Raw genomic sequence first — 126,735 nt, 5'->3', positions numbered from 1 at the left:
TTAAGAAAAGGGGAAAAAAGTGTATCTGGTCGCTGTCCAAGGTACTTGCTGGGGCTGCAGACTGTGTGGGTGGCTGGGGCGGCAGGCACTTGCGGGGACTGGGGGTGGGGACAGTTCTCTGAATGTGAGACTGGGGAACAGCAAGAGGTTGGCTTCCTTCCCTGGATTCTGGAGTGCTGGAACCGCTAAGGGTCTTGGCAACCATCTACTCCGTCCATTCATTCATTCTTACTTATTCAACATTTATTGAGCACCTACTCTGTGCCAGGCACTATGCAGGCCACGAGGATATGAGACCTAGGGATACCCAGTTTTCTCCACCTTCAAGGACTCTTTCAGTCTTTTGGGGAATACACACACATACACACACCCTTCATGGGGGAAATGACTTGGGCTCAGTCTTGAAGGATGAATTGGAGTTCTTCAGGTGGAGAGTGGAATAAATAGCATTTCAGAGGGGCAGCATAAACAAAAAAAGTGGAGTATTCACAGTTTAGAGGACAACAGGAAGTTCTGTGTGGCTCAAGTATTGGTTGCCTTTGAAGAAACTGAGTTCTGAAAAAGGTCAGTGACTTACCCACAGTGCCACCTGAAGCTGGGGCTAAAACACAATACCTTAGTTTTTCAGAGAACCAGAATTTCAGAGCTAGTTGGGTCTTTGAAAGACTCTAGTCCAATCTGCCCATTTTTCAGATGGTAAAATAGAGGGTCAGGGATGTTCGGTACTGTGCTTGAGGTTGTATAGGAAGGATGTAGCAGAGCTGGGATTTGAAATCTGGTCTGTTTGATATCAGAGCCTGAGCCGTTTTCATGAAACCAAAGCTAGGAGCAGAACGCACTCTCAGGGGCAAGTTCTGGCTGCCCCAGGAGGACCAGTGTGTGGAGTGGGACAGGCAGCCAGGGCCTGTCGTATTGTTCAGTGCACTGAATACTTGCACAGGAGGAGCACAACTTCAGCAGAAAAGCTCAGAAGCAAGAAAGTCCTCTTGGCTGCAGTGAGCTTGGTCCTACTTGCAGTCCTGCCCCGACCCTCTGGGTGACCTTGAGCAAGACGTTATCTCTCTCCAGGTCTCAGTTTCCACGATCATTTATATCATAGGAAGCTCCTCCTTGCCTTCTCTCTGGGGCAGTTGTTCTCAATAGCTAGGGGGAATGGGGCACGATTTGGACCCCGCCAGGGGATGAGTGGCAGTGTCTGGAAACAGCCTGCTTGACAGGCGGTGCCCTTGGCATCTAGCGGGTAGAGGCCAGGGATGCTGCTGAGCACTCTGCACATGGAGGACAGCCCCCACCACAGAGAATGATCCAGACCAAAATGTCAACAGAGCCAAGAAGGAGAGGCCCTGCAGTCTGAGCCTTGTTTGTGAAGACCAAGTGAGGCCACCAGGGCAGGCCCCAAGTGCCGTGCAGAGATGGACCCCAAGCTGCAACGCAGAGAATCCAAAGTGGCCTTGATGTCGGGCAGACCTGGCTGTGTTGAGAAGTACTTAACCCCTCTGAGCCTCCATCGCTTCATCAGTGAAACAGAGGCAGTAATAATAGCACCTATCTCCGGAAACTGTTGAGAGGGTGTGATGAGATCATGTATGCAGATGGCAGAGGAAGACGGCAACACGGGAAGTTGGGGGGCCCACCTCCAGAGGGGAGCACCCCAAAACCCTCTGCTGCAGACGCAAACTCTAAGCCTTTTAGCTCCAACTCCAGAGTCAGCTCTGCCATGCAGAGCTATGGGATCTTAGGCGTCTTCACCACTCTGTGCGTCAATTTCTCACCTGTAAAATGGGGATGACAATCGTATTTACCATATAGGCTTGCTGCTGCTGCTGCTGCTGCTGCTACTAAGTCGCTTCAATCATGTCCGACTCTGTGCGACCCCAGAGACGGCAGCCCACCAGGCTCCCCCATCCCTGGGATTCTCCAGGCAAGAACACTGGAGTGGGTTGCCATTTCCTTCTCCAATGCATGAAAGTGAAAAGGCTTGGGGGGAAGGCTAAAAATGAACTAACAGAGGTAAAGCCCTTAGCATGGCACAGAATAAGTGCTATGCAAATGCTAACTACTAATGTTATGGTGGTGATTGCTGTTTTTATTATTATATGAATTCTCTCTGGAGCAAGGCACTCACACAAGTTGCAGAAGGTGCCTCAGACGCTGGCCTGTCCAGATGCCATCTCTCTATAGCTTTCTGTCTGTCCCTCCCCCCAACCCAAGCCCCCTGCCCCCCGCCATGGACCCAGTCTGGGGGCCCCGCAAGCCTGCCTTAGCCGCTGCTCTCTCTCTCTCAATTGCTCCCAGCCTGCTTGTCTATGAATTGTGCTTCATGAATCCCATCTCCACCCTTACCCTCCTCCTCTCCTGTTGTGTCTGCCAGAGCCAGAGATAGCTGTGAGAAGCTGAATCCATGGGGAGGGAGATACGAGGTACCTGCATCTCACTTTATAACTCAGGCCCCATCACAGCACCCCTCAGGTCTGAACACTCATATCCTGGGTCCTGGCGCACCTGGACTAGCCCTTGGCTAAGCCTTCAGAGAATGAGTAAATTCTTGAGCACAGTGTTTCTCAGCCTCAGCACGACTGACATTCGGGGCTGCATTGTTCTTGGTAAAGGAGGGCCTCTCAGTGCACTGCAGGATGTTTAGCAGTCTCTGCCTAAGTAGAGACCATCCTCCAGTTGCACCAAAAATGAGCCCAGACATTGCTGAATGTCCCCTGGTGGGAGAATCACTGTTAGAACTTTGTTATAAAATGTTAGTCTCTGTCTTATACTGATAGTATCCTGTCAGAGATGCTTCTAAGACCTAATGAACGTCCTCAAATTGGGCCCCTGATGCCACCCTCAACTTTGTCTCATTTTCCAACCAAAATTGTGATCCTTTGACCCAGAGTCAAAATCAACTGGCCACAAGCATCAGCCTCAACTCCCAGACTCTCGGCCCTAACCTCGAATCTTTTTTTTACTTTAAAAAATCTCTTAAAAAAAAATCTCATGTATTTGGTAATTAAATGTCCACTTTTAAATAATGGGTATATCTAAAAAGCTATAACAAGGAAAATTAGAAAAAAATTGTAATAGAATAAAAATGAAAAGAAAATTTACCAGAATTTGCCCAAACCCTGAATCTTAACCTTGAATCTAAAACTTCAACCTGTTTCCCAAACCCAACACCTTAATTCAAATCCTATTTTTAAACCCTTGATCTGTTCCAAAACTTCAGATTTCTTAGCCTCCACCAGGTTCCTCTGTCCATGGGTTTCCCAGGCAAGAATACTGGAATGGGTTGCTATTTGCTTCTCCAGGGATTTTCCTGACCCAGAGATTGAACCCAGGTCTCCTTCATTGCAGGCAGATTCTTTACCATCTGAGTCATGAGGGAAGCCCCTCTATATCCATTTGCAGATGTATATATATATATATATATATATATATATATATATATATATATATAGGCTTCCTAGGTGGGGCTAGTGGTAAAGAGCCCACCTGTCAATTCAGCAGACATGGGAGATGCTGGTTCCATCCCTGAGATGGGAAGATCCATTAGAGGAAGGCATGGCAACCCACTCTAGTATTCTTGCCTGAAGAATCCCATGGACAGAGGAGCCTGGTGGACTCTATAGTACATAGAGTCCCAAAGAGTCAGACAGTACTGAAGTGACTTAGCACTCAAGTGCACGCGTGTGTGCCCGCGCGCGCACACACACACACACATATACAACTGAATCACTTTGCTGTACACCAGAAACTAACACAACATTGTAAATCAGCTATACTTTGATTTCAAAAGAAAGAGAAATCAGTCAGTCAATCCACAGGTTAGCTTCAATAGGAAATCTACATTTCCAGATCCTTCAAGCACCAGTCCTAATACTAATCTCTGTCCCTTTCGGCCTCTGGAGATTTTTAGGTCAAACTCTAGCCTCCTCCCCTCCAAGGTAGCCTCAGGTCTCCAAGGAGAGGCAGGAAGGGCTACTGGAGTTAGAGGCTTCAGGAGGCAACTGTCTCATAACCCCTCCCTTGCACCACTCCTGGCAACCCATCTGGAAATTCTATTGTTTATTCATCTGTTTATTCAAACATTTAATGAATATCCACTCTCCAGGCTTTGTATTGGACACTAGAAAAACAGTGGAGAACTGAATCCATTGCTGCCTACTGTCTACTGGGGGAGAGAAAGAAATAGACAAACAAGCCGACAGCTAGTTCAAAACAGTGATTTCCAGAGTCATTGGAGAAATGGCCACCGAGCACCTATTATACGGCAAGTGCCTTTCTAAGTGCTGGCGATACAGCCTTGAGCACAAAAGACAAAGCTCCTAGCGAGCTTCCATTAAAGGGCAAGGAGGCAGATGATAAATCAGTGCTGTATCAGACAGTGCTGAGTTCTGTGGGGGCTGGGGCAGGGAGCAAACGGGGCGAGAGGATGGGGGCTCCTGAGAATGGAGGGGCTGTTGTCAGGGAAAGTCTCACACTTAGACAGACATCTGAAGGAAGGGAGAGAGTAACCACTGCAGATAACAGGGGCAAAGGTGTTCCGGCAAGAGGACCAGCAAATGCAAAGGCCCTGAGGCGGGAATGTGCCCATTCCATTCAGAGAACTGTGTGGCTGGAATGTGGGGGAGGGGAGATGATGGGAGGAGGCGTTCAGAAGAAACCAGCAGCTGTATCCTGTTGGGTCTTATGAACCATTTTACCCAGAGAAAGGAATTTGGAGAGGAGTGTTATGATCTGATTTATGTTTTAACATCAAAACCGAGAGCAGTCTGTAGGGGGTTACCGGCAGAAACAGGGAGACCAGCGAGGAGGCTGTTGCAATAAACCAGGTGAGAGATGCTGGTGACTTGGACCAGGCTGTAAACAGTGAAGGTGGTGAGAATAGTCAGATTCTGGATCTATTTTAAGGTAGAGCTGGCAGGATTTGCTGATGTATTGGCTGTAGGGTGTGAGATAGAGTGATGTCAAGAAGGATTTGAAGGCTTTTGGCAGAAGTGGCTGGGATCATGGAGTTGTCAGTTACTGAAATGGAAACGCTGGAAGAGGAGCAGCTTTACATTTATTTTCTTTTATTATTATTTGTGTGTGGAGGGGGGTGATGGGTAGATAGAAGTCAGGAGTTCCGTGTTGAACATGATGAGTTTGAAATGCATTTTAGACTTCCAAGTGGAGATGCTGAACAGGTAAGTGGATTTAGAAGTTGGGGTCGTAGGAGAAACCTGAGTTGGACACACACATGTGGGCATCATCAGCAAATCCATGGGGCTTCAAATTGTGGGACTGCATGTGGTGACATAGTGAGTAGGTGTAGACAGAAAAGATGAGCGGCCCAAGGACTAGGCCCTGGGCCCCGTCAGCATATGGGGAGCAGGGGATGGGGAACAAGGTGGAAACAGCAAAAGGGACAGTGAAATGCGCCAGGTGGGGAGGCACAGGATGCTAGGAGAGTCGAGTGATGCTGTCTCTGCTCCCGCTCCCTCTCTGTTGCAGTTGCTCTCACACCTTTTAATGAAGTCATGAATTAACACAAAGAAGTTGCTAACAGAGAAGGGAGTTGATACTGGATGAAGGGAGACACCAAATTTACGGCAGCAAAGGAAGGCTTCATATATCAGAGGTGACATTGGAGCCTGGCTTTGAGCAATTAGTAAAGATCCCCCATCAGACAACACTGGGGAAAAGCATTCCAGGGAGAAGGAATAGCACATGTGAAGGCTCAGAGTCCTACAACCACCAGGGCATGCAAACTGAGCCCTTGGTTCTTGACCGTCCAAACCCGCAGCTCACTCCCCCTCGGGGAGTCGCCACTGGGGCCACCTTGGAGTCCTCCCAACAGGTCCCTCACCTTCGCTCCTGCTGTGTCCGGAGGGTTCAGCCTCCTGTAGATCTCTAGACATAGCCCTCTCCTCTCTGCTTCCCTGCGCTGACCCGGGACCAGCTCACCATTGTAATTCACCAGGACAGCAGTTACTTCTCCCTTGTTTTCCCCCTCTCTGCCCACCATGAGGGGCCCTGCAGAAGGAGGGTGGGTGTCCTACCAGCTTTACACATGCAGCAGCCTGAGTGAGTTTAAAAACAGGATAAGGTTCATGGGGATCCTCTGTTTCAGAAGCTTTCAACAACTTCCCCTTCCTTACTCTCAGGACAGAATTTACAATTTAACAAGACCCACGAGCCCCGCATGGTGTGGCCCCCTGCCCGCTTCTCCAGGCTCCTTTCAGCCCTGCTTCCCCATCACTCCTGACACCAGCCTCCTGCTGCCTTTCAGATTTTTCGACTCCGCGCTCCATCCAGCCTCAGGGCCTTTACCCGTGCTGTTCCCTCCACTTCTCTGCTCTCTCCCTCCCCACCTCCACTGCTTCGTTAACACCCACTCAGCTCTCCTGTCTGAGAAAATCAGACATCCTCAGGGAACCCTTCCCCAGCCCCTGACTGGACCAGTCCCCCCGTTTGATGCCCTGCTTGCTCCCCCATAACTTTATTTCGTCATCATCATCATTTTTTTGGCCTCAATCAGGGATCGAACTCCCACCCCCTGAAGGGGAAGAGCAGAGTCTCAACCGCTGGACCACTAGGGAAGTCCCATTGAAATTTGTTGTAATGCTGTCCTGAGTTGATAATGATAATAATAGCTAGCAATTATTGAGAACTTCATGTTCAGTAGTAAATGATGCTGTATTACATGTTTCACATGTGTTACATGTTTTTAGTCATCTAATTGCTCAAACAACCCTCCGAGGTAGCTACTCTTCTTGTTCCCATTCTACAGAGGAGGAAACAGGCCCAGAAGAGGTTATTTGTGCTGTAAGATCATACAGATATCTTTAAAAAAGAGTGGGTATAGGTGTACGTATAACTGGTTCATTTTGCTGCATAGCAGAAACTAACACAACATTGTAAATCAACTATACTCTAATAAAAAACATTTTTTAAAAAGATCAAACAGATAGTAAAGTGCCAAACTGGGATATGGACCCAGGCAGCCTGGCTCCAGAGCCTGCCAATGTCTGTCTTTTCTGCTTGATGGTAAACCCATGAGATGAGGGACCATGTCTGTCTTGTTCACAGCTTCGTCCCCTGCACCCTTCAGAGGGCTCAGTAAATGTTGAAGGAATGAATGAATAAGTGAATAGGCGTTTGAGCGGTACAAGGTTCATGGTGTGGGAATGCAACCAAGGAGGCTGGAGTGATGGACAGGACGAGATGTGAAAGGCCCTGTGTGGCAGCCACAGGAGTCCAAACCTGGCCCTGGTCCATGGGAACCATGGGGCTTCCTCGAGCAGAGGAGGGTGGAGCTCAGATGAATATGTTAGCCAGATCCTGCTGCTGGCTGTTGAGGAGGACAGCCAGAGGTAGGGTCCTTTTCTGCCCAGCAGCCAGGCGAGACTGGCACCTGCCCCCTCCCACTTGGCCCTATTAGCATTCCGCATGCGGCTTGGGCTCCACAATTAACACAAAGGTACAGTCATTCATTCTGACTGGCGGACTCGGGGGATCAGCCGATCGGGGGCTGGCTGCGCGGGGCTTCTGCTGGGAAGGCATGTCACAGCACAGCGGCCACCAAAATGAAAAGCTATTAATAATGATCCTGGAACTTCACTCCCATCAGCTGTTTGTTTAAAGGTGTTCCGTACTTGGAGCCGCCTGATTTATGTGGGCAATAACGCGCCCTGGTCGGTCCGTACTTTTTAAAGCAGCGCTAATGGGGTGAGACCGAGACCCTGGGGGATGCTGGGGGGATAAGGCTTGAAGGCCAGGCCTGATCAGCCTCAAACCTCAACTCCCTGACCAGCACCATCTTAAAAGGCCCTGGAGATGGCAAAAAGGAAGACATGAAAGAGCCAGGAAAGCTGGATTCAAATCACAGCCCCTACGCTTGACCAGCTTAAGCTTGTCTGTTTCCCATCCCATTCCCTCCTGCCTCAGTTTTCTTATCTGCACTTTGAGTAAAAGAAAGTGAAAGTCGCTCAGTCACATCTGACTCTGCAACTGCATGGACTATACAGTCCCTGGAATTCTCCAGGCCAGAATACTGGATTGGGTAGCCTTTCCCTTCTCCAGAGGATCTTCCCAACTCAGGGATCGAACCCAGGTGTCCCACATTGCAGGTGGATGCTTTACCAGCTGAGCCACAAGGGAAGCCCTTGAGTAAAAGAACTGCCGCTGAATAGCAGTGTTGTTAGGAGCATTCAGCAGAAGCACCTGAAACTCAATAACGTCTTCATCTTCCTGCCCTTCTTTTTGGAAAACTGTCTGCACCGCCTGTCCAGTTCTCTCCAGGAAGGAGAAGCATCAATCCACTTCTATGGTTGCAATTTGACATTTAAATTTCTGAAGGCCTCACAACAACACAGGGAGAGGGTATTGTGCCCATTTTAGAGGTGGGAAAACTGAGGCTGAAGGGAAAAAGAGACAAGTTTAAGGTGACCCAGCTCAAAGTCCACTATGATTTGAGTTCCAGATGGGCAGAGATTGGATGTCCACTACTGAGTACCCAGCTCTTTGCACAATGCCTGTCACAGAAGTACAATGTATGATTGTTGAATTGAAAACAAAAGCTGTCAGAACCATGAATCTTTGACTTGGAGATTGCCCTTTCCATGTTGAATCCCAGGGGTAGTCATAAGAGCTGGGTGCTCTCCCCACCTCCTGGACAAGTTAGATAATGGGGACATTGGATCAGATGACTCTACGAGTGGTTTCTCAGCCTACTGGCACTTTGGGTTGGGTAATCGTCTGTTGTCGGGGGCTGTCCTGTGCACTACAGGATGGTTCACAGTGTCCCTGGCCTCCACCCACTAGACGCCAGTAGCCCGCCTCCAGCTGGGACCTGCAAAAGTGTCTCCAGATACTGCAAATATTCCTGGGGGTCAAAATCGCCCCTGGTTGAGAACCATTATTCTAAGGGCGTCCTTGAAACATCATACAAGCTCTGTTATGTTGTGGAGGTCTCGGGGGTTGGGGAGAAGACGACACTTGAACTCATGACCCCACCATGACCCAAGGAGAAATATCATGTTGATATTTTCACAGAGTCACCTTTTCCCACTTGTCCTGTTAGAGGACAATTCTTCTCCTTGCCAGAGCCAATTGCCTGGAAGTTTCTGCTGATGATGCTAACCTGGTCCATGCACAGAAAGTCACTTCCTTTTGTGTAAGGTGAATTTCCCAGAATGCGTTGCAGCGAAACCCGGGGGCTGCTGGGTCCCTCTCAGGTTCAGAGGTGAAGGAGAGATCTCAGGCTGTTGGGGATGAAGGCTAGGAATGATGTGAACTGGTCTCCATGGAGGCTCTGGAGGATTTGGAGAGACAAGAGAGAGTCACAGGCAGATCAGGGGGCAGTACCACTTCAGCAAAGATGAGGCAGGAATGAGCTTGTATAAAATGGCCTGTACCCATTCCGGAAAGTTAGACATGAGGGCATCCTTCCTTCTCCCACAGACCCTGCCTCTGACTGTCCTACCTGGGGAAGCCACCCCTTTTCCCAGGGGACACAGCTCCTCCTGGCTCCAAGTCCTTCCCTCCAAGCCTCTCTCCCACTGGGACTCATTACCCAGAGGAGGCCTGGAGGGGCAGGAAAGGTGGATACTTTGATGTTGGGCCCCGAGGGTTTCAATTGCAGCTGCAGTGGAACTTACAGCCGATGGCTTTGGCCGCATCACATGATCAAGGGTGACCGACATTCAAAATAGTTAACAACTGGAACTGCACAGGCCCTGACCAGTCAGAACAGATGACACCTGGAAAGGAAAAAAGGGCCAGCAGGACTGGCTGAACACCGTCAGGCCTGCCTCTGTGCTTCTCCTCCATCTCCATAGACTAGCAACGTATCTACCCCTGTGGGGCTGTGGGATGAAATAGAGGGAGAGCGCCCAGCACCGCAACTTGCATACAGCAGGCAATCAATAAATGTCCCTTGACTTCCCCAGAAGATGCAAAAGGTGCTGAGGTTTGCATGCCCTGCAGCGGACCTCAATCCCAGCAAAGACTTCTCTTTCCAGATGTTGAGGAAGATGTCTAACGAGCCCTCCTGTGCCCACCTCCTCCAGGGCTCAGGAGCACAGGGTCTGGAGAGGTGTTCAGGGTCCAGATACATCAACTACCACCAGCGAGCTAAGACTGTGGGCCCTGGACCCTTGCCCCAGGGGTCTTCATCCTGCCCAAAGGCCCTGGAGCCCCTCCGTCACCCATCCCCGGAGGACCTGAAGCTGTCACTCCATCCTGGCCCAGCCAGCCCCCCCTCAGTGTGTTTAGGCAGCTTGTCATTACGAAATCCATTTTCTTATCTCTTACCATATCTATTTTTCTAATTCTTACTTAACGAGCTCCCCTGAAAATAAGAAAATCATTGGAACAATTTCCTTAAGTGTGAAAGATTAGTCTGAAATCGGCATTAAGGGGACTAATTACCTTCATTCTCCCACCTTTCCGACAGCCGTTTGTTAGCAGCAAGGACTCATTCATCTGCTGCTCAGGGAAGGCCGTCAACATTTGGCTGCAATGGGATTCTCCGCTCCCGCTTTCACTCACAGGGCATGTGCGTGTGTGTGTGTGTGTGTGTGTGTGTGTGTGTAAGAGAGAGGGACAAATGAGTGCCCCATGGGTAGGAATGGGGGATAAGGGTGATGCCGTATTCAGAATCAGGGGTTGGATGGGTTCCTGGGGGAGGTGGAGGTTACCTGGGGGAGGTGGAGGCTGGATCCTGCCACACAAGTTCTTGACTAGCGCCTCCCCAGGGACCATAATTCCCAGCCACTGACTCATTGAATGGCTTTGAGAAGTCACTTTGTGTCTTTGGGCATCTGTCTTCTCATTGGTAAAATAAAGGTAGGGAATTCCCTGATGCTCCGGTGGTTAGGACTCTGAGCTTTCACTGTCAAGGGCTTGGGTTTGATCCCTAGTTGGAGAACTAAGATCCCACAAGTAGCAGAAAAAAAAAAAAAAGTAAAATGAGAGTAATTTCTTGTAGCTACAGAAACATCTCTGTCAAGCTTTCCTGGAGGCCAGGCTCACACAGGCAACTCTGCCCACTCTTAATCCTCGCCATACCACCCAAGGACAGCTATCGTCATTAGTGGAGTGTACAGAGAAGAAAATGGAAGATCAGAGAGGTTAGGGACCTACCCTAGGTCACACAGTGAATTCAGAGCCAGAGGTGGGACTGCTGTCTGATTCTGGAGTCATGCCCTGTCCACTCTATCTGGACGTCAGACCTTCAGAATCACACTCCCAGCGAACACGGAATCTGAAGACCTAGGCTCCAGCCCTATCTGGAGCTCATGCCAGTGGGATGACCAGAGGCACCTCCGGCATCTCTCTAAGCCTCGGTTTTCTCCTCTGTGAAATGGGAGTGGTTATCATGCTTCCCACCATTGAAAGATGTGGTGAGATCCACACTTTGGAACTTGCCCTGTGAACTGAAACATGAGGTAGCCGAGAAGAGGATGGCAGGGGAGAAGCTCATTTGAGGGCAGAGGACTCAGGAAGAGGGAAGACTACACAAGGGCATCCTTGGAGTCTGCAGGAGCTGGGGACAAATCCAGGGGTCTGGACCCCCAGCTCCCCTGCCCCTGGTCAGCTGCCCTCACTCCTGTGCCCAGCACTGAGGAGCCGCCTTCTGGAACAAGGCTCTGAGCAGCAGGAGACGGACAAACGGGGCTGCCCAGTGCAGCGCGCCAGGGATTATGGGCTCCAGCGTCCAGCCTGGTACCTGCTGTGGGGGAGGGGCCCTCACCCACCGCCTCTCCCGGGAAAACTCATTGGGGGAGGCGGATAAGCTGAGAAGATGACGGGAACATCTTCCATTTTCCATTTAACCACCTGATATTGAATTATAAATAATTCATACACCTGCCAAACATTTGATTAAAAGAACCCAATTCACACTGCATTTGTCAAGGGGTAAGAATTGCATTTGGTGTTTTTATTTTAATCTGTCCTTTAACTCTTTTACGAATATTTATTTATACTTGGCTGTCAGGTTTTATTCTATTTGCCCTGATTTTATTCTGGCTGTAGCTGGCGTTTTTTCCTTTCCCTTTTTATTTTGTCACTTCTGCCTAGTAGTCATGCATTTGAGAGCTCAGAGGCAATAAATTAGGAAGCGGGATTCCCTCTCTGCAGGCACTCCTACCCCCACTTCTGTCTACACCCATTGTTTATGGACCCTTCTCTCTGCCCTGATCCGCTCTTCACCCACCCAGCCTAACCTTCTCTGGATGTAACTCACCAAGTCCAGGGTGTCTGGATGTGTCCCACATATACACACACATCTCTGTCTCCTGACCTCTGCCCATGCTCTTCCCTACCACCTTTCTTTTTTAAAATAATAAATTCGTTTACTTGGCTATGCCAGCTTAGTTGCAGCATGCAGGATCTTTAGTTGAGGCACGCCAACTCTTAACTTGTGGCACATGAAATCTAATTCCCCAACCAGGGATCAAATCCTGGCCCCCTGCATTGGGAGCATGAGTCATAGCCATTGGACCACCAGGGAAGTCCTACCCTCCTTCTTTGTTGCCAAGCTTAGAGGAGGTCCTTTAATAATTATTTTTTGAATAAATTAATCCACATCATTAAAATCATCAGTATCATTGTCTTTGGGGACAAAATGGAAAGTATTGGTATTCACCAAGTCTGGTGATGAGAATTTGCTGTCGCCATGGACCTCGCATTCAACCAGCTTGAAACCCCTGCCCTGTCACCTACCAGCTGGTGAATGTGGGTGAAATACTTCAGTTCCTTAGGTCTGCATTCCCCCATCTGTAAAAGGCATATATTAAAATAGCACCCACGTCAGAGATTGATACAAGAGTTAGTGCATACGCCCAGCACATAGTAAGCATTCAAAAGCTGGCAGCTGCTATTTTTATTATAAACTGCAATCTCTCTCTCTCTCAATGCTGCCCATGTCCCACCTGCCCTCCCTGCTTCTCCCTTGAGTCTGAAGTCTCGGGTGTTTGTGATATTATCTTCAATGCCGGGTGGAGGTCGACAGATGTGTCTGACAAACAAGGAAGAGAAAAGCAAGCCATTGCTTTTTGTGGGCTACCTGCTTTCCCAATAATGTGCTGTGTTTGTCGGAGGGCTTACACCGGTCGGTTTGTGAGTTGACATAAAAACTTGTTTCTGCCAAGTGATTCAGGGGAGCTGGGAATTTACTTGAGACCTTGTCAATGCTCTCTGAATACAAAGGGGCTGGGAGGCTGTATGCCTCAAAAAGCCTATGATTGTGACATTAAGAGCATCAGGGTGGGGATATGCGCTTTTTTTTTTTTAAGTTTATGAAACATGTTCTCCTATACATCATGTGTTTTTATCTCAAGCTCCTATAAAATTCTAGCATCTTTCAAAATTCAGCCAGCCATCCCACTCTCCCCTGGCTTGTGCCAGTCCACCAGGTATCAGGATTAAAAGGGACCTTGGGCCCTACCTGTCACCTGAACTGTTCACCAGAGCCTTGTCACAGGTCTCCTTGCCTCTGGGCTTGTCCCTTCCAAAGCCACACTCCACACTGTGCATTCTTTCTGAGGCTTATCCAACCCCATCACTCTCTTGATTAAACTTTCAATGGCTCCCGCTGCCCTCAAAGTAGAGTTCAGGATGGCCCTTGCTTGTGACTGGGGTCTGCCACCCCAGTTAGATGGTGGAGACTTTTTCCTTTGTCATCAATAATTTAATCCCGGGGATTTTTCTGGTGACCCATTGATTGAGACTCCACACATCCACTGCAGGGGGCGCGGGTTCCATCTCTGGTTGGGGAACTAAGACCCCACATGCTGTGTGGTACAGTCAAAAAAATAAATACATGAAACAATTTTAAAAATAATAATGTAATCTAATGAGAAACCAAGCCACAGCTTCCCTGGGGACCTACTTTATGTCATGTGCTGTGCCTGGCACAGGGTTCAGGGGTAAGTCAGGCTTCTGCTAAGAGTCAGGGAAGCTGCGAGAAGAGGGAAAGAACAGGAATGAACATTCACGGAGCACCTCCTGTGCACCTTTTGCCCACTGCAACCCGCAAGCTAGGTATCGTTGTGTAGAGCCAGGAAGTGGCTTGTTTGAGGTTGCAGGCTGGTAAGTGTCGGAGCTGGGATTCAAATCCAGGTCTCTCTGAGTCTAATCCTTGTGTGTGTGTGTATGTTTCCCCAGCACTTTTTTTTGCCACTGCCTCCCAGGAGCTAGTGGGTGATGGTCTCAAGAGAGAGGGTGGGGCTTCCCTGGTGCTCCAGTGGTTAAGAATCCCCCTGCCAATGCAGCGGACATGGGGTTGATCCCTGGTAGGGAAGAGTCCTCATGCTGTGGAGCAACTAAGCCCACAAGCCACAACTACTGAAACCAGGGTGCCTAGAGCCGGTGCTCCCCAACAAAAGAAGCCACCACAACAATAAAGCCACGCAGCAGAATGAAGACGAGCCCCCACTCTCCACAATAGAGAAAACCCACACACAGCAACAAAGACCCAGCACAACCAAAAATAAATAAATCTTTTATAAAAATAAGAAGAGAGAGAGGGAGACTCACAAGCCAGGTGTCCATGGCCGTTGGGGCCAGACAGCTCGGCAGGGCTATGGGCCTTCTGGGTAGAGGCTGCAGGTCCCCCTAAGAGAGAGCTCAGGGTCGGGATGATGCCCCCACCAAGATTATCCTGTGACAACAGTGACCGGGAAACAGTTTAAAAGGCATTTCATTCCAGAGCCTGAAGCCATAGAAAGAGGGGCCCAAGCTAGGCAGCCAGACAGCCCCAGGCTGGAATCCCGGTTCTGTCTCTACACGTCCTGCGTGTGACCTGGGAAACAGTCACATCACCTCTCCACTCCCTGATTTCCTTCTCACTAGAACAGAAATTACAATTCATCCTTCAAAGGCTCATTGAGAGGATGGAGTAAGGTCACGTGGGTAAAAAATGCTCTGTCAACTAGAAAATGAATTATACATTCACATATAATTCAGTCCTCCAAACAATTTCGTGAAATGGGCAGGGCAAGAATTTTTAAAATTTAATTTCTTTTCTGTCTTTTTTTTTTTTTTTTTTTTTACTGTGTCAGGTCTTAGTTGCAGCATGTGGGATCTAGTTCCCTGACCAGGGATCAAAGCTGGGTCCCCTGATGCATTGGGAACATGGAATCTTAGCCACTGGACTACAAGGGAAGTCCCTATATTAATTTCTTTAAAAAAAATTAATTTTATAAGAAATGCATGAATCCATTCTCTTAGAAATCAGGACATTGTTGATGAAACTTAGGTCCCCTTGGGGGAATTCCCTGGTGGTCAAGTGGTTAGGACTCCATGTTTCCATTGCAAGGGACATGGGTTCCATCCCTGGTCAGGGAACTAAGATCCCACAAGCCGCAGGGCACCACCAGATAAATAAAGCCCCCTTTATTGCCACCTCTAATCTGGTCTCTTCCCCACTTCCTTAGAAATCACTCCTGTAATGAGTTTGATTTGTATCATTTCACACCATTTTTATACTTGAGCATACATGACATGGACCTCCAGAAAATAAGGAGCGTTGTTTTGTATTATTTTCATGTTAATGGATTCTTACTAGATATATCATCGCCCAGCAACTGGCTTTTTTCTCTCCAACCATGTGTTTGAAAGCTATCCGTGTTGAGAGATCTGGTTCATTCCATTTAAGTGACTGTGTTCCATGGTATGAATATACCCCATTTTATGTGTTCCCTCTTTTACCAATAAACATGTAGAATGTTTTCTCTTTTCCCCTTATTACTAGCAGTGCTTCTGTAAATGTTACGTGCGTATCTCCTGGAGCACGTGCTGAGGTTTCTCCAGTACAGATGTGGTCATAGATCCAGGCAGGGCTTGTGAATAACAATGATAGTTGCCCTGTACTGAGCATTCACTGTGTTCTAGAAGCGTCACATGCATTATCTCATTTAACCCTCACTGAAAGCCATGTGTGAGCAAAGATCGTGTCCAGTTTTCAGATGAGAAGACTGAGGCCCAGAGACATGCAGAATTTCCTCCTAGTCACACAGCTGGCCCTGATTTTCCTCAGCCCAGCACACACCTGTGCCAGCCGTGGTGTTCTCCCTCTGTTCACGGGGGTTTAGAGCAAGAACATCTGGAAAAACCAACTGGGCATGTCTGCACTCAGAGCCCTGAATCCACAAAATTCCAAGTGACAGGTGTCCTCTGGTGATAAGAAAGGTGCCCAGGTCATTTCTGGGACAGGAGGCTCAGCTTGTCAGCTGGGAGGACGAGCTCCCCGCTTCCACCATTTGTTGTCATTGTTCAATAGCCAATTTGTGTCTGACTCTTTGAGACCCCATGGACTGCAGCACGCCAGGCCTCTCTGTCCCTCACCATCTCCTAGAGATTGCCCAAGTTCATGTCCATTGAGTGGTGATGCTATCTAATCACCTCATCCTCTGTCGTCTCTTCTCCTTCTGCCTTCAATCTTTCCCAGCCATCAGAGTCCTTTCTAGTGAGTCAGGTGGCCGAAATATTGGATTCAGCTTCAGCATCAGTCCTTCTGATGAGTATTCAGGGTTGATTTCCTTTAGGATTCTCCCCACCATGAGTTTTCCTTAGGCAGGGGCTGAGGCAGCCGAGACGCGGACTTGCAGAAACATTGAACCATGAAATGGTAGACTCCTGGAGCTGGACATGGGAGGAGAAACTGAGGCCCGGGGAAGGGGTGAGGAGGACTCACTGATGGCCACACAGCCATCCAGAGCAGGAGCAGGGTGAGGAGGCTACCTTTTCCCGGTCCAGTGGACCCAGCAGTCTAGAGAAGTGCCCTGGAAGCCTGGGCCTGAATTAGGGGTCAAGAACAGGTGCAAAGTCAGCAGAGTCCCCAGGAGCCCAGAGTCACAGGGGAGAGTGGAGGAGGAGCGGTCCCTGTTCCCCCTTCACCCTCTCCCCTCTGGTTAGGTCAGATGAGCCTTCCTCTCTGTCTTTGCTGCTGGCTCCATGCTCCAGCTTCTGCTCTCTGGCTTCCGCCCCCAGCCCCTGTGTCTCTGCCCTCAGCCCCCCTCTCACTCCCCTAGCCCTCTGTCTCTCTCCTCAGCCCCTCTGTCCCTCCCCTCAGTCCCTCTGTCCCTCCCCTCAGTCCCTCTGTTCTGCCCTCAGCCTCTCTCTCTCTCCTGAGCCCTTCTGTCTCTCCCCTCAGCCCCTCTGCTCTCCCTGAGCCCCTCGGTCTCTCAATTCAGCCCGTGGCTCGCTCCTCTCAGCCCCTCTGTCGCTCCCCTCAGCCCCTCTGTCCTCTCCCCTCAGCCCCTCTGCCACTGCCTTCAGCCTCTCTGTCTCTTCCTTCAGCCCCACAGTCTCTCTCCTCAGCCCCATAGTCTCTCAGCTCAGCCCCTCTGTCTCTCTCCTCAGCCCCTCTGTCTCTGCCCTCAGCCCTTCCGTTTCTGCCCTCAGCCCTTCTTTCTCCTCAGCCCCTCTGGCTCTCTCCTCAGTCCCTCTGTCTCTGCCCTCAGCCCCTCTGTCTCTGCCCTCAGCCCCTCTGTCTCTGCCCTCAGCCCCTGTGTCTCTCCCCTCAGCCCCTCCGTCTCTGCCCTCAGCCCTTCATTCTCTCTCCTCAGCCCTTCTTTCTCTCTCCTCAGCCCCTCTGGCTTTACCAGCTCCTCTGCATCAGCATGAACTTGCTTAACTCGCCTTTAAAAGGCCCTCCCTCCCGGCCCGGTTCCTCTGCAACTGCTGCCCTCTTCCCCCTTTCCTTCCCAGCCCCCTGATCAAGTTGCCTCCATTTCACTGCCTCCCACTCACTCCTCCGCCCACTCCAATCTGGCATCGCCCATCCTCCTGGTTACAACTCTCTCAGGGTCCCCATGGCCTCCCCTACTGCGATGCTTCCGTTCCTCGCCTCCGATTCCTGCGTCACAGTCATCCCCTTGGTCCTTTATGGACACTGGACACCTGTGGCCACAGCATCCTCCCAAATCTCCCTTCACTGACCTCCAAGACCCCCCTTCCCTCCTGGACCCTTCCTACCTCTCTGAGCATTCCTTCTCCATCACCTTTGCCATCTCCTCTCCCAACCTGCCCCTCCATTTGTTTAAAGACATTTTTCTAAAAAATGCCAAAAAAGTATACAGAGGAAAAAATGAACAAAAATGACTTGAAATCTCACCAGTTATTTTCCCCTACTGATTTATATATATATATTTTAAATAGATGTGGTGCATGAACCACACATCCAGGAATATGCTGTGTCCAGAGAGACCCACCCGCCCCCGCCACCCCAACCACTCTCCAGAGGCAAACCCTGATCACCCTGTCTCATAATTCTTCTAGAAAAATGTTTTGTTCATACTCCAGCGCCTGTGTCTTTATGTTATTTTTATGTATCTTGAAGGGATCATCCTTACAGCCTGTTCTGTGTTTCTATCACCCTTTAAATCTTGGGGCTGACCTGGGCCTTTTCTCATTGCTCATTCTTGACGCAGGGTGGTGTCTTGGGGTTGAGTGGTGGGGCATGACGCCAAGTCACCTGTTGCCAGCTCTCATTTCTTCTCTGGGTTCCAGACCCACACACTCAGTTGTGTAGTTGGCATCGCCACTTGGGTGGCACCTCACACTTTTTGTGTGTTTAGCATCTTCCTGCCCACTCCCGACCCCATCTCCTCATCACTCACCCAAATCAGCTACCTGAGGTCACCCCTTGAAAGCCTGACATTGTCTCTAGCCTGCGTCTGAAGCCTGGATGCCCCACTTCCATCATGGAACCTCCCTGTGTTTCCGGTTCCTGGTGTGCCGTGTGGATTAAGAGCCAGGACCTGCCAGGTGCTCAGAGCCTTCCCTGGCACACAGTACCTGCCCTGGAAACGCTGGCTGTGATTATGGATATTATCCACGACCCCTTCCTTTCCTGATCACGTACATCCAATCCATCGCCTGCGACGGTCCATTCTCCCAGGCAGGCTGGCTAAAAGCCCCCTGTCCAACCTCCCTCCAATTAACGCGTGCCCCTCCAATCCATTCTGCTCTTAAGTGATCCTTCCGTAAACCTGATTACAGCCTCCCGTGATCACCAACATGTGTTAACTCCATGGTCTCTCCCATGGCTTAGCACACAGCAGAGATTCAGCAGGGGATCCCATCTGTGTATGGACAGTGTCTTTTCTAATTGGTTGGTGCCCTGCTGAACTGTCCATTACATCTTTCGATGTGCCCCAGGTCTTGTACAGTCTGGCTCTCGCACACCTCACCAGCCCCATCTCTCATGCCACTCTTCTTAAGGTTCATGTTTGACAGGAACAAACATCTTATGTGTCTCCAAACAGAACACCTTCCCTCTCTGAACTTTGGACCTTCTCACATGCTGTTCCCTGGGCCTGAAACCCTCTTCCCTCCACCCCACCTGGCCAATTCCCACTTATTTAATGGGTCACTCCCCAGGAAGTTCCCCCCCCTCCATCCCTCACCCATACCAGCCTTTTGTCAAGTTTATCACACTCATGATTTCTTGGTGATGAAACTCGGGGTCGCCCTCCATTCCTAGTTTAAAATTTGTTCTTGCCTATGGCGTTTCTATATTTCTGAAATGCATGCCATTTGGGGGTGTGAGATCTGTTCACCCATTCAATGCTGTCTGCTCAGCTCCTGACACAGAGAGGGCGTTCAGAAAACGTTTGGTCAATCACTGTTGAACTCTTTTGTGTCAGGTATTGTTCTCTGCCCAAAGGATGCATCAGGGAATCAAACCAACATGAATTTTGATCTCAGGGAAGCACGTATGGTGGGGTCAAGAGAGAAACAAGCAATAAACATAATAAGTAAGTCATATATGAAAAGGTGATAAACTCTTTGAAAAATCAAGAGGAGGGAAAGTGGGTTGGCAGAGCCTCGGACAGGGGCTGTAATTTCAGATGGAGTGGTTGGGTTGCTTTGCACTGAAAAAGTGACATTTGAGCAAAGATTAAAATGTTAAGGGAGGGAGCCCTGCAGATATTTAGGAGAAAAATACTCCAGGCAGAGGGAATAGCCAGCGCAAAGGCGGTCAGATGGGAACACGTCTGCTGTGTTCAAGGAAAACCCAGAAGGCCAGCGGGGCTGGAGCAGAGGGAAGGAGGGACAGGATGGGAGGGAGAATGAAGTCAACCAGGCCATGATCACAGACCACATAGGGCCTTGTAGAAACTCTGGCTTTTATGCTGAGAGAAATGAGAGCCTTTTTTTTTTTGACAGCTTTATTGAGGTGTAATTTACATACTATAAAATTCATTCATTGTCAGCATACAATTCGATGATTTTTAGTAAATTACAGACTTGTGCAACTCACATCACTACCCAGTTTTAGAACATTTTTTTTTATCCCAGGAAGATCCTTTGTGCCCATCTGCAGTCAATCCCGGTCCTCACCGCCAGCCCCAGGCGACCACTAATCTGTTTTCTGTCTCCAGAGATTTGCCTTTTCTGGACATTTCACATAAACAAAACCATACAGTATGTGTGTGTGTGTGTGTGTTTTCCATCTGGATTCTTTCAGTGAGCATAATATTTTTTGAGATGTGTTCCATGTGATAGCATATATCAGCAGAGTGTTCCTTTTTATTGCTTAATAGTATTCCTTTGTGTGGCTATATGTTTTCACTTCTCTTGGGTTGATACCTAGGAGTGGACTTGCTGAATCATATAACAAATTTATGTTTAACTTTTTGAGAAACTCCCAAAATGTTTTCTTGTGGTTCAGACGGTAAAGAATTTGCCTGCAATGCAGGAGACCCGGGTTCAATCCCTGGGTTGGCCTGGGTTGGGAAGTTTCCCCTGGAGAAGGGCATGGCCACCCACTCCAGTGTTCTTGCCTGGAGAATTCCACGGACAGAAGAACCTGACGGGTTATAGTCCATGGGATGGCACAGAGTTGGACAAGACCAAACGACTAACACTTTCACTTTTCACTTTCAAAGTGTTTTCCATATGGGCTGCTATGTGGAGAATAGTCTACAGTGAATCAAGGGTGGAAGCTGAAAAACCAGTTGTTTGATGAATATAAGTAAGTAAATAAACCCACTGGATCTGCGGAGAGAGAAATTAGGACTGTCACCAAATTGGTACCAAAGACCCTCATGCAGGACCCAGGCCAGGAGACCTCCCCAACTGCAAACCCAGCCTTCCCAGGCCCAAAAATGTACCGGAAGGACTGTCTCATACCCACCGCTCCCTCCACACCACCCAATCCCCAGACAGCTTCCAAGCAGCCAAACCGTGAAAATCCCCAGTATGGAGAAGAATCAGCGTGGGGACATGACTGTTCTGAGCCACGGAGCCCTCTCCCCCCCGGGGAGATGACAACATTTTCTTTGCAATTAAAATTCCTTTGAAACTGAGACCAAGGAAAATGCAGAGGAGAAAACCTTTTAAACTAGGGGAAATACTCTTCTTAGCAATTACTGTGTGTGCATTTCAACAAAAGCTGTTTCTCCTCCCTCCTCCTGCCGGCTGCAGGGAGCTGACTCTGCCGGGTCTCAGGTTCCACATTCACAGCGGAGCCAGAAGTCTCCCTTGGCCTCCAAAACTTTTCCCTGGCTGGTCCTTGCTTCTCTGCCCACCACCCACTCTTAGCTCCTGGATCCCTTACACCTTCCAGACTTCATTCCAGGCTTCTACTTAAAATATCACTTCCTGTGAGTCCTCCTTTCCCAGCCCAATGCCTCACATGCTAAAATGTGCTTCCGTCTCTGTGCTCCCTATCACTCTGTCCCCTACCCCCTGCTAACTGTCCCTCCCCATCCCCCTTTAATCTTCCCTCCTCTGAGCTCACAGCCCTGTCTCTCGGCACAGCCCTCTGCTCTGATCACAGCGCTCTGTTAATATTAATATCTTGGCCAGGAGTGTGATGTCCAACACATTAGAAAGAATGGGGGTATTGGAGACCTGGATTCACTTCATCCATTTGATCAACAAATATTCATCGCATCGTCACGATGTGCCCATGCCTGTTGCCAAGTCCTAGCGGTAAGCAATTTCTGTGTTTAGAAACAGGAGGCTAGTTTTTTGGAACAACCCTTCAGCTGAAAAGAGCTAAGAATACTGGATAAAATAGAAAAAGCATTAAAGCATCATCAAAGAGCTGACAAGCAAGCTCTTTGTAAGGAATTACCAGGAATTATTAGGTCAAAACTGAAGGGAAGACAGAAACCCTGAAAAGTTCGAGAGCACAGAATCTCTTTTGTCCTGAGGGCGTTTGCCGATCTTGAAAGTTTTGAATTTGTTTTTTGAGTGTCTCCCAGCATAAAGGGAATTGAAACCGAAGTCTGCGGCCTCTACAAAGTGGGCAATCAAGTAGGAGACCCTCGCCAAAATAAGCTGGGGCTCCAGGGGGCTTCACCCTTGCATTAGGGGTGAACCAAAGGTAATGTGAGTTTGAGTAAACTCCAGGAGTTGGTGATGGACAGGGAGGCTGGGCGTGCTGCAGTCCATGGGGTCTCAAATAGTCGGACACAACTAAGGGACTGAACTGAACTGAACTGAAAGGTAACGCAGCCTTGAATCATGAATTGGCAGCCTCATCCACACTACCAGGGTATTCCAGGGAACCTCAAACCCTGAATTTTGTTTAAAGCAATCCCAGAATGGTAGCACTGCAGCCAAATGCAAATCCTTTTTAGAAGCAAATGCTTTCATCTGAGGCATAAAATTCCTCTTAAAAAATTCTTCCTAAAAAAAAAAAATTTCCAAGTACAATGGCCAACACATAGTCAAAGATAACCAGACATGCCAGAAAGCAATGCTAGTAAGCTAAGTAAGCACTAGAGGTACAGAGTGAGCAAACAAATACCATCCCCCTGCCTCACAGGGCTTATAGTCCAGCAAGGAAGACAGACATCAACACTATTATCAAGGCCACTAACAACCTCTGCAATGCCTACTGGACTCACTTCTCCTCCTCAATTTACTTTGCCTCTCAGCAGCTTTCAACATGTCGACCTCTAGTTACTGTTCTTGGTTTCCATGACACCAGTCTGTTGAATGGCCTCCAGCCTTACTGGGAGCTTCTCAGTCTTTCTCCTTCCTTTTCCTCCTCTATTTTATCTCTAATGTTGGTGGGCCTCAGGGACCATTTCTGGGTCTGCTCTCTATCTCACCCCAGGTGATTGCATTCATTTCCTCAGCATTAAATATCACCTACATGCTGATAAACCTCAGATTTATATCCCTTCTCCTCGGAGTCCAGACTGTTCCATCCAACTGTCTGCTACATATCTCCTCTTGCATATCTTGTGAATGTCTCAAAAATAACATACCTAAATAGGAACTCTTGCTTCCTACCACCAACCTTCCTTCATTTACTCCATCATGGTGTCACACCACCCAGTTTTAGGCCAAGAATCTAAGAATCATCTAGAATCCCTGGTTTGAATTAGGGTGGTGATAAAGATTATGCAAAGTGTCAACCTAGAGAGTTATTTAAAAGTGAACCAGACTTAATAATAGACTGGGTGCAGAGATGAGAGTTGTCAGGTACGACTTCCAGCCTTCCAGCTTGGACCACTTGACAGATATGGATGCCATTCACCGACATGGAGCACCCAGGAGACAGGCCAGTATGGAGGAAGAAGAACATATGTTTGGCTTTTCATGTTAGATTTGAGATCTCTCAGAGGCATCTAAGTGGAAGTATTGAGAAGTAATTGTATCTTTATCTTTGGACTTCTTCAGAAGGGAGGGTAAAACTAAGCTTGGGAGTCATCACAGCATTGATGGTAATTGAAGCCATTGGCATGGCTGAGATAGCCCAGGAAGAGTCTGAGGAGTTTGCAAGTGGCATAAAGGATGATAAGCCTGCAAAAGAGATGCAGAAAGTTTTGTTAGAGAGGTGGGAAGGAACCCAGTTGTTTAGTTTCAAGTTTCAAATGCTGCTGCGAGGTCAAGTAAAATGAGGAGTGGAGAACATGCGTTGGATTCAGCAAGATGGAGGTCAGTGGTGATCTCTGTGAGCTATCTTGATGCAGTGCCAGGGACAAAAGCCAGATGGCCGTGGCTTAACAGGAGAGTGGGAGGTGACTAAAGGAATCGTGAGGATACCCCACCTGCAGAGAAATTCTGCTGTTAAAAGAAGGGACTGAGAGGTGTCAGGAGGGGTGTGCCTATTTTTGTTTGTTTATTTTAAGATGGGATCTTCTTGAAAGGGGCCTCCCTGGTGACTCAGATGGTAAAGAATCTGCCTGCAAGGCAGGAGACCCAGATTCAATCCCTGGGTTGGGAAGATTCCCTGGAGAAGGGCGTGGCCACCTACTCCAGTATCCTTGTCTGGAGAATTTCATGGACAGAGGAGCCTGGCAGGCTATAGTCCATGGGCTCACAAAGAGTTGGGCACGACTGAGAAAGGAATCTTCTTGAGCACGTGTAAATGCCAGGAGTCCATCAGAGACAGGAGAAGATAAGGCAGGAGAAGAGAGAAATGGCAGAGTAAGGTTCCTCGGATGCTGGGAAGATGTGAGTGGGCTTTAGAACCCAGATTAGGGGCCTGTCCTCAGACAAGAGAGACATTTTCTCTGTTGCAAAGAGCAAGAAAGAGGAGAGAGATGTGTTCCCTCATCTATAAAATGGGGATAATAATAGTGCCTATCCCTGGGGCCAGTGGGGTGGGGATTCCATGAATGGGTGCTTATAATGGGCTCAGCCTGGGGTAGTAATGGCAGGTAGTTAAAATTCTACAGATAGCAGCCACTATTATTATCTTTCACTCTCGAAGCTCTGATCCACTCTCGCGTATGGATAATAATCATCAAACCTCACCTGGTTATAGCACTTAAGTCTTTCCAGAGGATTACTTGGATATTCATCTATGTGAGCCTTACAGTGAAACCTGGGAGGATTTATTTTCCCTATTCTACAAAGGAGAACACTGAGGCTCAGAGAGGTGAAGAAACCTGCCTGAGGTCACAAAGCTGGCAGCCGCAGAGTTGGGAGGCCAAGTCCAATCCCCAAATTCACTCCCCCTACATCAGCTCCTACTTTCTCCACCAAGACGAACTCAGACTTAGGTCTCGCCTCTCCCCCATGAAGCCTCTACAGTACAGCCCTGTGTGGGAGCTCTGTTTTCCTCAGTGGTTGCAGTGTCCCCTGGAGAAAGGGCTGGGGAATCCATGGCTCGAATCTACAGCTTTAAGCTCACGAAAGAGAGGATTAAGTTTTGAACAAGGTGCCGAGCTCGGCTTGCTTTCTTGTTCCAGCCGGAGACAGGAGATTAGGGAAGACGATGCCCTATCTGCCAGCTCCATCACTTGTCAGGAGAGAGAAGAAAGTGAAACCTCCTTCAAGGCCTGGCATCGGTGCTGCCTATCTGTCACCCCAGAGGAGGCCCTGCTCACAGTCAGGAGGGTGATTTGGCCAAACTGATTTGCAGCTTGCAGCCCCAGCCGTCCCAACCCGGGGATGTAGCACTTGTGAGAAATATTCTTTCCCGGTTCCCTTCTCCCATCTGTTCCAGTACAACGAGGTCATAAGGAGTGTTTCCGCCTCTAAGTTAAGATGCAGCCCCTTGGACTTCCCTGGTGGTCCAGTGGTTAAGAACCCACCTGTCAGTGTCAGCGACATGGGTTCGATCCCTGGTCCGGGAAGATTCCACGTGCTGAGAGGTAACTAAGCCCGTGTGCCACAACCACTGAAACTGGCGCACCCTAGAGCCTGTGCTCCACAAGAGAAGCCCAGGCAGCGCAATTAGAGAGTAGCCCCTGCTTGCCACAACTAGAGAAAGCCCACGCACAGCGATGAGGACCCAGTGCAGCCAAAAATATATAAAAAAAAATTTTTTTAAAGACCCGATCCCTTGCTAAGATGCTCAGCCTGGCCACAGCTTACTTTTCTTTCCTCTTCTTCACCTCACAAGCCCCACCCCCGCCCCATACCCTGAATGTTCCTTCCTCCAGGACATTCTGCCAGGCACTCCCCTTCTCCTTTGTTCTAAATGGTGAACCCCTCCTTATCCTTAAAGGAGCAATTCAAATGTCACCTGCAACAAAAAGTCTCATGTGACTTCCTTAGAGAAAAGTCCGACTCTTTATGACCCCCATAGACTGCGGCCCTCCAGGCTCCTCTGTCCAGGGGATTCTCCAGGCAAGCATACTGGCATGGGTAGCCATTAGCTTCTCCAGGGGATCTACCCCACCCAGGGATTGAACCTCGGGTCGCCTGCATTGCAGGCAGATTCTTTACGGTCTGAGCCACCAGGGAAGCCCTCCTTAGAGAAAAGCGAGCCTTTATTGAGCACCTACTATGTGTGGTCTGCGGGTTAGGCTCAGAGATGCGTCATATCGTGGCCTTGCTTCCAGGGGCTCGGGGTTGTCAGTCTGGTAGGAAGAAGCAGCAGGGCTGGAGGTCCCTGGGGATGTGGATGCGAAACTGCAGAGGAGGTGGGAAGTGATGACCCCCGAATGGGCAGGCTGGGGGCGGGAGGAGTGTTGATCTCAGGTCCCAGGCCTGATAGCGCAAGTGACAGGTCGCTTTCCCTGACAAAGCAGCCACCTGTACTTCTCTTTGGCATGCTGGCTCCTCTTGGCGTCTTCTGTCTGCTAACTGTTCACAAACAAGCCAGGTGGAGTGGGGCAGGGGGAGCACCTGGTGAGAAGCATGGCTCTGATGTCAGACCACCTGTGCGACCTTGGGGACATCACCTGACCTCTCTGTGCCTCGTCCCCTCCACAAAATGACAATAGAAATAGGCCTGCCTCGTAGGGATGTTTGAGAAAGTGCATTACACACGAGATGCTTAGGATGGTGGTATCAGGCACTCAGTGGATGTCAGCTATTTTATTACTATTTATTATTTTCATTGAAAGAAGATTTGGGCCCATTATCAGCTCCCACTGTGCACTGGAGAAATTCACTCTCTCTGAGCCTCTCTCCATCGGGAAAATTAGGAAAGTAGTAGATTTCTAGCTCCGATATTCGAGGATAGAAATAAAAGGGGGATAGTAATTATAAGGGGCTGGGGGAATAGAAAGAGGGGAGAAACCTCTCCCCTCTCCCAGGAAGCCTACCGTGTTGGTGAGCCACAAAGGTGAATATCGAGAAGGGAGTGAGCGGCTGGATCACAGAGAAACTCAAATGCCAAAGCAATGCTTCCAAGAGGTGACAGGGCTTGATCAATAATTTGGAGACTGTGTCTAATCATTAAAGAGATAATGGGTCCTTCAGAGAGGCAGCGATCTCCCCATCCCCGGGGAAATGCGAGCAGAGGTTGAGATCTAAGAGAGGATTCAGACATCAGATGGTGGGCTATGGTCTTGTTTTCTTCTTTTACTTATTTATTTGGCCGCATTTATTTGTGCAGCAGCACGCACAATCTTTTAGTTGTGGCACGTGGGATCTAGTTCCCTGACCAGGGATCGAACCCAGGGCCCCTGCATTGGGATCAAGGAGTCTTAGCCACTGGACCACCAAGGAAACCCTCTGGGTGGGCTAAGGTCTTAGAGGGCATGAAACCCTCTCAGACACTGCAGCCCACCAGGAGTGGCCGTTGCAGGAAGAGGCAGTGACCGTAGTGCTTAATAAGTGCTGCAGCCCTGGAATCATCTGCTTCCTCAGTAAGTGACCTTGGCAGCTGACCCCACGCTCTCTGGCCCCAGTTTGCCCATCTATCAAATGGGGGTGATGGTTGCATCTCGTATCGCAGTTAGTGTGAGGATAGATGGGATAGCATGGACGTGCCCCTTTATTGCTGGGGTTCCTGTTATCGCTCCACCTTGGCCTCCAGAAGCCCCATTCTGCTGTCTTGGCCTGTCCTGTCTCCCATCCTAGGAGGAAACGGCCGCACTAGAGTCTGGGGCTGACGAGGCTCTAGCCGGAAGCCTCCCTAAGGAGCTTGCCATGGTTACCAGCTGCCTGCAAGGAGAGGCCATAAATCCTGAGCCCTGGGTGGTAGGAGGGAGGGAACCCGTGTGTGGGGTGGGAAGGGGGGCAGCTAAGTGGAATTGAATCTTGTTTAAGGAGGAGGCCCACGCCTCCCCGGGCCTGTAATTTACTGCGAGGTTGACAAGATGAAAGCGGAATTTTCAGTGGCATAATCGCTGGGACCTCAGGGAGCCGCGGGAGATGAGCCGCGAGGCAGGCGGTGGCAGCCAAGGCTTTAAGCGAGATCTGGGGCGCTGATCCCGCTGTGATCACAGCGCGGGGCGGCAGACCGGGGGGCACAGGGCTCCCAGCAGGGCCAGCCGCGCCGGCTAAGCCCGGGGCTCAGGCCACGTCTTGTCCGCTGTCATCTCCAGAGCCGAGGTCAGGCCCTGATTTTTCAGCCAATTTTATGTAGCGGAACGTACCGCCCAGGACAGCTGTGCCAGCGGCTGCCAACAGCACTCAGCTGAGCGCCTTCTCCAGCATTGCCCTCACCAAAGGGAGCTGTCCAGCTCAAGGTCATGCCCACTGGAGGGGAGCACAACTCATGTCCAATATCTGATAGGTGCATGGATTCAAAGGTTGGACCCCTTGGCTCAACTTGGAGCATCCCAACTCTGGAGCGCCCCATGGAAGCAGCTGTGGCCTCTGTTGAGACCGTCTCACAATTCAAGTTCTCCCTCTGCTCAGCCTTGCCTCTCTCACCCCTTGCCCTGTATTCCCTTCAGCTGTCCCCAGTAAACCTCCCACAGGCACATCTCTACCCTGGAGCCTATTTCCAGGGAACCAGACTTAAGGCTTTCCCTCACCAGTGGGCTTGTTGTAAAACAGCTTTTGCGTGTAGTGTTGGAAGAGCATCACAGAGCCTCCTTTTCCTGATGGGGAGACTGAGGCCCAAAGAAGCAGGAAACTTACTCAAGAACATTTGGTGTTAGGGGCAAAAGCTGGACACCAGACTCCCAGCCCAGTAGCCCAACTCCTCCATTTTATAGATGGGAAGACTGAGGCCCAGAGAGTTACAAGGTACAGGGGAGAGTGGGGGCATGGAGGCAGTGTGCTAGGGTGAAAGCTCACAGCTTTGTAGCTGGATCCTAGCCGCACAGTTTTGAGCAGAACCACCCCTTCTTAAGTGCTTCTATTTTTCATCAGTAACTAGAGAGACCAGTTCCCGTCTCAGGAGGATAGGGTGAGGCTCGCTTAAGTAACGATAAGAGCTGGCACTGGCTGTGCGTTGCATGAGTCCTTCACACACATTTTGATGAACCACTGTGAAAACATGTCGCTCACAGTAGGTACATGATGCTTAGTTACACAACATCCTGACCACCTGGTCCAGGGGCTCCAAGATCAGCTTCAGAATCTGAGAGTGGGCTGTGCCAGACCTAGGACAGACTCTGGGGCCAGAAATTCTTACATCAAGCCCTGGATCCCCACTTCCTGGCTATGAGTTTGGGCAAGTTACTTCACCTTTCTGTGCCTCGATGTCATCATCTGTAAAATAATAATAATGACTAAAACAGACTGGCACAAATTAACCAGGGTAATTCATGTAAAGCGCTTAGCACAGCGGTCAACAAGCACAGCATCTTACTTTTAGCTCATCAGATACCCACGTCCTGGCATGTAGAAAGCACCCTATAAATGTTGCCTATTAGTATTATTGTCACTGTTAGTGAATCTGATGCCCTGGGGACCTGGGGATATGGATTTTAAAAGAGTCCTTCTTATTATGCTCCCAACATGACCCTGCTTCTGGCAGGTCCTCGGACGAGCCCTGGGAACCACATTTTGACCTTCCATTGTACCGAAGCCCAGAGAGGGTGGGGTCTTGCCTAACGTCACCCAGCAGGGTGGGATCATAGCCCACCTCCAACCCAGTCCACTTGCCTTCCATCCTGGAGAGCTTCCTCCTGCCTGTGCCGCAGAGGGACATATCCCTTAATGTCATCTGCTCGGGTTGCAGTAAAAATTAACTACCCTGAATATGTGCATCATCAATGCAGCTCCAAGACAGAGAAGGCATGGAAATGAGATGTGCCACACACACTCCTGGGGTATCCAGGCAGGCTCTTTAATGACTCCTTGGAGGGCCCTCCACTCTAGGAGAACACCTCCCCCCAGAGCCTGCTGGTCTCCTCTGCTTTGGCCTGGGTTGGGACCCGATGCCAGGCACAGGATGGGTGCCCCAAGAGGCCTTGAGTGAGCAGGGCTGAGGGTGGGGCTTCACCCTTGACTCCCCTGGATCCAGTCCCCCCTCAACCCACTTATGCATCTTACTAGTACATCTTGCCGGACCACTCAGGGTCACCTTGGTTCTCACCCCAGCCCAGATGGCAGTGTTCTACTGTCTGAGTGAAGGTGATGGGTGAGAACTTCTCCCCGAAGCTTGCTAGAGTAAAAGCTGATGTACAGAGGGCAAAAGATGTTGCTGTGGGTCTCAGTCTCTGCTCTTGAGTATCCTTTACAACAGATAAACTTTAATAGAATCAGGTCTGTGGGAACTTCCCTCTGGCCTAAGCCACATATCCCAAGAACTGAGTAGGGGGAGGCAGAGACCCAGAGGAAGTATCCAGGCCCCTCGTAGGATGGAGGAACTGGGATCAGGTATGCATGATATGAACAGATACAGCAGACAGAACAGTGAGAGACAGACAACCAAGGAGGCAAAACGGGGAGAAGATAGAAGGGTAGGAAGAGACAGACTAGAAGAAAGGGCAGGGGAAAGGAGGAAAGCAGAGGAAAAGGGGGAATGACTAGAATGGATATTCACACAATGGAGTACTAGACAGCAGTGAAAAGGAAAGACACAGAACAAAAATGAATCGTAAAAACAATGCTAACAGGACACAAAAGAGTGTATACAGGATGAGCCCATCTTTCTCAAGTTCAAAAACCTAAGACTGTTGGAATGCATAATGAGTTGGTCAACTATGTAAAAGGCAAGGGTCTGGTCATCACAAAAGTCTGGAAGAAGGGAAGCGGTGGGTTATAGTCAAAAAAGGGACACAGTAGGGGGCTTCTGAAGAGGGGACCATATTCAGTGTTTTGATCAAAGGGCGATCCACAGGGTTCATTTTCTAATTATTTGTTAAATTTCTCATTTATGTTTCTTGTACTTTTCAGTATGAATGTTGATTTCACAGTTTTAACTGGTTACCAAAGTCAAGAAAGAGGAGGAGGAGGAGGCGGGGAGGGGGGGGCGGCACTCAGGAGTGAGAGGGAGAAGGACCTCCCGGGACTCTGCTCGTCCGGCCCCGCGGCAGGGCCCTGCCCCCCATCCAGCCGCATTTATAAAATGGAATAAATATTGACACGGCCAGGATGGTATTCAATTTGTCCTGATCACTGGGCTGCGGTGAGTTCTGACAGGGCGAGGTGTAAAACAGCAGCTCGGATGTAATTTCTACTGTCAACATGATGTACAGCGGGCTCTGCCTGCGGCACCAGCAGGCAGGCGGGATGGGGGCAGGGCAGGGAGCCAGGTGCAGGCCCCGGGCACCTGGCATGAAGGGGCCAGGTGGTCACTTCAGGGCAGGTGAGCAGTGGCAGCCAAGGCATGCATGTGTGCATGTGTGGGTAGGTGTCAATGTGTATGCACGTGTGTGTTCGTAACTTTCACGGGAAGTCAGGCTACAAGTAGACAGTCAGGCTTCGGGTAAATAGTGTCAGGAGGCGTTTGGGGGAGGGACACAGCTCATCCTTAGAGCCAAATGCAGGCCTTTCCTTCCTTCCCAGCAGCCACTAAGCCCCTCTTTGCTCATTCTCCTTCCTTACTTTCTGCACAGCCCATTTGAATTCCACATCTACTACTAGCTAGCTGTGTGACCTTGGGCAAGTCCCTCAGCCTCTCCTCGCCACTTTCCCTTCTTCTGTAATAGATATTTTAAAGAGAGCTGCTGTAAGATTTCAGTCAGATCATTGATATAAAATGCCCTGGAACTAAGTGTTGCCTCTTATTATTAGCTAATTGAATGGCACCGTGCCTGGCACACAGTAAAAGTGCTAAAAATGTTATCTATCATTATTCTCGGTGACTCAGAATCAGCTCAGTACATGCACCCTACCTCCCTTTCTTCCTTCTCTATTCTTTCATCTGCCAAGGCCGTTTCCCCAAAGGAACAAAGCCTGGGACAAACCCTACTGTGTCCCATCACCCCCTCCTCCCTCCCCAATTTTGATCAGAATGAAATGGGATTGTGAACGGGGGTGATGGTAACTTACCTTATGGGGTTATTGTGAGGAGTAAGCAAGGTAATGCCCAAAAAGTGCTGGAACAGTAAGTGATCAATCAGATCAGGTCAGATCAGTCGCTCAGTCGTGTCCGACTCTTTTCGACCCCATGAATTGCAGCACGCCAGGCTTCCCTGTCCATCACCAACTCCCGGAGTTCACTGAGACTCACGTCCATCGAGTCAGTGATGCCATCCAGCCATCTCATCCTCAGTCGTCCCCTTCTCCTCCTGCCCCCAATCCCTCCCAGCATCAGAGTCTTTTCCAATGAGTCAACTCTTCGCATGAGGTGGCCAAGGACTGGAGTTTCAGCTTTAGCATCATTCCTTCTAAAGAAATCCCAGGGCTGATCTCCTTTAGAATGGACTGGTTGGATCTCCTTGCAGTCCAAGGGACTCTCAAGAGTCTTCTCCAACACCACAGTTCAAAAGCATCAATTCTTCGGTGCTCAGCCTTCTTCACAGTCCAACTCTCATATCCATACATGACCACAGGAAAAACCATAGCCTTGACTGGACAAACCTTTGTTGGCAAAGTAATGTCTCTGCTATTGAATATGCTATCTAGGTTGGTCATAACTTTCCTTCCAAGGAGTAAGCGTCTTTTAATTTCATGGCTGCAGTCACCATCTGTAGTGATTTTGGAGCCCAGAAAAATAAAGTCTGACACTGTTTCCACTGTTTCCCCATCTATTTCCCATGAAGTGGTGGGACCGGATGCCATGATCTTCGTTTTCTGAATGTTGAGCTTTAAGCCAACTTTTTCACTCTCCACTTTCACTTTCATCAAGAGGCTTTTGAGTTCCTCTTCACTTTCTGCCATAAGCATGGTGTCATCTGCATATCTGAGGTTATTGATATTTCTCCCTGCAATCTTGATTCCAGCTTGTGTTTCTTCCAGTCCAGCGTTTCTCATGATGTACTCTGCATATAAGTTAAATAAGCAGGGTGACAATATACAGCCTTGACGAACTCCTTTTCCTATTTGGAACCAGTCTGTTGTTCCATGTCCAGTTCTAACTGTTGCTTCCTCACCTGCCTACAAATTTCTCAAGAGGCAGATCAGGTGTTCTGGTATTCCCATCTCTTTCAGAATTTTCCACAGTTTATTGTGATCCACACAGTCAAAGGCTTTGGCATAGTCAATAAAGCAGAAATAGATGCTTTTCTGGAACTCTCTTGCTTTTTCCATGATCCAGCGGTTGTTGGCAATTTGATCTCTGGTTCCTCTGCCTTTTCTAAAACCAGCTTGAACATCAGGAAGTTCACGGTTCACGTATTGCTGAAGCCTGGCTTGGAGAATTTTGAGCATTACTTTACTAGCGTGTGAGATGAGTGCAACTGTGCGGTAGCTTGAGCATTCTTTGGCATTGCCTTTCTTTGGGATTGGAATGAAAACTGACCTTTTCCAGTCCTGTGGCCACTGCTGAGTTTTCCAAATTTGATGGCATATTGAGTGCAGCACTTTCACAGCTTCATCTTTCAGGATTTGGAATAGCTCAACTGGAATTCTATCACCTCCCCTAGCTTTGTTCGTAGTGATGCTTTCTAAGGTCCACTTGACTTCACATTCCAGGATGTCTGGCTCTAGGTCAGTGATCACACCATCGTGATTATCTGGGTCGTGAAGATCTTTTTTGTACAGTTCTTCTGTGGATTCTTGCCATCTCTTCTTAATATCTTCTGCTTCTGTTAGGTCCATACCATTTCTGTCCTTCATCACTTAAAAACCAGGGGTCATGCCCGATATTGCTCCCGAAATTCGTTACGTCTGACACATCACCAAGCCTGGTCCACTTTCTTTCTTAAATAATTCAAATCTGTTACTTTCCCTCCGTCCCATAACGGCCTCCCTGATCTATACCAGCATCAAGTCCTCTTGGGTCCTCTTTTCTGGTCCTGCATCTGTACAGTTTGTCCTTTACGTCTCAAGCCCATGATCTTCTTTAAAACACAAGTTTGATCATATCTCCTTGCTAAAAAGCCTTCAATGCCCTTCTATTTGCTCTGGAGCTAAAATCTAAACTTAAGACCCTTGGTGAGCCGCCTCTCCCCCTCACATGCTATGTGAATTTTTAGGCCCTGAATGTGGCTTTGCACCTTCTATTACTCGGGCCCCAGTATGCCTCTGTCATCCTTTACCTTTTAGCTCAAAAGCCCTTTCTCTGGGAACTGCCCCTCCCTGCCCCACCCAGCCCTAATGAGGTTCCTGTTAAACGTGATAGTCCCCATTACCTTCCCTCTGTGAATCTGCCCCCATTGGTAATTGTATATTTACTTGTGAGATGATCAGATTAATGAATGTCTTCTTACACACACACACACACACAGACACACACCAGGGGGCAGAGACTTTGATTTGCCCACAGCTACATCCTCACCCTCTAACACAGTGCCTGGCATAGAGTAGGTGCTCAATAAATATTTAATGTGTCAACGAATGGAACAAACAGAAGGAAATGATGCCATAGAAGGGCAGTCTGCAGGGAGGTGGTGTGGCGGTAACCAGGCAACTGCAGTGCGTGCCCTTCTGTCCATTCATCCATCCATCCATGTCTCCATCCATTCATGCCTTCTTTCATCCAGTTCACTCACACATTCAGCAGCAGCCAGACTGAGCATGTACGCAGGTATGAACTGAAGGGCAGAGAGCGGTAAGGGAGGTGCCCAGAGCCAGCTGGCCAGATGCTGAGACGAAGACAAAAGAGAGAGCCTGGTTCTGAGCCATGGCTCAGATGAGTGAGCTCGCTGGGGAGGTGGTGGAGGGGAGGCAGAGAGACTGCCTGGAGGAGAGGGCAATGGGGCTGGGCCCCATGATGGGGGTCAGGGATGGATGTGGGGCAACGTGGGAGAACGGCATTCCTGGCAGAGGGAACAACAGTAGGAGCAAAGAACTAGGCATGAAAGTAATAAACAGTGGTTGACCCCGTCCGCCCAGAGAGATGAGCGCGTGGAGAGACGCCATGACAGCAACCTCCCCGGTGGTCCAGTGGTTGAGAATCTGCCTTGCAATACAGGGGATTTGGCTTCGATCTCAGGTCACGAGAACTGAGATCCCACATGCTGCAACTACTGAACCCGTGGGCAGAACTAGAGAGCCTGCATACTGCAACTAAGACCCGCGCAGCCTCATCAACGAATGTAAAGAGTGTCTTGGAAACAAGGCGGTGACAGTGACATGGAGTGGGCTGGCCAGACCTCCCGGGGCCTCGAGTGGCCGTGTGCTCAGTGGCTCAAGGAACAAGCTTTGGAGCCCACAGCCCAGGGCTCGAATCCCAGCTCCACCTCCTCTGGATGAGTCTGGGGCAAGTTTCATGAACTCTCTGTACCTCAGTTTCCTCATTTGATAAATGAGGACAAATAATAGTCCCCACCTCAAAGGATTATGCCTAGGTAGAGTCACTGAACATGAAGAACTCTGCTACTCTGAATGGTAACTAGTGAATGCCAGGCCCGAGTCTGTACTTTATCTTGAAGGCGAAAGGGAGCAGGGAAGAGATTTGAATAGAACCTTCCAGACTGAGCTGGGCTGCATGAAGGTGCCTCTGGCAGCATGCCCAGCATAGACTGGGGGCAAGACTGTGGGCCCTTGGACCAGCTTTGCAGATGGGGTGGTCCTTTATATGGGTTACATATGACCCCTCTTGTCCCCTCTCTCCCCTGATCTCCCACATTTTCCTCCCTTGATAACGGTCCAGCTACCAAGCCCAGAAGCTCTGGCATATCCTGAGCCCCCATACAAACACTCAGAGAGAAAGTCCCCACCCCACCTAGAAATACAGCACTGTTCACAGGACACCAGCATCACCCCCAGGGCCCCGGAAACAGCCCATGGGCTCAACTCACACAGAGCAGGCCCCTATGCAGTCAACCCTCCACATTTACTGAGCACCTGTCACGTGCCAGAAGTTGTTCTAGCTGCTGGGATACTGTGCGCATGCGTGCTGCCCCTACACACATCATTACTGATGCAAAGGCATACACATGCTCAGGCACACCCATGCTCACGCGCGTCAAGGCAGGCTGAGGCAGTAACTGGTCTGCTGTCTCACTTGTGACTCCGCCGTGCCTTCCATGGAGCAGGGGGTTGGGAAGGGGCAGTGAGAGGTGGGCAGACACAAGGTGACTCTGCCCCATACTGCTCCATACCTCAACAGTTCCTACATTACTCTGGGGTCCATTCTGGCCTGGAGGGAGAGTATTGAGCTGGTAGGGATCATTTCTCCCCCAAGGGAAGGCAGCAGCCAAGCACAGAGAGCTCTGGGCACAGGATCCAGTAGGCACAGTGCCCTTAGGACTCGGACAGGGAAGACAGTAGCCAGGCTGCCAGGCACAGTTCCCACTGGCAGACCTGGGAGCCAGGTGGGCATGGAGAGAGGACATATACGTGTCAAGCCAGTGTGAGGCAGAGAGAGGGAATGAATGGATGAGAAAATGAATGAACTGCCTCTTCCTGCATTACACATCCCCTCCAGGGCAAGAGCCCTGGAGCCAGAGTAAGCACCACAACCTGGTACAAGACTTCACTCTTCTTACAAAGAGGTGCATTCGTGGGCTTCTAGCAGTTGTTAAATAGATGCATGAATGAATAAATGAGTGACCGAGGGGACACATATCTATGAGCCCCCTTTACCTGATCAGGATACTTTTGTACACAGTAGGAGTCCATTAATAATTTTATTTTTAATTTTTTAAAATTAATTTCTTTTAATTGGAGGCTAATTAGTAATTTTATAGTGTTTTTTGTTTTGTTTTGTTTTGTTTTTGCCTCACCCCTTGGCATGTGGATCTTAGTTCCCTGACCAGGGATCAAACCCATGCCCCCTGCATCGGAAGCGAGGAGTCTTAACCACTGGACTGCCAGGGAAGTCACTCCACTGGTGTTTTTTAAGTGACTAGAAATAATAATAGCAATGGCCATTATCATTACATTAGCTTGCATTTATTGCCAAACACTGTGGATCTCTTCACTTGCATCATCTCATTTATTCCTTACACTGACTCTGAGAGGTAAGCACTGTTACATCCATTTTTCAGATGAGAAAACTAAGACGCTAGAGAAAAGAAGAAAATTACCAAGATCATACATACAGCAAAGCAATGGACCTGGGACTCAAATTCTGTTCTGACTTTGGACCTCATGGTTTCAGGTCCCCTGAATGTTAAATTCTGTCCCAGAGATTGGGGCTAGGAAGATTATCAGAAGTTTGGGGGAGGAGGCACAGGTGAGGAGCCCCAGGCTACATGATGAAGTTCCTCCTTCTTTGTCTTGCCTGTGGGGTCACAGAGCCCTGCCCCTCTTCTTAGTCTTAGCAGAGTGAGAGGCTAGAAAACAAATGTGGGATGGGTTGGATAAGAATCCCTTCCTCTGTCCCCAAGGAGACAGCCAGATGACAAAGAAGGGTCTGGAGCCACTGAACTCGCAGTGCTGCAGCCTTGGTAGGAATGGTACTAGGGCACTAAAAAATCAAGAAAGGACATGCTGGTCACTCAGCCCGGATTCTAAAAGTATACACTGTAGACAGTTGTGGTGATGCCCACAGGACAGATGGGGCCACAACAAATCATTGAGACTGGCAGCTGCTCAAAGGGAAAGACATGTTGCCTGAACAGCTCCCAAAATCTACCCGAGGCAAAACTCTCCTGAGTCCCAGGCGCCAACTGCTTGTTTGGCTCTGGCAGGTGTGTGTAGGAAGGAGCAGGGAAGGGTGGAAGAAGGAATAGACATGACCTCTGCCCTCTAGAAGCTTGTCATCACAGCTGACACAAAACCTCAGAGGAAGACCTAGCCATAGAGGTCTGAAGGGGTTCAGAGGAAAGAAGAAAAGGGGAGCCTGGAGGAAGTAGGGGCCAGAACTGGATCATGAAAGCCCAGAATGGATATCTTTGGTGGTTCAACAATATCATCAAGGATACAGACTTTTCCATCATTTTTAGTAGGGCCCTTTGGCCTCATGGTCCCATTGTCCCAGAATGGCTGATAGTGCTCTGGCCATCACCTCATATGTGCAGAAAACAAAAGGTTTCTCCTCAAGACATCTCTTTTTAAAGACTAAAAAAATATATATCCAGAAGCTCTCCAGGGCTTCTGGATTTCATTGACCAGAATTGTGTATATGATACTTTATAGACCAGTCACTTGTGGAGACAGGAGAATGGCTCTTACCAGCTTAGACTAATCACTGTTCAGAGGGGAGGAGCTGTGCACATGGCCCAGCTGTGGGAGGGTGGATATTAAAACAAAATTGAAACAAGAAAGAAGGTTAGGGGAATGAATTAGTCTTTAGCAGCAAGCCCATCTTTTATATTTCCCATCACTCTGTTTACACATCATAAAACCCAGCCAGACTGCTGAGGTTGGGGGCGGGAGCTGGGGGAGCAGGCAAAACGGACCTTCAAAAATCCCTAGGGGGGCTGCCACCCACTCACACATGTCTCCACATATTCTCTTCCCAGCCTCTCCTGAACCCACTCCAGTCGTGCCAGCACACCCACCACCCAACCGAAATAGCTTTTGTCAAGGCCACTAATGACCTCTGTGTTGCTAAATCCAATGGTCAATTCAAAGTCTGCATCTGACTTGACCTATCAGTAGGATGACCATACAATTTATCATCCAAGCTGAGAGTAAAAGGGGGTAAGACACTATTCGTAGTTATGCCAGGACGGACAGAGGATGTAAAATGGAACTGTCGCAGGCAAAGGTGGACAGAGGGTCACCAGTTAATGCCTCCTCCCTCCTTTCTTCTATGGGTTTCCAAGACACCTCCTCTCTCCTCGCCTCCCTTCCCTTCTCTCCCCGCCTCCCTTTCCCTCTCTCCCCTCTTTCTCAGGCCCCTTTACTATTTCCTCATCTCCCCAGTCTCTACATGCTGAGATGTTGGACCTCTTCATCCACCCTCACTTCTTCACAAGCTCACGCAGCCTCAGCTCTGAATACCACCCAAATTCCCACAAATATACCTGCAGGCAGGACCTCGCCTCTGAACTCCCGCCTCTGAACTCCTGACTGTAAGTGCTAGTCGCCTGCTTGATGTCTCCGCTGGGTATCCAGTAGGCAGTGAACGTAACACATCCGGGACTTGGTTGTAATACGTCCAAATGAGTCCCTGATCGCCTCCCCAGGTTTGCTCTGCTCATGCTTGTCTGCAGCCTGTGGGAGGGCACCCCATCATTTCTGTTGCCTAGGCTGCAGGTGTGGTCACGCTCCTTCCCTCTCTTTCCCTCACACCATTTCTGACCCACCAGCGTATCTTGTGGAGGAGATACACGCAGGAGGAGCCTTACTTCTCAGCACCTCCTCTGCTCCCACTTGGTCCAAGCCACGTTTACTCCTCAGCTGGATTATTGAAATAGCTCCCTCGCCACCCCCCTCCCCTATCCCAGCTTCCCTTTGTTTTAAATCCACCAGCCAGAGTGATCTTTTAAAACACAAGTCAGATCGTGTCATTCCTCTGCTCAAACCCTCCTATGGGGTCCCATCTCACTTACAGAAATAGCCAAAGGAGATTCTACAGGCTCTGATGCCAAGCTCATCTCACTGGCTTCATCTCCTGCTGCCCCTCTGCACTGACTCCAGTTCAGCAACACTGGGCTCCTTGCTGTTCCTCCTGCACACCGCACACGCCCTGACCTCAGGACCTTTGCACTGCTGTCCCCTTGGCCTGGAATGCTCTTCTTCTACCCATGTGCACAGCTCTCTCCTTCGCTCACTTCAGATCTCTGTTCAGATGTCATCTTCACCGCGGGGCCTTCCCTGACCACCATATATAAACTATTACTTATAATACATGATTGAGAGAGAGAAAGAAAATCCCCACCCCCAACACTTCCTGTGTCCCAGATTTGTTTTTCTCCATGGCGCTTACCATCGTCTGACATGTTGTTTGTTTGTTTATTCTCTGACCCCCACTAGAGGTGCAAGGGCAAGGACTCTTTCTTTTCATTGTGCCGAGAACCGCATAGAGTGGAAACTCACAAACATCTATAGAATGAACAAGTATGCACCAGATAGATACACACACATATGCTAGCATGCACAATTGCAGGCCCATGCCCACAGGCATACAGGAACTACACACATTTACCCGAGAACCCAAGAGCACATGGATTAGAGGAGGTGAGGCTGATGAGCAGACTGGGTGAAGCCAACACTAACTGAGCCAGGCTGGGGCTCAACTTTTCATCCCACGTGGGACTCAACAACTGCGCAATAGAATGAGACGTGCAGCCCAGAAAAGGCCACCAACACGCCCAAAATCTCACCAGGAGGCCCAATGGAGCCAAACGTGACCCCACGGCACTACAGCTGCCTCCACTGAAGGACTCGGAATTCCAGGATGGGGCCTTGTACTTGACACCCACTCAGGACAAGCAGCTGGAACAGGAGAGAAAGGAAGGAAGGGAGGGAACAGGTTGGAGTGTCTGCAGCAGCCCCAGCAGGTCTGTGCCGAGCAGGGTTGGCTTGCGTCCAGGGCATCTGGCCAACACGCCCAAAGGCAGACCCGGTGGGCTGAGGTATGAAGGCCCAGGGAGGGAAGGAGAGATGGTGCAGGATCAAACAAGGGTGCAGGATCAGCGCTGTACAAGGGCACCTGGCCCAGGGGCAGGTGGGGCTGAGAGGCGGCCACCTTTGTCCTGCCAAGCGTGCCTCCTGACCTGGGGCTGATCTACTTGGAGGGGCATCTTTCCCCATCCTCCTAAAGGTGCCCTCTGCTAAGGGGAATCTGAGTCCTGGGTTCGAGGCTCCACCCCATCATCAGGCATCCTGTGCAAATTTGGATGACACTCTTGGACTCCGCCCCTTTCTAAAGTGGGAGCTGACCGTAGACCTCTGCAGCCTCCCCATAGAGCGCACCCTCTCCTCCCCAACACCCCAAACGCCACCTGCCCCCATCCCTCCTGTGCTTCAACTCCAAGTGCCACCTTCTCTGTGATGCTGTCCCTACTCTGCAATTCACTATGCCTGGCCCTCCACATTGAAGGGCTTGCATCATGAAAGTCCCTTATGGCCCTGTGCCATTTCATTCTACCATGGTTTTTTACTGTATAAAGTGCCTCCAAGCCTTTCTCTGCACACTCAGAATAAAATGGACACTGTGTTTCTTCCTCCAGTCCTCCTCAGTCTAGCCATTACCCCTCTCTCTTTCATCTTCATCTGGACTGCTCTGTGCCAACCACAGTGACCTCCTCCCCGTTCCTCAGCTTCTCCAAGCCTCTGGACCTTTGTACAGACTGTTCCGTCTGCTGTCCCCAGCTCTGTCTCATTCCTCCAGATCAGCCAAATGTCACCTCCTCTGAGAGGTCCTCCACACCCCAACTCTTTCATCACCCTCTTCCTTCCTCTTTCCTGCTTTATATTCCTTCTTAATACTTACCACTCCCTGGAATTGCATTGTAGAATTTATTCCTTTGTTACCAGAAGGTCAGCTTCATGAGAGCTGGGACTTTATTTTATTACTTTGTCCCCAGTGCCTAGCGCAGGAACTGGAATCAGGGAGGCACGGGTAAATATTTGTAGAAAGAGTCTATGAATAACCAGAAGAAATGCACCTCTCTCCTGTCACATAGCTGAGGAGCTGATTGCATCTTGCTGTCTTACACAAAGAAATGATCTTTAAAGTGTGTTGAATGAATAAATGAAATGCATTTCTGTCTCCCCACTTGTAGCAGACACTAATGTTTAATGAATGAATGAATGATTCAATCTTAGCATGTCCCTGTCTTGTAAAAGGTGTTACAAAGAAAGACATAAAGAAGAGAGGGGGATAGGGGGAAGGAGAAAGAGCCACAGTGGGGTGCTTGCAAACATTGAGGGATTGCCCCTTGTTCCCACTTCCTGCACGCCCCCCCAGCCCTCCCCGGAGATGGTCCCCGACTCCCCAAACCCTCCCTCCCACCAGCCCCTCCCTTCTGCATCCCTGCAGGGCTGTGATGAGCCCTGAAACTGCCTGATGGAGTCAGGGGACCAGTTCCTGCCACGCGCAGGGAAGTCATAAGCTCCAGGAAATGAAGGCCTCAGAGCGGTGCCTCCTCCTCACCCATAACTCCAGTCTCATTAGGACCAGCCCTGACCATAACATGGGGAATCGACGCTGGATGCCCAGAGGCAGCAGCACAGCTCAGGGACCACCCAGGTGGGGGAGGGTCTGCCAACATCTTCAAGCCTAGACCCCCAGAGTGGGTGAGGAGGGCGTGGGACAAGGTGCTGGGGATGCTCTCATCAGGGTCCCAGGTCCTCCTGATGTACCATCAGTTCAGGGTGGGTCCTAAAGGGAAAGGGCTGGCTCAGGACATCTCCCTTCTATTCCTCCTTATGGACTGTGGGGATTTTCCCTACCTCACTGCCCTCAATGCAGTTTTGACCCCCTCACCACTGCCCCTACCTCCCAGCAGATGACTCCCTCCCCCAGAACCCTTTCCATAAAGAAATTCTGGAGCTGAGAGTGGGAAAGAGCACTGGGGAGTTGAGCATCTGTGAAATGGGTATAAGACGCCCACTTTCACAGCTGCTGTGACTCATGTGACTTAGCGAGTTAAACTGCGGTGGGCCCCCACCTTTTTGGCGCCAGGGGCCAATTTCAGGGAAGACAATTTTCCCATGAACCAGGGGTGGGGGATGGTTTCAGGATGATTCAAGCACATGACATTTATTGTGCACTTTATTTCCATGATTATTACATCCGCTCCTCCTCAGATCCTCAGACATTAGATCCCAGAGGTTGGGGACCCCTAAAAATGCATGAGAATTGCCCACTGGGGTCCTGGGTCACACAAGGCCCATGTCTTCTGCCCCCACCCCCACATTCCAGCCACTTCCTTTGCCCACAGGTGGACCTGGCTGGGGCCAGGCACTTTCCCAGATTCTCTGCTTAGCTCCACACACCTCATGTTTCCAGCCTGCCTCTCCAAACTAGCCAGATCACCCCCAGCCTGGCTGCACACTCAGCTACCAGAATGCCCATCCCTTTCTTCTCACCCAATCAGATGCCCCCTCCTCCAAGCAGCAGCCCTGATATCCTTCCACACACCTGTGCCTTCCAGACGTGTCAGGTAGCACCCCCTTTTATAGCCCTGATTACATGCCACCCAGCATTTAAGTTATTACTGGGGGTCTTGTCTCCCACCCCACTAAACTGTGAGCTTATTTCATCTTTGTTTTAGCATCCAGCCCAAACCTGGACCAGAATGGAAGCTCAGCAGAATGGAGTGGTTGAATTGAACTAGGCTGGGGGTGGGGGGGGGTTGGGGGGGTGGGAAGGGAACTTGGGGATTCACCTCTGCTCACGCTTCTCAGTGGCTGAAACTCCTCCATGGAAGCAGCTTTGCTGTCCCCTGTAAACACCCACATGAAGCCATTATTCATCATTATGGCTTGAGTAGGAGTTAGTCCCTCAGATCCTTTCTGGCTGAAAGCAGGATCTGATGGGGGGAGGAGGGGTGGCGGGAAGGAGAGATGGATTGATCTGGGGAGGCAGTGCTGGTCTGGGGAAGTGGGGGGATTGTCTCTCAGTCTCCGGGAAAAGAAGGTTTTCTGGGGTGGGGGTGGGGGGGGGGGGGTGTGGAAGGACTCACCTGAGGTCAGAGGGCCTTCCCCGGGCTCTTGCTTTGGATGGAATGACCTCTCTGTGCTGCCATGGAGGGCTGGAGGGTTGGTGGGGTGGCCGGCTGGCTGCTGGACTCTATGCACCCAGGAGGCTGGGTCCTGGGAGCTCTGGAGTTTTTCCAGAAGGGCTGGCTTCCTCTCTGGGCCGGGGGTTATGGGGGTAGGGGGGCTGTGCTACAGAGATTGTCAGGAGGTGGGGGTCGGGCAGGAAAAGCAGCTCAAGAGGTCCCTGTCCCTGTGGGCACGTGGGGTGGCCCAGGACCACTAAGAAAGGGCTGGAGCAGGGGGTCTGAGGAAAAGGGATGCTGGGGGAGGAGAGGTGAGTGGTGGGTGTTCATAGGAAGCACCCGGGCTAGGGAAGCGAGCGGGGGAGGGGCAGGACTGCTAGACCTTGGGCCCAAGAAGGCGGGGACCACTCTGTCTTGTTTGTCCCACCCTGCACAGTGCCAGGCACACAGCAGATGTTTAATTGGTACCTAAAACGACAAAAAGATAGACCCAATCCGCCCCGTCCCCGCAGAGCGCCTCCTCTGACGTCTTCTTGTATCTCTCACAGGCTCCTGGGCGGGACGGCCCCTAGTCCCCGAAGGACCAGCCCGGCCCCGGCCAGCACCCCTTCGCGCAGGAACCATGGCGCATCCCAGACTCCGGAGCCGCCGAGGCGCTGCCTGGTGACCCAGCCGCGCAGGCGCCAGGGGGGCGCGGGCGGGGACCTCAGGGGGCCGTCCATGCCCCGGGTGCGGTCGCGCCCCCTTCCCCTCCAGCCGGGCGCCCCCGCGGCTGGGCGGCGATCAGGGCCGCGGGCCTGTCCGGGTGCCCCGTCGGGGGCGGCGCCCCGGCGGCCGCGCTGAGCCCACCATGTGACTGCTGCGCCGCTCCGTCCTGGCCACCGAGCGGCGACACCCTGGTGCCTCCCGTCCATGCTCCTGGGCCCGGGCCCCTCGCAGGCCAAGTATGAGGCCGCGGCCCGAAGGCCGGGGGCTCCGGGCGGGAGCCGCGCTGTCGCCCGCGTTGCAGCTGCTGCTCCTGCTGCTCTTGCTGCCGCCGCCGCCGCCGCTGCTGGGAGCCCTGTGGGCGGCGGGCACGCCTGCGCCGTCGGTGCAGGACGGCGCGCCCGGCGCTGGCCGCGTGAAGCGCGGCTGGGTGTGGAACCAGTTCTTCGTGGTGGAGGAGTACACGGGCACCGAGCCCCTGTACGTGGGCAAGGTAAAGTGGGACCCAGCACCCGCCATCCTACTCCTAGGACCCCAGAGACACCCGCTGGCAGACGCAAGGGATCCCAGTTCCCTCCCACCCCCTCCCAAATCCCTTCTGCCTCCTCCCAGCTGCCCTGATGGGGCCGGCGGACCACAAAATCCTCACTCTGCTCGCATCCCTGCCCTGCATCCTTCTCTGGACCCTCTTGCTTTCGCATCTTAGAGCAGAGAAGACTGGTAGGGCGGAAAGCCAGTCCCACTTGTAGCTGGACCCAGCTAGAATGTAGAATGCTATGCTATGCTAAGTCTCTTCAGTCGTGTCCGACTCTTTGAGACCCCATGGACTGTAGCCAGCCAGGCTCCTCTGTCCATGGGATTCTCCAGGCAAGAATACTGAAGCGGGTGTCCAGAATGTAGAAAGGAGTTTGCAAATCTGATCATGTCACACACAGTCTCCCTGCTATGCTCAAAATCCGTTCATAGCTTCCCATGCACTCGGGGTCAAGTTCAAATTCTGCTCCGCTGCTTGCAAAGATCCGGCTCCTCCAACCTCATCTGCCACACTCCCTCTGAGTTTTGGGCCACGACACCCTTCTGATGCCTTTCCCTGGTCCCTCTGCTGCCCCCACAGGCTTCTGCCAGCCCCACACCCCTTACCTACCTAGATTACTTGCCTCCCCTAACTGCTCCATCCTGCTCCTTCTTTTTATTTATATTTTTGACTGCATTGGGTCTTCCTTGCTGTGCATGGGTTTTCTCTAGTTGCAGAGTGGGGGCTGTTCTCAAGTTGCGGTGGTTTCTCTGGTCGTGAAGCACAGTCTAGCGTGCGTGGGCTTCAGTGGTTGCGGCACATGGGCTCAGTAGTTGCAGCTCCTGGGCTCTAGAGCACAGGCTCAATAGCTGTGACGCATGGGCCCACTTGCCCAGCAGCATGTGGGATCCTCCTGAACCAGGGATCGAACCCATGTCCCCTGCACTGGCAGGCAGACTCCCAACCACTGAACCACCAGGGATGTCCCCATCCTGCTCCTTCTGCTGCTGACTTTATCTCACACTCAGGTCTCCACTGAAATGCCACTTCCTCAGAGAAGCCATCCCTGATCACACCCATCTGGGATGGATCCCTCTGTATGTGGCTGTACCTCCCTGATATGTGCCCCTTGAGGTCCCCATATCTTTCTTTCATAACACTTCATTATGTATGTGTTTTTGTTTGATTATGCAATTAATGCATGTCTTTCCTATTAGATTGTGTTTGTTTTGCTCACCATAAAATCCCTAGCGCCTAGCACAGACATTGCTCACAAATTGTTCATTGAATGAATGAATGAATGAAAGCTACTTTCTCAAACTGAGTAAGTGTTGGTTAATGTGACTGAAGGTCTATGCCTTCAGAGTATATGGAACTGAGAAGGACTTTTGTTCATCCCTTTAATCCCTAAGCCCCTCATGGGTGCAATGGTGGAGAGGCAGAGACACCCTGGTGCATAAAAAGCTTCACAGGTCAGCACCTGGCACTGAGTAGGCATTCATTAAGTGGTATCTGTTGGCTGGCTTTGTGGAAGTGTTTTCTAAATGCCTGAGCTGGGTTTTACAATATGAGTAGGAGTTTTGGCTGATGGGAAGAGGGCATAGCCTATAAAAAGACTTGACGGCCTGACGGAACCTGGCTTATTTAGAGTCTTGTCAGCAGTTGAGATGTCTATAGTGCATGAGTGAAGTGGGCTTCCCAGGTGGCACTAGTGGTAAAGAACCCCCCTGCCAATGCAGGAGACAAAAGAGATGCGGGTTCTATCCCTGGGCCGGGAAGATTCCCTGGAGAAGGACGTGGCAACCCACTCCAGTATTCTTGCCTGGAGAATCCCATGGACAGAGGAGCCTGGTGAGCTACAGTCCATGGGGTTGCAAAGGGTTGGGCACAACTGAAGCGACTTAGCACACACACACGCAATGACAGTTGTATATTTCATTACTCATAATTCAATGTTTGGTGCTGTGGCCTAACCTAGGTACAGGGGAAATGGAAATGAACAGCCATATGCTTGATCCAAGGCAGATTCTTAACCACTGGACCACCAGGGAAGTCCCTGGTTGTTTATTGTTGTTTTCTCATTATTTCCATATGAAGAATTTAACTCTTAAACTGCAAGGTAGAAATCATTCCATTTTGTAGGCAACGGACTCGAGGTACAGAGAGGACAGGCACAGAGTGAGCAAGTAGCTTAGCCAGGATTGAAACCCATGTGCTGATTCTCCAAACCTCTCCAAGACCTCCAAGCTTGGGAGAGAGATTTGGGTCCAGAAAAAGCCCAGAAACTCAGGGAATAACTGACATGTCTACCTGACTGTCAGCTGTGGTGGTCTCAAGCACCTCGGCCGTGTTGTCTGCCTGCCAGCTGGGGCTCTGAGAAGGTCTCCTTAGCCATCCACATCCCCAACAGATGAGAGAAACCAGCTGCTTATTCATTCACCACCTCCCATCTGCATCCACCTAGCAATTATTGTCATGAGTCAAGCACCACCCCTGTCTCCTTGAACCACCATCTCCAGGTGATGGGGGTCCCTAGTACCTCCCTTCCTGGTAAGAAGGGGAAACTGAGGCCAGAAGAACATCATGAGCATCATGCCAAGGCCATTCAACTTTCCAGGGACTTTTGATCAGCAGAGATGGGGTGAGTCCAGCACAGTGCTAGAACCAACCCCAAGAGGTGAGGCTCTACTTACACCAGGTCTTGTCCCAGTGCATTTTTTAATACTATTTTTTTTTTGTAATATCTTGACCCTATTTATTTATTTATTTTAACTTTTTGGCCATGGGGCAAATGGAATCTTAGTTCCCTGACTGGGAATCGAACCCACACCCCCTGCCATGGAAGCATGGAGTCTTAATCCTTGGGCCGCCAGGGAATTCCTCCGATGCAATTTAAAAAAATTTTATTGGCATATAGTTGATTTACAACGTTGTGATAGTTTCAGGTGTTCAGCAAAGTGGATCAGTTATACATCTACCCACTCTTTTTTACATTCTTTTCCCATAGAAGTCATCACAGAGTACTGAATAGAGTTCCCTGTGCTGCACAGAACTGTCCTGCATTAAGCATCTTCTGTGAGCCCCGCACTGTGCCCAGCCACAGGGATCCTTCTTCTCACAGCAGCCTCTCCCAGCATCCCCACTGCTGTCATGACCACGTTATCTTCCCCCTCCATCATCTTCATCCAGAGCCCCTCCTCCCTTACTCTCAAGGCCACCTCCAGAAAAGCACTCTGTGCAGGGAGAAGAGAGAAGTTTCCATTTCTTTGCAAACATGTGCCCAAAGCACCCTTTCTTGTGAAAGGTGGTATAGTGTGTGGTTCAGGGATGTATATGTATATGTATCAGTTCAGTTCAGTTCACTCGCTCAGTCATGTCTGACTCTTTGCGACCCCATAAATCGCAGCACGCCAGGCCTCCCTGTCCATCACCAACTCCCGGAGTTCACTCAGACTCACGTCCATCGATTCAGTGATGCCATCCAGCCATCTCATCCTCTGTCATTCCCTTCTCCTCCTGCCCCCATCCCCGCCCCACCCAGCATCAGAGTCTTTTCCAGTGAGTCAACTCTTCGCATGAGGTGGCCAAAGTACTGGAGTTTCAGCTTCAGCTTCATTCCCTCCAAAGAACACCCAGGACTGATCTCCTTTAGAATGGACTGGTTGGATCTCATTGCAGTCCAAGGGACTCTCAAGAGTCTTCTCCAACACCACAGTTCAAAAGCATCAATTTTTCGGCACTCAGCTTTCTTCATACTCCAATTCTCACATCCATACATGACTACTGGAAAAACCATAGCCTTGACTAGATGGACCTTTGTTGGCAAAGGAATGTCTCTGCTTTCTAATATGCTATCTAGGTAGGTCATAACTTTCCTTCCAAGGAGTAAGCGTCTTTTAATTTCATAGCTGCAATCACCATCTGCAGTGATTTTGGAGCCCAAAAAAATAAAGTCTGACACTTTCCACTGTTTCCCCATCTATTTCCCATGAAGTGATGGGACCCGATGCCATGATCTTAGTTTTCTGAATGTTGAGCTTTAAACCAACTTTTCCACTCTCCTCTTTCACTTTCATCAAGTGGCTTTTTAGTTCCTCTTCACTTTCTGCCATAAGCATGGTGTCATCTGCATATCTGAGGTTATTGATATTTCTCCTGGCAATCTTGATTCCAGCTTGTGCTTCTTCCAGCCCTGCATTTCTCATGATGTACTCTGCATAGAAGTTAAATAAGCAGGGTGACAATATACAGCCTTGACGTACTCCTTTTCCTATTTGGAACCAGTCTGTTGTTCCATGTCCAGTTCTAACTGTTGTTTCCTGACATGCATATAGGTTTCTCAAGAGGCAGGTCAGGTGGTCTAGTATTCCCATCTCTTTCAGAATTTTCCACAGTTTATTGGAATATGTATTTATATTATTATACATATACATGTACATGTATATGTATTTATATTATTATACATGTATAGGTATATGTATATGTATATGTATATGTATATGTATGACTGATTCACTTTGCTGTTCAACCAGAGCCAGACTGCCAGGGCTCAAGTCTCAGCTCTGCTGCTGACTCCTTTTCTGACCTTGGCACATTATTTAACCTCTCTGTGCCTAAGTTTCTTCATCTGCTGAGTGAGGCTGTACCTGGCACCTACTCAGAGTTGCAGTGAGGATTCAATGAGTTAGCATATGCCAAGAACCTGGAGAGCACGTTCTATGTGCCCAGTAAGTATTAGCTTTTATTATGATGGATCTTGCCTGATATTCCCACTGCCTTGAGTATACACCGGTATTATGAACCCACACCCCAAATCCCGAAAGCCTTCATTGCAACCTGATGTGCTAATTTCTCGCCACAAAGTAGGGGGAGGTGGTCGCCAGCCCACCCCTCACTGTGGGAAGATGAGCTCGTCCTCTTGAAAACCACCTGTTCCCGTTCCAGCCAAGTCCCACATTTGTACAAGTGGTTGTGTATGCACACACACATACGCACACATTCATACCACACTCTCTCACTCATCAGGGAGAAAGGACTTCTCCACAGTTTCAGTTAATTCACTGCTTCCCGGTCCCCCGCCCCAGGGAGCCGCTGGGAGCATCCGTCCTTGTCGAATTCCAAAGGTAGCTTAGCAACAGCAGCATCCATGGAGTGAACCCCAGGCGCCCAACGGTAACCTATTTTACAGCCGCCTCCTCCATCACTCACCGCCAGGCTCCTGTTGGCACCTGCAGAAGCCACTGGGCCCCGTGGTTGTCACCAGGGCCCCACACCAACAATTCCCTCTGCTGTCCTGCCCCCCCACCCACCCCAACAGCTTGGGGGCCCACGTCTTCCCTACACCTTCTCACAACTCCCACCCTCAGAGCGGCCTCCCAACATTTCCATACAATCTGGGTACTTTGACTAATCCCTTTTCCGAACTGTAATTTCCCCTGAGGCTTCTGTCAGCTGGCTGTGGGTTTTGTAGGATTTTTAATTCTTTTTTTTTTTTTTTTTAAAGAGAATTATGGGGTCAGCACTTATGACCAACTCCTGTGGGCGGTGAGATCTATTTTAGATATACGGCAGGATTAAAGTAGGGAGGAGAGCAGATTTAATTAAGTTGCTAATATTTAAAGAAAATTGATGAACTCCTGGTTTACGAGTAGCACAGGCATGAACAGATCCCTCATTCTGGGGGAGGCTTTTTATTTGATTTGCTTTCCGTTTAAATCCTGGGCTCGTTTTATTTGCGTAGCCGCACTGTCCGTTTAATTGTCTTTAATAAGGAAAACGTACCTCTGCTCGCGTTTAATTTTGATTTAATTAGGAGGAAGTAATTAATGGCCTCGTAAATCCCATTTTTCAGCACCACCCCCCCCAAGGATGAGAAGCCATCACTCTGGTGTTTTTCAAGTTGTTTATGATCCAGGGCTGAGGCTTAGGGAGGGGGAATCCCCTGCGGGGCTGTCTCCAATAGCTGCAGAGAAAAGAACCCAGATGTGGAGGCAGACAGGCTTTGGGCTGCCTCTTGTTAGCTGTGTGGCTTTAGGTAGGATGTGTGCCCTCTGTGAGCCTCAGTTTGCCAATCTGTACAATGGGGAGAGGATGAACTCTGAGCCATAAGATCATTATGAAATATCAAGGAGGTAACAGTAGAGGGTCTAAAAGTGTGCCTAGTGATTGTCCTTCCTAGTCTAGCTCACGGGTACCTGGGATTGAACAGAGTGACTGGATCCTTCAGAAATCCTGGAAGACAGTTGCAAAATTCTAATGACAGTTGCAGGGCTTCCCAGGTAAGCGCTAGTGGTCAAGAACCCTCCTGCCAATGCAGGAGACATAAGAGATATGGCTTCAATTCCTGGGTTGGAGAGATCCCCTGGAGGAAGGCATGGCACCCCACTCCAGGATTCTTGCCTGGAGAATCCCATGGACAGAGGAGCCTGGTGGGCTACAGTCCATGGGATCTCAAAGAGTCGGGCACAACTAAGGCAACTAAGCACACACACACACAATGACAGTTGTATATATCATTATTCATGTATTCAATGTTTGGTGCTGTGGCCTAACCTAGGTACAAGGGAAATGGAAATGAACAGCCATATGCTTGATCTGAGCTCACCATCTCACATACACACTTGCTGTCTCTCTCTCTCTCACACACACACACACACACACACTCACCTCTTCCACTCCCCCTGTATTTTCTCTGCATACGTTGTCAAGGACACCTATTGTGTGCCTGGCATGGGGAATTCGGACAAAGATGAACCAAATTTAGTCCCTGCCCCTGAGCCCCATGAGAACTGGGGAGACAGACTGCAATATAGAGGTGTTATAGGCGAGTGTGGAGCAGAGGGGAGTGTGCGTGGCTGAGGGCAAATGGGAGGGCTGCCTGCAGGAGGAAACGAGCTAAGTCTAAAAGGCAAGAAGAGGGACTTCCCTGGCGGTCCAGTGGTCAAGACAGCACACTTCCAATGCAGGCGATGCAGGTTCGATCCCTGGTCAGGGAACGAAGATCCCACATACCACGTGGCAGGGTCAGAAAATAAAAATAAATAAAATAATAATAAAATAAAATAATACTTATAATAATATAATTAGTATAATATAATAATAATACTTACAATAATAAAAAACAAATACTTAAAAAATAAATAAAAGACAAGAAGATGTTGCATAATGGCCCCCCTGTCTCCAGTGGGTCAGGATTTGAGCCTATGGTTATTATGTCAGGAGCTGGGGGAATGGATGCACTCGGTGACCCTCAATCTCTCTTGAGACCAGGTGCCAGAAGAGGAAAGGAAAGGTGTCTTCAGTGAGCACTTCGTATGTGCCAGGAGCTCCCACATGTTGTCTAGTGCCTCTTTAGACTCTGAGGAAGCTCTGTCAGCCTCATTTACTGTTGACAAAACCGAGGCTTGGAGGAAGGTAGCCTTTCACTCGGGGCCAGGCAACAAGTGGGTGACAAAGCAGACGCCGGCACCTGGCTCTTCCTGTATCCAAAGCCCATCACCTCTTCTGATTTTGAAGTCCTTTTCCAAATGATGAGATAGAGGCTCAGATTGAAAAGGCCACCAATGACCATGGCCTGTGGGTCCAGGGTGGTACAGGTCTCTGTCGAAGCCAAGCAGCCCCATGACTGCCCTCCAGCCCACCCGCTCTTCCTTTCTCCCTCTTCCTTAACCAGAAATGTTGTAAGTGGACTAAGTGAAGTGAAGTGAAAGTCGTTCAGTTGTGTCCGACTGAGAAGGTCAGTTGGGACCTGCTCGGCTTTTCCCTTCTCCAGGGGAATCTTTCCAACCCAGGGATCAAATCCAGGTCTCCTGCATTGCAGGCGATTCTTTACCAGCTGAGCCACCAGGAAAGCCCAAGAATACTGGAGTGGGTAGCCTTTCCCTTCTCCAGTGGATCCTCCTGACACAGGAATTGAACCAGGGTCTCCTGCATTGCAGTCGGATTCTTTACCAACTGAGCTACAGGGAAGCCCTGTAAGTGGACGAGATTCCAAAGGCTGCAGAGGGATCAACCTGTGCTTTGGAGTCAGACAGACCTGGGACCATCTCAGTCTGTTCTGGAAAATGGAGAGGCATTTACATAGGCCACAATGTTTTCTTTTATATTTATTTATTTTTGGCTGTGCTCGGTCGTCACTGCTATGCACCAGGCTTTCTCTAGTTGTGGCAAGTGGGAGCTGCTCTCTAGATGGGGTGCGTGGGCTCCTCCTTGCAGTGGCTTCTCTTGTGGTGCACGGGCTCCAGGGTACGTGGGCTCAGGAGTTTCAACTCACTGGCTGTAGAGTGTGGGCTCAGTAGTTGTGGCACATGGGCCATGGCAGTTGCCCCATGGCATGTGGGATCTTCCTGGGCCAGGGAACAAACCCATGTCCCCTGCATTGGCAGGCGGATTCTTAACCACTTAGACTACCAGGGAAGTCCTGCCACAACGTTAAATTAGACTTCTGCAGAGGCTTGCAATCTGGCATGTAGTAAGCGCTCAGTAAATACAAGTCCCATCCTCCAGCCTCATAGCTGAGATTCTTGAGAAATATCATCCTGGGATAGAATGATTGGCATGTGTGTGCGTGCTAAGTCACTTCAGTTGTGTCCAACTCTGTGACCCTGTGGACTCTAGCCCGACAAGATTTTCTGTCCACTCCCTCTCCATTCCAGAACCAGGACCCGGGCGGGGGGTAGGGGGTGGGAAGCAGCCCCGACCCAGCCCAAATCTGCAGCTCTGAGCTCTTAGCTCCTCCGCAGGTTGACTGGCTCTGTCCGACTCTGCTGTCCCCAGAGAGCAGCCCCTGGGCCCCAGCATGAGCTCTGTGTCACACTTCATGGAAGAATATCAATGACATCATCACTGGGTTTCACTCCCTCCTTTCTGCTCCTTACTGGTAGGCGATCCCTAGCCAGAGGCTGAGATAAAATGTTAAAGGCTTCAGGGATGTGATAGAGACCTAGGAGACAGAAAGGGAAGGAGACAATCACTTACAGAGTGTGTTGTTGTTTAGTTGCTGAGTTGTGTCCAACTTTTTTGCCACCCCATGGACTGTAGCCCACTAGGCTCCTCCTAGTCCATGGGTATTTCCCAGGCAAGGATACTGGAGTGGGTTGCCATTTCCTTCCCCAGGGGATCTTCCCGACCCAGGGGTTGAACCTGTTTCGTCTTCACCACATCTGTGCCAGGTAGGACTTGATCCGATTTCTCAGGTGGAAAAACGGACCCAGAGGGATAAAAATAACAGATGGTGTGATCACAAGATTCATGAGTGATGGGTTCAGGAGATTGGCTTCCTGCACTTAGCTGGGTGACCAAACAAATGACCTCCCCTCTGTGTTCCTCAGTTTCCTCATCTGATAAATGGAACTAAGAACGACATTTCGTTCTTATTAGGGTGGTGATGAAGACTAATAAGATTACCGCTGTTATGCATTCCCCCAAATGGCGTCTATTCCACCAGACTTCCGGGGAGGAGTGTGTGCTGATTAAATAAACGTGCAACGGATCTGACTGGGAAGTGGGTGAAGTCATCCAAAAAGGGAACCCATTCACCCTCTCTGGTCCCCACCTCCTCCAGGCAGAGGTGGAGGAACAGCGTAAACAGCAAACAGGAGAGACAGGTCTCCCATCTCCAGCACTGCCGATGATTCAGGGCCGATGTCTTGAGATAATTTTATTGGGGGTATTAAACTGAGTTATGAGGTTTTTACAATCCAGCCACTTATGAGAAATCTATTAACAGTAACTGGACAGGAAGAAGGCTTCTCAGTGGAGCCCAGGACGGGCATTAATTGGGGCAATCTATAACAGGACGGGGACCCGGAAAGGTTCCACCCGACGCCTCCATTTACTCCCCGCAATTTCTGCTGAGAATCAGCAGACTCGCCAAAAAGAGAGAGATGCCCATTAATCGGCTAATGAAATATGAAAATGTTTATGGGCCATTCAATCTTCCAAATGGCACTTCTATAATCCACCTTTCAGACACAAAGTTCCACCAGCAGAATTTATACCCACGCTCCTCCTGCATGGCAGAGGGTGGGCTTTTATCCCTCTTTGTGATGACTTCATTGGCACCTGTTATCCTGCTGAGTGGCCTGGGGTACATGGCCTCCTGGCCTGAAAGGGGCCTTTAGGGCTTCTCTTGTTCATGCCCCATCTTGATGGAAGCTTAGAGAGCAGCAGAGAGCCGCCCAAGGTCACTGGCTTCCTCGGATGCGTTTTCTTCTGCTCAGAGCTGCCTGAGAGATTTGGATGTTGTAGAATAAGGACTTGGGTGTTTCTATGTGGGAGAACAGTCTTTCTGCTGGTTCCTTGCCCAGGAGATCTCGGTGCAGTGAAAACAGCCTGGGTTCTGGAGCTTAGCATGCCTGGATTAAATCTCAGTTATATATAGCTAACATTTAGTAATAATATAATAATAATGATAGCTATCATTTATGGGACACTTACTATATCTCGGGCAGGACTGATTTTCAGCTAGTACCTACCAGTATAGTTGTACCAGTTGCTAAAATAGTGAAAAGGCTCCCTACCTGCGGTTAATAGTCTGTTTCCTCTCCCTCCCCTCGGCTCCCTCCGTTCCTCGGACCTCTCTGTGATCCAGCATCCAAAGTGTTCCCACCTGGACCAGCAGGGGCTCTGCTGTGGTACCACTCCATAGGCAGTGCCACTGCCAGGCTGGCTGTTACATATTGTAAACATCATCTGGTGCCAGGCAAGTGCTAAGGGCCTTATGTGGACTTCAGACTCAATTAGCCCTCCATTTGGGCTCCCCAGGTAGTGCTAGTTGTAAAGAACCCCTCTGCCGATGCAGGAGATGTAAGAGACACGTGTTCGATCCCTGGGTTGGGAAGATCCCCTGGAGGAGGAAATGGCAACCCACTCCAGTATTCTTGCCTGGGATAATCCCATGGTCAGAGGAGCCTGGTGGGCTACAGTCCATGGGGTCACAAAGAGTCGGACACGAATGAAGTCACTTAGCATGCAGGCGTGCCACCCTCCAGCACCTCTAGGAGGAGGTGCTATTATGCTCCACATGTTATAGAAGAGGGACCTGAGGCCCAGAGAGGTAGTGACTTGTGCAAGAACTCACAGGGAGGTGATGCTGGCACTGAGGCTTGACCAAGCTGTACTGCTTCTTCCCTCCACCATGGGCTTCTCCCAGGAGGCGTGAGGATGGAGTGAGAAAGCCCAGGCTGTGGACTAGGCCAGTTCCTCCAGCAGTCTGACCTTGAGCAATTCATCCCATCTCTCTAGTCCTCAGTAGGAAAATGAAAAAAAAAAAAAAATCTGCCAAGTAAAGATAGCAAAACCTACTCTAATAGCAATTTTCTTTTTAAAGCTCTCTGCACCAAATAAGTATGTAAATTGCTCAGCACACCGCCTGGCACATGGTGGGTGCTCCTCCAGTTTACACCCCCCTTTCCCCTCTGTCCTTCCAGTCCCTGTCCCTAGCATATCCCAAGCCCTGAGACTGCCCTCCAGAGAAGTAAGAAGATACTTCTGGGGGCTCTGAGCCTGGGGACCCTATCTCTGTCACTCCAGCGAGGGTCATGGACAGCAGCTTGGAAATTTGCTAAAAATGCAAATTCTGAGGCCCCACTCCAAACTCCCTGGGTCAGAATCTGCTTTTTACCAAGATCTTGGGTGATTTGCATGCATAGTAAGATTTGAGAAGCATGGCTACAGCGAACGTGATAACGATGGCTTGACATCTTGCAAAGATCTTGGAGCGGAATGGCAGAGTTGGAGGTGGAATGGAGGTGGGGGTGGGGGTGGGTCCAAAAAAAAGCTTTTGAGAAGAGGTGGCATTTAAACTTGCAAGATGTGGCAAGCCTTGCAGGATGAGGAGACTTTCAGTAGATAGAGAAATAAGGCAGGACACGCAAAGAAGAAGCAGAGAGGTGTGGAGGTGGCTGTGACTTCTTTGTAAGGGTGATAGGGAACCATAGAAGATTGCATGCAGGGGAGGACCTGTTCAGATCTGCCTCTGAGGCTGATATCTCTGGCCACAGAGGGGAAGGTCGATTACAGGGGCAGGGCTATAGCAGGAAGAGCCGTGGAGGGCTAGTGAAACATGCCAGACCAGACAGTGAGGCCTGGGACTGGGATGACGTTTGGTTTCCCCAGCCTCAGTGTCTTCACTGAAGAATGGGCCAGAAGAGATGTGCTTAGGAACAGGCTCCCAGTGGGACTTGCTGGGGGAGTGGGGCGCCAAAAGGAGCTCCCACCCTGGCCTCCATTCTGCCTTCCTCCCTGCCTCCCCAGATCCACTCAGACTCAGACGAGGGTGACGGGGCCATCAAGTACACCATCTCAGGTGAGGGTGCTGGGACCATCTTCCTGATTGATGAGCTGACAGGTGACATCCACGCCATGGAGCGCCTGGACCGGGAACAGAAGACCTTCTACACGCTGCGGGCTCAAGCTCGGGACCGTGCCACCAACCGCCTGCTGGAGCCCGAGTCGGAGTTCATCATCAAGGTGCAGGACATCAACGACAGCGAGCCTCGCTTCCTGCATGGCCCCTATATTGGCAGCGTGGCCGAGCTCTCACCCACAGGTGGGCGGTGGTCTCCGGGGGGTGGGGTGAGTCAGCAAGAGGGGAAGGGGAGTGGCCGGGTTGAGAGAGGAGCCTGCTGGGGGGAGGGGAGTCAGTGTACAGCTGTGAGCCCAGGTCCCAGGCACAGTCCTGGATAATCACTTAGCCCAGGGCTCCTGATAGAAACTGGAGTCATGGGCTGAGGAGCAAGCGGGCCACTACCACCTTCCCCACCAGAGAAAATGGTGAGCGCAAAAGATGGTGGGAGAACAGGGAATGGCGGGGTGTGAATGTGGGTGTGGGTTCGTGTTCACACACACACACACTGGTGTGCTGGCGTTGTCTGCTGTGCATACTGTATTCTCACCCTGTGCACATGTGCATGGCCTTTAAGACCTGTGCGTGCGTTTGACAGGTCATGTGTCTGCTGAATGAATGCATTCATTCATCTAACAAATATGCGTAGGCACTGGGGACACAGCAAGGAGGAGGCAGACCAGCCTCTCTGCTCTTATGGAAGGGCTATTCTGGTCAAGGAAGACATGCAGAAAGCAAGTTAACAAACCAATCCTGGGGCTGGGAAGAAGACACTGAAGCAAAGACTCGAAAGAAGTGAGAGCCTGCGCCCAGGGAACAGCATTCCAGGCAGTGGGAACAGTATAAGCAAAGGTCCCAAGGCTGAAATTCCCTCTGAGGGGAAGCAGAGAGGAGACCAGATCAGGCAGCCATGTGATCATAGTCAAGGTTTTGCCTTTTATGCTCAGCAAGCTGGGAAGTTAGTGGAGGGGCTTGTTCAGAAGAGTGACATGATATGACTTAATTTGAACAGGATCCTGTGGCTGTTCCATGAAGATTAGATGGAGAGGTGGGGGAAAGGCAGAAACAGATAGCTTGTTGACAAGGATATTGCAATTACCTAGGCAGGAAATGATGGTAGCTTGGAACAAGGTGGTACCAGTAAGAGTACTGAAAAGAGGTCGGCTTCTAGATATATTTCGAAAGTAGAGCTGAAAGCATTTGCTAATGGATTGGATGTGGGGTGTGAGAGAAAGAAAATTCAAGGATGACTACTGAGATTTTGACCTGGGCAATTAAATAGATGGAATCTCCATTTACTGAGATGGGAGAAACAGATTTGTGGGGATGGAGGGAAATCGTGAGTTTGGTTAGATGAACTAAGTTGAAAGTATTTATTAGAAAGCCAAGGAGAGATCTTGAAAAAGGCAGTTCAGTATCCAGTTTCAGCTGCAAGGTCTGAGCTAGAGAGGTAAATTTGGAGGTTGTCCATGGCAGAAACCCAGAGAGTACTTAGAAATCAGTTTTGCAAGTGGGGAAACTGAGGCTCAGAAGAGCCGTGACGGGTCCCAGGTCATACTGCAAGTCAGAGGTAGCTTATGAAGCCTCTGATTTCCCAAGTCCAGCAGCCCTCACTCCTGGACTCAAACTCTGGCCAAAAGAGATGTAGCCCTGTCTCTCTTCACCCAAAACTGAACTGCACATTTCCACATGGAAAAGCCAGAAAGGTAGCGAGAGATGAGGCTAGAGGAGGAAACTGGACTCATGCAAAGGACTTGAGGGAAGCAGGTAGTCTGGGAAAAGCTTAAGCAAGGAAGTAAGTGGGCAGACTTGCATTTTGGAAGCTTCCCTCTGCCTCGGGGTGGAGAGTGGATGGGAATGAGGGGTCCAGAGGGAGGTATAGCCCCATATCCCCCATGCTGGCTTGCCCATCACCACTTCACTCTCACTTTGACTCTGAGAGGTGGCAGGACTGATGTCAGCATCCCCATTGAACAGATGGAAACACCAAGGCTCAGAGAGAGGAGATGATGTGACCCACAGTCACATAGCAAGTGAATGACCAAGCAGGTCATTGTGCTGGGCTCCCAGGCTTTTGGAGTGGCAAGGTTCTTGTGTCACTCATTGGAAAAGTGACCGAGAAAAGGGCAAGGACTCATTCAAGGTCACCCAGAGAGTAGGAGGCTGAGCCAGCCCCCAGCTTGATGAGCCCAGCCACAAGGAATCCCCTCCCTGCCCCATCCCCGTCTCCTGGTCCACTGAATCTGACATTCCTCTCAGGAAAAAGTGGGACAAGCTGGGGGAACCCAGGAGGTGGGAGGAGGAAGCAGAAATTAAATTAGTTTATTGCATTTGAGCAACTTTTTGAAGGAAAAGCAAATCCGACACTTGGGTGCTTACGGAGACTCCAGGCAGCTTTGAAAATCAGTCACAATTACTGAGCCTCCTGATCTGGGCTGAGGGGGGCGGGGCCGACAAGCAGCACCGGGGTCTGGGCAGCATCGGAGATCAGACGGAGCGGGGACACAGCTTGGGACATGAAAGGCAGCAGCGCTCACAAATTAAACCACTCACAGCTTAAAAGGGAAAGGAAGTGTGCCGGGGGCCTCCAATGAGCCACGCTTCTGAGGAGGGGCACGCCAGCCACGCTGAGCCTAACACTGCAAAGCGGGTCCCACATATGGCGGTCAGGAAGCCTGGCTCCCCGCGTGACCTCGGGAAAGTCCCTGCTCGTCTCTGGGCCCCAGGTTCCCCTTTGAGCACAGAGCGGGCTCATTCATGCCCAGACGTTTATTGAGTGCCCACTCTGTACCAGAGACTGTTTCAGGCATCAGAGATTCTTAGGAAGCCTACATTTAGGGCATGGAGAGAGATAGGAAAGAAAGAAACAAGTCAAGATATAAATACACCCTGTGGTGTAAGTGTGAGGACCAAGGGAATTGGGACTTATATCGGGGGAGTGCTATTTTAGACAGAGGGGTCAGGAGAGCCCTTTCTTTTTTTGTATTTATTCAGTTATTTGGCTGCATCTTTGCTGTATCACACGGATATTGTGTTGCGGCACAAGGATTCTTTAGTTGTGGCGCAGGCTTAGTTGCTCCAATGCGTGTGGAATCTTAGTTCCCCTACCAGGGATTCAATCCACATCCTCTGCATTGCAAGGCGGATTCTTAACCACCATGGAAGTAGGAACGTACCAGTCTTCCTTTTTTATAAGAGAACATTTGAACAAGGTTTGAAGGAACCAAGGGAATGGACCAAGGAGCTATGTGAAACTCAGTTCTCAGTTCAGTTGCTCAGTCGTGTCCGGCTCTTTGCGACCCCATGGACTGAAGCACACCAGGCCTCCCTGTCCATCACCAACTCCCAGAGCTTGCTCAAACTCATGTCCATTGAGTCGATGATGCCATCCAACCATTTCATCCTCTGTCCTTCCCCTTCTCCTCCTGCCTTCAATCTTTCCCAGCATCAGGGTCTTTTCCAATGAATCAGTTCTTCACATCAGGTGGCCAGAGTATTGGAGTTTCAGCTTCAGCATCAGTCTTTCCAATGACTATTCAGGACTGATTTCCTTTAGGATGGACTGGTTGGATCTCCTTACAGTCCAAGGGACTCTCAAGAGTCCTCTCCAACTCCACAGTCCAAAAAGCATCAATTCTTCAGTGCTCAGCTTTCTTTATAGTCCAACTCTCACATCCATACATGACTACTGAAAAAACCATAGCTGTGACTAGACAGACCTTTGTTGGCAAAGTAATGTCTCTGCTTTTTAATATGCCGTCTAGGTTGGTCATAGGTTTTCTTCCAAGGAGCAAGTGTCTTTTAATTTCATGGCTGCAGTCACCATCTGCAGTGATTTTGGAGCCCAGAAAAATAAAGTCTGACACTGTTTCCACTGTTTCCCCATCTATTTCCCATGAAGTGATGGGACCAGATGCTGTGATCTTAGTTTTCTGAATGTTGAGTTTTAAGCCAACTTTTTAACTCTCCACTTTCACTTTCATCAAGAGGCTCTTTAGTTCTTCGCTTTCTGCCATAAGGGTGGTGTCATCTGCATATCTGATGTTATTGATATTTCTCCCAGCAATCTTGATTCCAGCTTGTGCTTCATCCAGCCCAGCATTTCTCATGATGTACTCTGCATAGAAGTTAAATAAGCAGGGTGACAATATACAGCCTTGACGTACTCCTTTCCCGATTTGGAACTAGTCTGTTGTTCCATGTCCAATTCTAACTGTTGCTTCTTGACTTCCTACTTTTGCATTCCAGTCCCCTATAATGAAAAGGACATCTTTTTTGGGTGTTGTAGGTCTTCATAGAACCATTCAACTTCAGCTTCTTCAGCATTACTGGTCGGGGCATAGACTTGGATTACTGTGATACTCAGTGGTTTGCCTTGAAAACGAACAGAGATAATTCTGTCATTTTTGAGATTGCATCCAAGTACTGCATTTCGGACTCTTTTGTTGACTATGATGGCTACTCCATTTCTTCTAAGGGATTCTTGCCCACAGTAGTAGATATAATGGTCATCTGAGTTAAATTCACCCATTCCAGTCCATTTTAGTTCGCTGATTCCTAAAATGTCAATGTTGCCATCTCCTGTTTGACCACTTCCAATTTGCCTTGATTCATGGACCTAACATTTCAGGTTCCTATGCAGTATTGCTCTTTACAGCATCGGACTTTATTTCCATCACCAGTCACATCCACAGCTGGGTATTGTTTTTGCTTTGGCTCCATTTCTTCATTCTTTCTGTAGTTATTTCTCCACTGATCTCCAGTAGCATATTGGGCACCTACCTACCTGGGGAGTTCATCTTTCAGTGTCCTATCTTTTTGCCTTTTCATACTGTTCATGGGGTTCTCAAGGCAAGAATACTAAAGTGATTTGCCATTCCCTTCTCCAGTGGACCACGTTTTCTCAGAACTCACCTCCATGACCCGTCTGTCTTGAGTGGCTATGGCATGGCTCATAGTTTCACTGAGCTAGACCAGGCCAAGGTCCTTGTGACCAGATTGGTTAGTTTTCTGTGATTGTGGTTTTCATTCTGTCTGCCCTCTGATGGATAAGGATAAGAGGCTTGTGGAAGTTTCCTGATGGGAGAGACTGACTGAGGGGGAAGCTGGGTCTTGTTCTGATGGCTGGGACCATGCTCAGTAAAGCTTTAATCCAACTTTCTGTTGATGGGCAGGGCTGTGTTCCCTCCCTGTTGTTTGGCCTGAGGCCAAACTATGGTGGAGGTAATGAAGATAATGGTGACCTCCTTCAAAAGGTCCCATGCATGTACTGCTGCACTCAGTGCCCCTGATTCTGCAGCAGGCCACCGCCAACCCACACCTTCACTGGAGACTTGTGGTCACTCACAGGCAAGTCTGGGTCAGTCTCTTGTGGGGTCACTGCTCCTTTCTCCTGGGTCCTGGTGCACACAAGGTTTTGTTTGTGCCCTCTAAGAGTCTGTTTCCCAGTCCAGTGTAAGTTCTGGTGGCTCTCTGGTGGGTTAATGATGACCTCCTCCAAGAGGGCTTATGCCATACCCAGGTCTGCTGCACCCAGAGCCCTTGCCCCTGCGGCAGGCCACCGCTGACCCATACCTCTGCAAGAGACACTCAAACATAGTTCTGGCTCAGTTTCCGTGGGGTCTCTGGGTCCTGGTGTGCACAAGGTTTGTTTGAGCCCTCCAAGTGTCTCTGGTGGATATGGGGTTTGATTCTAAATGTGATTTTGCCCCTCCTACCATCTTGCTGGGGCTTCTCCTTTGCCATTGGACGTGGTGTATCTTTTTTTTTTTTTTTTTGGTGGGATCCAACATTCTCCTGTCAATGGTTGTTCAGCAACGACTTGTAATTTTGGAGTTCTCACAGAAGATGAGCACATGTCCTTCTACTCCGCCATCTTGGTGAGGTTCATGTGAAACAGTGGTTTTCAAAGTTTATTGTACATCCAAGTTACTTGTAGGACTTGTTAAAGCACAGAAGGCTCCCCTCTACCCCCAGGGTTTCTGATTCAGTGTTAGCCGCTCAGTCGTGTCCCACTCTTTGCAACCCCCATGGACTGTACCTCGCCAGGCTTCTCTGTCCTTGGGATTCTCTAGGCAAGAATCCTGGAATGGGTTGCCATTCCCTTCTCCAGGGGACCTTCCCAACCCAGGGTTGGAACCTGGGTCTCCTGCATAACAGGCAGATTCTTTACCATCTGAGCCACCGGGGAAGCCCAGTACATCTGGGCTGTTAGAAATGTTGGCATTTTTAACAAAGATGCTGTCAAAGCTGATGCTGATGCTGCTGGTTCCGGGGACACTTGAAGAACCAACTAAGCCTGCACCACAACTAAAGAATTCTTGAACTGCAACAAAATATCCGCAAAAACTAAGCTAGAGAAAGAATGTTCCAGGAAGAGGAAATAGCAAGTGCAAAGGTCCTGAGGCATAATGTGTTTTATCATGTTTGAGGAATAGCAAGGAAGTCAGTGTGGCTGAAAAGAGGAGTAAAGGAAGGGGAGAGGGTCCAAGGAGGTCAGAAGAGATACCAGAAGCTGGACCACATAGGACTTTTGTAGCTGCTGAAAGCTTTGTGGTTGTGCTTTGAGTAAGACGGGGCGGGGGTGGGGAGAGGAGTTCTATGATCCAACATATATTTTAAAAAGATGATTTGTTGGCTGAAACTAAACTATAGGGGTTAAAGGTGAAAGTAGGGGGATCGGTGAGGAGACACCTGTAATTGGGGCAGGAGGTGATGGTGATTTGGATTCTGGATGTATGTTGAATGCAGACCAACAGGGTTTGTGAGGGATTGAATGAGGGGAGTGAGAGAGAGAAGACAAGGATGAGGCTGAAGGTTTTGACCTGAGCAAGTGGATGGATGGAACTGCCATTGCTGAGCTGGGAAATACTCCAGGAAGAGCAAATTTGAACAAAATTAAGGGTTCTTTATTGGACATGTTTAGATTGAGGTGTCTACTAGAAATCCAAGTGGAGTTGTCAAGGGGACAGTTAGATCTCTAAGTCGGGAGGTCAGAAGCAAGATGAGGGCTAGAGTTACCACTTTGGAAGTCATCAGCAAAGCGAGAATTTAAAACTTGAGGCTGGGTGAAATCAACAAAGGAGTGAGTTTTGGTATGGAAGAGTTAGACTAGATAATCTCCTGATGTTGGGGGGCCCAGATCCCTTATGTAGGCTGGCAGAACCTGACCAGTGGACAGCAAGGGAATTTCACAGGGCTCCCATGCCCAGTTCAACTCCACCTACTTATTAATGCCAACTATGTAAGACAAAATCCTTGGCACTATTGAAGATACAGAAATGAGAAGTTCAATCCAGCACACATCTATTACCCACTACTTTATTCTGGGCACTGCTGGGGATGTAAAGATAAGTAATTGAGTTAAATCCACAAATGTTTATTAGCACCCATTATATACAAGGCCTTCAGTGTACTTGGGTCTGTAGGGGTTTCAAAGATGAGTCACCCAACTAAGCAAACATTTATTAGTACCTTCTGCTGCTGCTGCTAAGTCGCTTCAGTCATGTCTGACTCTGTGCAACCCCATAGATGGCAGCCCACCAGGCTCCCCCATCCCTGGGATTCTTCAGGCAAGAACACTGGAGTGGGTTGCCATTTCCTTCTCCAGTGCATGAAAGTGAAAAGTGAAAGTGAAGTCACTCAGTCGTGTCCAACTCTTAGGGACCCCATAGACTGCAGCCCACCAGGCTCCTCCATCCATGGGATTTTCCAGGCAAGAGTACTGGAGTGGGGTGCCATTGCCTTCTCCGTTATTAGTGCCTACTTTATATATATATATATATATATACATATATATATATATGTGTGTATATATATATATATATATATATATATATATCTCCTGAATAGGATAGAAAAATAAGCAGTTGCTTTAATTCAGTAAATACATAATAGTTCCTACTATGTATGTGGTCCTTCGCTAGGTATGTGAGGATGCAAAGATAAGCAAGATACTGCCACTGTCCTTAAAGTGTTAGCAGATCAGTTTCATCTCTGGTGCCAACTCTGGTCAACTGGTCATAGGGCTATGTTGAGAAGATGTCTGAGGTCTCATTCAGGCTTAGCAGAAAAGAATGCCACAATCGATTGGTGATGTCTGCTGGGAGCAAAGGAAGGCGACTATGGAGGCACATATGCCATAGGATTGGCATTGCTGGACCATGAGATTGGGGCTCAGCAGACTGTGGAAATGGACAGGGGCCCTGCCACAGCCGCTTTCCCGTGTATTGCAATCCCTCTGTGAGCAGCGTCTTTAATAGATGGAAAAAGACTCTTTTGTAGTACAGTCTGCACTTCTCGGGACATCCACTAAATAATAGCTATCAGCCAACACTGTTTTCACAAAGCTATTTCCCTTTATTCTCACAGTCCTGGGGAATAAGCAAGGCAGGTATTACTGTCCTCATTTTACCAATGAGGAGATAAATGTGGAGAGAGATAAAGTAACTTACCTGAGGTTCCATAGTAAGAGCTGGAGCCGGAACTGGACCCAGATCCTGGATCCAGAACCTAAGCTACTTGCCTCAGTGGGCATGAGAAACAGTCGCAACCATCTCTTTAGTGTGCACAGGACTTTAGAGCTTACAAAGCCCTTTCACACCCCTAATCTCATTTCATCCTCCCAGGAACTCTCTTGGGTTAAGTGTAGATACCCTCATTTTACAGCTGAGGAAACTGAGGCCCAAGAGGGGAGGGAGAAATAAAATCGGGAGGACATACTATCTGATTGCCAGGGCCCGTGCTTGAGAGGACAGTGGCAGAGAGGAGAGGAGGAAGGCAGGGGGCAGTGTGCTCCCAGAGGTCCTGTTTGGGGAGGGCAGGGCAGGCTGGGAGCCTCTGACTGTCCCACCTGCTGCTGGAGAGAGTGTGGCTCAACAGCCCTCAGGCCCAAGCCAGGAATCAATTGCTGGCCTCTGCAGAGACACATTCTAAAGATGTTTTTAATTAAAGTCCAGGAAGATCTATACGTGCAATATCTCCTCGCCTAGCAACGACACTGGCTCTCACCGCCCAGGATGGGGAGAAAAGGGGCAGGAGGTTTCTGGTGGAGAGAGGTGGCAGAGAGGAACACAGGCCCTGGCTTCACTTTGTTCTCTGTCTTTCCCATCAACAAATCCTTCAGCAAACACAAGCAGCCCCTCTCTGCCAAGCCCGGTGCCCACATGTCCGTGAGTACAAAGGTGACAAATGTGGCATCCTACCCTCCAGGGTCTAGCACATAGTAGGTGCTCTGTATATCTTGGGTGACCGAATAGAACTGAATCATAAGCCAAAAATGTTTGCTTTCTGCAACTGGCCGAGGGATGCTACTGCAGAAACTTAGAATGTTGCTGCCCCAAATAAACGAAGTGACCAGACTACTCCACGGAGGGTCCCATTTAAGTGGGGAGAGGATGGAAGAGTCAATGGGACTCGATTTGAAACAAAAGAATCCCCTTTCTTAGGGGGATAGATGAGATACACACACACACTCAAGTGTTGCCTGCCTGGGTGAGTCCATGGCAACCTCTTTCTGTCCCCGTCTCTGTCTCTCTCTCTCGATATATATATATATGTATGTATATCTGCCTCTTTGACCCTCGTCTCTCTAGCCCTATTCTAATTTCTCCCTATGTATCTGGGTACTTCTGTTTTTGTCACTTTCTCTCTGTCCATCTGTCTGCATCTCTGTGTCTTGTTTCTCAGCCTCTGACCCACTTTCTTACCCCATCTCTATATGCCGCCTTCTCTGTCCCTTGTCTCTTGACCTGCTTCCTCCCCCTCTATCTTCTGACCCCCCTTTCCATGCAACCACTTTCCTGTGTCTCCTGTGTATCATTCATCTATATTAGTCTGCCCTGATTGGGCAGCTGGAAGCGGAGTTGAGGCCAGTGCAGTGAGCGGGCATTGTAAGTGATGAGCAAAGAGGGAGTTGATAGGGGCGGGGGGAGGGGGTGGGAGGTAAGAGGGGGGTTTGAGAAGGGACTTGTTTCCTGTGTAATCTGAATGTTCCCAGAGACTCGACAAGTGGTTTTTAATTTTTAATAGAAAGCATTCCACGCAGTTCTAGCAGCAGCAGGGGGTGGGACTCATTTTTCATAAATGTTTGAGAAGCTAAATGTGAGCCAAGGGTTTCCCCGGGCCCAGCAGGGCAGCAGAGGGAGGTAGGGAAGAAACAGGATGATAATAATTACAAACATCTTCACAATAATGACACTTGGTCACCTCGGTTGAGGACTCTGTTCTTTTCCAAAGCGTCTTATCTCTTTCATCTCATCAAGGGGTCTCCCTCACCCAGGATACGGAAGCATAAAGTGTTATCCGCATTTTACAGAAGGGGAACTGAGGCCCAGTCAGGTTGGGTAGTTGTCCCATAGCCACACAGAGAGCCAAGGACAGGGCTGGAATGAGAATTTGTCTTCAACCCCTGACCTCCACTCCACATGGCACCACTTTCTCCCTGAGCAGCTTGGGGTTCTGGGGCCCATGGCTGGGCCTCAGTTGGATTTCATAAACAGCAGTGGTTAAAGGGAGAAGAGAAAGTGTTCTGATCTGGGAGCCAGAGCATAGATTCTAGTTCTGGACCCATGATAAACCATGTCAGAGCCACCCAGATAAACTAGAAATGAAGGGTGTGCAAGCCCCCTCCCTCCTGATACTGGTGCCCGGGAGTCTCCCACTCACGAGCAAAGACACAGCCCCAGGGATCTTCTGACCATATAGAGAGAAGAGAAAGGAATAAACTCTTATTGAGCACTTACTAAATGCTTGGCTTTACCAGCCTCTTAAATCCATCATCTCTAATCCCCATAACATCTCTGAGAGGCAGAGTGTGACCCTCTGACTTAGAGGAAAACTGTGAGGAAAAAGGTCAGACAAGGTAAAGACTTGATTCAGGGCACAGAGTGAGGAAGTGGTGGGATTTGAACCCAGGACTCTCTGATGCCGAAGTCCCATGTCTCCATGAAGTTGCGAGGGGCATCTCTTTGTAGGAGTGTCCAGCTTCTCATGCTGATTTGGTGGCTTGTGTCATACTTGCTGCTTCCTTTTGTGTGTCAGTCTCAGTGCAGGCACCTCGAGTCCAGGAGGGTGACATGCTGGCTACAGAGACGTGGGTTGGAATCTTTTCCTACCACTTACTAGTGACTTCACCTGGGGAAATGCACTGAGTCTCTCTGTGACTCTGTTTCCTCATCAGTTCAATCCGGGGTTGCATCTAGGACATCAGTTCTCAGTCTGGGATGCACTTTAGAATCACTGTTGGGGCTTTTAAAATACCCTTGCCTGTGCTCCACCCCCAAGGGAGTGCTATTAAATTAATCTGGGTTGGGGCTCAACATCAGTTTTATTTTAAAGCTCCTAAGAGATTCTAATGTGCAGCCAAGTTGAGAACCACTGGTTTCTGTGCCTCCCAAGGAGCAGCCTTTCCATATCCAACATTCTACATGGAGCCCTGAAGTTCTGCGATCCTGTTTATGCAAGAATCCTTTGGGCAATCCTTCCTACATCAGTCTGGAATTAGGCCCTTAATCTCATATAGCAGAAGGGCTGGGGGCAGCACCACGGACAGCGAATGGCTCAATCTAGCCAATGGAAGCCCTGCTTCTGAAAGTCTGCTGCTGCTGCTGCTGCTAAACCGCTTCAGTCGTGTCTGACTCTGTGCGACCCCAGAGACGGCAGCCCACCAGGCTCCCTCGTCCCTGGGATTCTCCAGGCAAGAACACTGGAGTGGGTTGCCATTTCCTTCTCCAATACATGAAAGTGAAAAGTGAAAGTGAAGTCGCTCAGTCGTGTCCGACTCCTAGCGACCCCATGGACTGCAGCCCACCAGGCTCCTCCATCCATGGGATTTTCCAGGCAAGAGTATTGGAGTGGGTTGCCATTGCCTTCTCTGTCTGAAAGTCTGGGCTTGAACTAAATACCAGGGAGGGAGAATCCTGAATCCAGTTCCTTGCTCTCCTCCTGCTCTTTCTTTCTCTCCTTTCTTTGACTCTTCTCTCACTTGCCTGTCTACTTCTGCTCCTATTGATCCCCACCCTACTACCTTATAAGGCAAGATACATGTGTGTTTTGACATCATATTGACCTGGGTTTGAATCTTGCCTCTCCTATTTCCTTGCCAGATGAATTTAGCCAGGCACTGTCCCAGCTGTTGAACAAGGAAATCTATTTGAGTTCTTATAATGGTCCTGAGTACCCCTATTTCACAGATGATGAAGTTGAGACAAAAGGGGTTCTTTATTAAACTTCACTCAGCCTCTATTTCCTTACCTGCAAAGTAGAAATCTTAATAGAGCTTACTTCAAGACTCTATTATGCGAATTCCATGAGATACTATGCATAAAAGGCTTATTATAACATGTAGTGCAAGGTAGTTATTTAATAAACCTAATCTATCATTATCATTGAAGACATTTATGTAATAATGGGTTTCATTATTGTTCATTATTAATTTACATTGTCACCCTTCACTGTGCATAACAGTTTCCTCATCTGTAAAATGGAAATGATGCAGGAGTAGACTGAAGTTGGCTTGTATCAGCTCATGAGAGCCAAATATTGATTTTCAGGAGTTTCATAAGCCACTTGATATCACATTGGTAGTTTGAAATTGGCCATGGTGAGAGTATTTACACCATAGAAATCAGCAAACTCTACAAAGCAGGGCATTTATCCCCACCCCTCCATCCCCCAGAGCCAATGGTTAAACATTTGCCAGCATGTCACCGCATCCACCTCATCGAGTTGGCATGAGGACTGAAGGAGAGAAAAGCCGTGATGGTTCATTGTAAAATGCAATCTGCTAAACTTAGGGGGATGGCACAAAGTGGTCCTACAGCATCCACAAGCCTGGCACCCATTTGTCTGCTGATTCTGGGGAGCTGCTGACTTGTGAAGGAGGTGGGAGGGAGTGTGGGGCCTGGGGAACCAGGGGTGAATCACTGACCCTTCACCATCCCCATGCATCTGCATTAACTGTAATGGCTGCAATAAAGAACCCCAGATTGGGGAAATGATTCCATCATCGCTGCGGGAGTCCCTAGGAGACAGCCAGGGAGAGAGAGAGAGAGAGAAAGCTCAGCCATGTCCCTGGGGAATCACTCAACCCAGCATTGTGTCTTGCCCAGGGGGTGGGGGCAACATGCAGAGGAGAGTGACAGGGAGATCCTCTCTCATAACAGTTACAGCAGCCACTATTTATTGAGCGCCCACCATGAGCCTGATGCTGTATGTATCGTCTCTCATTTCAGTATGTCTGTGAGGGAGGCTTGATTGTGCCATTGTATACAGGCATGCAGTGCCTCCTCAGACAACAACAACAACCTGCATTTATTGAGTTCTTAGCATGGGGGTAGGCACTGTCCTTGCTGCTGAATACGGAAATCTATTTGAATTCTGAAATCGATCCCAGGAGTATGATGGTACTCTCACCCTCATTTCACAAAGGAGGAAATTGAGGCAAAAATGGGGTTCATGACAGTCCCAAGGTCAAACTGCTAAGAAGTGGCAGAGTCACTGACTGTGATTCAATACAATAGGCCACCATCCAGAGTCACTGTGTGTGTCTGTGCTGACTCTGGCTTCCAGAGGACTTTGACCTTAGAGAGTCCTGGGTTCAAGTCCCACCACTTCGTCACTCTGTGTCCCCATTCAGGTCTTTTCCCCTGTTTGACCTCTTCCCGTCCCTCCCCCTGTAATTTAGAGAGGTCCACTCTGCCTTTCAGAGATGCTATAAGAATTAGAGATAATGGATTTAAGTGGCTGGTGAAGCTAGGCATGCCGTGAGTGCTCAGTAGCATCTATTACTCTCTCTTCTCTCTGTTTAATAGGAGGGGCCTGGGATCATGCCCTGGCCCTGAATAGAAGACCCCTGGTTACCTAGCATCAAGAGGGAGGGGCTTGCCCAAACCTCTTCCTCTCAGCTTCTCCAGGCAACTCTGACATGGTTGATGCAGAGCTGGAGCCGCCAAAAGAGAGAGGCGCATTGCAGGGCCGGTTTAGGAGGCTGGGAGGGGGGGACACGGAGAGGGAAATGAGAAATGCAAAAGAGTGAAAAATAAATACATGTGTCTGTCTGGAATGATCGAGGGCCCCAGGCTGGAGGCGGGAGAGGCGGGCGGCAGTCTGGGCTCAGCAGAATCGCTGCAGTAGCACTTCCAGAGCCTCACTCATTAGCCAGGCAGTGAGCTGGCTGCACCCCCAGCATGCCACCCGCTGGCCCAGAGAGCCCAGCCCACCAGGAGGGCTCTATCTGGAGCCTTAGCAGGGCACCCAGAAGGGGGCATCTCCTTGAAGTGATGCCCGAGTCTCATCCCCCTTGGGTCCCATCCCAAGCCTTCCATGACTCCCTCTTGGGTCTTATCCCCTCCTCTCTGGAAAGGTTCTGATGGACCACTCAGCTTAGCCCGTCCCCCCATCCAACCCCTCCCCCACCTCTTCCCTCATCTGCACCCTGTCCAGCCTCACGTCCCAAGCTCTGCTTTCGTCAAATTGAACATGATGTCAAATTAGAGCCATCTCTGGGACAGGCCGAGAGAAGCTCCCAGTTTAATGAGGCAGCGTCGAAAATCAATAACTTAATTGCCGCTGTTTGATGGACTTTTATCCAATTTATACTCTCCCCAGCAGCCTACGTGCGAAGCATGAGGAAAAGTGTGTGCGTTGGGACTGGGGACTGTCTGGGCACCAGGGGGGAGGAGTGAGAAGGGCACCAAGGACCACAGCCAACTACTTCCCAAAGCAAGAGCTGGGTACTGCTCTTCTTTTGCCTGGGGGCCAAGAGACACTAGCTGCTGAGTCTCAGTACACTTGGTTGTCCTTCTGCATTGACCTCTGCACATGCCCCCTCCATGGTGGGGATGGGAGTATAGAGGGTGGGAGGAAGAAGGCAGAATTTCCTTGAGAAATCAGGACGTGTTGGGATGGGTAGAAAGAGCCCTGCTTTGGGAGTCAAGTGCATGGTTTGCAGTCTCAGCTCTAACTCTGACTGTGATGACCTTAACTGGTGAAATTAACCATTTCCACCACCACTGAGAGACAGCTCTGAGCCCGTTCATTGTACACTGGGAGTTTAAAATGCATTCCATCATGAACAAGAACCAGGATTGTCCCCATTTTTCTGGTGAGGAAACTGAGATTCAGAGAGGCTCTCTTCTCTTGCCAGAGTCCTGTGGCTGGGAAAGGAGATTTGAATCCAGATCTGCCTCCATGGTCCTGCTCGTGCTACTGGGAAGGTCCCCAGATCTGGAAGCGGGTTGGGGCTTAATGTGGACAAGGGGACTGTGAAGGGATTGGCTTCAGCGACCTCCGGCCTTAGTCTCCTTTCCCAGCTCCTCGTGGGTGGGGAGAGGTGGAGAGAACGAGCACAGCGGCGCCAGCTGACCTCTGTCTCTCTTGTCCCCTGCGCCCAGGCACATCGGTGATGCAGGTGATGGCCTCGGATGCGGATGACCCCACGTACGGCAGCAGCGCTCGACTGGTGTACAGCGTGCTGGATGGCGAGCATCACTTCACCGTGGACCCCAAGACCGGTGAGGGGTGGGACCAGTCCAAGGGGCGGGGCCATAAGCGGGGCCGGGGCGGGGCATAAGGGGTGGGGCGGGGCCAGAGAGGCGGACGGACTTCTGTTCTCAGCCTTCCAACCAACAGCGCTGAGGTTAGGACAGGATACCGAAACATCTCACTGGATCCAGGAGACCCCAGGGTAGCGGAGAGGGAGGGCAGCCAGGTAGGAAGAGAGGACAGAGCAGTAGGGGGAAAAATGGAGTGGTAGGCACCTGCAAGACTGGCACGGAAACCAAGAGGTGGGAGGCAACCTCTATGAGCCTCCTGAAAAGACGTCAGAGATCTGAACTCCGTGACCCCCCACCTTGGCCTAGGAACTAAACTGGGCAGACGCGTCCGCAGTCCATACGAGTCGGCCATGGTCATAAGTGTAGCTGGGGGCCGACAGGTAGCAGGGGACGGCAGTGGGCCTGTGCAAGGCACATTTTTGGCAGTTGTGAAACCTCTGTTCAAGTGACAGTTGTTAAGGATGTGATGGGAAGACAGAAGCCAAGACCGTTAGGGAAGGTCTTGGCTCACTGCTCTCCCCACCACCACCAAGCAATGCTGCAGTACCCCTCCCACTGTCCACTGCTTCACTCACTCAGAGGCTAGAACCTGAGTACATCCCGGGGTGGGGCAGCGGCTTGCCGGAGTGGCACAGAGGACAGAGGAGGAGGCGAACTGGTTCACTCGAGGTCCCACAGCTGGCTGTGGCTGCCAATGCCAAGAGCAGTGCTCTCACTGTCCCTGGGATTGGAGAAGGCAGGGGTTGAGACATCAGACACCACCGAATGCTTATCGAAAGTCACCATGGGGCTCCTAGTCCAGTGGGGGCAGGGGGACAGGCGTCTGCTTGGGCAATTAGGATGCCAGTTTCTCGGAGGCAGTGGTAGCAATCTCCAAAGGATAAAGTGCTGGCCAGACCAAGATGCAGAGAAGGGCATTCCAGGCAGAGGGCATGGTGCAGGCAAAACCGGGAGGAAGAGAACAGCCTGAGGCGTAAGGGGAATTGTAAACAACTCAGGACTGGGGAAGAGGCTTGTGGAGAGGTGACGTGGAGAGGCTGGCTGGGGCCTGGCTGCGTCGCGTGCAAGGCAAGCAAAGCACTTGGATTTTATTCTAAGGGCAGTGGGGCGGGAGGGTGTTTGATAGATTTGAGATTGGGATATTGTGTGTATGTGAGTTTGTTTTGTTTAGGGGGAGGGTTCCAGCCTATAATCACATGCTCTTACACACAATATCTGCATTACTTTTTCTCCTTGCAAAACTAATACATTTTAGAAAACATTCAAACATGAAAGAAATGTTTTTAAAAAGAGAGGAAGGAAGAGCACTCTTACCCTCAGAAGCTGCAACCCCAAAGGGAGCCACGTGGTGTATATATCCTATGAGACCTTGAACTCATTCACTTGAAAAATATTGTGTTTTTTTTTTAAAATAGATAATACATTTCAAGATTCAAAAAGTCCAAATTTGGGAGCTTCCCTGGTGGCTCAGAGGTAAAGAATCTGCCTGCCAATGCAGGAGACACAGGTTTGATCCCTGGTCTGGGAAGATCCCACATGCCACGGAGCGACTAAGCCCATGTACCACAACCCACAACTCCTGAGCCCGTGAGGCTAGAGCCTGTGTTCTGCAACAAGAAAGCCACGGCAATGCTAAGCCCACATCCCACTAGAGAGTAGCCCCCACTTACTGCAACTAGAGAAAGCCCACACACAGCAACAAAGACCCAGCACAGCCCCAAAAAAAGTCCAAATTTGTATTTAATGGAAATTTTTCACCCCTTCTAGTCCCCTGGATACCTGGTCTGTATCCCCAAAGCAACCAATGTAATTTTCTTGTGTATCTTTCCAGAGCTATTCTATGCATGTACAAGAAAATAGGTACATGTATTTGTTTGTTGGGTTTTTTTTTTACACAAACGGTAGCTATAAACACACACTATACACACTGCTTGCCTTTTTCGCTTAACAATACATCTTGCAGATTATCCCATATCAGCACATAAAGAGCTTCCTCATTCTTTTATTTAACAGCTGTTGTGGATACACTGAAATTTATTTCACCAGTCCCCTCTTGATGGACACTTATGCTGTTTCCAATCTTTTCCTACAACCAACAATGCTACAGTGAATAACCTTATACATATATCATTTTGTGCTTGTGTGAGTGTATCTGCAGGATAATTTTCGGGAAGTGGAAAAGCTGGGTCAAAGAGCATGTGCTTTTGGAATCAGGATAGATAATGCCGAAATGTACCAGATTACACTTGCAAACAGCCGCCTAGGAGAGAGCTTGTTTCCCCTTCCCCTTGCCAACCCTATGGGTTCATTGATGACTTTAAAGCAGGAAAGTGACATGCTCAGGTTTTCATTTTAACAAGATCCCTCGGGCTGCCCTTGTATAGCATGGCTCAGAAACAAGCACTGAATTCAGGGACACCCAGGAGCCTGGGGTGCCAGCAGAGAGCCCCAAAGGACAAAAGTCAAAGCCTGCGCCCTTTCTCAGCACCCACCCAGACTCCTTAACTTGCTTCGTCTTGTTGGGGGCCAGAGATGATTCGGGACTGCTAGGGAAGATTCGTGGAGATGCTGAAGAGGGAGAATGAGAGGTGACAGTGAGCTCCTGCAAAGGGCAAACCTTGGAGACCTGGACTAGATTAAGGAAGGGATCTGGGGTTTCCTAACATCGGCACCTGGGATGGAAAGGGGCACCATCTACAAAAACAAAAGGATGGGTGTGGCTTAAGAAAACTGTCGCGGGGCAGAGGAATTACTGAGTATGCTTCAGGATCTGGTGCAGAGCTATTTAATACGATTTTAACTCTGTTGGCCTTAAGATGAGAGGAGGGAAGAATCGTCTAGAATGGGCCATCTGAAATATGGGCGTAAAGCTCCAGGAACACTTGGGACTCTTTGAGCTTTGGCTTCCCTGTGTGCACAAGAGAGAGAATAACACTCATCTCACATGGTTGCTGGGAGGGTCCAGTAGGAGAATTCGTTCATTCATTCATTCACCAGCTCTTTATTGAATGCCTGTACCTGTCCTGCTGTCTCCAGGCCCTAGGAGTGCAGCAATAGACAAACCCGAGACCCTACCCTCACGGAGCTTTTAAGTAGGAAATACAGAAGCAAGCACATAAACATGCAACATAATATTGAGTAGCAATGAGTGCTACGAAGACACCTAAGCAGGATAATAGAGTAGACTTAGATGAGGAAATCAGGGCAGACTTTCTGGGGAGGTGACATTGGGGCTGAGCCCTGAATGAAAGTGAGGGGGTCGGCCACCCGGTATCTAGGACAGAAGATGCAGGCCAGGGAACAGTGAGGGTGTGATGGGCTCAGTGCAACCCCTGGGGATGATGGTGATGCAACCTTCATGCCTTCATCAGTTTTAAGGTGGGGAGGAAAAGGCAGGCCAGAGAAATAAGGGCAGGGCCAGGACTGAGTCTGGGAGGTGACAGGGGTGGGCAGATGAAGCATCAGACTCAAAGAGAATGAAGAGGATGGCTAGGTTCTAAGAAAGAGCATCCCCCGCTGCAGAGAGTTGGGAGGAAGGTGGCAAGTAGGAAACCGTGGAGCCTGGGTGGGCAGGAAGGCTTCTCAAGAAGCTCGAAAGTGGGCAGGGGGCAAGGCAAGTGGAGAAACACAAACGGGGTCCTTGTTTTCAGGATCCTTCAACTTCCACAGTCTGAAAGGGTCTTTGGGGAGGTATTGCCCAAGAAGGACTCGATGTTTCCTCCCCGAGCCTTCGGCCCCACGGTAGGAGCCGCCCTGGTGCCATTTCCAGCCCCAGCTCCATTTCCCCAGCCAGGAATATTCCGCTGATGCGGGTCTATATTTAGCAGCCGCGGCGAGGTACAGTCTGTTCTTGCTGTGCAGATAGCAGGGAGCAGAGCCGGAACGGGGCCTGAGAGGAAGGTGTGAGAGAAGGGAGGAGGCGGGGCGCCACGAGGCCCGTGCCAGAGGAGGAATTAGCGTGTGTGTTTTAAAGGCCAGGCCTGCCAGCAGACCCCCCACTGGGAAAACAGGGATGGCATTTGCGGGGCTAATGAGGCGTCACTTGGGCTCCAGGGCCCCTTCTGCAGCATTTGGAGGGGACAGCGGGGGCGGGGAGGTTAACAGCTGGAACTGGGGGCGTCGGGTGAGGATGAGGCTGTGGGGAGCTGAGGCCAGGTTTTCATTACCAGCCCCCGCCCAGCCACCATCCCAGCAAGAATAGAAAGCCTCTGGCTCTCAGAGACTTCCAGATCTCTGCGGAACGTTCCTAGCTGAGCCAGAAACATTGGCTTCCTGAAGAGGGAATGAAACTCACCCTTGTAAGTGCCAGACCCCGGGGGTCAGGATGATGCACTGGATCTGGTTTCTGCCTTCATGGGCTTTTGCTCCAACAGAGAAGCCAGACAGACAACTACACCCAGGCTGCGAGAGGCAGGCAGAGGGTCTATGGTTGTAGGTCCGTAAGTCAAAATGTTTATCAAACACCTACTATGTGCTGGACTGTATAGATAAGATGATGAACAAGGCCACTGTGGATCTCGGTCCTTGTGGAACTGATTTATGGGGTCCACAACCCAGGACTTGAGGAGGGGGAATCCTCAAGGCATCTCCAAAATGTGGGACCTGCTGCTGAAGCTTTGTCTCATTTAACCCACATAAGAGCCCTTTCCACTGAGTAGTCCCATTGTACAGAATTGGAAACTGAGGCTCAGAGAGAGTTAAGAACTTGCCCAAGGTCAGATAACATATAAATGGTAGAAACAGGGCTTGAACCTGTATCTCTCTGACTCTAAAGTCCCTCATTTTTGTGCTACTTCTTATCTGACTCTGTGTAGCCCTGGCACATGATAGCCCCTCAGTAAGGCCCTGATAAATGAGTCAGTGAGTGAATTTTCAGAGCCAGATCTTTCTTTAATAATTTTATTTATTTATTTCGTTTTGGCTGTGCTGGGTCTTTGCTGCTGCGGGCTTTTCTCTACTTGCGGAGAGTGGTGGCTACTCTGACTGTGGCGTGCAGGCTTCTCATGGTGGTGGTTTCTCTTGCTGTGGAGCACGGACTCTAGGGTGCACAGGCTTCAGCAGTTGCAACTCACAGACTTAGCTGCTCCTCAGCCTGTGGGATCTTCCCGCACCAGGGATCAAACCCGTGTCTCCTGCATTGGCAGGCAGATTCCTTACCACTAAGCCACCAAGGAAACCCAGAGCCAGATGGTGTAAGAGCTAATTCGAGAATTTTGCCTCAGACTCTCAGGTGGACACCAGCCTCCAGGATGCTTCTCCCCACGTTGGGGGTAGAATGGGGTGTGGAAGAGAGCAGATCACAAAATACCCCATCAAGTCCTCCCATCCTTGAATTGGCCTCCTAGTAAAGTAATTTCAGCTCTTCCCATCGAGGGGGGAGGAGGAGTCTATTTCCCTGCCCCTTGAATCTGGGCCACCTTACAACTTGCCTTGGCCAGTGGAATGTAGTGATGTTCTGCAGATTCCTAGGTTAGGTCTTAAGAGACCTTGCAGCTTTCATGCTTCTCTCCTGGAACATGGTCCTGAGATCACGGTTTAAGGAAACCAGCCCAGCCCACAGGAGGATGAGAGAAGGCCTAGTGAACAGCCAGGATCAACTGCCCAGCATGTATCAATACATGAGGCCATCTTGGACCTTCCAGCCAGATGGCCCTCCAGTGAAATGCAGCTACAGGAGTGAGCCCAGAAGAGGAACAGGCTGGGGAATCTCGATTTCTCTGTTAGCTATCTACCGCTATGTGACAAACTGTCCCCAAACACGGTGGCTTAAAACAGCAACAATTTATTATTTGTCACGATTCTGTGGGTTGGCTGGGCAGTTATTTTGCTGGGGTCACTCACATAGCAACAGTCAGCTGGCAGGTCAGCTAGGACAGCTGTGGCCTTTCATCTTGGGTTTCTTCACGGCGCAGTGGTCTCAGGGTTCCAAGGAGACAAGCCCTGGCACACAAGGGTTTATCAAGTATCTCTGCTTCTGTCACACTTGCTGATGTCCCGTTGGCCAAAGCAAGTCCTATGGCCGAGGCTGGAGTCAGCATGGGAGAGGCTGACCCAAGGCATGGATCCCAGTAGGCGTGGTTCCTCAGGAGCTATCACCATAGCAACCTGTCATTGGGTGTGGCTTGGGGGGACAGGGTCCAGAGGCAGCATGGCTTCAGGGTACCCAACTCCTAGTTGTCCAGAGAGGACACCTGCTCACACACTCAGCACGGCTTCATGACCTGTTTCTAGGGATGAAGACTTAAGTGTCCCCAGTTCCTCTGCAGTCAGAAGTGACAGGGCAGCAAGGAGGCCAGTCTCATAATCGTGGCACCTCACCCACAGCATAGATCTCAGTCAGACCCCTGCTCCCAGCCTCACTCAGAGCCGGGGCCGCTGAGGTTTTGGTCCACAAGCTCATCCATGCACAGTGGCCCCATCACCAGACTCCACATCTGTGAGATCCTAGACGTAAATGACAAAGCTTAGCACATAGATTTCCTTGGTGGCTCAGACGGTAAAGCGTCTGCCTACAATGTGGGAGACCTGGGTTCAATCCCTGGGTCGGGAAGATCTCCTGGAGAAGGAAATGGCAACCCACTCCAGTATTTTTTTTTTTTAATTGGAGGCTAATTAGGTTTACAACATTGTGGTGGTTTTTGCCATACATTCACACGAATCAGCATGGGTGTACATGCGTTCCCCATCCTGAACCCCCCTCCCACCTCCCTCCCCCTCCCATCTCTCAGGGTCATCCCAGTGCACCAGCCCTGAGCACCCTGTCTCATGCATAGAACCTGGACTGGCGATCCATTTCACATCTGATAATATACATGTTTCAATGCTATTTTCTCAAATCATCCCATCCTCACCTTCTCCCACAGAGTCCAAAAGTCTGTTCTTTACATCTGTGTCTCTTTTGCTGTCTCACATATAGGGTCATTGCTACCATCTTTCTAAATATCATATATATGCGTTAATATACTGTATTGGTGTTTTTCATTCTGACTTATTTCACTCTGAATAATAGGCTCCAGTTTCATCCACCTCATTAGAACTGATTCAAATGTATTCTTTTTAATGGCTGAGTAATACTCCATTGTGTATATGTACCACAGCTTTCTTATCCATTTGTCTGCTGATGGACATCTAGGTTGCTTCCATGTCCTGGCTATTGTAAACAGTGCTGAGATGAACATTGGGCTACATGTGTAAAGAAACCAATTCTGGTTTCCTCGGTGTATATGCCCAGCAGTGGGATTGCTGGGTCGTATGGCAGTTCTATTTCCAGTTTTTTAAGGAATCTCCACACTGTTCTCCATAGTGCTGTGACTAGTTTGCATTCCCACCAACAGTGTAAGAGGGTTCCTTTTTTCCACACCCTCTCCAGCATTTATTGTTTGTAGACTTTTTGATAGCAGCCATTCTGACTGGCGTGAGATGGTACCTCATTGTGGTTTTGATTTGCATTTTTCTGATAATGACACTCCAGTAGTCTTGCCCAGAAAATCCCATGGACGGAGGAGCCTGATGGGCTACAGTCCATGGGGTCGCAAAGAGTCGGACACGACTGGGCGACTTCACTTTCACTTTCACTTTTCTTTAGCCCATCTTAAGTGCTCGACTGGCCCGCCCCCCCCCCAGCCCGCCCCTCTGCCTGGCTCACGCAGGGAGCCCCCCACCACGTCTCTGGCCCGTGATCACTCCCCTGTCAGTCCATCTGTCTGCCCTCTCCTTTCGCCCCTCCCACCTTCTTTCTCCACCCCTCCCTGTCCGTCTGCCTCTCTGGCGTCCCTGAGGAGGTCTGTTCACGCTGCCCTTGCTGTTCTTGGCCTTGCTTTCTTCTTTCTTTCTGTTTCTCTCCAGGCCTCTGTCTCTCTGTAGGTCTCCCTTTCCCTCTCCTCCCCTCCTTTCCCTTCTTCTGTGCCTCTGAGTATGTGGTGCTCTCCGTCTCTTTCCGCTCTGACCTCTCAGATTCCTCTCTGTCTCTCTCTCCTTCTGTCTCTGCCACCTTCATCCTCCTCCCTCTCTTCTCTCTTCCCTTCCTGCTCTTTCCCTCCTTCAGCCCCTCAGGGTAGAGGACACACAAGGGCACCTTCCCAGTAGGGCCCCTGCCATCCCGGACTTGGGTCCTGCCCTAATCCCCAGAAGGGATTCCTCTAACAGTCCCAGTGTTGAGGTCCAGCACCAGGGAGATGGGGCAAGGAGCCCAGTGCATGATTGGAAGCGTGGCTTGCCTGATTAGGATGGAGATGAGCAAGGGCTCTGTCAGGAGCTGAGACAGAAGCGCAGCATCACTCTATCAGAGGCCTGCACTCTCCCCTTGTACCTGAGGGTGGGTGGGGTGGGGGATACTAGGCTGGCTGGGCAGGGGCCCACCATCCTTACTGAGGTCCAGCAGAGCCGTCCACAGCATGGGCTCTGGCCCCAGAGAGTCTGCTGGAATCCTGACTGTGCACTTTCTCTGTGTGCGACCTTGGGCCAGTACTTAACCTGTCTGTGCCTCCATGTCCTCATCTGCAAACTGGCTTTAATCACAGCACCATCCTCATAGGGCTGATGAGCAATTTCAATGAGGCAGTTCCCTTAAGGTGCTTAGAACCATGGCAAGCGCAGGGTAAATGCACATCCATGTCAGTTATTGTTACTGTCACATGCCGTTCTCATGAGATGAAACTCTGCACCAATTCTGCCCCCAGGGACCATTTGCCAATGTCTGGAACTGTAGCTGGGAGGGGGAGGGCGCTGCTACCAGCACCTCGTGGCTGGAATTATCCTGCCCGAGATGTCCACGTGCCAGTTGGGGAAATCCTGCTCTTTGGGGAGGTATGTGATGGTCCCATTTTATAAATGACAAAACTGAGGTCCAGAGAGGTGAGGGGTTTTGCTCAAGATCACCTGGTCAACAAATAGCAGGTCTGGGATGTATCCCAAGTTCGTCTGTTTCCAAGTCTCCCCTGCCCTTGGAAAGATCAGTCCAGGCCAAGGAGCAGTCAGGAGGGAGCTTATTGAGGAGTCTTGAAGGCCGCTGATAGAGGGTCTCCATGACCCCTGATTAGACAGACTGCACTTTCCGTATCTCCATGGGATCCCACAAAAGCAGGAACACCCACTAAGATGCACCACCCCTGGCTCCCCCAGTCACACACACACACACACACACTATAGCCTCTCCTCCCGTTCTATTGCCTTTATTGGAGGCTAGGGGCTGTCTGGGGACATCAGGAGGGAGAGATTGAGTTTTATGGGGCGCATCGTGGGGCTGCTGGTGCGTGACCCCACCTGGTGCTCAGGCCCTGGGCACCACCTGCCACCACCTGGCGTTCGCAGGTTGAAGTGGGTCAGGGGTGGGGGGACTCTGACTGGCTCATCAACTCCCCCCTCCCGCCTGATCTCCCACCGTATAAGCAAGTGTGCAGGGAGACCAGAAGTCCAGCCTTCCCCTGCTCAGAATTCATCTCACAGCCACCCCTTCCTGCTGCTCCTCTGCCTGCTTCCATTAACAGTTTGAGGGGTTGTCTGATCAGCAATTAGCCGGTGCCTGGACAGAGAATCTAGGGCCGGGCCCCAGAGGAAAGGGCTGGGGTCCCCAGGGCTGGGGGATGACTTAATCGTGGAGGGTGTATGTGTGCGTGTGAGAATAAGTGTGTGCTAGTAGCTATGTGTGTGCCTGTGCATGTGACCTCATAGGTGTTACCTGTGTATTAATGTATTAATAGTACGTCTAAGTGTGTGAGACATATCAGTGTTTATGTGTGGGCGAGTGTGACTCCATCGTGTGTTTGAGGGTGACTGTCAGGCCAGTTCACTCAGTTAAACATTCACCAAGCCGCCACGCTGGGGCTGGCTCTGGGCTGAGTGACACTGACCCAGAGATGAATCAGACACAGGCCAGGCTCACCCAGAAAATGTCGGGACTCCCCCTCATATGGGGAAACTGAGACCCTGAAAGTGGGATCGGAGGCTCAAGGGGGAGTCACACAGTGCCTGATTCTAGGCCCTACGCCTCTTTTTAGTAAACTAAATAGTCCATATTCTGTTGCTTTTGGGTTGCATGTGAGTGTGTGAATATGCATGTATGTGTGTGAGTGTGTGGATGTATGTTAATATGTCTGTATATAATGTGTGTGTTTATGTGTACAAGTGGATGGGAAGTATATGTGCATGTATCTGGGCTTCCCCAGTGGCTCAGTGGTAAAGAATCCGCCTACACTGCAGAAGACGTGGGTTTGATCCCTGGTCTAGGAAGATCCCCTGGAGAAGGAAATGGCAACCCACTCCAGTATTCTTGCCTGGAAAATCCCATGGACAGAAGAGCCTGGCGGGCTACAGTCCATGGGGTCTCAAAGAGTTAGACACGAACTGAGCAACTGAAGACACACGCGTGCGTGAATCTGATGTGTGTGAGAGAGGAGTGTGTGTGTGTGTGGAGTGCTGAGTGAGTTATCTGTGAGCCTATCTGTATAAGCATGCAGGTGTGTGTGTGTGTCTGTGTGTGTATGCTGAGCCCCACACCTACACGGTGGTTGTATCAGTGTCTTCTGCATCAGCAACTCCCCTCCTGAACTTGAATGAGCCTGGCCTCTGCCTGGGGAGGGGTCTCTGTATCGGTTGGCAGCTGGCAAGGGGCATCCCTGGCCTCAACCCCCCACCCACAGGTGTGATCCGGACGGCCGTGCCCGACCTTGACCGCGAGAGCCAGGAGCGCTACGAGGTGGTAATCCAGGCCACAGACATGGCGGGCCAGCTGGGCGGCCTCTCCGGCTCCACGACCGTCACCATCGTGGTCACTGATGTCAACGACAACCCGCCCCGCTTCCCGCAGAGTGAGTGAGGCCTTCCCAAAGGGAGGAGTGGATCTGTGTGTCTGTTTAGTCATCCCTCCCAGCCACCCTCTGACCCCAAGCTGCCCTGCAGCCTTCTCGCCATAGAGGGACTCCCCGATCTGTCCTTCTGTCTATCCATCCAAGTCACCCCAACCCCCTTCCCCCTCCAATCTTGCTTTTTGCAAGAGACAGCCCCAAAGTTGTCTGACTTTCCACACATCCATGTAACACACTTACCACCCCTCCCCGCACCTTGCTTCTGGCCAAGAGTGAGCCCCGTCTGTCCACCCACTCCAGCTGGTCCTTGCACATACCCCTGTCACGCTTATTATGTGTGATCTGCTACTGATCCGAGCTTGCAAAGGTATACTGGGGATGGAGGGACAGACACAGGGGTCTTTTAGACATACAGACAGAGGCTGCAGCCATGCCCAGGGGCACCTATCATTTGTGCATAGAAATGCCAGGGTCTGGAGAGACAGGGCTTTTCCTCTCCTCCTAGCCTGGAGGACTCTGTGCTTCTGAACTGGGGGAGGGTGCTTTCCACTCTCTGCCTCCCCAGGCACAACAGAGTGGGGGTGTCTTCTCTGGTCCTGTCCTCCACCTCCCATCAGCCCAGCCAGCCCCTCCATCCCAGGTTCAGACGAGAAAGCTGTGCCCAGGAAGCCGCCGAAGCTGGCAGAGACTAAATGCCATGGGGAGCCGGGCTGATCCCTATCGGGCGAGTCATTACTTGAGGTCTGCTGCTCTCACATTAGGCCCTGCCACAGGGGACTGACCCCCGAGAGATAAGGGAATCCAATCCCTTAGCTGAGAGCACATCGCAGCCTAAGCGCCTCAGTCCAGACGCCAAGTGGGGTGGGCAGAGCCCGCCAGCCAGCTCCCCGTCTTTGCTGTTGCCCGGGGAACCCAGTCCAGCAGCCGCCCTCAGCCACTCCCCCAGCCCAGCCTCAGTCACTTGATGGGGAAGCTTTAAAGCCCCTGTGAAGGGGCGGGGCCACCCAGTTTGCTGTGTGCCGGGCTGTGTGCCAGCCCTGAGCTGGAAGGAGTGGGGCAGACAGAGGGCCGGAGCCCCTGGAAGACTCTTATTTATTCATTCATGTATTCTTTCTTTCTTTTTTTTTAACTTTTTCATTTTATATTGGAGTATAGCCAATTAACAATGTTGTGATAGTTTCAGGCAGACAGCAAAGGGACTCAGCCATACATACACATGTATCCATTCTCCCCCCAACTCCCCTCCCAATCCAGGCTGCCACATAACATTGAGCAGATTCCCTGTGCTGTACAGTAGGACCCTGTTGGTTATCCATTTTTAATATATAGCTGTGTTGTTCATCTATTCTTTCTTTATTTCTTTATTGGGAAGTAAAGTACAGCACACAGAAATGCATAAAATATAAATGTCCAGTTCAACACAGAATTACAGAACAAACACTCTTGTAACCACCGACCAGGACCCGGAAGCTGCCACAAGTCCTTTCTTAATTATAACTTCTCCCCCTACCTCTTCTTCCAGAGTTAACCACCATCCACTTTCATGACCATCATCTCTTTGCTTTTCTTTTTCTTTTTTATCGAAGTATAGTTGGTAGATAATAGGGGCTTCCATGGTGGCTCAGACAGGAAAGAATCTGCCTGCAATGCAGGAGACCTGGATTCAGTCCCTGGGTGGGGAAGATCCCCTGGAGAAGGGAATGGCAACCCACTCCAGTATCCTTGCCTGGAAAATTCCATGGACAGAGGAGCCTGTCGGGCTACTGTGCATGGAATCACAAAGAGTTGGATGCACCTGAGCAACTAACACTTTCACTTTCTTTGAGGTATAATATTATGTAAATTATAGGTGTACAATACAGTGATTCATAGTTTTTAAAGGTTTACTCCATTTATAGTTATAATTAATTATAAATTAGTTGCTATATTCCCCATGTTGTACAATATATTCTTGTAGCTTTTTTAAACCTAATAATTTGTACCTCTCAATCTCCTCCTCCTATATTGCCCCTGCCCGCTTCCCTCTTCCCACTGGCAACCATTAATTTGTTCTCTATATCTGTGAATGTTTCTTTTTTTAATATTCTTTAGATTATATATATATAAGTGATATCACACAATATTTGTCTTTGTTTGTCTGACTTATTTCACTTAGCATAATGCCCTCCAAGTCCATCTTGCTGCAAGTGGTAAAATTTCACTTTTTATGGCTAAGTAGTATTTCATTATATATAAATATGCATATATACCACATCTTCTTTATCCAGTCCTTTAGGGTTGATTCACCCATGTAGGTATCACCTAACATTATAGTTTAATTTTATGTTTTTTAACCTTATCTAAATCGAAACTCACAATACAAATGATTCATCTTGCTTTTTTATCTCCCCAAATTATGTTTGTGAAATCACATGTTATTGCTTCTAGCTATAATGCATTCATTTTCAGTGCTGTATAGTATTCCATGATTTGTCTATTCTCCTGCCCATGGACATTTGTGTTGTTTCCAGTCTGAGGTTATTATAGAGGACACCACTTTGAACATGGTTGTATGTGTCCCTACTGCTGTTTTTCATGCAATTTCATTAGTCTACAGAGGAGCAGAATAAACTCATCTTCAACTTTACTAAATAAAGCCAAATTGTTTTCCCCCATGAAGAAATGCATGTGTCCATCATACCATATCCTCGCTGATACTTGATATTGTCAGATTTCTTTCATTTGTGTTAATCTAGTGAGTGTATACTAGTAACTCATGCTGCTTTTCATTCATTCACTCACGAGTCACTCAAACATTTCATTTATGTGACAGCCTGGTGTTCTGCCAGGCACCATGAATGCCTGCTGAATAAGAGATGTGGTCCCTGCCTTGCAGGAGCTCACAGCCCAGAGGGAGGGAGAAGAGAGAGGGAGGGAGAATAAACAGAAAATAATAGGGAAATGCAGTAATCCTTACAATAGGATAAGCCTGGGGGCCCTGGACACACAGGACCAGAGCCTGGAGGTCTGGGAACCTTCCCCATTACAGGAGGTAATAGTCACTGAGACTAAAAAGGAGGGGAAACAGGGGAAGCGAAGGCAGAGAGGAAAATAAAGCGAGGGAATGTCTAGAGGTGGCACAGAGCAAGTCATCCTGAAGGAATTACAAGAACTTCAGCCAGGCTAAGGCTCATGTTGAGGTGGGGCGTTGGAGGCATGAGGCTGCAGAAGTCAGCAGGGGCCAAGGGACTTGTACAACTTCATTCCAAGTGCAGTAGGGAGCTATGGTAAAGAGTGGGGGGTGGCATGGTCAGCTTGCGTTAAGAGTCCCCCCAAGACTCTTATGTGAGAGTCAGTCAGAGACAGCCACACCACACAAGGGTATCCAGGCCAGTGGGGGCTCCAAGAGACACATCCCCGGTGCCACAGCCCCTGCTTCCCCTGGGCGGGCCCATCATGTAGCAAATCACCCTCACCTTCAACTCCACTCTGGAAGGAGAGCAGGGAGCCATTTGAGTTCCACTTGACCCTCACTCCTTCTGGTTTCCCCTCTGCTTCCCCACTCTGGTAACAGGGGCCATCTTGCCAGTCTTCAAACATGCCAGGCATTGCAACCACCTCAGGGCCCTTGCACCTGCTGTTCCCTCTGTCTTTCCCAAATATCTGCTTGACTCACTGCCTCACCTCCCTCAGACTTTTGCAGAAATGTCTTTTCCTCGATTACCCCATTTACAGTTTTTTTTGGCTGCATCCCGTGGGATGTGGGATCTTAGTTTCCCGACCAAGGATTGAACCCTCGCCCCCTGCATTGGAAGCACAGAGTCTTAACCACTGGACTGCCAGGAAAGTCCCAATTACCCTATTTAAAACTCCACACACACCTTCATCATCACTCCCCATTTCCCTTCCCAGTTTTATTTTTCTCCCAAGTACCATTTGACATCCTATTTTACTGATATGATTGTTTAGTGTCTTTCTCCTTCTGTTAAGAGAAAAGCACTGTGAGCCCTGGGATTTGGGTCTGTTTTGCTTGTTGCTGGAACCCCAATGCATAGAGCTGCATCTGGGACATCATAGATGCTCAATAAATACGTGGAAATGAAGGAACCAATATCATTAACATCCACAGCAACAAAAAAAAATCAGTGTGCAGCCCTACTATTTGAAGGCAATGTGTCCCATTTATTGGGTAGGTAACAGATACTAGTCTCTGTGCTAAGCAATTGACATGCCTTATCATCTCAGTTAATTGGGAAATGACAGTGCTATTAGGAAGGCACTATTACTATTCCCATTCTACAGATGAGGAAAACCAGAGCTCAGAACTACACATCCAGGACTAACTCCAGGGCCGTAGCCTTGATCACTGTGCTTCTCTGTCCCCTTTTGGGCAGATGAGGACACTTGAGTCCCAAAGAACTGCCGACACTTTCTCAAATCAATCAGGGGATAAAGCCAAGGTCAGAATTAGAACCCTCTTCTTTGCACTGCGTCCGGCATTTTGGCAGAGGAAGCGCCTCTCCCAACACCAGTCCTGGCCAAGCAGGGAGCTCCAAGGAGCCCATCTGAGACCCCCCTTCTCTCCCCTAGCGCTGGTGGAAGCTGGGGGAGGGACTGCCTTACCATCCCTGCTCACAGCTGTATCCCCTACAGAGATGTACCAGTTCAGCATTCAGGAGTCGGCCCCCATCGGCACGGCCGTGGGACGCGTGAAGGCCGAGGACTCAGACGTGGGCGAAAACACAGACATGACTTACCACCTCAGGGAGGAGAGCGGCAGCGGCGGGCACGTGTTCAAGGTCATCACAGACAGTGACACGCAGGAGGCCATCATCGTAGTGCAGAAGGTGCGGCCGCCCCGGAAGTGATGGGGGAGGCAGGCCCCAGGGCAGCAGGGTCGGGTAGGGGGTCACTGAGCAGCCAAATACCCCATCCCACTTCACTCCAGGGGTGAAGTCTCTCCAGGGACGCTGGACCAACCTGGGAAAACGCTAATGCTGTCCTTCCCGTTTTACAAATGAGAACATGAGACACAGCGAGGTTAAGTGACTTGTCCAAGGTTGCACAGCTAGCAGTCAAGAGCCAGGAGTCAATCCAGATTTGAATCTGTGTTCTTACATACTATGCTGTGCTACTTCAAGTTCACACCAGGCCTTTCACACTCACTGTTTCCTTTCATCTTGATGTTACCCTTGGAAGGAAAACATATTATGACTGTTTTTACAAGTAAGAAAACAGAGATTTAGAAAGGTAAAAGGGCTTGCCCAAGATTATACCTGTAAGGGATAGAGTAGGATTTGAACCCGGGTCTGGTGACCCCAAAGCTCTTTCTTTCTTGAGTCTAACAGCCCCCTTACCCACTGACCAGCCCAGGAACCAGAAGCTCAAACAGCAAACTCAGCACCCCCTAGGGAAAGGAGACAGAGGTCAGATAAAAAAGCAAAAATCATCTTCAAGGGCTTGGTCACAAGCTTGGCAACTCAGGGGTGCACAGGCCTTTAACACTGTCCACTCCAACCCTGCTGTTCCACGGGAGGTCTGAGTCCCCTGCCTGGCCTACAAACAGTCGTAAGCCCTTTGTATACTCCCAAGGATGTGACGCTCACTCCCTACCAGTGTCCTGCTCCTCCTTCTCCCATACAGCCACAGTCTATCTTGTTCCTGTCAGCCCAGGCTCTGCCTCCTGGGACCTACAGAAACATCTGCCCTGCCAGCCCTTCATTCACTCAATAATCAAACTCTCTCCCTGGCCACGAGGGCTTGAGGACAGAGAAAACTCTGTTTCTTCAACTAGGATAAGAATATGAGGCTAATACTTTCAATGAAGTGTGAATAGCGTGCCAGCCTCCTTTCCAATGCTTTCCATGTATTAACTCATTTAATCTCTACAACAACCCTCTCAGTATTATTATTGCCCATTTCATAGGCGAGAATCTGAGGCCCTGAGTTCAGTCATTTGCATCCAAGGCCAAGCATCTTACAGAGAAGTTGTAGGGACAGGGGCCCAGGGAGTCTGTCTCCAGAATCCACCCTTTTAAACATTACATGGCTTTCGGTCTTCTGACCTCCACTTGTCCTCACTGTAAGATGAGCCCATTTCACAGATGGGGGAACTGGCGGCCTGGGGAGGCCCAGCATCACAGAGCAGCAGAATCAGGCCCCATGCCCAGCCCGGGGACCCCAGCACAGCATTTGCTCTCATCCCCGGTGATGCCCCTGTAGTAACTCCCCGTCCTCCCTGCCTCTTGCCCCATAACCCCGCCCCAGCCCGCCTGCCCCAGCAGTGGCGCCTGAGCTGTCTCTGTGGAGTCAGTGCTGGCTCAGGGAGCACAGCCCCCGCCCGACTGATGACCTGGCTCCAGAGCCCATCGCTCATTCCCAGGCCAGGTCCGTGCCTGCCTCCCTGCATCCTGATTTCCCAGGCAACAGGATGGAGGGAGGAGGTAGCCCTTCTTTTCTTTCTCTTTTTTTTTCTGTTGGGGAAGGGGGAGTGTGGAGGGGAGGTTCTGAGAGGAAAGGAGGGTCCCTAGACAGAGGGCAGTTCTCCAGGAAGGTGGCCCTTGCTGCCCAGATGGCTCCCCCAGCATGTAACAGTGGTGCCCATGGTTCCACCACTGCCCTTTCTCTTTGCTCTAAAGGCTTTATCCTTAGGAGGCCAGAGTCCACTCAGCCATGCAGCTTGTCCATCAGAGGGTCACCCACCAGCATTCCCTGATGAGGACCAGGACTCAGCGTGGCTTTAGCCAGGCCTCTGAGGGAAGCTCTAAGGCCGCCCAGCTTATCAGGCTCAACTCACATTAGCAGCTGCCACCAATAATACACCAGGAGGGTCTCATCTCACTCTCCCGCCCGAGGCCCAGAGAGGCCGAACAGATTGCCCGAAGATACACAGCGGGGCAGCCACAGATCCAGTGCCTTTCCTTCAGTGGGATTAAGGGCTGGGACTTGACAGCCCCACTGCCCGGGGATGTGAATCCCACTTCTGCCAGGGACTAACTGCTAAGTGACCTAGGGTAAGTTACAGAGCCTGCTGGGCCTTGATGTCCTCACGTGTCAAATAGGATGATAATAATAATACAAGCCTCTTTGGGACGCTGTAAAATTAGATGAGTCGCTACATTTAGAACACTGGCACACAGTGCTTTGTAAATTAATACATTAAGGCCAGTCTCGTGTGCCCGGTAGCAGGAAGTCTGGGAGTCAGTATGTGACCCAGTGTCCCTGAGCAAGACTGTCCCTAGCAGGGCCTGACTTTCTCTACATGTAACCCGACCGTGTGTCAGTGATGCCATTGAGTCAGTGATGCCTCAGTCAACTGTGACCTTAAGCCAGCCCCACTTTCTCGGGGACGGCCCCGCCCCCTCGGAGCGAGGCCAGCCCCCGCCAGACTTGGGCTCTGTTCACCTGGAGGTGTGGCGCAGACCCCAGCCCACTCACCGCCCTCTGCTCCCTTCCGCCCACCCCTCCAGCGCCTGGACTTCGAGTCCCAGCCGGTGCACACCGTGGTCCTGGAGGCCCTCAACAAGTTCGTGGACCCCCGCTTCGCTGACCTAGGCACGTTCCGCGACCAGGCGATCGTGCGCGTGGCCGTGATCGACGTGGACGAGCCCCCCGAGTTCCAGCCGCCCTCCGGCCTCCTGGAGGTACAGGAGGACGCGCAGGTGGGCTCCCTGGTCGGCGTGGTGACGGCGCGGGACCCCGACGCCGCCAACCGGCCCGTCCGGTGAGACCCCCGCCCGGGGCCGACGCCTGCTGCCTGCTACCCCGCCAGCGCCTGCGGACAGACGGCGGGCAGAGGGGGTGGGGACGGGACACGGAGGGGTTGGGGGCGGTGATGGTGAGGGAGGAGGGGACAGAGCGATGGACGGGAGCCAAAGAGACAAAGGGATCAGATTCGCGAACAGTGGCAGAGAGACGGAACTCAGGATAACGAGAGAGAACCAGGTGTGACAGACGCAGCAGTGACCTGGGCTCAGCTTCGGTCCTCCACCAAAAGGAAAAAAAAAAAAAAAGATAATTTCATCCTTCCAGCTTTTCAGGTCACAAATGTTGCAAACATCCTCGACTTATGTTTTTCTCTCACACCTCCCTCCAATCCATCAGCAAAGCCTGTCATCTCTGCTTTAAAAACATCTCCAGAATCTGACCACTTCTCACCTCCTCCGCAGCTGCCGCCCTGGTCCAGGCCACCTGTTTCTCTTGCCTGATTACTGCCTCTCTCTGCTTCTGTCATCACCCCTCTTCAATCTAGAATGGGCACAGGAGCCAATTGACTCCCGCCCCACCCTTCTCATTGCCCAAACCTCCCTCCACTGGCCCTCCTCTGCTGAAAGCCCTCCAAAGGTGCCTCTGCGGCTCAGGATAAAAGCCCAGACCCTATAGGTGTGGCCTGACTGTAACCTCTCAGACCCTGGCTCACCTCCTCCCTGGTTCACTCTGCTCGGCCATGTTGACCTCCTCACAGCTCCAGGGATACACCCAGCCCGCCTCTACCCCAGGGCCTTTGTACTGCCCGATCCCTCTGCCTGGAATGTTCTCCCGCTTAACATCTCCTCTCACTTCCTCCAGGACTTTCCTCAAAAGTCATCTTCTCGGTGCAACCTTCCCTGACCACCCTTTTTAAAATGTCAACCCCACCCCAACGTGTCCCCACACTTCATATCCATTTTCTTTCGTCCTTCATCACCATCTAACCTGCTACCATCTAACCTGATGACTTTGTCCCTCTCCCTAAAAAATAAGCTTTAGGAGAATAGGGATGCGTGTCTAAGTTCACCGCTGTATCCTCAGGGCCTCACGCTGCCTAGCGCTCAGTGGACATTCCCTGACGCATGGTGAATGAATGAAATGTAAAAACAGAGAAAGAAAAGAGAGAGGCTCATGGAGGTGCAGTGAGACCAACAGTGAGAGGAAGTGACCAGAGAAGGAAAACCAGTGGAAAGAGGGCAGGAGTAACTAAAGGACAGAGGAACTGACCTGACGCTGTAGGAACAGAAAGAGGAGACTTGGAGAGAAAGCCAGTCGCAGAGACAGAAGCATAGGGGATGGGGCGCGGGAGGAAGAGGGGCAGCGGCAAGTGCACGGAGGCCACGGGATGCTGTGGCGCTGTTGGTGTCCCTGGAAGGGTTTGTAATCTGCAGGAGTTGGGGAGTCCCTGACCATGGCCCAAGTTGAAAGGATGTCAGATAGAAAGAAAGTGATCCAGAGGAGGAGGTCAGGGTGGGGTGAATGCCCACTGTTGACTGAATTTAAGCATCTGGAGCTTCCTGTTTATTCCCTGAAACCCCTGTACATAGTGAATGATCCCTGAGCCAACTGTGTGCCTAGCTCTGTGCCAAGCATTGGAGGAGGGAAAGGAAGTTACTTTAAGGATCTCTTCATTATTCAGCTCCATATGGGTAGCATTCTCACCATCATTCATGTGAATGGCTCCCTCCAATTTGTCCAGTGCATGGCCTGTGCAACCTTACATGGCAACCCCAAGGTGAGGACACAAAGATGCTTAACTACCTATGGGCTCCCAGACTGGAGGCTACCCTTGGGGGTCTAGAAAGACTTCCTGGAGGAGGCAGGAATTATATTGAGCTGTGTACCTGAATCTGGTCAGTGTAGCTATGAGGAGAAGGCTATTCCAGGCACAGGCGTTGGAAGGCAAGAAGTGGCAGGGGTGTCTGGAGATGAGTAGACTGTGATGTCTATAGGAGGCTGAGCAATGAGCCAACAAGAGAAGTCTGACAGGGTTCAAAGATAGACTGAAGGGCTCAGACTCAGTCCAGAGGTTCTGAATGCCTCCTAGGCTGCCTCCACCCTTCCCATGGCCAAAACCACCCTCCACTGCCTATGAACTCCTCCACCACCCTTCCATCCCTGCTGACAATAGATACAGTCTTTAAACATTCCCGTCAGCCTCTGGCTCAGCCCCAGACCTTTCCCAGGAGGGCATTATCACCCTTGTTTGGCAGGAAACTGAGACCCAGGGAGAGGAGGAGGTTCCCTGGGCTCATAAGAGTTACCAGGCAGCAGTAGGAGCCTCGTCCTTGCCTCCCAGGTCCAGCACACCCCTCTGCCTTCTCCCCTCCTCTCCAATATTGCTCTCCCCACTCCCCCCTCAGCCCTCCCCCTCCACCCTCTGTTGACTTCACTTCCCCCCTGCTTTCATCTGCACTGAAAGGGCCAACTTTGAAACCTGCTTCTCACCTCCTTTCATCTCTCTCTGCCGCCCCTTCCCTGGGGCTCCTCAGATGTGGAGGCGGTGAGGAGCTTGAGACAGGTCCAATTTCACACCACAAACATTTACCCAACTCCTCCTCCTCCATGCCCGGCCTGGAGCCAGGCCCGAGATGACTCAGCTAAGGGCAGAGCTGGGGAGGAGCACCCGGTCTGTAAGGGGACAGATGGCTAGAGAAGGGGTCCTCACAGACCACCTGGGCAGCCCAGAGCCTGGCTTATGTTCCAGCTCCCTGAGTTCCAAGGGTCCTGGACTCAGTCAACACCTAGGCGTGTGAGTCATGTCATATCCCGCACTGCTCCAGACAACGGGGAAACAGAGGTGATAAGACCCAGTCCCTTCACTCAAAGAGTTTGCCTTCTCCTGGGGGGCAGGGGAGGCAGGGAAATGGCCAATAAGTAGTTGAATGTTTGTTGCCACAAGTCAACAGATGGTTAAAAGGGGTCATTGCTGATAAGAACTATGAAGAAAATAAACAAGGTAATAGAATAAGACCAATTGGGGCCACAGGGGGCTACTCCAGATTAAGTGATCAAGGAGTTGACAAGTGAGTTGACATCAGAATGATCAAGAGAGAGCCAACTAGACAAAGATGTGGCAAAATGCATTCTGGGTAGAAGGAATGAAAGTGAAAGTCGCCCCGTCATGTCTGACTCTTTGCGACCCCATGGACAATTCTCCAGGCCAGAATACTGGAGTGGGTATAGCCTTTCCCTTCTCCAGGGGATCATCCCAACCCAGGGATCAAACCCAGGTCTCCTGCATTGCAGGCAGATTCTTTACCAGCTAGGCCATAAGGGAAGCCCAAGGATACTGGAGTGGGTAGCCTATCCCTCCTCCAGCGGATCTTCCCGACCCAGGAATTGAACCAGGGTCTCCTGCATGCAGGTGGATTCTTTACCAACTGAGCTATCAGGGGTAGAAGGAATAGCAAGTGCAAAGGTCCTGAGACAGGAACAGGCTTAGTGTGTTCCTGGAAATGAAGTGATATCCTAGGCGAGTCTGCCTAGGATGGTGGTACCTGGGAAACCCAGAGATGCAGTAGAGAGTGACTTTTCTGAGTTGCTGTACTGCAGAGCAATCTGCAGGAAGATGCTCACACTGTGGCGTTTGGCCCTCAGCTTGTAGTTTACTCATTTTACAGATGAAGAGACTGAGGGTCAGAGAGGAGAAGTGACCCTCCCAATGTCACTCAGCCTAAAGGGGGAAGGAATGGGATTTAACCTGTGATTGTCTGATTCTTGAGTCCAGCCTTCTGCCATTTCACCCCTGCTTCTGATTCTCTTAGGGCTTCCCTGATAGTTCAGTTGGTAAAGAATCTGCCTGCAGTGCAGGAGACCTGGGTTCAATGCCTGGGTCAGGAAGATCCCCTGGAGAAGGAAATGGCAACCCAATCCAGTATCCTTGCCTGGAGAATCCCAAGGACAGAGGAGCCTGGTGGGCTGCAGTCCATGGGGTTGCAAAGAGTTGGGCACAGCTGAGTGACTAACACTTCTTCTTTCTGATTCTCTTTGTAGTTTGAACAGCTTCCAACTTTATGCAGTGCCCTCCCCTCTGCGTGAGACACAGAGAGTCAGATGAGGGCAAGGGGAAGGCTGGGGCCCCATGTGAGTGAATCGAATGACAGATCTAAGTCTCAGTGGGCTGAGCAAGGGCTTGGACTCAGGAGCTCCAAGGAGGGGCACATTCTCTGGGCACTAAGAAGGGATGGAGCAAGGATTAAGAGGATGGGGCTGGAGTGGGAGGGCAGCATCCAGGGTGGAGGGCCTCTGAGGACCTGGTGGCAGGAACAGAATCAGGGAGCCAGAAGGTCAAGTTCAGGAGCAGTGAGGTCAGCTGAATGAGCTCACGGGAGGGGGGTTGGGACCAGAGAGGAGGTCAGGGTGGGGGCACTTGGGGACAAGCTGAGAAGGACCTTGAATGTCAGGTGAAGGTGTGGGACTTTATCCTTAGGCAGTGAGAAGTCTTGGAAGGCTTTGAAGAGAAAGAGGAGAGGGCTCAGATGGGCCCATCTCTGGATCAGGCAGTCTTGCAGACAGACTGGCTGTTTATCAGCCCATCCCCAGCCCTACCAGCCCCAGCCCCCTTGTGAGTCTCCCTTGAGTGTCAAAAACAGGAAAGCCCACGCTGGACCAGAGAGAGAGTGAATACTTCGTTTCCTCCCAGCATTCCACAATGGGGTGCAACAGAAAGCATATGGGTTTTCAGTTCAGTTCAGTCGCTCAGTCGTGTCTGACTGTTTGCGACCCCGTGAATCACAGAACGCCAGGCCTCCCTGTCCATCACCAACTCCCGGAATTCACTCAAACTCACGTCCATCAAGTCGGTGATACCATCCAGCCATCTCATCCTCTGTTGTCCCCTTCTCCTCCTGCCCCCAATCCCTCCCAGCATCAGGGTCTTTTCCAATGAGTCAACTCTTCGCATGAGGTGGCCAAAGTATTGGAGTTTCAGCTTCAGCATCAGTCCTTCCAATGAATACCCAGGACTGATCTCCTTTAGGATGGAATGGTTGGACCTCCTTGTAGTCCAAGGGACTCTCAAGAGCCTTCTCCAACACCACAGTTCAAAAGCATCAATTCTTCGGTGCTCAGCTTTCTTCACAGTCCAGCTCACATCCATACATGACCACTGGAAAAACCATAACCTTGACTAGATGGACCTTTGTTGGCAAAGTAATCTCTCTGCTTTTCAATATGCTATCTAGCTTAGTCATAACTTTCCTTCCAAGGAATAAGTGTCTTTTAATTTCATGGCTGCAATCACCATCTGCAGTGATTTTGGAGCCCAAAAAAATAAAATCTGCCACTGTTTCCACTGTTTCACCATCTATTTCCCATGAAGTGATGGGACCAGATGCCATGATCTTCGTTTTCTGAATGTTGAGCTTTAAGCCAACTTTTTCACTCTCCTCTTTCACTTTCATCAAGAGGCTTTTTAGTCCCTCTTCACTTTCTGCCATAAGAGTGGTATCATCTGCATATCTGAGGTTATTGATATTTCTCCCAGCAATCTTGATTCCAGCTTGTGCTTCTTCCAGCCCAGCGTTTCTCATGATGTACTCTGCGTATAAGTTAAATAAGCAGGGTGACAATATACAGCCTTGACATACTCTTTTTAGAGTCAGAGAAAACCTGGAATGAATCCTAGCTCAGTTGCAGAATTATGGGAAAATCACTGCACCTACTCCAACCCTCAGTTTTCCCATCTTCAAAATGGGTGTCATGGTAGTTCCTGCCTCATTCATTTATTCAGAAAAAAAGTACTAAATGTCTACTATGGACCAGGTTCTGTGATCAGTGGTCCCAGGGTTGGAGGAAGGATTAAGTGTTTGGAACATAGTAGGTCCTCAGGAAATGGACCTTACCATTTTTCTCGGTGGTCTGGACACCCAGTACTCCCCTTCATTCTGCAACCAGTACTAACCCCATACAGATTTCTAGGCATTGTGTGTGGGCTTTGAGGGTGTGCTTTAAAAGGGGTGGGGGAGGGGAAAGAGTCAAAAGGCAGGATGGAGTGAGCAGAGAGGAATCCCCAGGTCAGAGGAGCAGCCCCTTTTGCTTGTGAAGAGTCTCCCCCACTAGGAGCTCAGGCAGAGACTGCATCATTTAGCCTGCTGCGTGTGCACGTGTGTGTACACGAGCCTGGATACAGGAGCACCGGGCAGCCTGGACACGCATGAGCCTGCACACTTTCATATTTATCATGCTAGCGTGAGCTATATATGCACATATTTAAGTGGCGAAAACCCACATGTGCCCTCAAGCCAGTAAGGCGCACCCTGGCCACTTCTGTCACCCTGACCTTGACAACAGCAGGGTTTTGTGCTGTTCCCAGGGTGTGGGGGCGCCCGCAGGTGCATCAGGCTGGCCCTGAGGCGGCTGCTCTTAGTTAGACGTGGGACTCTGCACAGACACACGTGGCTTGGGAATCTGGCTTTGCCACCCATCAGCCCGTCTGCCCAGGGCAAGGCGCCTGGCTTCTCTGAGCCTCAGTTTCCCCACGTGTAAAATGGCAGCGGCAGTGATGACAGTTATCTGCAAGGCTGGGAGGGGCTCCTGCATGTGCAGCCCTTACACCGGCCTGGCACAGAGTCTTGCTGAGCAAATAACAATGAGCTAATCCATACGTCATGTGGCAGGGGCCCAGTGCTGTTAAAAGTGTTTTATTAGTGTTTTATTGGTAGTACCTGTCTAATCCTCACAACCACTCTGAGGTAGGTGTTATTATTAGCACCATTTTTAAGAGGGAACCAAAGACCAGAGAGCTTAAGTGACTGACTCAAGGTCACAGAGCTAGGTTTCAAACCTCGGCAGATGGCCACCGGATCCCACTCCTGACCACAATTCCCAGGCTTTCTTTGCACTTGTGCACACACACACTAGCGGACACAAACCTACACTCTCACTGCACTCTTCCACTCACACCTGCTCCTGTTCCCCTTCCTGCCCTCCAGGTCCTGGCTGACCAAATGAGAACTGAGATTTGAGCAGAACCTTCTAGATCACAGATGCCTCCTTTCCTTCTCAGACCCTGGCAACGCTCCCACATCCATGCATGGTACCTTCCACCCCCAGGCCGCAGACCACACGCTGGGTTGGGGGGGCTCCTGTGTCCCCCTTACCAGACATTTCTGAATTGTCATTAGAATAACAATAGTGCTCACTCACAGATTGATTTTCCTGGAACCCAACTAGGCACCTGTCCCCAGCTAGGCACATAATCCTCCCAACCACTTGCAAGATAAGAGTTAAATCACTTTTCCATTTTCCTTAAAATTAAGGCTCAAAGATGAAGTGGCTTGCCTTGGGTCATTGTGCATCCTGCTCCAAGTCTGAGTGCCTAACTCCTGTACCTTCCAGCCGTAACATATCATCACACACACGCACTGACCACCTGCAACACAGACCAGACACACAACTCGAGCGCCACCAGGCTTCAAGCCTCCCCCACTGCCCCCCATGTGTGCCAGGCCACGCTCCTTGCCACGTGCCGTGCCCTGCACCCATCCCTCTCTCTCGCTCGCTGGCTCCCTGAGCTGGAACAAAGCCACCTGGGCCGGGCAGCCACACGGACCTGCAGCCCCAAGTCTTTAGCTGGTTGATGGCGGCTTCCCACGCCCCCCTCCCTTCCCATGGCCTTGAGAACAGCTGCCTCCACTTAGAATCCATACCCCTCTTCCCCTCCAGGAGGAAACAAAAGAGTAACTGGGAGGAAAGAGAAGAGAGGACAGGTCTGAGCAGAGGGAGGAGGAGACAGAAGAGGGCAGTGGGCATCCTCCCATCAGCCCAGCCTCATGCCCAGCCCCGACCAGGTGATCAGGGGCCCCTGTTGTCTCTTGGACTCACTTCTACCTGTAAAATCAAGAGGAGGTCTCCATGGTTCCTTCCAGCTGAGCCGACACTACTCAAGAGTCTGGGTCTACCTCCTTTGGTCCCAAACATCCAGCAGTTCAGGCTTGGGTCCATGGTGACCCGAGACTCCATGCACTGCCGCTTCGGATGGTTCAATGCACTAGAAAGAACTCTGGGTGTAGAGTCCCAAATTGGGGTACAAATTCGAGTTCTCTGACAGTCCCTGTGCAACCTTAGGCAGGGTTACACTAGCCCATGTGGCACATTTCATAAATAAGGAAAAGGTCCTCCTTTGAGAAGATGCTTCCTGAGCTAGCACTTGTGGCTGGGCAAGAACACCACCAGCTGGTCTTCATCCCCTCTTCCCCTCTTCAGCCTATTAACTTTGCGCAGGACACAGCCTGCACAACCATACTTGGCAGCCCTAAGCTTGGGAAGCTGCCTCTCTCGTCTTCATCTGCAAAATGGGTTGACCACACATCAGCCTCACAAGATACCAGGCAGGGCGGGGCCTCATCTGTCTCATTTACCATTTTACCCCCAGAGCTTAGCACAGAGTGGGCTTCCCCTGTGGCTCAGATGGTAAAGAATCCACTTGCAATACAGGAGACCCCGGTTCGATTCCTCTGTCGGGAAGATCCACTGGAGAACTATCCACTCCAGTATTCTTAGGCTTCCCTGGTGGCTCAGCTGGTAAAGAATCCACTCAAAATGCAGGAGACTTGGGTTTGATCCCTGGATTAGGAAGATCCCCTGGAGAAGGGAAAGGCTACCCACTCTAGTATTCTGGCCTGGAGAATTCCATGGACTGTATAGTCCACGAGGTCGCAAAGAGTCGGACACGACGGAGCGACTTTCACTTTAGCACAGAGCAGTGTGGAGAAGGCATTCAACTAATGTTTAGGCATAAAGGAACGAAGGGAGGAATGGTTGGCAGAAAAGCAAGCTACAGACTGTTAAGTGCTGTCCTGATGGGAGGAATTGTCATCTTGGATCTGACTCACACACTTTCACCCAGGTCAGGAGGACCCAAGCTGATCAGGACCAAAGAGGATGTGGGCTTAGCAACTTAGAGAGAGGAGGCGGCATTAAACTAGGGATTCGGGGACCTTCCTTGTGGTGCAGTCGTTAAGACTCTTTGCTTCCAATGCAGGGGATGTGGGTTTAATCCCTGGTCAAGGAACTAAGATCCCACATACTGTGTGGCATGGCTGAAAAAGAAAAAAACCTAGGGCCTCAGGGGACTAGCTGGAATGCCCTCTACACCCTCATGCCCAGCCCTTCGCAGTCTGCCACAAGCTTCCACCTCCACTACAGCTGTGAGTATGAAAACAGCAAGGGCTGTCACTTTTGCCCAGTTCCATGGATTACTTCCTCTAACCCACACCAGTGAGGTATGAATCACCCTGTTTTGCAGACAAGTAAACAGAGGCCAATGAGGTCCAGTGCCTAGCCCAAGGTCACCCAGGTGGATAAGAAGCAGAGGATTCAAAGCCAGCTCCAACTGCTCCCAGAGCTCCACAGTCCCACTGGGTACCACTGTGCTTAGCAGTGTGCGAGTCTTGGTGACCCCATGGACTGTAGCCCTCCAGGCTGCTCTGTCCATGGGATTTTTCCAGACAAGAATACTGGAGTTCATTGCGATTTTCTCCTCCAGGGGATCTTCCCCACCTGGGGATCAAACCCGTGTCTCTTGCATCTCCTGCATTGGTAGACATGTTCTTTACCACCGGCTACTTGGGAAGCCCCTCCCACATGCACTGGGTATCATTATCCCCATTCAACAGATGAGGAAACTGAGGCCTGGAGCGGTTTGGTAATGCAGCCAAGGCCCACTGAAGGGTCATCTCAGGGCTTCGAGTTTCAGTGCGGGTAGGGAAGGGAGTGTTCTGGTGTCGTCCTCTCCGTGGTCCTCAGTGTCCCGGCTCTGGCTCCGGAAAATGCGGGAAGGGCTTGTTTCCTCCAGCCGGAGGAACGGGGAGGGGTGCCCCGCCCCACCAGGCTCCATTGTCCCCGCTGCACAAAGAGCCCTTGCTTGGCATTCGGGGGCCTTTGTAGGCCGCGCAGCCTGGCGGCGCCCCCGCCCGCGTTATCAGCCTGGGGAAGCGGCGGACAGAGCTGGCGGGGCCTCTCTGGGCCGCCGCCGCCCGAGACATGTGTTGGACACGGGCCTTTCAGGCCTGGAGCCGCAGCACAAAAGCCCGGGAAGGAGGCGGAACAAAGGGCTTTTTCACGCGGCAACTGAAAAGCCGCAGATTAGCACTGGCGCGCTGCGCTGGCGGGGAGGGGCCGGCGGCCAGACCTCAGACCCTTTCCAGGCTCAGCCCACATCCCAGGTCTGGAGCCTCGGAAGAGCCTCGGAGCGGCACAGCCAACTCCCTCCCTCCTGCTCAAAATCCCTCTAGGCTCCCCAGGACCCCCAACGCCCTGAATTCTGCACTCTGCTTGTTTTCAAGCCTCCTCCTCCGCACTTCCCAGTTCTGGCCGTTTCTAAACCTTTTGCAGAATGATTCTCGCTTTGCAGCTTCTGTTCCCCATGCCTGGAATGCCATCCTGTCCCTTTCTCAAGACCAGTTCCAGGGTCACCTCTTATGGAAAGATAAGAATCAAATAGCCCGTGAATGCTAACTCTGTGCTGGGCACTATGCCTTCTTCCCGCCCTCACAACGACCGTGAGATGCAAATTATTAGCCCGGTTACCCAGCTGAGGAAGCTGAGCCTCAGAAAGTTTGAGCCTTGCCCATGGTCACACGTCATGAACCCAGTGCAGCTGAGATGCAAACTCAGATCCATTTTCACTCCTCCTCTGTCGGAAAGGGTCTCTCTGCTTCCTGTGTCTCCCAGGCAGGTGGTTCCTCTTTAGGGGGAGGGTGGAGGGACATGGGCACTGGCTCCATCGGCGCCAGGACGCCTTCAATCAGCTCTGACCTGCCCCTCTTAGGTACGCCATCGACCGCGACTCAGATTTGGACCAGATCTTTGATATCGATGCGGACACGGGTGCCATCGTCACCGGCAAGGGGCTGGACCGAGAGACGGCCGGCTGGCACAACATCACAGTGCTGGCCATGGAGGCGGGTGAGCCATGGGGCGGGGCGAATACGGAAGGGAGGAGCGATGGCCGAAGGGTGGGGCTATGGGCGGGGCAAAGCCCAGGGAGGAGGGGCCGAAGGCTGGGGACAGGGCAAAAAGATAGAGACGGCGGAGCTGAGGTGGGGGCGTGGTCGGCAAAGGCTGACCCACAGGATCACAGATGTGGGAAGGATCCCAAGCCAAAAAGGCAGGGCCCAGTCTTTTCTTCCTTCAGCTTTTATTGAGCACCTACTATACACCAGTCCTTTTTACAGAGGTTGGAGATATAGCCCCTAACAAAGTTAAAAAAAAACTCCTGTCTCCATGGGCTAGAGCTAGACCCTCAGGAAACTTCAAGAAAGGGTGTTCGCATGTCAGCTAAGTGCTAACAAGAAACTGGAAAAGAAGAAAGCAGAGGAAAGGGATTGGGGGGGAATTGTTTCTCTTAGAGTAGGCCTCTCTGCGAAGGAGACTTTTCAAAAGAGAGCTCGATAAAGTGAGGGAGTCATGCTGCCACTGGAGGGAGGAGAGTTCCGAGGAGAGAGGACAGCCAGTGCAAAGGCCCTGAGGTCATAGTTGGAGAAACAGCAAGGAGGCCAGTGTGGTTGGCGAGGGGCACAGTGTCTACCCTGCAATGGGTCTTTGGACTTGACTCCAAATGAGCCGGGAGTCACTGAGGGTTTGAGCAGAGGAGGGAGGTTGCCTGACATGATACCTACGGCTGCTGCATTGAAAATAGGTTGTTTGGGGGCTGCAGGGTGGGGGTGGGGGGAGGTGGGGGAGGGGAAGGAGCAGGGGCTCAACTAGAATTTACATGCAACAGGGCCCTGAGATGAGATAGTAGCCTGGCCCAGGGTGATAGCCATGTAAATGGTGGGAAGTGGTAGCTTTTGGAGGCAGGCTGAAAATAGAGCCGCCTGGACCTGCTGATGGGGTGAGATGGAGGAAAGAGATGGAGGGGTCAAGAATGACTCCAAGGTGATTGGCCTGTGTCGAAGAGTGTGTGTGTGTGTGTGTGCACATGCTCGCATGTCACAGGCAGTGTGGTGCAGCTGGGGAGGCGTGTGAGCTGAGAAAAAAAGAGGAGGCCTGGGACATGGAGTCTAGACAAGTCAGGCCATGGAGGTGAGAGGCTAAGAGCATGGGGGTTCATGGCACGCCAGGAGTGGGGAAAGGGCAGTTCAGCAGGCCTCCTGCTCAACCAGAGCAACGCTGCCAGAGCCCATGCTAGACCGGCTCCGCAAGCTCCCCTCCCTGTCAGCTCTCCAGGTCTCAGCAGCCAGCAGAGCCTCCAGTAACCGATGATGACAGCAGGAATACTCAGAGTCTCAACCTTGGTGGGAGTGGGCACCATTCAGACTCCCCTCTGCAGAGCTGGGCCCCAGGGCCCTCCTGTGCCTTCGAGCCCTCCTAGTGGCTCTCCTCCTCCACCTTCCCTGGCTGGTGCCTCCCACTTCCCTGGCCCCACCAGCCCATTCCAGCCGAGGAAGTCCCTAGGCTGAAGTTCCCTTCGTCTCTTTCAACTTCGGTTTAAAAGAAAATACAAAGCTGGCTCAAACCTCAGTGCCTGCTGCTCCCAAGCCTTTGAATCCACTTCTCCACCGCATGAAAGGGAGATAACAAAGGTGGCTGGAGAAGAAGTGGCGGCTGGACTGGTGGGCAGACAGCTCCCCATCCTCACCTCCCTGAACCTACTTCCTGAGCAGCCAGGGGGCCTGGCCAGGCTGCTGGGCAGAGACACCCCCTCTCCCTACCCACAGAGCATCTCCCCACCAGCTGTCACACTGCCCGACAGCTCACCACTAGCTGGTCCCTTCTTGGGTTAAGCGTTGTGCTTCTGCCCTGTGAATCTCTTCCAGAAGCAGCTAGAGAAGCATACAGAATCGCTAATGCTACCATTTCACAGAGAGTGTGTCAGGGGCCTCTCCCCAGCAGAGATATTTTTTACAGTGTTTACCTAATAGATACTGAGCTTGATCCTTTTTAGCACGTACTTCTATTGAATGATCAGCACCCATTTTATTGATGGGAAAATCGAGGCTCAGACTATTAAGAGCTTTGCCCAAGGATGTGCAGTGGCAGAGACAGGCCTGGGAGCCAAGTCTTCCTGGTTTCTTCCACAGCTTTGCTCCACAGCCTCCCTTTTCCTGGTACTCTGTTCTCTGGGCCCCACCCCTATTGCCCCCACACCATCCCAGTAACTGAGCATGGGAAAGGAAAGGACTGGGCTAGCGACCCCTCCCCTCGGAGCTGCAATTCACAACTCCTGCCCAAGTCTCACCGGGGATATTGATGGATGAGAAAATGAGTGGTTCCCACTTCACAGTGCTGGTGGGAGGATTAAATAGGATAGAAAGAACTTAGCCTAGTACTTAGTGCTCAGTTAATGATATCTATCGATCTGGACTCGGTGCACTTGCCTGAAGCACTCACTCTGTGCCAGGCGCTTTACAATGCTGTGTTCACGGAAGCTCCCCACCTATCAGATGTCACCCCCAACGTATGGATGAGGAAACTAAGACTCGGGGAGGTGAAGTCATTTGTCCAAATTCCCGGCCCCAGCCAGTCTGACTGCATGGCCCGGCGTTCACCCAGCTGCCCCCGAGTATATGTCTTTGGTGCCAGGCATGAAGCCAGGAGCGGCGCCAGCGATCCACCCACTCCAGCTTCTTGCCCTCTCCGTGAGACGAGGACAAATTGTTATCCCCACTTTGCAGACTGGGAAGTAGAGGCTCAGGAAGGAACTGCGATGGCCCCAAAGTCACAAAGCCAGTCCCTGGGGGCTGGGGGTGGGCAGGGCTCCCACAGCCAGGCCAGAGCCTCAAGGACAATGCCATCGGGTCTCCCCCCCCCCCCACCCAGGTGCCCTTCTGCCAAAGCATCTATTTGGCTTCTCAGAAACAGGGAACCACAGCGGGGGTCCAGTGGTGGGGTCATGGTGCCCCGCCTGCTCCGGGTGCAACAAACGCGAGGTGACAAGAATCAGAGGGGAAATATTTACACACAGCAGCGGAGCCTTGTGAGCACCTCGGAGAACGCGGCACTGAGGCACAGCTGCAGCCTGTCAGACCGGATTACCTCAAAGACTCCCCGGCCACTTAGTATGCGGGCTCCCCTCTCCCCCGAACTTCTGAGTCATCCATTCTGCCCATGCAGACGCTCCTTCCACTGACATTATCTTTAACGTTTTGTAATCATGAAATATTAATGACCGATATTGAATTTAAAGTACAATTTGTGTCTGAATCCTTCAGTGGAAAAAAGGGCAGTTGTAAAGGGACAGTCTTCAAAGAGACAGAGGGGTGGCGGGTGGGCTGGCGAAGCCGGCGCTGGGGTAGAGGGGGGCGGTGTGCTAGGGGGCTGCAACCGGCCCCCTCTTCCAGGCCCTAAACTGGTCTGGACGGGTGGTCTCTGGCTGGACAGCAAAGAGTTAACTAGATTAGCTAGAGCTTCCCCATCTGGGTCACCCCAAGCCAAGTCCTGATTTCACAGGCCCCTGATTTTTCCTTTCTATCACAGAGCAAGCTTTATGATTTAGATATGCATTTGTGTGCTGACTTTGTTGATCTCTCATCTCCTGGGAAAAGGACCTTCCATGAAGGCAGGGTCTCTTCCATATCTGTAGCATTCACACTGGGCCTGGTGCTTAGTAGGTATGTACAAGTATTAGGGTGGCCAAAAAGGTCATTCGGGATTTTCCGTAACATCATATGGAAAATCCCAAACAACCCTTTTGGCCAACTCAATATTTCCTGAATGGATGGTAAATGGTCTTGCCCACCCAGTTAGGAAGGCAGGGCAGCGTGATAAAGAAACACTGCTTCTAGCGGTCCGAATCCCAGCTGAGAGTATGGACAGTCATTTCCCCTCTTCTTGCCTTGATTTTCTCACCTATGAAATGGCACCCTGTTGGACAGCTATGAGGGTAATAACGGTTACTGTTGACTATTAATCATGTGCACTCAGTCGCTCAGTCGTGTCCAACTATTTGCAACCCTATGGACTGTAGCCCGCCACGCTCCTCTGTCCATGGAATTCTCCAGGCAATAATACTGGGGTGGGTTGCCAAGCACTCCTCCAGGGTTTCTTCCCAACCCAGGGATTGAACCTGTCTCTCATGTGTCTCCGGCATTGCAGGCAGATTCTTTATTCACTGAGCCACCTGAGTTCATAACTATTCATCATAGTGGCTTATATTTATTTGAAGCTCACAATATGCCAGATATTGTGCTGAATGCTTTATATAAAGTGTCCGCTGGGGACCTCTTCTCACCCACCAGGCCTGGTCACTGGGGGTAGAGTCTGGGGGTAGAGTCTTGGCCTCTGATCTCGGGATGTCTGGCCCTGCTCTGGACAGCACAAGGTAGAGGGGATGGGGCGGTGGGCTCTCGGGAGCCGCAGGCAGGGGAAGAAGGAAAGAAAGCTTTCCCAGAGAAGGGGACGTCTGAGTTGGGTCTCAAAGGTTAAGGAGAGTGGGGTTGGGAGCTCCCAGCAGAAAGACGCCTGTGTGCCAAGGCCTGGAGGTTTGGCCGGCAGGAAGACCACTGTCCGTTCTGAGACACGGGATGTGGCTAGAGGCTGGGCGAGAGGGTGGCTGGAGCAGGTGAGACGAGCTGAGTGTGCAGAAGCTCCCTGGGGGCCTCTACAGGAAGGGCCTTGGATGTCCTGTGAGCAGCTGGACATCTCCTGGAGATGACAGGGAGCCAGAGCGGGTCTTCAAGTAGAAGAGGGAGATGGTCAGATGTGAAGTCCCCTGTGGCCACTTGGGTTCGTGGGGGAAGGCGGACGGGAGAGGGGCAGCCTGGAACGGGGAACAGATGGGAGGCTATCAGGAAGACTCGGCTGAGACATGTGCTAAGAGTGGAGGGCAGGGCAAGGGAAGGAAGGAGGAAGTGCTGGGGAGGCTAGCTGTAGTGGTCTGGGGGAGAGGCTTGGCACAGCCCTGCATGGAAGGGGTTGCTTCAGAAGGTAGTGAGCTCCCCATCACCAGAGGTGTGTAAATCAAGCCTGGGTTCCACTTGGACCGGGTAACTCCCAGGATCCTGAGCCGCCTAGGTGCTTAACTGATCCCACCAGGAACAAAGATTTTTGTGAGGTCCATGGAGTCTTTGTAGGAAAGCCCAGAGTATTAGGACCAGCTCAGCCCTAGGAAGGAGAACTTCCTGCCACCCACCCCCGATTCCAGGGCCCTTATTTTACCCAGAAGTCCTCCTCTACCATTTGGTGGATGAAACATCCCCATCTCAACAAGGGCAAACTTCCAATCTCCATGTGGAAGCCAAACAGATAATCAAAAAGCAGAGAAGGCACCCTAACCTCGTGCTCCCACTGGAGGTGAGTGGGGACCGGGCAGGGAGTGCAAGGCACCTGCCCCTGACAGCTCTGACACCCCTTCCCTGAAGCACCCCCGCCTGCTCACCCAGTACCCCCCTCGCCATCCTGCCTGCTTGTCTTGGCCAGCTCGTAATTGGGATGATAAATCTTCCTGCCCAGCTGGCCAGCGCTAATCAGAGCCTGGTGTTTGGATGCAGTTTAATTCCCTCGGGAGGTGGTGGGGTGGGGGGGCAGGGAGCTGAGGAACTGTGGAGCAGAGGGTCTGGGCTACCCTTGCACCACTGCAGGTGAGGGAGAAGGAGGTACCTTCCAGCAGCCCCCCACCTCTGTGGCCCCCTCCCTCCGCCCTCTCCCCACTTCTCACTCTCCTTCCCATGCCCACTCTTGCATCCTCACTTCTGTCTCTCTCCCTGGCTTCTCTCTCTCTCTGTGAAAACCAAGGAGAACCTCGGAGTCCAGCTCCATTTGTTTTACCGATGGGAAAACCTTGGTCCAGGGAGAGAGGCAGGAACAGGGTCAGAAAACTAGACTGCTCCCTCGGTGATGTGATTCAGGGGTGGGTGTGGCCCCCACAGAATTTGTCCCTCCAGAGGTCTCGGTCTCTCCCTGTCACTCCGCAGCAGCCCAGCATGGTTAGAGATGCCACAGACAGTGAAACCCATTCATTTGACAAATCTTTATTGAGTACCTACTGTGTGCCATGCAGATAGGGGCTGGGGAGACAGCAGCAAACACAAGAGACCAAAAATCTGCTTGCTTTCTAGTGGGGGAGATAGATGATGGGTGAGTTTAAGTAAAAATATAGACAGAGGATGAGACAGTTAGATAGCATCACTGACTCAATGGACATGAGTTTGAGCAAACTTGGAGACAGTGAAGGACAGTGAAGCCTGGCAGGCTACAGTCCATGGGGTCGCAAAGAGTTGAACAAAACTTAGCAACTGAACAGCAACAACAACAACAAAAATACAGGGATGTTGGATAAACACGACAGAGAGAGAGCAGTAAACGGGGTATCTGGTGGAATTGCAAGGAGCAAGGTAAAATAAAGTCATCAGGGGAAGTCTCGCTGAGAAGACATCTGGGCAAATATCTGGAGGGCAAAGAGGAAACTTGGATCAGAGGAAAACGGAGAGTGGGGCAAGGGACAAGGCCAGGGAGGAAGATCACACAGGCTTTATGGGTATGTAGGTCTTGGACATATAGTCTGACTGCCCAGGAATGAGGTCAGTCAAGGAAAGCTTCCTGGAGGAGGCAGAGACATTTGGGGCCTCAAGGCAAGCTGGCCTCAGGCAGCTAAAGATGGTCAGAAAGGCCATATCATTTGATGGGTAGAAAGTCCTTGTTTTGAACCAGGCTCAGGTTCCATTGATTGTCCCCCTGTGAAACTTTGGGCAAGTTCTTTACCTCTCAGCCAGTTTCCTCATCAAAAAATGGCAGTAATTCAAATCCGTATCTCCCAGGGGCTGACAGGATGAAATGAGGCAGAACAAACCCTGGCCCATGGCAGGTTCTCTGTATGTGTTTGCTGGTGGCCTTCTGGGAGGCACTCATTCCCAGGAGTTCCCTAACAGGGTCACCAGGCCAGGCCCTACACCCTCTGTCTTTCCTGCTGGCCTCCAGCCCTCTAAGTCCAGTTTGGTCCAAACACTATATTAGGAGCGGCCAAGGGATGGGGTCTTCCTTAGAAGGAATCCAGAGTTTTACTATCTACAGGCTCCCCTCCCACCCCAGGACCTTTGCACATGCTGTTCCTACTGTCTGGAGAACTCTTTCTTCCCATCCCCTTCACCTGATCACTTCCTAGTTGGATCTCAGCTTAAAGGTCCCCTGCTAAGTGCCAAGTATCTTCAGTCGTATCTGACTGTTTGCAACACTATGGACTTTAGCCCACCAGGCTCCTCGGTCTATGGGATTCTGCAGGCAAGAATACTGGAGTGGGTTGCCATGCCCTCCTCCAGGGGCTCTTCCCAACCCAGGGATCGAACCCGCGTCTCTTACATCTCTTGCGTTGGCAGGCAGGTTCTTTACCACTGGCGCCACTGTCCCCTACTTCAGGGTAAACATCCCTGTGCCCCACCAGGGTAGGAGCCCCTGCCTCCTCCTCTCACAGTCCTGGGCTTTTTTCCTCTCAACTCTTATCACAGTCTGGAATGCTGTCTGTCCCTGCCATAGACCAAGAGGCAGTGTTGGTCTTGTTCAGTATTGCGCCCTTGGTACAAAGGAGGCGCTCAAACTGTAGTAGTCAGCAAAAAACAGAAGTCTCAGTTTCAAATTGCCCAGTCCGGTCCCCCATCTGTTATACAAAAGGGACTCTGACACCCAGAGAAGCTAAGGGGCCTGCCAATACTGCACACTGGCTCTCCCGCCCAAGCCTGCTCTCTTCCCAAGGCACCCACAGAACGGCCCACGCTTCTCAGCCCCTCGGCCCCCCAGGGCTCCACCTGCCACCTCCCCGGATTAATGGTGAGCCAGCTCAGAGAGGAAGCACCCGGCCGAGGCACGTTTAATTTTAATTTAGGAATCGGTTAAGACTGCAGGCCTGCTCAGCTCTGGGCTGTCAATCAGCCTTCCTCAAGGCTGCATCAATTAGTTTAAAAATATTGAATGTAATTTTGCCTGACACAACATATTGCAGCTACTGCAAAATATAATTTATTTTAGAAGAAGAAATAATTAAACTAATTTGCATGTCAGTCAGCTGAACTGAGATGCCAGGGGAGGGTGGGTGGGACCCCTGGGGGATCCAGCCCTGGGAGAGGGCGCCTACCACTGGGTGTGGGGCGAGGTCAGCCTGGGCCTCAGTCCGAGCAGTAGCTGCATCTGGATGGACAAATATTCAGGCAGCGGAAGGGCCCACGGGCATTGCATCTGGACTAAGCACTGGACTGAGAGTCCGGAGACCTAGGACCCAACGCCAGTTCTGCCACTGACTTTCCTGTGGCTTTGGACAAAGTCTTACCCCTTTCTGGGCCTCAGTTTCTCCATCTACAAAATAGGTTTAGGGAATTCTCTGGCGGTTCACTGGTTAGGACTCGGCACTTTTACTGCCCGGACCTGAGTTTGATCCCTGGTCAGAGAACTAAGATCCTGCAAGTTGCATGGCATGGCCCCCCAAAATTTTTTAACAGGTTTAGTTAAGATCTTCTTTATGAGTTGTTTTGAAGATCCAATGAAAGATAAGAAAGTTTGTTATAAATTGGAACTTTCTGCATGAAGAGGAAATTATTAATTGATGGATCTCTTGTTTTATACCAGAAATATTTAAGGTGGTAAAATTATGCATTATTATCAATTATTGCAAATGATGTTGTGATCCATAGGGGTTTGGAGGAAGCCAATCAGAGGCAAGATGTCCAGTTGGACTTCCCCCAGCACCTACCAGTCACCCCTGGAGTTTGCAAAGCTTACTATGGATACATATTATATAGATTCACCTGGAGCTATTAAAAAAAAAATTAATGACCAAGTCTTGCGGCATCAGTTCATTTTAAAGCAGGATTTTTTAAAAACAATTGTATTTATTTGGCTGCATCAGGTCTAAGCTGCGGCTCACGGGAAGTTCGTTGCATCGTGCAGTCTTTCATTGTGGCTCATGGACTCTACAGTATGGTGTACAGCCTCTCTAAGGCACGTAGGCTTAGTTTCTCCATGGCATGTCGGATCTTAGTTCCCTGAACCCACGTCCCCCACATTTCAAGGTGGATTCTTAACCACTGGACCACCAAGAAAGTCCCTTCCCAAGTGATTCTAATGAGCCAGGCTGGAGACTGTCATGATGCCAAAGCATGGGGATTGTGCTTAGGGTTGGCCCACGAACTCTGGGGTCCCAGGCCAGCCGCCAGTTCAGGCAGGGGGTCTCTGAGATAAGCTGTGTAGGTGGCAACTTTGGCAACATAGAGACACACCTCTTGGCTGCCCCACCTCTCAGATCTGAGACGCTCTCTCTTGCCAAAGGACTCAGGACTTTCCCAAGAAGTGACCCATAACGTTTGAAAGGAGGAGCTAGGACAACAACGAAACTGTAGCTTTGTAAAGTAAGGATGTACTACTTAATCTTTTTGTGACTAGCATTTCACAAAATCTATGTGTATTGAATCACTGCATTTTACACCTTAAACTTATACAGTGTTACATGTCAGTTACATCTCAATAAATCAAGATAATCGAGATAGAATTACAGAGGAGATAGGAGAGGCCCAGGAGAACCCAGAGGAATGATACAATAATGGGTGTCTCACTAGCAGTGGACCCAAGCCTCCAGTCTGCCCACTGAGGATCTTATCTGACTCTGAGGACCCCTTCTGCTTGGCCCCACAGGACCCTACCTCTGCCTCCAGCCCTGAACCCCCCCATTGAAGGGAAAGGTGCCCTCTCACCCCCTACCTTCCCTCTGCCTCAGTGGGAAGAAAGGTGCCTGTTCCTGGTGATGGACCTCACCCTCCCCTCCTCCCCTCCTCCTCTCCCCACAAAGCACCCACCGGCTGGCTGTTCTCCAGCAAAGCGCTCTTAAAAATAACAGCTCACCCGGCATTCCCAGTCACGACTCCTATCTCTCGCCCCCGGAAAAGCCCCCTCTAATCGCCGAAGCAGCAGATCTGGGTGAGCTGAGAAGATAAGGCACCTTGGCTAAGGGGAGCTCCAGAGAGGAGTCGGGGTTTGAGTTAATTAAGGATGCCCCCCATCCGCAGCCCTTCCTTTCCCTGACCCGGTGGCCACACCTGCCTCCCAATCTCCATTTCTGTCTTTATCGACACAGGAGCAGCTGCAGTCAGCATCCGCTGGGGCCCTTGAGTTCACAAAAAGGAGCAGTCAACCACCTCCTCTTCCCCCAAAAAACTCATGGGGTTCCTGGCTGCCTGTCCTTGATTGCACTGTTGGCTGGAACATGTCAGTAATGAACTCATGGCTAAGATAGCCAAGGACACGGCACCCATGAGCACTCAGAGGTCTGGGGGCTGTAAAGGGCCAACGTTCAGGGTGCTTCTCAGAAAGGACAGGAGGGGATGGGGTGTCCCAGAGCCCCAAGTCACTGAATGTCACTGCTGAGAGGATCCTTCAAGGATGCCTGTTTATTTAACAACTCCTTATGTAACACTTGTTATGTGTTATATATACAGTTTTAAGTGCTTCGCAGATATTGACTCAATCTGTCCGCCTAGCCAACCCATTCCTAACAGACCCATTTTGTTGTAGGTAAGAAAATCAAGGCATAGGTCAAGTGACCTGGCATGGATCACACAGCTACTAAGTGACACCACTGAGATTGGAACCACTTGGTTCCTGAGTCCTTGCTCTTAATCACTGTGCTCTGCTTTCCAGGTGTGGAAACTGATGTCAGAGAGGGAAACATCTTACCCAAGATCAAACACCGTGTCAGGGACAGAGCCATGCCTGAAATGCAAGCCTCTTTCTGTCTGAGTGTTTCCAAGTTTCACTCATTCACTCCGCAGATCTGTTAGAACCTAGTCTGTGCCACATGCCACAATGCTGGGGACCCAGGAACTAATACAACGCAAGCCTTGACCTCAAAGACACCACAGATGGAGGGGTGGGGACTGCATGGTTTTGGAGGTGAAGACTCACCTCCAGTGGACTTGTCTTGCCCTCTCAGGATCAAGTCTTAAAAGAGCAAAGGTTTGGGACTTCAGTTGCCAGCTGACCGATTCTTTAAACTCTCCAATGTTTTCATTTCTCTTCTGCAATATGGGGATAGAAATTGTACCAAGCTACCAGATTTCTGCAAGGAGACCTGAAATGATGGGTATGGATGCTCCAGGAGCATTCTGTGCACGCTGAGGTGAAGGGGTAGAGTGGCAGTGTTGACTGTAGTGTGGTTGGGTGGTGGTGCTGTGGTCCTGATGTGGGTGATGAGGGCTGGGTCCTGGCAGTGTTGGCGGGGCTGTAACAGAGATGGTGGATAAGTGAATGCCTGGAGATGATGGTGGTGGGGATACGGGTGATTGTGGTGTCGGGGGTGCTGGGGTTGGCAAGGGTGGTGAGTGACGGCCTTAGTGTTTGTGATGGTGGAGATGAGGGAGGCGGACTAGTGGATACAACGCTGGTGATCATTCTCATGCTGCTGGTGAGGTGACAGAGGAGGTGGGATGGCATGGGTGATGGTGAGAGTGGGGCGGATGCTGGCGGTGGTACTGATGGTTATGCCGGTGGCAATGCTATGGAGGCGGCGCTCCTGGTGATGGTGATGGCGAAGGGAGCAGTAGTAGCAGTGGAGAGCGTGATGGCGTTGGTGATGGGGTGGGACTGGTGATTATGGCGACGGTTACAGTGATAATCAAATGGTGGTGATGATGATAATAACACTGATATGGTGATTGTGACCCATTTAGTCCGATGTCCAGCTTGATCAACACACAGATCTCTCAATGCGACCCCACTGCCTAATGTTCTAGCAGGAGATGGGGGGCTGTCTAGATCTCACACTTGAAGCCTCCCACCTTACTGCTGTGCTCTTGTTACAGACAATCATGCCCAGCTATCCCGGGCATCCCTAAGGATCCGCATCCTGGATGTGAACGACAATCCCCCAGAGCTGGCCACACCCTACGAGGCAGCCGTGTGTGAGGATGCCAAGCCAGGCCAGGTACCACTGAGGGGCTGGGGGTCGCTACCAAGTCGGTTGCTGGGGCAACCTCTGTTCAGGCCCGGCGTGGGCTCGGCCTCACCTCAGTCCCCTGCCCCCTCCTAACCCTTCAGCTCATCCAGACCATTAGCGTGGTGGACAGAGACGAGCCCCAGAGCGGGCATCGCTTCTATTTCCGCCTGGTGCCGGAAGCTCCCAGCAACCCCCATTTCTCCTTGCTCGACATCCAAGGTGAGTGACCTCTGAAGGACCGCCAAATCCCAGGACTCGTGGAGGGAGGAGCCTAGCCTCCCCGCCCCCTTCCCATGTTATGGAGGCCCCTAGAGGGCCAGTGATGGGTCGGAGATCACACAGAACGTCTGCGCCACGCTGGAGCCCTTACCAAGCCTGCTGGCCAGACTGAAGAACAAGCAAGAGATGGGTTGGTGGAGTGGAGGGGGCCAGCTCCAGGGTAACAGGGGTAGATAGAAAGACACGGAGAGGGAATACCTGAAGAATGGGAGCGGGTGGGGTTCCAGGGTGGGAGGAGCCCCTGATGTAAGTGAAGATTGGAATAAGCCAGGGATCCAGGGTGGCTCAGACGGTAAAGAATCTGCCTGTAATACAGGAGACCTGGGTTCGATCTTGGGTCAGGAAGATCCCCTGGAGAAAGGAATGGCACCCCACTCCAGTATTCCTGCCTGGAGAATCCAATGGACAGAGAAGCCTGGCGAGCTACAGTCCATGGGGTCACAAAGAGTCGGACACAACTGAGTAACTGACACACACACACACACAACTCCCACCCTTTTGTTTTAAAAGTGCTTTATCCCTTGGGACTTCCCTGGTTGTGGTTGACAATCCACCTTCCAATTAAGGGGGCACAGGTTCTGCCCCTGGTCGGATATCCAAAATCCCACATGCCGAGGGGCAACTAGGCCCATGCGCTGCCATGACTGAGCCCGTGGGCCACAACTAGAGAAGCCTTTGCACGGCAGCTGGAGGAAGCCAACGTGCCGCAGTGAGGCTTAGCACAGCCAGAAAGAAAGTGCTTTAGCCCACTCGTTTCTCTTTGCATCCTCATGGTCACCTGGGAGGCAGTTTTTCTTACCCATCCCCTCGTTTTGCAGGTGATGAAACTGAGACTTTAAGAGGACAAGGGACTCACTCAGGGTCATACAGGGAGTCAGTGTGAGGCTGGGATTCAAACCCACACGTATCTCAGTTCCATTGTGCTTCCTTCTCCCTACCTTGAAAGCAAGCAAACTGCCCCACCCAGCCTGAGCTGATTGCATTTGTGAAACCCACCCCTGCAGGTCCACCTTCATCAAGAAGTTGAAGTCTGAATCTTTAAGGGGTAGACCTGGGGGTGGGATCAACACACTGGGAGTGAGGGACCTCTGGGTCTCAGTTCAATCTCAGTTCATGACTTCCTGTGCAACCCTGAGGTCTGCCTCAGTTTTACCATCTGTAAAATGGGACTGAAAATGCCTGCCAGGCAGCTAGGTGGCCCCAATGAAATGCGGCCTACTGAAGTGTATTGTCAGTACCTAGAACATGGTATCTCCTTCATTCAGCAACTATTTCTTGAACATTTATTGAAAATATGTCTATATGCCAGGCACTGTTCTAGGTCCTAAAAATGCAGCAGCACATGAGACAAAATCCCTGCCTTCGTGCAGTTTACATTCTAGGGAGGGAAAATAGAAATTAAACAAATAATATGATGAGGGTGGTAAGTGGCCAGCAGGGAGAAATAATGCAATCTTCACAAGAGTTTGGACTTCTATTCAGTGCTGGACCCTCGGTGCCTGGCACATAGTAGGTATTCACATACACATGTTAGACAAAACAGGAGGAAATAAAGCAAGGTAAGAGTAGAAGCTGGGCTTCCCAGGTAGCGTTAGTGGTAAAGAACCTGCCTGCCAGTGCAGGAGACCCAGGTTCGATCTCTGGGTCAGGAAGATCCCCTGGAGGAGGGAATGGCAACCCACTCCAGCACTGTTGCCTGGAGAATTCCATGGACAGAGGAGCCTGGCGGGCTATAGTCCCTGGGGTCATTAAGAGTCAGATATGACTGAAGCAACTGAGCATAGCATAGCACAAAAGTTTCAGAAGCTACTTTAAATAAGGTGGCTTAGGAAGGCCTCTGTGAAGGAGTCAATAGTGAGGAGGGATCTAAAGGAAGTCAGGGGTGAGCCATGCAGATAACTGCACAAAGATGATCCAAGTCCAAGAGACAGCAAGTGCAAAGGCCCTGAGGCAGGAGCAGGCTTGCGATGTTCAAGACCTCCATAGTTGGGGTGAGTGAGTGACAGGACTGGAGGACATGTAGTCAGAGAGGCACTAAGGTCAGACTATGCGAGTTCCTTTTGAACCTGGAACGGGTCTGGGTTCACCCCACCACCAACCCAAGACTTTGACATTCCCTCCCTCAGGGCCTCCGGGTCCTCTGAAGCCAGACCCTTGTGTATTTCCAGGAGTCTTAAATGGATTTAACAACCAGTGTCCCACTCCAGTACTCTTGCCTGGAAAATCCCATGGACAGAGGAGCCTGGTAGGCTGCAGTCCATGGGGTCGCTAGAGTCGGACACGACTGAGTGACTTCACTTTCACTTTTCACTTTCATGCATTGGAGAAGGAAATGGCAACCCACTCCAGTATTCTTGCCTGGAGAATCCCAGGGACAGAGGAGCCTAGTGGGCTGCCGTCTGTGGGGTCGCACAGAGTTGGACACGACTGAACTGACTTAGCAGCAGCAGCAGCAGCAGCTCAGATAACCAATCAGGACACTGATCATAAACCTGGAGTAGGACCCTGGGGCCTCTGCGGAGCCAGGCTTTAATCCATCAATGACTTGATTGTATTAAAGTGGGAGTGTGCTGGTGGCTCAGCAGTAAAGAATCTGCCTGCCAAGATAGGAGAGATGGGTTTGATCTGTGGTCCAGAAGGATCACACATGCCATGGAGCAACTGGGTCCATGCTCCACAACTATCGAACCTGTGTTCTAGAGCCCAGGAACCGCAACTGCTGTGCCCATGAGCAGCAACTGCTGAAGCCCTGGAGCCTGTGCTCTGCAATAAGAGAAGCCGCTGCAGTGAGAAGCCTGAGCACTGCAACTAGAGAGTAGCCCCCGCTCCCAGCAACTAGAGAAAAGCCCGCGCGGCCACAAAGACCCAGGCACAGCTAAAATAAATAAATAATTTTTTTAAAAAAGAAAAGTTGGGGATGTGCTTGAGGGAGAGGCCGAGGCAACAGGGCAGGAATCGGGGGACTCCGAGTCACGACTATTTAAACCTTTCTGGAAGTAGTTCGATATTTTAACAACTTTTACCACCAGTACTGCCCTGCCTGCTCATCATTGCTGTGGAACCCTGAGCTGGGCATAGGAGACACAAGGAGCCCTGGCTTGACCCCTTGACCTCACCAGGTTCACAGATCTTTCCAACCCAAGGGGCTTGAGGTTGTGCCCCAACTACCCCTCTGTGATCGAGGGGTGGGGGGCTGGATTGGCCACCAGGGTTCCCATCCGGTGTGACCCCCTGGTCCGAGAACTGGGAGCCAGGGCAGCTGCAGCGTGCTGAGGTCAGCACAGGCAGGCAAGGGCTCCTCCTTCCAGCCCCCCAGCTCCTCCCCACGGTGTGCCAAGCCCCCTCCTCCTCACCGTATAAATATCCCAGTTGACAAACGGCTACCCCAACCCATCTGTTTCTTTGTACAAATTTGTAGCCAGTTTGGAAACGTGATTTATAAATATTGCTTTTGCAGCCAGGGATTGACACTGATGTATGTCAGGCCAGATGGATGGATGCAGTGCTGGGCGCAGATCCCGCCTAGAAGGGTGGGGTCGGGGTCTGGTGTGGCCAGCGGCTTCCCCAGATGAAGCCAGCTGCTGCCAGGAGAGGAGTGAAGAGGGATGGGAAGGAGGCTCAGGGATTTCCTCTTATGGAATGAAACAGTAGCAGGGACCAGAGCTCCAGAAACATATGGCTCCCATGGTCAAAGACAGCAGCCCTGAGAAACAAATATCCACTTTCTCCTCCTCTGTTCTTACTTGGGAATTTGAGGCTGAGCCAGAGCCAGCCACTCATTTTTCAAATCTGTCTGCTTCTCAGTGCCTCCACGACCACTATTATTTCGCATCTAAAACATACAACAGCTTCCTAACTGGTCTTCCGCATCCACGGTTGTGTTTTAGATTAGAGGCACCCTTGCTTAGAAGGTGGGCTCTGAGAAAGCAGGGACTGTGTCTGTCTTGTTCACTGCTCTGTCCTCAGGGACTAGACTAATCCTGACTTCTTGTTGTTGTTTAGTTGCTAAGTCGTGGCCAGCTCTTTTGCGACCCCATGGACTGTAGTCTGCCAGGCTCCTCTGTCCATGGGATTTCCCAGGCAAGAATACTGGAGTGGGTTGCCATTTCCTTCTCCAGGGGATCTCCCCATCCCAGGGATCAAATCAGCATCTCCTGCATTGGCAGGCGGATTCTTTACCACTGAGTCGCCAGGGAAGGCTTATCCTGACCTAAAGAGGGTCTTTAATTCTTATTTGCTGTTGAATGGAGGGATGATATGTCACTAGGTTGCTTCTTTGCCCACCAACCAGTGGCTTCCTATTGCCTTTAGGAAAATAACGGGATTCCTTACCACGGCCTCTAAGATTTTCTATAATGAGCCTCTGCCTCCCTCTCCACACTCTTCTTGACTTGCTCTAATCATCACCCTATCCCTCCAGTCACAAAAGACTGCTCTCCGCTCCTTGAGTTCCTATGCCTTTTCCAACCGCAGGACTTTTGCATAGGCTATTCCCTCTCCTAGAACTCATTGTTCAGGGTTCAGCAATAATATCATGTCTTCACCCAAAGAGTTCTCCCTGACCTCCCAGACTGGGTCAGATCCTCTGTTAAATGCTCTTCCTATACTTTTCCTTCTTAGCACTCCTCATGGTTTGCAATTGTAGACTAAATTGTGGGTTTATTTGATTAACATTTGTCTCTCACATTATCACGTTAAGACCAGATCCAAGACTATGGTTGATTTAGGTCTTCATTATTTCCCTCCTATGACTAGCATGGTGCCAAGCACACAGTAGGTACTCAATAAAGATTTATTGGATGCATGGATGGAAGGACAGATGAATGGATGGTTGAAGGATAGATGGATGGATGGATGGATGGAGGATGGGTGGACAGATGAATGGAAGACAGTTGGATGGATGGATTGATGGTAAGATGGGTGGATGGAAAAGATAGCTATGCCACCAATTAACACAATAAATTCAGACAAATCCCTTCTCTCTGAACCTCAACTTCCAAGTATTTAAAATGGGAATAATGTTACAACTCTTGATGTTTGTGAGGATTAAGCATTTCCACCCAGTCCCTGATGTGTTAAAAAATATGCAGTCAATATAAAGGAGTCCCATGCTATTCCTTTACCCCTCATCTTGCTCTTCAGCCTTTCATCCTCAGGGGAAGGCAGATGTTGTCACAGCTGGCTTGAATGCCCTTTGACAGGAGGCTGGAGTTCAAGCCAGAGCTTGAGGAGCTGACCCAGAACCACCAGCTACCCCTAAAAGATGTGGCTCGTTCAAGCATCATTCTTTCAGGCTGGCTCACTGCCAGGGAAGAGACAGGCACACGCTACCTTAACGCAGCATGACAAGCACTGTAACAGAAGTGTGCGTGGCACCTGCATAGTCAGAGCAGGGCGGGGGACCCATAAATCCTTCCTTCCCAGAGAAGCGGAGAAAGGAGGCCACAGAAAGGAGGTGACATTTAGCTGGAGCATGACGGATGAGGAATTTGCCCAGGCAAGAAGGTGGAGAGGGTGTTCCAGGTAGCGGGAACTTGGTGAATAAAGTCAGGGCAGCCTCAACAGAGAGCGGGCGTGGGGTACGGCGTGTGGGGGTGGGGCAAGAAAAAATTAACAACCAGCATTCATGGAGAGTTTCTGCTTTGCTGGAGCTATTCTGCAGGGCACGGGTGAACTACACCATTTCATCCTCACACCTGTGGGATGCAGTTTTCCTCAGTTTCAGATGAAGAAACCGAGGTCCCGACAAGCTAAATGAGTTTCCCTAACTAGTACACGATCGACTCAGCCTTAGTTATTAATATTTTAATGAAAATTTTCCAATATGTATAAAAGTAGAGAGAATCACACAACGAACTCCTATGTGGCCATCACATGAGCTTCAACCCATGACCAGTCTTGTTTCAGTCGGATCTCCAGGCTATTTCACAGATGTGCCCAAGACCACACGTTGGCCCTTCTGAGGGCTCTTAGTTCCTGCTTTATGTCCATGATGGGGAAGGCCAGGACAGGAACACTGAATGGGGGCCACGGAAGAGGCTGAGTTAAATGGGGACACAAAGCTGGGTAAGGGGCCCGGGCTGCCAAAATCTGAGGTCAGAGAGACCTACATGAAGCCTGTGAACACAGAGAGAAGGACTCAGGAAGGAAGCCTGGGCCCCTCGCAGGAAGTGAGGCCCCCATTGTGGGGCTGGCTATCAAGGGAGGGGGCAACAGCCAGCAGCCAGGTGGGCTCTGAGTACTTCCACCAAAATGATGGTGGGGGGTGGGGGGCGGTCCGTGATGGCCTGGCCCACACAGGGGAGGGGTGGAGGAGTCAGGAGGCCAGGGGAAGTGGGCACGTCTACACATTCTCCACCCGCCCCCGAGTCCTGACGGGCACTCCCGGCGCCAGCCTGCAGCAGTATGATGAGTATGACTCATGTGTGTTCACTGTCTCCTCTGGCCTCGTGCATCCAAAGGAAAGAGACGGGTGAGGAGACCTTGGTGCCCTGAGGCATCTTTATCAGGCCCCAAGGGTATGTCCCAAGCTCTCCAGGCTCAGCTCTTAAAGAGACCCCTGACAGCAAGCTCCCTCAGCCAAAGGCAGGTGCCAGTCGGAGTTCCCAGTCTTCTCTGATGACCCAGAAGTTGTCAGAGCTCAGAAAGCCACAACCCCACGACCACAGGACCCCAGGGTCAGGATGCATTTGACAGCTGTGGTAGAATCTGGAACAACAACAACAACAAAAGGCTGTTGAGACACATGGCAAAAAAAAAAAAAGTTGACATAGCCAGGGACAGGACCTTGGCCCAGCTGGGAACAGAATCTTGGAATAACTGGGGACAGGACCTTGGCACAGCTGGGGACAGAATCTTGAAATAGCTGAAAGCAAAACTTTGAGACAGCTGGGAAGAGAAACTTAGAACAGCTAAGGACAGAAGTGAAGGCTCAAGGGCTGGGGACAGGACCTTCAGGCAGCTGGGGGGCAGAATTGGGGGAGATCAGGTCCTCTGGGAGGCGGTAGCTGGGGCCAGAGTGAGGCAGATCCCAAGGTGGACTCGGGAGGGGCCGGGACAGGCACGGCTGACCCCAAGTCACTCGCCCCTCGCTTTCTCCGGAGCAGACAACACGGCCGCGGTGCACACGCAGCACATGGGCTTCAACCGGCAGGAGCAGGACGTGTTCCTCCTGCCCATCCTGGTGGTGGACAGCGGGCCGCCCACGCTGAGCAGTACGGGGACGCTGACCATCCGCATCTGCGGCTGCGACAGCTCGGGCGCCATCCAGTCCTGCAACACCACGGCCTTCGTCATGGCCGCCTCCCTCAGCCCCGGCGCCCTCATCGCCCTCCTGGTCTGTGTCCTCATCCTGGTCGGTGAGTCCGCCAAGAGCCAGCCCCACCCCCCTGCCTGATTGGCCCCGGTCCTCCGGCCCCGGATTTCCTTCCCCAGCGGCCCCTGCAGGGGTCTGACTTTCCTGTCTGCACAAGGAAGGGCTGGCTTGATGGAGCTCCAGGTTCTTTCCAGGATCCCCGGGCTCGGAAGCCTGACGTGGGGCTCAGAGCCTTCACAACAGGCAGAGAACTTCTTTGGTTCTCCAGTTTGGGGGGTGTCCATCTGGCAGGTTTGGGATTTGATTTTATCATGATTGGGCCCCTCCTGCCGTCTCACTGCAGCTTCTCCTTTGTCTTTGGATTTTTTTAGTGGGTTTCAGCATCCTCCAGTCGATGGTTGTTCAATAGCTAGCTGCGATTTTGGTGCTCTGGCAGGAGAAGATGGGGGCGTGTCTTTCCACTGTTCCATGTTGAACCAATTGCCTGAGCCCCAAGCTCTAACCTGCAGCTCTTTTAAGAAATCTCCTAAGTACCGAGCAGCCGCTTTGCCAGCTTCAGAAGGGGTCAGCACCCAGTGGAGACTAAGTTCAGCTGGTTCTACATGGCCCGAAGTCTCCCCTAATTTTTAAAAGCCAAGCCTATGTTTTAAAGTTCTCTCATGTCTATTGTCCTATTTTATTCTCTATGTAGGACTTTTAATAAAAAGGGCTCTTGCGAACCTTACAACCATGCAGCCAGATAGATCAAACCCATTTTTCAGATGACAAAACTGAGGCTTGGAGAGGTTAAGTGGCTTGCAGAAGGGGACCCAACTAGTCTTCTAACTGGGTCTTCCTTGAAATCAGGTCTTTTCAGCCTGTGTTTTCTGTTCCTTTAAGTACCCCACCTGCTGGGAAATCTGGGTTTCCCTGATTGCTCAGAAAATAAAGAATCCGCCTGCAATGCAGGAGACCAGGGTTGGATCCCTAGCTCGGGAAAGTCCCCTGGAGAAGGGAATGGCTACTCACTCCAGTATTCTTGCCTGGAGAATCCCATGGACAGAGGAACCTGGCGGGCTGCTGTCCACAGGGTCGCAAAGAGTCAGACACAACTTTTTTTTCACTGCTAGGAATTTAAACTGGGGGCAAAATGTTGGGGCAGCTGGGGTAAAAGCTTAAGGTGTTCGGGGAGGGGTCAAAATCTACTCTGGTATCAGTTGCACCAGCAGCCACTTGAACCCCTGAAGTGTCCCCAAGGAGGAGGTCCAGTTTCAGGAGCTCAACTAGACCCAGTGGCCACAGTGCCGCCTCTCGCTGTCACCTCAGCCCTGACCTCTGGACTTCACAGAACAGCCAAAGCTGGAGGAGCTCAAGGAAGGGCTGGATGGCAGATCCCAGGTTTGCTCGATTCCCTGGGAGATTCAGCTGCCTCCTATGCCTCGCTGCCCACCCCCAGGACCTGCAGAGGCCATGGGCAGGCCCCTCCTAGCTAGGAGGCTCCCCCCCACCCCTCTCTCTCCCCTCCTCAGCCCATGGCTCAGAAACCCTTTTTCCAGAGGGTGCACTTTACAGCGGTTTCATTTTCTGAGGCAGTGCAAACAAATTTCTGCCTAATTGCCCACAAACGAAGAAAGTGCACATCAGTGCTGTAAAGGTGACGGGCGGAATCGCTGATCAGGCCTGGCACATCTGTCGCCCGCCGCCCGCGCTCCCCACCATCTGCTCTCACGGGCATCGCCCTCCACAGCTCCGGCCTCCAGCTCCGGAAGCCGTCCATCCATCTTTCCCACTTCTCTCCTGATGCCTTTCCTCCCTCCCGACCTGTCCCCGGCTTCCCCCCTCCTTCCCTGTCATGGGCCACCTTGTTAGGTCATGAGCCAGCAGCCTGCCCCATGGCCCTCGCAGCTGGTTCTGGCCCCTGGGCTTGCCCGAGCTGTTTGGAGCAGCAAAAAAAATCCAGTGCCTGACATGATACCCAGTGCATCTCTGTCCATTCATTTACCCAGCCATCCATCTAATTCTCTGTTTTCTCATCAGTTCCCAATGCATCCATCCATGAGCCCCACCCCCATGTGCTCAATTATAGGCACTGGGATTCATCAGTAAATGAAAGAGGTGATAAGCCTCGAGTCACTGGGAAGTTGGGGTTGCCGTTGCTGAGGCGGGGAGACAGAGGGTGAGAAGGAGGAAATATTATTATTTTAAATTTCAACAGGTTAAGTTTGTGATTCTTCTGGTCACCCCCTGGGACTTGTTGGGGTGGAAACTGGATGGACAATCTAGGTTTCAAGGGAGAAGTCCAGGCTGGAGGCTGCAGTATGGGAGCTGTCAACCTCTAATTGGAATTTAAAGCCACGAGACAAGGAAAGCGCCAAGAAAGAGGATGTAGATAAAGGACCAAGGACTGAGTCCTGGGACATCTGATGTTAAGAAATCAGAGAGGGGACTTCCTGCCCCTGGTGGTCCAGTGGTTGGGACTCTGCTTCCAAGGCAGGGGGTGCAAGTTCAATCGCTGGTCAGGGAACTAGGATCCCACATATGGCATAGCCAAAAAAAAAAAAAAAAATTTTTTTTTAAATAAAAGAAGTCAGAGAGTAGAGGAGAAGAGAAGCTTGCTTAGAGGGTTGAAGACAAGTTATCAGTGAGATGGGAGGAGAAAGGGCATGCAGAGTCCTTTCTGACAGTTGAAGAAAGCCAAGAAGGGACGATTCATTCATTCTCTCAACCTTGCAACACCCAGGTCTCCATCTAGTTCTTTATTCAGTCATTCATTCAACAAGCATACTTCTCATGCTTACTGCGTGCGTGCCAGGCTCCCCACCAGGGGAACATGCTCCGGGTCCTCCAGGGCAGTTCAGAGTGTGGATTTGAGGTGAGATGAGACCAACATATGGCAGGGTCTGTGCTGTGAAGGAGCTGTGGCTTTCAGACCTGAGCTGCCTGGGCATGACTTCGAAGCCTTTTTGAAACAGACTCAGTAGATCTAGGGCACAACCTAAGAACGTGCATTTCTAACAAGTTCCCAGGAGGTGCCGATGCTGCTGATCCAGGGACCCAAGCAGGGCGATAGAGAGGAACCCTCACCGGGGAAGCTTGGAGGTAATGGTGCTGAACCCGGCCTGGAGCTCTCAGACAAGGGCTCCTGCAGGACATACCTGGATCTGAGACCCAAAGGGCTAACAGGGTGATCAGGGCCTCTGGAGTGGACAGAGAAGGACAAGGGTGAGAGAGAGGTCAGGGTCAAGGACATTTCATTCCCCCCAAACCTTAGCTACCCTCTTTCCACCCACCAGCCCCCAGAGACCTCATGGGGATGTATCTTCATGGAGTTGAGGATGAAGACCTCAGAGGTTGGGTCCAGCCCTACAACACACATGAAATCTCTTAACTCCAGCTCTCTGTCCCCACCCCCAGTGGTGGTGTAGCCTTGATTTGCACACATCCCAAGATGGGCAGCTCACTACCTCTCCAGATAGCCAGCTCTGTCCAGACTGTGAGAAAGGTATTTTTGCACAGAAATCTAGGAAACCTGTATGTGCTTTTAGGCTGAACCAGCTCTGCTGGGCATCAGGAGAAGGGTGGTTCCCGGGACCGCCCTGGGTGGGGCTGGGCCCTCACAGGCACCCGCTCCTCTCTCCCGGGCAGTGCTGGTGCTGCTGATCCTCACCCTCAGGCGCCACCACAAGAGCCACCTGAGCTCGGACGAGGACGAGGACATGCGGGACAACGTCATCAAGTACAACGACGAGGGCGGCGGCGAGCAGGACACCGAGGCCTACGACATGTCGGCGCTGCGGAGCCTCTACGACTTCGGCGAGCTCAAGGGCGGCGGCGGCGGTGACGGCGGCGGCGGCGGGGGTGAGGGTTCCGCAGGGAGCGCGGGGAGCCCCCCGCAGGCGCGCCTGCCCTCTGAGCACCACTCGCTGCCGCAGGGGCCGCCGAGCCCCGAGCCGGACTTCTCGGTGTTCAGGGACTTCATCAGCCGCAAAGTGGCGCTGGCGGACGGGGACCTGTCGGTGCCGCCCTACGACGCCTTCCAGACCTACGCCTTCGAGGGCGCGGACTCGCCGGCCGCTTCGCTCAGCTCATTGCACAGCGGCGGCTCGTCGGGCTCCGAGCAGGACTTCGCCTATCTCAGCGGCTGGGGCCCCCGCTTCCGGCCCTTGGCCGCCCTCTACGCCGGCCACCGCCCGGACGACGAGGCCCCGGCCTCCTAGCCCGCCCTCCCTGCCGCCCGGGACCCGACTGCACCCCCAGGACAAAGCACGTCCGTCCCCTGCTTCACCCCCTTTCCCAAACCTCCCACCCTCCCAGGGCGGCCAGGAGTGGGGCCACGCGAGCGGACCCTCCGACGGCATCCCTCCCCGAGGGAGTGGGCAGCTTTCGCCCAGAGGTGCGGGAATTAGGATCAACATCACGAAAACTGCCCGGAGAACGGGCGCCGCTTGGCTCTGGGGGTTACACAGAGAGAGGGGTTGGATGGGGCGTGGCTCCCTCTTGGCTTGGGGGAGAAGCCGGAGGGAGAATGCTGCCTAAGTGCCCTCCCTTCCCCAGGTATCCCCCCATCAGAGTTAAGAGGAAAGAAGGGCTGTTCATTTACTAAGCGCCTACTGTGTACTGGGACTGTGCAGAGTCGTCATGGAAACCGCGAGGTGGAGCCTGAAGGTAACAGATGGGAAAAGACCCCCCAGAGCAGTGGCTGGGACCTGTCCAAGGACACCCCGCCAGTGTGCGGTGGGGCCACGGCCCTTACTGGCTACCTGGCCTTGGGCAGGTTACCTCCCTTCTCTGGGCCTCAGTTTCCACCTGTGTCAAACGAGGCAAATTAGCAGAACCTACCTCGAGAGTCCTGAGGATAAAAAGGTTTCGTATGTGTCAAGTGGTTAGGACAGTGCCTAGCACATAGTAGGTGTTCAATAAATGTTAGCCTTTGATACTATTATTCTTTTTGTCGTTATTAGAAGCCAGACGTGTCTGTCTCCCAGGCTGAGCTCTCTCCCCACTTTCTCTAC

At 50.9% G+C, this 126,735-nt stretch overlaps 1 protein-coding gene across 1 annotated transcript; it reads left to right on the top strand.

Annotated features, from left to right (window-relative positions):
* Positions 1-44,592: 44,592 nt before the first annotated feature.
* Positions 44,593-125,989, top strand: CDH22 (cadherin 22). The gene is made up of 11 exons (XM_055543269.1): positions 44,593-44,844; positions 57,121-57,415; positions 72,604-72,723; positions 83,403-83,570; positions 88,200-88,393; positions 91,016-91,269; positions 102,070-102,206; positions 114,017-114,138; positions 114,252-114,369; positions 121,536-121,787; positions 125,369-125,989. Exons 1-11 carry the CDS (start codon positions 44,593-44,595, stop codon positions 125,938-125,940), a joined length of 2,484 nt encoding a protein of 827 aa, XP_055399244.1. The 3' UTR covers positions 125,941-125,989.
* Positions 125,990-126,735: the final 746 nt, after the last annotated feature.

The sequence above is a fragment of the Bubalus kerabau genome, chromosome 13 (assembly GCF_029407905.1).
Source record: "Bubalus kerabau isolate K-KA32 ecotype Philippines breed swamp buffalo chromosome 13, PCC_UOA_SB_1v2, whole genome shotgun sequence".
NCBI lineage: Eukaryota > Metazoa > Chordata > Mammalia > Artiodactyla > Bovidae > Bubalus > Bubalus kerabau.
The sequence above is the reverse complement of the archived record's forward strand: the minus strand, read 5'-3'. Positions and strand labels throughout refer to the sequence as shown.

Excerpts from the sequence above, each read along its gene's own strand:
- CDH22 (XM_055543269.1), top strand. The coding sequence starts at position 44,593 with ATGAGGCCGCGGCCCGAAGGCCGGGGGCTCCGGGCGGGAGCCGCGCTG. Across the intron at positions 72,724-83,402 it reads CACCGTGGACCCCAAGACCG|GTGTGATCCGGACGGCCGTG; the intron begins GTGAGGGGTGGG and ends CCCCACCCACAG. Across the intron at positions 102,207-114,016 it reads AGTGCTGGCCATGGAGGCGG|ACAATCATGCCCAGCTATCC; the intron begins GTGAGCCATGGG and ends CTCTTGTTACAG.